The sequence below is a fragment of the Homalodisca vitripennis genome, chromosome 2, assembly GCF_021130785.1.
Source record: "Homalodisca vitripennis isolate AUS2020 chromosome 2, UT_GWSS_2.1, whole genome shotgun sequence".
Lineage (NCBI taxonomy): Eukaryota > Metazoa > Arthropoda > Insecta > Hemiptera > Cicadellidae > Homalodisca > Homalodisca vitripennis.
The window spans coordinates 46,728,258-46,866,696 of NC_060208.1; the positions used below are offsets into that span (position 1 = coordinate 46,728,258).

Consider the following 138,439-nt stretch of genomic DNA (forward strand, 5'->3'; position numbering starts at 1 on the left):
TTCCTGCTTCTTCTTAATCACTTCTAGGTCCACTCCTAAAGAAACTGGATATAGTATATATTTATAATGTAATTAATGTACAATACGTAAAACATTAATATATGAATGATTTATCGATGCTACATAAAATCAACATTAATAATAATGAATTTATAAATCTAGAAAACAGAGAAACATTGGAAAATCATTTTTTTGTAACAAATTGCAAAGCCTACATATTTTTCTCATTATACTTAGACGTTTAATGAAAAAAAGATTGTTTTTTCCATAATTATGGGAAATTCTATAGCATTTAAAAAAATGTGGAAATTAGCCATCATTGTGAAAATGTTAACAATAAAGAAAAACAAAAACCTATCCAGACCAATTTGTTATATGTGACTGATGAAAAGAGATTACATCTCTGTGTTGTCTGTACACGGTATCTGTTGTATCTTTACTGCTTAGTGACTTACATATCAGCCTATTAATGAGTAGCCAAAACATAATTCATTTACTAATATAATTTGACACAAACAAAAGTAAAAAAGAGAAATACAGCAACATTTTTTTAGTTACCAGATACCTTCAGCATATGTTTCCAGTTTTACATTTTTAACGTCAGAAGAGGTTTTGGATATATAATTTATTTGTATCACTTAAAAAGATGCAAATTTATATTTAGGGTAAACAAAAATATCACATCTATTTGAATTGATCTAGTTGAGTTGAAAAATTGAATTAATGTAAGGAGGTACATTGTTACATCTTTAATGTAAAATAAATGTAAAGTTCAACTGAATTAATGCAACACCAGCCTTTATTTCATGTGATTTTCTTAATTGTGCAATACAGTCATTTTGTACAATATTTATATATACAAGGTCTTGTATTTTTAAGTAAGTACTGTTTCGCAATTCTGCCGCTGCAGCGCTATGGTTGGTGTCCCGCACTTGAGCACTGTCTGTCTTAATCTGTTAGCAAGCCATGGACGCAATTATGGCAAAAATGTATTGTTTTTACACCTGAAAATATAATTTAACAGTTAATGTATATTTTCAGATGCCCCCGTCAATTGAGAATCCCCCCCGACTGTGAAATACATGCTGTTATTTATTTTCTTGTTACTAAAGCCGTGAAAGCAATTGAAATTCATCAACAGAATTGTGAGGTGTACGGGCAAATATTATAAGTGTGCATTCAAATGGGTAAAAACTTTAAAAGATGGTCAAGAAATGTTCATGATGAGAAATTCAGTGGACAACCCTCAATAATCACCTAAGAATTAGCGGAGAAAGTTATTGATAAAGTAAAAATAAACAGACATTTCACAATTTCTTATTTATCAGAAGAGTTTCCTCAATTTTTAAGAAGTGTTCTGTATGACATTTTTATCGACAAACATGTCCTGTATAATTTCCATCCACATGTGCCAAAAGGAACTATTATCACAGCATTTAGCTGGGAACAATTTAATAATCCCCAATTTAGAACCTGTTTGTTACAATTTGATTTTTATTCAGAAAAAGCACATTGAAGTTCAGCACCACTCCCTTACGACAATAGGGTCAAAATGTTTGTGTTCAGTCGCTGTTCAATTAGGCAGTATCCTATGATGATATTTTAGAAAATGTTTGCAGATATGATAAGTGTTTTAATATTTATGGCAATTATGTAGAAAAGTAGATAAAAATGTGGGCTTTCATATCAAAATAAAATTTTTATGCAAAGTTTACTTAATTTGTTTATATATCAAAATGGTACTTATAAAACATGCCTCGTAATACGTTTGCCATTTTCATGTTTCAGCCCTACTGTTGGAGAGGATAATCTCAGTTTGCAGCTCAATATTTTGCCCTCTTTGAGAAACACATGTTTCTGCACTTTGAGCCCTATTTGTTGAAGGATGTGAGGTCTTGACTTCACAGGAACTGGAGATCACCCGTCCAGTAGCAAGGAATAAAGAGAATCACAGCTCAGGCCAAATTTGCAAAAAGTAAAAGGTCCTGATATTAGGGTTTTTACACTGACAAACAGATTGATTGTGTACACATTGGATTTCCAGCCATATGTCTACAATTCTAGTTTTGTAAATCTCGACACCAAGTTCAGACATTTAACTGTGCTCAGTAGCATGTGAGGTCATATGTCTGGGACAGTTATATGATATAACAATAAAGATGTAAAAAATCCAAGACAACCCTGAACCCCTTGTGGCGATCAAAAATTAACTAAAGGGTAAATTAGAATTTCACATAACACTTGCATGTGACAACTCAGATAAAGCCTTAAGAGCTTACAACAAGAATAGAATAGACTCAAGTTACTTATGTAACCTATAATGATAGTCAACAAACCACACACAGTTCTGAAGACATAAAGTTCATGACACTTTATAAAGCAAAATTATAGTACTGCAGGTTACTACAGCAGTACTATAAAGCACATGCATTATATTAGTTACACCACAATTAGAGATCCCTCACTGATAATAGTCACCCTTGTATTGTGACAAGAGTTACCATTTCTTCTGTTTCTTTTCTTATAAACAATAGATTTGAATGAATTGTCAACAGTAAAAAGTTTACAATAGTCAGTAAAAATTTATTAAAACAATAATTACGAACACTTAAGTGCACATTTCTAGCCATAAAAAACTGACTTAAACTAACAAAATAAACTGAGTATGTTTGAACATCGGTGGAAAAAGAAATGATTTAAAATCATAAAAATTTATAGGTAAAACAGCATATAAACGAACAATAAACACTCCTTAACCAGATTTATCACTATTAATCAGAATTCACATAATTCATTACTCTAAGTAAAATCTAGGCAAGAACTAAAATTATATACAATATTTATACACAGAATCACTTGAGTACTTATGTCAACTCAGGAGCGCAGTGAGCGCATCGAAAAACTTTGGCCGATCTTCTGTTTTCATCCGGATGACTGAAACACAACAAATAGATTATTAATATTAAGTAGCTGCTGTGAAGTTTGTGATTTATTTTTAATACAAAATTAATTCTACTGCACATAAATAAATATGGCTAAAACATTGTACACTGTGTAAGGGGGTAACAACGGATATGATTGAGAGGCAAGGCAAGTCAGACAGGCATTGACCGTATCCCCACTGGAGCCGTGGCGGGTGGTGTGGATGGGAGCGAGCAGCAGCAAGCTGGCAGTGATGGAACAACCGATTAAACAACCATATTTTAAATAAGTTTTTTATTAGTTGTATACTATAATTTATTGAAAACATTTTTAGGTTTCATTTTTACTTTCTGATAAAATTACCAAAGTAATACAAACCTGTGAAAGGAATCTGTAAATTAAAATGAACAGTAAATGTAACATAAACATGTAAATATTATTACAAGTTACTAAAAAAAACCCTATAATATTTTATATTTCATGTTTGTGGTAAATTTTGGTACAAGTAAAAACATTCTGAATTTTGAATAGCTGTAATATTTCATTGACATATTAGTACTTTTTAAAATTTACATTATTTGTAAATTTGTATACTTGTTAAGACCTTTCTATTTGTTTTCTACAAGTTATATATACTTTTAAAAGCTGATATAAAAAACAAAAAATAAAATGAAATACTCCATAAGTACGTTCTGATTTTTGATTAGTTATATAAAATATGATATAATTATTGGTAAAAAAGAAAAGAATATGATTTTATTGTTGAGTTATCCAGCATTCGCTAGTACATAAGCTATAAAACTATTAATGAAATGCTTTTTACAAAACAAAATGAATATTTAACAGAATAGTAATATGAATAAGATTATAAGAATAAAAAGTCAACGTAAATAGTGAAAAAGATAGCGACTCTTTTATTTATCAGTTAAAATACATTAATAATTTTACAGTCATATTATAATGGTTTGAGTATAACAAAACAAATTACACCACTGGATTTAGCAAATCTTTTTAAATCCTGTGGAATGTAAATCACATTGGTTATATTTAACTGTCCATTATAATAAAATATATTGACTGCAAACAAGTAATGACCACTTGTAAGGTTGTACACTAATTCTATCACACACAAATACTAACCTGATGAGTCAAAATAATCCATGTCTATCCGGGAGTTTGTCTTTTCCGCTGCCTGTTCAAAAGCCTTCCCAAAAAAACTGAAACACAATGAAATTTAGGATAAAAAATAGCAGTATTTTATATTTCTAATAAAAATACCAATACTATAATAGTTTTCCCACTTTCCATGATCTGCAGTTTCCAGCTGAAATTCATGAAAACAAACTTCAAGTCAATTACACTGCACAGGAGTGCTCTACACATGAACTGATTGACATAACTAAAAAACACAAGGAGAGACAGACAACTTCTGATTTAAAAAGACAATTTTGATTTTGTGTAAATATGCAACTAAATCTTGGAGGAACAAATGTCTCAACCTAGATCTTCCTGATCTCTCTGGTGGTGTAGACACAATGTCTGCCTGGTATGTAAAGGCCAACACTTGTCTCATATTTTAGTACTATTTATTTGTCTTGTGTGCAAGCTTGAACAATTTAATTCCAATTATTTCTGGCCCAATTAATTAAATTTGAATTGTTACTACATAGTTACAACAGAGCGATACAACTGAATGAGAGATCGTTGGCTCACTGTGTACCTGTGTCAGCTACAAGAGTCCAGAAAAAACTGTCCTTGTATTTTTGAGTAATAAAATTTAAAATAACTTTATTATGGATATATTAGGAATAGTATTTCATTCTAAAGATATGAACTATAATTCAAAAGTTTTCTTACAAATAATATTTTAAAACGTGATTGAGTCCTTCCATACTGATATGCTGATGGGTTAAAAGTCAATTGTCTATATTACAATTTCTTTGAGGAATGTATGCATCAAAATTCTTAAATGTAGATACAAAGTTAATTTGTCTTGGTTTCTCTTCTCCAGACCAACAATTCCTATAGGGAGTAGAATGGTCTGCTAGTCAGCTATCACGTCAGGGCTATCTTCAGCTTCTTCCCTTGTAGTCTTCATGAATTCTGTTACATGGTTGAATATCGTTCTGATCATGTAAGATGGTTTCTTTTCATACTGTGTGGTATGGTGTAGAGGTAGTTGGAAATTTTATGTATAGCAGGTATTATGTCTATGTATATCGTAACCTTGTGGTAGGAGTTCTTTGTTGGCAAACATGATTACTTTTTTTAGGTATAAGCCAACTATTGTTAGTATTTTCAGCTTAGAAAAAATCTCTCTAGGTTTTAGTTCTGATATTTTCTGATGGCTCTTTTTTGAAGCGGCAGCATTCGGCTGAGGTTTCCTGCCATTGCCCTTCCCCCCAAACTATGATTCCATACCTTAGGTTTGACTCAAATAGTGCATGGTAGGCTATTTTTGTTGTGGCTTCATCACTTATTGCTTGATAGGAAAAGTTATAATAATTAATATTTTTATTTTCTGGTAAATAAATCATTGATATCATCATAGAGATTTCTCAGGGAATTTGATTTGAATGAAATTGCAGGACCACTTAAACTGTTCAAAACTTTATGATGGTTATAAAAATGTGGAATGCAATTTCTAATGTGTAAGTCTGTGTAAAGGTTAACATAGTTTGCAAGACCTAACCTAACCCTGATACTTACTTGCGAGGTATAGCCTCAGCTACTGGAGGCACACCAAGGACAATACACTCCTCAGGTGTGGCAGTTAAGGGAGCAGAGACCACCAGCGGGAGTCCAGCAGCCCTCTTGCGGGACGAGGCTACATACGATCTCAGTGCAATATAGGCCAACATGCCCAGACACGTTGGTTCACTGTAATACCTCGCATCTAGGCTTCCCTGTGAACAGATTAATAGTGTAAATTGAAAATAATAACAATTTAGATGAAACCATATCCTTTACTGTATTTCCTCTTTCAAAAATATGATTCGGGTCATCAGGGGAAATTTTTGTTTTGGAGTACAATGAACCTTTTTTGTATATGCCACGATATACTTATCTCTGCATAAATATGATAACATTAGTTGTAAACCAAATGAACTGATTTTGACCAAATTTAGTAATACACTTCATGTAGATATGTTGTGCCCAATAGAGTGCAATATATTATGTTCTCTGTTTCTTTACACTTACAATTTCTCATTGATTCAGATTGTCACCTGTTTCAGATCAGTACGGTAAGTCAGAACATTAAAATAGCAAAAGCAATCGGCTGATTCTATTTCATGTTGGTTTACATTTGTTTTCACATATTACAACTATAGCCATTTTAGACATTACCACTATAATAGTTTACCTGCCCATTGGCTCATGTCAATTTTGGCTTAGTACAATACTCTAAGACGTCTTTTTAATATTATTGATATATTTTCTGTTTATCATTACAGAACTCTTTATGATTTTATGTTTCTTCAAAATACAATATTCTTATACATGAAATAATATCTCTCAAGTATTTATTATTTGTAGTTAGTAAAAAATTAAATTTTTGAAAGTTTTCATAAATAGATCATAACAACATCTTAACTGGTAATATATTACAGCCCTTATGGTTTGAATTAAGTTTACTACATTTAATATTTAGTTCTTCAATATTAAAATTTTTATAGCGTGATGCTGGAAATTATATAATTTTTTTATTATTTGATCATAATGTTGGTCTAACAACACGAAAAAATTACTTCTGTTTTAAACATTTTTTACAAAATGTATATTATTAGAGGTTTGTTAAATAGTTAAAGATTTTTTAATCAGCTATTACATTTTGAGTTTTAGGACTTTTTTGCTATAAGTAAAGTACAGTTTTAGTTTTCAACTTTATTTATATTAATTTATAACTTCATTTATATTGACATAAATCATTAAAAACCATGTGTACCACACTAGTTTAATTTCCTAGTTAAGTCTCAAAGCATTCTCAAATGTCTACAGGTATTTGTTTTTTAATTATGGTATTGCTATGGTTTTATAGTTAATGCTGCTATACACTTATATGTTCTGACCATGAACAATTTTTTTTATTAAATTTTAATATATTGAATATAAGAGAGACGTGAAAGTAAAAAGTAGGAACAGGATTACAGTTCAACTCACCTCTTGTATGACCATGTAGAGGAAGGGCCCAGCAGAAATGATCTGTTTCATATCCAAAGCATTGTGTGTCTGCCTGTAGATGACTGTCAAGAGCTTCTTTGCCCTTTCTATCCCCTCCTCTAGCAACGTCCGATGCTGCCTTGAGTCCAAAAATAAATAAAATAACTGGTTAAGTCATTCTCATAAAAGTACACTACAATATCTAAAAGTAGATTTTAATTACAACTAAAACAAGAATTGATTGAGTGAACGCATTTAGCTATGCTGTTGCCTGTACATGTGGTGCAACTCACATGCATGAAGCACAGTTGTGAAATAATTTCTTGGATGCTGATATTAATATGAATTCTTCTTATAAAAAAAATTTTTCCTGTTTTGGCTACAAGTAGCTTTGTCTTTCTTAGCATTTGAAAATGCAAGAAGCTAACTTTTCCAAACACAAAAATATTATAACTTACATGTTCTAAATAACCATGTGGAATTCTGTAGTTAAGTAATTAATACAATATTTTGTAATACACTAGAAATTTAAAATTGTTATAAAAATAGTTTTAATCATATTTGTACTAATTGACAAATATAAGTATATTACAGGTAGGCATAACAGATGTTGAAGGTGATAGGAGTCACATGTATGTGTGGTCAAACCACATGTACGGTTTAGAAACAAGGTATGACTACACCACACCATGTGTTGCGTAACAGGCTTCGCTGAGGTTTGCATGCAAACTTTCAAATCTACAGCTAATTTCATTTTCAAGATAGATAGTAAGACGTACAATCATAAAGAAAATTTTACATTCACCCTGGCAGGCAAATAAAAACTGTCAGTCTTCAATGACGCTCAGCCAAATTTCATGGTTGGACATGCACCATCATAGAACACATTCTTGTATAAATGAAGTTTCACACAAAATTTAAAGCTAATAGATGAAATCTTTCTCGAGATATCTTACCACATAATGCAAACCCATTTATGTTGACTAAATTAGGTTTCATAGGAGTGTTCAAATGATAAGGAGGACACTACAACGCAAGAGTGCGCTGAAATGAAATTTCGTCACCAAACTTTAACATTGAGTTTCCACTCCTTTTCTTTTTACTCTATGAATGAAAGTAACATTTTAAAATCTCCTATGCTTATATTCAGTTTGTTTACAAATGCTTTTTCTTATTGCCATCATGGTTATCCATAAGACCAATGTAAAAATATTCACTACAATTCAGCCAAATCCATGGAGTGACTTGCACCACCATCGAACTCAGTAATATCAATATTTAATAAAGAATTCATAAAGAAACTTCATGCAAAATTTCAAGTCTATTGGTCCATTTGTTCTCGAGATATCGTGTGGACAGATAAACTGGAATGAAATTTTTCTAGACTATGAGTGATAGGCATCACAAAAGATCAATGAAAAACAAAAATATATTTGTCAGCATACTATTTTTTAATAGTGTTTAGTATTAGAATTCTAAACAGTAGATATATTATTTTAAAAGAAACTTACCTTGACAAAGATGCGAGAGCATCTCGGAAACAATCATTGTACTTTATTTCCTTATCCTGAAAAAACACAAAACTGGTTATTTGTGCTCATACTAAATCAAGTGAAAAAACTACATCAATCAGTTAAGATTTTGCTTGCACCAAATTGGAACTAAATGAGATGAAATCAAGTTCATTCCGTTACACAAGAAGTCTCACACTATTAGAAAAATCTGTATTCCAAAGAAGATGGGTACAAAAATAATACTGCCTATGGGACAAAGCTCCACAGTTAGGCTACAAAAATATATCTTTTCTTACTGAAACTAAACTAAGTGTTGAAACTCTACAATATAAATTTTCTGGAGATGTTTTTCCAAAGTCATTAGAATCTGACCATGAATCATCTGTAGCTGCCTCAACATTTTAGACTTTATTAATTTAGTGGTGAGTGTAATATTATGATGTTTTAAGCCATATCACAACGGTCCTTACAATCCCGTCCATGCTTTAGGTGTGATGTGTGAAAAATACCACCTACTAAATGGATAAACTGTGCCTTAAACACACATACATTTTGAGCAGGAATATTTCGTAGCAATATATTTAGAGTTTCATAAAGGTTGTGCGCTTCACAATGTAGAGCTCGAGTTATATGGTGCCTATTTGCAATAATAATAATTCAGTAAACAAGAAAACAGCTGCCAAAGGTTCATTATGGCTCTTGGCCATAAAAGGATTAACACGTTCACGATGACGGCTTATTTATGGACTTTTTATTTGCCGTAGAATTTTTCAATAATAATGGCAAAAAACCGTAATTTTTTACATTAAACAACTAAATATAACAAGAAGTGTGTAGACTTCGCAATTTCACACAAAAAAATCATTTCAATATGTTTTTTCAATGTTTCTTTATGTACCCCACGGGTAAATTAAAAAATTAATTTACATTAAAAATTAAGCAATTGTTCACCTGACAGGGTACACAATAGTCTAAGGTATTTATTTCAGCACCGGGATCACATTTAACAAACTACCAAGACAGGCAAACAATGAAAACGCAATCAGGAAATGCATAGCAACGTGTATTCCATCAGGTGCTGACAAAAACCCGGTGTTTAACTGATGGTAGTCGTGAGAGATCGCATATACCCAATGGGGTACACATCGTCGTTAACGTGTTATTAGAAGCAACCTGAAACATTGCTTTTTATTTAATAAGAGAAAATTCAAACAATTATTGTAATACAGTTATGAACGTAACTAAATTTGGAATTTCATGAGTTTGATATGATAAAATGTTCAGTGAAAATTGAGTTTGAGATAGAAAGATTTCTCTTGATATAGTGGTTTTAAGCTAGGAGGGATATGTAATGAGAAAACAAAAGCTACGCCACATTGCAATTTTGACAAAATCGTCATATTACACTAAATACACAATTTATTCAAAGACAAATTTATCTTGAAAAAATTAGGTATCATTTTATATGTTACTACACTTATTACAAACAGTTGCATACAAATATTAATTTATTTAAATATTCATTTTAATATGATTTTTTCTCTCAAAGGTAATCACCACAAAATTTAAGATTTTGTATCCTCAGAACCTACATAAAAATCAGTTTGTGTAAACAATCTTTGAAACACAGCACTTGTGTACCGTTCAGCATAACAAAACGTGTTCATAGCAAAAAAGTTTTATTTTTATCCCAAGAATACTTTCACAAGGAAATCCCTCTGAACTGTAATAACACAACAGTCACGTCACTGTGTTACAAGCCACCCACAATAACATCACTGTTTTGTTTTTATATTTATCTTAAAGCTACGGGAATGTAAATAAGTTGCGATCTACTTATTGTTATTAGCGAACTACCCTGCTGCAGGTATCAGAAGTGTGTTGTGTAGAGCCAGCTAGCTCCCGCTAGGATGACGTTCTACCTTCAATGCTGTCAGTTCAGTTGTTTCATGACTACCAGTAACACGTTTCTTGATTTGCTTTATATTTTGAGACAAGGTTTACAATTTGGATCCTATTATTTACTACAATAGTTGTATTTTAAGTTTGTTTTGTATACGAAAGTTATTGAACAACATTTTCTCACAAAAAGCCACAATTTATGAACTCACAGAATATAATAATAAAAAAAGTTAATTAATGAATTTATTTTGTGGCCTGTTGAATGTTTTGAAACTTACCACTCACAGGGTTAAGAAATACCCTGTACAAAAATAGAAATTTTGTTTGAAGGACTATTTTTACTTTTCTACTGAATTGTGAATTCATCTCTTACTGAAGGGTTGAAGAGTGCCACTATGGCGTACACACAGTCTGTGGCCTGGTACTTGTGTCGACAGCCGTGATGGAGAGTGAACGACTGGAATACAACATTGTCCAGTTGATGGCTGTCGGCCATCTTGTTCATCATGTCGTGGAACTGTCGACGCAAAGAAAGGTCCATTGCCACAAACATCTGCTTGCTCTCCACGAGGGGTAGGCTATAACATATCATTGGCAACTTGTGTTGTGAATCTAAATATGTGATTTACCAAATTCAATGTAAAAAATATCCAGCACATTATATTGGCTCAACTATAAATACCTTCATGGACAAGAATGCCAGGACACAGATTCAATTATAAGCACCAAGATTAAAAAAAAAAAAAAACTGTCGTCACTCATGGTCTAAGTCACAATGACACTTTCGAAAACACATATTCTGCCAAACCTATTCGGTAAGTGCATCAAAATTCGAACCTAATTTACCTCAGAACAAGCACACCAATTGGTTCTAAAGAGCAAAATTCCACATCGACTCAACACCAAGTAACTTAGCAAAAAAACGTCTAAATTTGAAAACAACATATGAAAGAAATATTTAGTTCATTTTATCTGTATTTATTATTTATTCATTGTTTATTTACTTTTGTTTGTATTACGTTCTTGTATATTTTATACAATTTATGCACTTGAAGACGTTTTTTTACTGAAATATAGTGGCGATGTTTTAAAAATAATGTTATTTGTAGTAATTTATTACAAGTAATATATATATACAGGGTGTATATTATGTCTGGAAACACCCAAATATATCCTTTAATAATTTAAATATAAATTTGAAACCTCTTACAATCGTGATAGAGATTGGGCATCTACTTTTTGGAACAATGTTTTGTTATGTCACACCAACGGGGGACGTCCTGCCGAGGGTATCGTGAATATTCTTAATGGAAGCCTATACCTTGTGATACATAATTTTAAAGGTAATAGCTTACTGAATTGAATGCCACAAACCGCATCTCAAAGGAATTATTCTATCAGAAAATAGAGCATTTTTAGTATTGAAAATTTACTGATGTTCAACAATGTAATTTTAACATGGTTCTTGCCACAAAATGTGTTACACTAATTTTTTAGCATTTTTTTAAATGTTCAATTAAATAAAACAAAAATTTCATTTTAAGCTGGTTCTATTAGCACAAATTTGCCAGTTTTTATTACAGTACAATTATGGAAATACTTATGTTATTGATTTCTTATTACAAATAAAAAATAATGTATGCTGTTAGAAAAGTCTTACAACAAACGTTTTACCTGCATTTGGTGTCAAAGCAATTGTTCGAACTGTGTTCCTTCTACGGTTTGACAATGAGCCAATCTTGTGTAAAATGATTCGACAGAGTTGCCTAACATTTCTTCAGTTATCAAAGCAATCTCCTCTATAATCCTGTTTCTTAGGTCTTCCAAATTATGAGGCTTTCTTTTATAAACATTGGATTTTAAATGACCCCATAGGAAATAATCGATTGGTGACAAATCCGGAGATCTTGGAGGTCATTCGATTTCTCCTCTTCGGCCAATCCATTTATGAGGAAACCTTAAATCCAAATACTCTCTTACCTGTCTCCCATAATGGGGTGGAGCACCATCCTGCTGAAACCATACATTATCAAAGTATTCTCCTGATGCAATTTGAATAGCTGGGATTATTTCATTTTGGAGCATATTGTAGTAAAGTTCGGCATTTAAATTTCCATTGATGAAAAAGGGTCCAACAATTTTGTTACCTAAAATTCCACACCATACGTTCAGTTTTTGTGGTTGCTGTGAATGGGACTCAGTAATCCAATGTGGGTTTTCACTAGCCCAGTAACGGCAATTGTGCCTGTTAACATTGCCATTTAGGAAAAAAGTTGCCTCATCAGAAAATAGTATGTTGGTCAGAAAATCTCTATTGTCATCACATTTGCGCATCACAAGTTCACAAAACTCAACTCTTCTGTCGTAATCATCCTCACTTAACTGTTGGACTAAATGAACTTTAAATGGTTTGTATTTATTAATTTTCAAAATCTTACTCACAGACATAGGGTGCATATCATGTTGCTGTGCAGCTTTTCTGAGCGATGTATGTGGGTCTTCAATAAATGTTTGCAAAACATCTAGTGCATGTTCTTCATCTGTTGCAGATTGTATCCTACCCGACTTTGGCCGATTACGTACACTCCCTGTCATTTCAAAACGCTCAATAGTTTTTGATATTGTTGAAACACTTATGGGATTCCTTTCTGGGAAAGTGTCATTAAACAAATTACAAACTTCCCGATAAGATCTTTGACGATCGCCATATCCTCGCATCATCAAAAGAGTAATTCGTTCTCTTTCAGACAATTCCATTAAAATGCCAAATAAAAACTGAACTACTGTAATTAGATAACTTGTTGACAGCAATGCTTCAGAGACACTGATTAACTCGACAGGAATGATATGACCTTTGTCCATTTGTAATTCCCAAGCTTAGACCTGTCTAGTGAAAGCTCCATGCTCAACAAACTGAAACCTGTAGACCAGATGATTAATAACACAATAATGTTTCTCATAGGCTAGTGACCTTTGTCTCTTTAAACCTTCCTGCTGACTGGAAAACACCAAATACAGATTCATAAGTAATCAGAGAAAGTGACTCATAAGTTTTATTCATTGTAATAAAAACTGGTAAATTTGTACTAATGAAACCAGCTTAAAAATAAATTGTTTATTTTATTTTAATTGAACATTTAAAAAATGCTAAAAAATTAGTGTAACACATTTTGTGGCAAGAACCATGTTAAAATTACATTGTTGAACATCAGTAAATTTTCAATACTAAAAATGCTCTATTTTCTGATAGAATAATTCCTTTGAGATGCGGTTTGTGGCATTCAATTCAGTAAGCTATTACCTTTAAAATTATGTATCACAAGGTATAGGCTTCCATTAAGAATATTCACGATACCCTCGGCAGGACGTCCCCCGTTGGTGTGACATAACAAAACATTGTTCCAAAAAGTAGATGCCCAATCTCTATCACGATTGTAAGAGGTTTCAAATTTATATTTAAATTATTAAAGGATATATTTGGGTGTTTCCAGACATAATATACACCCTGTATATATATATATATATATATATATATATATATATATACATTAAATTGTATAAATGGCAATTGCCTTATTTAATTTCAATAAACATTGAATTGCAAAAAGTACTTGCTCCGCCGGGAGTCGAACCCGGATCTCTCACTTGCCATATGTATATATATATATACATATACACACATTATATACAAACTGATGTAATACCATAATCAATATATTTACGGTTAATGCAAATATTTATTAAACAGTATGATTTCACACTTACACGTTATAATGAAAGAAAGAGATATATTACTGTTTTATTACAACGTCAATAAGTGCAGCAACACCATGCAACATTTACAATTTTTTAATGGTGTTACTATGAAGATTCTACAAAAATATAATAATCCATATGGAATTTTTAAAGTTAATGAATTATGTCTGCAATTATTCATAGCCAAATAAAGAATGGTCAACTATGTTACATATATAAAAATAAAAGTTCAGAATCCTGTCTTTTCATTGGTATATGCTACGTTTGGATTCAATGCAGTTTTAAACGTCATTATGAGCTAAAGTAAAATAGTACAGGATTCTGTGAAATCCAACGACTGTCACCTCACAAATAAGAAAAAACTTCAGAAATCTGATGAATGCCACTTATAGGGTTAAGTATTATACCATTGATAGGAAACCTTTACATTTTCAAACAAATGAATTGTTAGTTTGAGTCAAAGCAGCACTAAAAAATTCAACAAGGCCTAAGGTTTAAAATATTTAAATACACATCAGAGATGTTGACATAAGCCTTTAGGAAGGGTGAACTAAAAGAGAATGTAACACCTCTCCATATCATTCAGTTCCCACTTGAACAAAACAGATGATCCTTTCTGGGCATAAAAACCAAACTGCTATTGCAGTAAGTGTGAAACTTACACTAGAACTCACCCCATCTCTGCCAACAGCTGTTGTAGCCTCTTCTCTCCACGAACTGTCCATAGCTTGAGTCTGACAGCCGTGAACATGGAGTGTCTCAGACTCTGTTCTACAGTCCAATGTCGGTAGAGGGCTAGTGCTAGACTACAGCAGGGTTAAGGAATAACTGAGATCACATATTCAGAATGCTTCAAATATAAGTACAATGGATCTTGGATAATTTGTACCTCAGGAGACTGAAAATAATTTGAATGATCCAAAATCTCAAATTACGCAATTGTCTTAACACACTACGGTAGACACATGCAGTTTGGACAGGACCGGACGCCGAGTCATGCACTGGTTAGTCTGTCTCCCTTTATATATTAAACTGTTCAATTACTTGACTTAATTCTTGCTGCTTTCCAGACACCAGCCTACTCTGCACCGCAAATGTACGGAGTGTTTAAGTGTGTGTGTGCACTTAGGGCTGTGGCGTACTTTGGTAACTGTTTCCACATTACAACATTACTAATATATATATATATATATATATATATATATATATATATATATATATATTAATAATACATTATATATTTCAAATTATATTAAAAAGATGTGTTTATGATTTTTAAGATTTAATTTTATCAAAATAAAAAAATTAAACCTTAATTAATCTTAACATTAAAACAGTGTATTATTGAAAGATGTTTTACTTTTAACCCATTGCGGATCACTGACGAGCTGGGCTCGTCACGCAGCGGCCGGGCCTAAGGTGACGAGCTCAGGTCGCATAAGCGGTTTTCCTTTTAAATTTCCCTCCGAATAGTTCTGTTAATGTCTGATAGATCGGGCGATCGTCTTCACTTGTCTACTAAGAGTGTTTAACAACGGTCTACGTTTAGAATTTTCAAAAGTTTTATAAATATCCTACAGATTGCAGTTGTATGTCGAAGTTGAAAAATCATTCATATGAGTTTACTCTCTGCTTTTTAGCGCTTCTGATTGGGTGTTTTCCTCAGTTGTTATTATAATACTTTTGAGGTTAATGACACAACTAAACGACGCAGACGTACATGTTGGTGGGTTTAGTCTAGACAATGGCCGGGATGTTGCAATCGATTCGCCCGAGCCGCTTTATTTAGACTATGATTCAGACATCATTCCTGCCACGCCGTAACCTTGCTCGCGTGTTATCGTTCCTACATCACGGATAACCCAGCATGCCCATGTTCCATCTGAACGAATACCTTTGCAGCTGAATTTTCTAGTATACAATAGTGAGAGATACGATGTGGTGCACCATTGCTGTTCGTGTGGCTGCTTGACCGTGAATTAATTCGCGCCCGCTGGTGCCCGCGCGCCAAAACAATACAATCCGCAATGGGTTAACTCACAAACAACTCAAGATACGATTTTTTTGTGTAATAACATTTTAAAAAGTAAATACTTTTAGCTATGAAATTGCGTTTTTTGTTCTCTTAGTACAAGAAGCTTAGATATTACACCTAGTCCTATAAGAACCTTTACGCTACTTCCGAAGTGACAGGATATTCCGGATGAGTAGGGTGATGGGTGGGGCGGGGGTATGGACTCTTTCCTATCAAGATCCATGAGGAATAATTATAATTTAGGACAATTATCTCAAGTCATGTTCCCTCAGAAGAAGGGCAAGTCAGCTCAGAACTAGCCTCTCCAGTCAAAGGAGGTAGGAGGTGGCACACCCTAAACCCAAGCTATAAAGAATCTAACTCTTAGAGAACGAACCCTACCAACTTCAACAATCATCTCCCGCAGTTGGTTAGACCTATTGGGCTTGCACCCCAGAATCAACATTTGTGGTTAGTGATGTGCCCTTCCTTGACATCCATAAGGTTGCCCATATTTAAGTGACACATTGGCTTTTGTTGTGCCCAGTGTGGGTTCAACTGGAAAGTATAAACAAGGCATAGGTGAACCCTCCTGGTTCATGAAATTGCTTAACACGTTCACGACAATGTGTACCCCATCAGGTCGGGTACAGTCTGGACTTTTGTAAACCGTGTCATGTTCCCGATGTAGTACACGTTAATATGCATTTCCCTATTGCGTTTTTATTGTTTGCCTGTCTTAGTGGTTTGTTAAATTTGATCCCGTACTTAAATAAACAACCTCAGACTATCGAGTACCCCAATTGTTTAAATTTTTTAAGTACCTCCCCTTGGGGTACACAGAGAACATTGAAAAAAACATATCTAAATAATAATTTTTGTGCAAAATTAAGCAAACATAAGATGTATAACATAAAAAAAGGTTACGGTTTTGCCATAATTATAAAAAAATATGACAACATATAACAAAATCAAAAAATTAGCTGTCGTCAATGTGTTAAGTTTCAATGATTTGTCTTTTATGATTCTTGTGATATGGGTAGCAGAGTAGATTGCACATGCATGCAAATTTTGTTATGACTTTGGTATGTTCATTGCCATATGTTGAATTGCTTAATGCTTTAGATGCTTAAGGGGAGCAGGTCGATAAAAATTAAAAAAAATTAGAAAAATTTTTTATTGCATTTTTTAATAGTTTAAAGTGTGTATTTTAAAAATATGTAAGTATTAATGCTCAAATAAATTTATGAATTACCAAAAAAAATTCACAAACAAAAGATGTTCACTAGTTTTTTGCAGCAGTTCGTAAGATGTTGGCTGACACAATCATATATATCATGTGTGTTAGTTATAAGTATGTTATGGCTTTGCTCTGTTGGTCAACCTGGTACTGACAACTGGGAATACAGATGACAGAAAGAATATTGCTTTATTTGTTTTGATATGCTTAGGAGGTTATGTTATATGTGTTTGTGTCGGATAATTGTGTTTTACTAAAAGTGTTGCACTTTATTCATAGTTAGTGGTAGATTAGGAGTGTGTATTGTTTCTTGAAGTGTTTTACAACTTCTTATAACCATGCCAAGAGCAAAGGTTAGTTACAAAACTAAATCTAAACGTGAGTTTAGAGGAAACAAGTACCGTAAGTTGGACTCTAAATCTAGGCCTACCCAAACAGATTCTGCTAGCCCTAGCCCTAGGCCTACTACTAATGCAAACATTAGCTCTGCTTCTAAAAAACTGTCCTTTGATAAATATGACAATTATGAAGGAACTGGAATGGGTAGCCTAGTGTTATTTTGGATCTTAGTTTATTTAGTGAGCAATTAAAAAAATTTGTAAAATGTAAATTCTGCGATAGCGAAGACTGCATAGAACTTTGTACTACGGATAAGAAAAGATTTGGATTGGCTGTGAATATTGAACTGAAATGTTGTGTTTGTTTGGAATCGACTAATTTTTACAACTCTAAAAAAAATGAGAATGGAAAATATGAGGTAAACTTGAAATTTATTTACGGCATTAGAACGATCGGAAAAGGTATCAGTGCAGTTAACATTCTGTGTTCATTATTAGACTTACGTTTACCACCTCAAAAAATAGGACCTTGTAGTAACATAATATATCAGGCTGTTGAAAATTGTGCTAGTGAAAGTATGAAGCAGGCAATTGAGGAAGCTGTGTCTGTAAATGAGTGTGAAGAAACGTCAAAAAGAGATTTGACGGTTTGTTTAGATGGGTCTTGGCAAAGGAGGGGACACAAGTCACTGAATGGGGTTGTCAGCGTAACATCATTAGATACTGGCAAGGTGTTGGATGTTTCCATAATGTCCAAATACTGTCAAATCTGCACTGTACATGAAAATAAAAAAAAAATAGTACCTGATCATATATGTTCCAAAACTACGAAGGGTCAAGTGGCGGCATGGAAGTTGCGGGTGCCCTAGATGTTTTCCGAAAGTCCAGAGATCGAAATGTACGGTATGTACGATACTTAGGAGATGGTGACAGCAATGGTTTTAAAAAGGTGGTTGACGATAAGCCATATGGAGATGAAGTAGAAGTAAGAAAACTGGAATGCGTCAATCATGTCAAGAAGAGAATGGGGAGCAGACTAAGGGAATTGAAGAAACGGTTGGGAAAAACAAAACTAAAAGATAATAGAGCAATAGGGGGCAAGAATAGGCTAACAAATAATGACATAGACAAGCTGCAAGAATATTATGGCCTAGCTATAAAAAGAGGTGGATCAGATCTTCAACAAATGGTTAAAAATGTGTGGGCAACTTATTTCCACAAAATATCGAATGATGACACTCCGCAACATGGCCTATGTCCAAAGGGGCCGGAGTCGTGGTGCGGTTATAATAAAGCCGAAGCCCTACATCAGACTTTCAGCCATAAGTCACACAATTTGCCATATGAAGTGATGGTACAGATCAAACAAATTTATAGAGATTTAGCCAATCCGGATCTTCTAAAAAAATGCCTTGACCAAAAGACTCAAAACCAGAACGAAAGTTTCAACAATGCCGTCTGGTCTAAGGTGCCTAAAAATGTTTTTGTAAGGCTAAGCACTCTAAAACTTGGCATATATGATGCAGTTTTAACTTTTAATAATGGATTCACCAGCAAATTGGATGTGTATAACAAGCTAGGAATCAAACTGAGCGAGAAGTCTGTTGCCGCATTGCGAAATTTTGATACAATACGATTGAAAAAGGCAGAAAAATCTGCTTTAGACATGACCAAGGAGGCTAGAGTTGCTAGGAGGAAAAGAAAACTTGCATTAGAAGAGGAAAATGAAGACCCAGATGACCCTGAGTACGGAGCTGGGATGTTTTAGCAGCAAAAGGTTAGTTTAGCAGTCATTTTTGCCTTTACCGGACATTTCCCGGAAACTTGGTTTTTTTCATATAAAGGTACATGTATCTCAAAAACTATAAATGCTAGAGAATTGAAATTTGGTATGCATATAGAACAGTGCAATTCCAAATGGTGTTGCATCTTTTATCATTCTATCTAAAAAAAGAAATGAGAAAAAAAAATTTTTTGGTATAAAAAAATAATTTTTTTACACACAATATTTAAAAATTCCTAAAAAAATTTTTTTTAAAGATTATTTTACTAAAGTTGCAAGAGATGTTTATAAAGGAGTACTCTTTGCCTACAAAAAATTTGAAGGTTGTAACTTACTTAGTTTTGACAATACATGTAGCTAAAGTTTGTAAATTTAACATGCGCGGGATAGGAACGACCCGCTCCCCTTAAATTTATGTTTTTATGCATTCTACACACCCTGATTACAATATATCAAAATTAGTTACAAGTTTATTATAAACATCTTGACACCAAAAATAATTAAGAATAAAAGTTGAATTAAAAGTTTGTTCTATTGTTATCTACAAATATCTCCATTTTTATTTTGTGATTGTTTTGTTATAATAATCTGAAAAATGCATTTGAAATGAATTCAAATGAATATTTTAGTGTGGTCTCCAAATAATTAAAAACAATCAGGTTGCTTATGAAACATCTCTATAGTGGGCTGCTACGGTCAAAAGGATACTCCTTCTCACTACTGATGCGAGTGGCCGTGGTGTACTGTGCAGTGGCATGCGCTGTGCTGGCCGAGTGTAGACTGGCGTTGTCATCGTCCGCTACGCTGGGGCACAGTCGTCCAATGTGTAGTGTAATGTTCTCTATCTCCTCTTGGTACCGTTCTGTGGTCGTCTGGCCCAGCACTAGTTGTGCCGTCACCCCCACAATTCCCCACCTGCACATTTATTTTCGTCAACAAAAATACTTACTTATTTAGTTAAAAATTTAGTTTTACATGGAACAGCCTAGAAGTTAGATGAAGATAATTGTTTTTATGACTACAACCAAGTTATTAATGAAAACATTATACAGTTTGGTACTAGTATTTTTCAAGCATATAAGTAATATTATACATATACATATGATAGAAGGAGCACTAGCTGTAAACTTGTGAGCTGTACTGAGGCTTTGTGTTGTAGGTTTGTTTCTCAACAGACTGAGTCATATCTACGTAATAACAAACTAAATTCTAATATGTGAAACACAATGTTGATTAATTATATCACACAATGCAAATTACTTACGTACAAACTAAGGTTATTCCCTTAAAAGTCTTTGGATTTTTTTCAATTTCTTATTAGATATTTTTTGTTTAAAAATATGCCCATGTTCAATTTTTACCTATTTTGTTGACTCGATGATTAATATTTCACACTGATAATGTTACCAGTACTAATGAAACGTGTAAGGAGAAAGTATTGAATAAAATGAAATGATAAAAGAAGTAATTAACTCATGAATAAACTTACCACAAGACATCGATATTGTCTTTGGACAACCTCCACGCCAACTCATACAATACAATGGCACTCTGAAAATAGAAGAAAATCTGGTCATAAAATAGCAAAAAGTAATACAAATAAGAGAAATGTATTCTATGTTGAAAAACTAATATATTAAGTTGGTATATTATATAAATTAAATACTTTAGTTATTTATAAATATAAATATTTGAGAAAACAATGTTATAAAATAACTATCTACCTTTGATTTTTTTTAAATAAATAGCACAGGTATGATGTTTGGTATAAATCAAAATATTATCATATAAAATTGAAAAAAAGCATGTTGAATTTAAAACTAAAGTGTGTTCCTTGGAATAATCACAATTAAAACACATAAGGTTCATTACGGGTTCAAATATTAGTACTACCCAAAACAAAGTATATTACAATTTTTGATATTAGAAAACAGAAATACATCACTTGAACAATGAGATAACCTTTCTTATAATAAGTCGTAAAGTATCCGATAACTGCACAAGCTCACAAAAGAAAATAACATTTTCAAAGTTATTCTTATATTGAGGAGCAAGTTATATAAAACTGCTCCTTAACACCCTAGCATGGTTTTAGTGGTTTTGTAACTGCACCTAGCCTTCATAAAAGGCCTCCGCACCTATAGAATTGATTATTTAGGCCCCAATACTCTTCCAAATTCAGTGAAATGAAGTAAATCGCCTCAATCAAATAAGAAGAAATATTTTCTCCACAAAAAAGTGAAGTATGTATAAATCAATGAACCCACAGAAGCATTACTTTATTAACCAGTTAAGAGACTATTGTTCAAGCTCAGATCAAATTGAATACCTATAATAGTAATAATAATAATAATTTCAAATTCTATAAAGTTGTATTATACAATGATAATAAAATTATATTGCATTGTAATTATACCATACCAATATCAAAACTACAAAAAGGGTAACTCAACTGTAGAAAAATCAATGAACAAACACATCAATAGTCTAGTATTAAAAAGTAGAACATTGTACAGTTTCTATTTAAGTTTGGTACAAATACATTACCTTTTCTACCTGTTTGAGTTTGGGTTATTCTTTAATTGCGATAAATTAGCGCCTTTCTCATGTATGTGTTGAATAAAGAGGTCACCATTCATGACAATGATCTCAGATGCAACACAAGTATTAAAAAATAAAAAAAAATTGAATATAGAATAAGAATAAACTACTGTGATTATCATTATTAATTACCATTACAGAATTCAACTAGGATGCCAAATGTGTCATACCGAAACACCTCCTGGCAAGAACCTAATTAAGTGGCATTTTTTTGTATTGGGCTGACGATTGGCATTATGCCTGAAACTAAGATATCTTACAAGAATAAATTCAGGATCACAGTGACAGAATTAACACCTACCTTCATCAAACTTAGGATCTTTTCTAAACTATACAAAATATATTATAAATAATTTGTTTAAATAAATAGTGACGATGGATAGTCATCATAGAAATTTGCATAAGGAAAGATTTGCATTTTGGATTAACAAATCTTTGTTATTGTGACACTAAAAGAGTTTATATTTAAGGAAAACGGTCTATTCTTGACTCACTGATCTCCCATAGTAGGTGAACTGCGTGTAGTCGAACATCAGTCGGTTCCGTTTGTCCTCCCAGAGCCTGCGCTCACGCCTGCGGAGTATGGCTGACTCGTTCAATCTCTGACGCTTGGCAGCACGTGACTCACCCTCATCATCACTGTCCCCCTCCCGTTCGCTGCCATCCTCATCATCCTGTAAATGGAGAATAACAAATGATTTTGGAAAACCCTAATGTTATTTAATAATTTTGATTAGGTTTTTGTTCATCAGTGAAGGACGATTTAGATATATAGGCTACTGCAGAAAGTTTATTTATGGAGAAATAGGGTACTCCTAAGGAGAACAATGGAATGAAAAAAACCTTCCAGTAGGTTTGTTGGATGAACATAATTACATCAGCCTAACCTTATTCCAGGTTAACCGTCCCTCTCAGATCATATATTTACTATTTCCCCTCCTCTGATGAACCATTAGTAATAGTGAAGTATTATTGTCTATTTAATTTATTAAATTAAACTTTTCCTGCGCCCTATTTAAGTTAGCAAAATTGATTCACTATTAACTACAAAAATCACTAAACAATTTGGTGAAGTAAGTTATTTTATACTCTCTTATATCTTATACCTGTATGCTTTCCTCTGTTTTTAAGACAATAGAAGTGTATCTGATTTTAAGGCTCACCAAATCATCATTCCCGAATATGTCATCAAAATCGGGAATCACCTCTTCATCCCCAGGTTTCTGTACGATGTATATCTGTAATCAAAAAGAAAATTAAATTATGAGTTGGATTTATGTATTAAACCACTTTTGATTTAACAACAATAATATCTTTTGGAAATGTTAAATGTTTTGACAAGAAAACATCCACTGTATTTATGTATTAAGCCACTGTAAAAATGCCATATCACAGTGCCAAGGAAGCCAACCAGTTTTGATTACATTAAGTGCAAACAATTAACATCTTTGTTTTTTAAGGTAGCTTTAATAATATTATCAAAAACTAACTTTAAACAAAGTATTTCCAATGCATTAGATGTTTTAAATTCGTCATTGGTGCAATCTGGAATAAAAGTTACTGAGTAACTTTGTCTCTGTTACCTGCATTCCACTACTGATCACGCACTGTGTACTTCATATTTTATCAAATTAAAATTTTAACAAATGTTTCAGCATCTTTGACGAATTTTAGCTGAAGCTACGAAGAACATTTAAAAAGTCAACAGCTCAGTCAACTAAAAAGTCTTTAATATCAGTCAAATTTGTATTGTGAAGCAAATATAGTAATTTTTCCAAATTCTAAAACAAAATTTTCTGATCTTTCTTTTCCAATAAACCATACTTGGATGTAAATGAAATATATATAAAAAAGCGAAATTAGTCCAGCCGTTCTCAAGATTAGCGCTTAGCAACACATTTTGTGATTCATTTTTATACAGGGTGATTCAGGAAGATATGCAGAAACTGTGGGAACTCATTCTACATGTAAAAATAATGAAAAAAGTGTATATAAATAAGGGTTTAGAAATACTTCGTTAGCAAATTATGGTTAGCCAAAGATTCGCCCACATTTCAACTCACCATGTTAAACGAGGTCTTCCTGAAATTCTGATAAGGTAGATTGAGAGGTGAATTCAATTGTTTCTAGTAATTTTTGAGAAAAACATCAAATACAAAAATATGGAAGAAAAAACATTTTTTAATCTTTAAACAATAACTTTATTCTTTCCCCAAAAAACACATCAAAATTTGTAATAAAACCTGTAGAAAATGTTATTCTGAAGAAAGAGGTGTAAATAAAGTACACAGAACGTGAATAGATGTATCATTTATAATTTGAGTTAATAACTTGACTAATTTGACTTTATAACATTTATAAATTTACCAATGTATAATTTGACAATATAATTTTTCATTTGATGTAAAGTATTCTGTTTTATCATTCCTGACTATCTAAGGATAATTAGGGCTTACAATTATTTACCAATACCTCAAAGTTCATAAATAAATTTTGAACTAGCGTTCATAAATACAAGTATTTTTTAATAACTGAGAAGTAGGAAATAATACAATAAATATTTGATTTGAATAAAGATGTTCTGATTTTTTTCAATACTTAGGCTACAGTTAAATACATTCCAGTAACTTATTGCTTAGTGCAGACTTTCATAAAAAATTAGAACAAAAATTAATAGATTACAAAATATTTATTAATGTGATGCGGTAATGCGGTAAGTAATGCGAACAGTGATCGGAAGATAATATAAAAACATCTGAACATTTGTTCAACTTAATGGATATAATTGGAACTAAAGATATTAAGAGGCAAGATAAAAAAAGTCTTCTTTAATTTAATGTTATATTCTAAAGTTATATTTTCACAAGACAAAATAACCAGGTAAATTGACAATGTAACTTAAACTGTGGTTTAAAGGAATAAAACATGAAAAACTGTTAATTTTGAGGTACAAGACATTTTTAGTTTGTTTCTATCCAAAAAAAGTCAGCAGAGAACAAACAACCAGAAGGTTTCACATCTGAATAAAGTTTTAAGAATATTTACCTGCTCATTGTTATAAATGTTGCAAACATCTGACGGCCGGTGACTGTCGATTATGTAGAACACCACATCCTGTTCAGGCTGCAATACTTCTAGAAGGTCCAGAGTACCTCCACAATTTACAAGAATCACCAGCTTTACCTGCAGGGATATATTGTCTGAGTACAGTATAAAGCAAAGTTTGGTATTATACAGTGTAAATATTAAAGTACAGTAGGACAGTGGCATTATTATTTAATTAGCACCAGAAATATCAACTTGAGTTAAAAGTTTCTTAAAAATAAAAACTAATATATCTTTATTACAAAGTTAACTTAAGATAGGATGTTGAGTTTAGTTACTTGAACAAAATTAATTACATATACAAGGGCTATCCAGAAAGTAGATTATGTTTTGCTCTGTAGCCGCTAGGGGTGGGACTATCGCGGCCATTTTGATATCAGGGCGTTTCTCTGCACAGTGGCTATTCAGCCATGATAGTGTGAAGTTACTGTCACTCCTTGTTGATTTACAATGGCAGTTTAAAATTTGTGATGCAATTGAAAATCCCGTGAGTTGTGAAGTGTGGTCCGTAATACGGTTTTTGTTGGCTAAGCACAATAAACCAATTTCAATTTATCACCAACTCTGTGAAGTTTACAGGAACGATGTGATTACTGAAGGTAGAGTGTGTCAGTGGTGCATTAGGTTTAAAAATAGCCAAACTAATGTGCATGATGACAAACAACAAAGAGAACGGCCAGGCATTGTTACCGATGAAAATGTCTCTAGTCGATGAGAAGATTAAAGAAGACTATCAGTTCACAATGACAGAGCTCTCACTTAGTTTTCCTCAAATTTCAAGGAGTTTGTTGAATAGCTTCTAAGATTTAAGTAGTTGTTATTTAAACTTAGGTCACTGTAGTCCATAGTCCTTTTAGGGACTACATATGACGGAGCCATATAATAATTTGGGAATATAAGAAGACATACACGTAATGTAAATATGTGTCCAAACTAAGTTCATCAAAAATTTTAACACAACTATACATAGTATCTTTTGTGTGAAAGAAGCAAAAACAAAATTTCATGTGTATTATGAAGGAAACAGGATTTTTATGGACATTTGCTATCGTTCAGTTATACAAAAAATCAGTAACACTAAGTTTTGAGATCTGCAGTCAAATCTCTTCTTCAAATAGCTAACCTAACACATAATTAAAAACTAGGTTAAAATAATCATATCATATCAGAGCGTTGTGACACGCATAGGTCAGGAATCACAACCACCATGTAGTGTGTCAACTTCACTAACTAAAACATTCATTTAATACAAAACTAAACACAACAGTAATTATTTAAACTGAACTACAGAATACAAGTTACAATAGGACTGCATTCGCAGACCAACCACCTACGACTGACCAAATAGTAATAGTAAACGGCAATTGTCACGGTGGATGGCGGCAAAAAAGGAGGGAGCAGGAGTGGGCCTTTTCTTTATTGTTGTTTCATGCTAGATGAACTTATTACAACCATATTGTGATTCCACATTGGTTTATTACAAATATCTAATTTGTTTGAGACTTTTGGTTTTCTTTTTAGTTCGTTTTTCAGAATTGGTAACCAAGTGGCCTATCGTACACTAATCGTTGATTGAGACGTTGGTCTGCCAATTTAATATATAAAGCCTCAATTAAATTCCTTTTACAGAAACGAGGTTCCCAATCTATTATAGTGCCTTCACATCAATTCGTATTATGGTCTTCGGACCAACGATGGTGTGCAATTTTTTCATTTTTCTGTTAGACCCTTTCTTGGGCTTTCTTTGTATTCTTTTACCCTTATATTTAATAGTCTTTTTGTCTCGCCAATATATTCCCTGTTGCAACTCCATTTTATACTCTAATACAGTTTTTGGAATCCTGTATGCCATTTTTTGGTTTTGTTTTTACGAGACTTAATCTAAGAGAATTGTGTGTTTTAAACACAGTTCTAATGTTTACTTTCTACCCACTCTCAAATTTTCTCCGATAATCGCAGCACATTAGGGATTGACGTAAACGCAATTTATCATTATTGTGTTTTTCTGACTTCAGAATGATTCTTCAGGTTCATTTGCACTTATTTATTACTAATTGAGGGTATCCATTGCATCTAAGATCCGATTCAACTTTCATCAATTCCTCTTTTAATCCATTTTTATTTGAGCATAAGCTCTTTGCTCTATCAAATAACGAGTAACCCGCTCCTTCTTTGACAGACTTTTGATGATTTGATTGATAACATTTAAATATTTTCCTGTGTGTTTTCTTTCGAAAAACAGTAGTCAAGGATATCCCTGTCTCTTAATAAGCACACACACACACACACACACACACATCCAAAAAAAGGAGCTTGTTTTGGACTTTCAGTTTCACATTGTGAAGCGGATGGAAGGATACTATTAATGTGATTCAAATACTCATTCAAATCAATATATCCACAAGGTAAAACAATAAAGGTATGATCCACATACCTCCACCAAATCTTTGGTTTTTGAACTGAGCTAAAGCCAAGGCTTTTTTGCTCTAATTCCTTCATAAAGATATTGGCGAATATAGGAATTGGCGAATACAGTGTAGAACCCATTGCCTTGGGTAATTACCATCATCTTGAGGGCAATTTTGACCCTCTAACTAAAAATAAGTGGATTGAGTGCATAGTTTTTACAGTTCCATAATTACTGGCAAGGGAAGTTTTTCTTTCCTTTAATGGTCTTCTTTGAGATGTGATTCAATGATTTCGAGAGTTTTTAGAACTAATACATTTGTGAATAGACTTTCAATGTCAAAACTTACTAGTTTGACAGTTTTAGTCATTTCAAGAATTTTGACTTATCTATAAAATCCCTGGAATGTTTGATAAAAGTCAGTTTTTCTTAACAATGGCGCTAAAATGTACAAAAGGAACATAGAAATCAGAAAAATAGTGTTACTAATTTTTTGTATCACTGAACAATGGTAAATGTCCAGAAAAATCCTGTTTCCTTCACAATTCTTCCTTTGTCAAAAAAAAAAAAAAAAAACTTTAAACATGTGTATTTATTGAGGATTAGGATAATTCTTTTTAAGAAATAATTCTTTCTAAACAACATGGCCAGCTTAGTGAAGCCATCAAGGTGCACTGTGTTCGTTTGTATAGTACCTTCAGCTTTCATTCTTGGAAAGTAGGTTATGAGACCTTTGTACAGTAGTTTATCTCTTTGCTTTCTGATTTCTTTCCCCTGTATTCTTCTTTCTGTTCTTAACCTCGAAATTATATTAATTTATATCTGACCAGTATATCACTAATAATGCCAAGACAGGCTTGCTGAACTTGTCGGTTTTCTTTGCTCTAAAAAAATTGCATTGCAACAAATGTCTGGTGCATAATTTTCTATGCATTTTGCAGAGTACTGAAAATAAATTATGTCGTTTTTAAAATATGCTATTATAAAATATCAGGGAAAACAATTAGGGTTATTTACGTGCATACATCCATAGTTTTGTCAATTAAGTTAGGTTATATATAGTAGGCCTAATGTTTAAATAATGTTCTCAATGCATTACATGGTTTAACTTTATCACTGCAGCCATATGTAGTAAAAGTTAGAAAATATTTTTGTCATTGCTATTTTGCAATACACTATTGATCAATCAATGTATAATTAATATGTTTTTTCGAGAATTCAAAAATGTTTGTAAAACAAACTTAACAAAGCATTAGATTGTTATTAAAATTTAATGAATTTTATTTTAGTACACAACAAGAAACTGGCTACTTTTGTAAATTTTGTGTGCAGTATTCAGCAGCTTGGTTGTGCACTCATTCAGCACACCAGTAAAGATTGATTGAAATTAAAATAACAAATAGCCTTATCTACATTATTTGTAAGATGGTGAGATGCTTTCTTTTTCCAATTGATCTGATACAGTATAAAAATAAATGTTACATTCATTATTGAAAGGAAATGAAATAAAATTGCTGTTAGAGACCAAATGTTTAATTTTACGGACATGCTACCCACTTCTGCTAGATGTTTGGAATTCTGACTCTTGTAAATGTTACTAAATTTAAAACTACATTCTTATTTAATATTCTGTTCTGTTAAAGTTTATAATTATAGTTACTACTACAGTGAATGATATTTTAAGGTTGAAATCATTACGGTACTTACATCTGAAGCATGCTCTTCAAATGCTGTTATCATGTGCTGAATACCTTGAACAGGAATTAATGTGTAGACGATGCTGTCACATTGGAAAAGCCATTGGAGGATTTTGCAGGAACATACAGAATCAACGTCGCAATTTGCAAGGACCAGAACTTTCTAAAAAATATAGGCTAATTCATTATGTGGATATACACTTAATTATGCTACATTGTCTAAAAATAACAATGGGTAGGGTACGATAAGCGGACCCGGTTTTTTATATCGAAGAATATAGTGATCGATACCTAATATTCGCATCTGAAATCCTAGACTATCAATCGATATAAAAGTACCTATAGTCCTCAATAACAATCATATGTTTTAAATTAAAATATGAATTTAATATTTACAGTGATCAAACAAATTATTATAACCAAAATTAGGAAAACTGAAGACGACCATATTTACTCCTCTCACATTTATACAGTTGTTTCTTTCCCACAAATTTCACATGAGTTTTTCGGTTACGAGTCCAGCATGTTGAATCCATGAAAAAGAAATGTCGTATAGTTTTCAAAAATTGACTGCCATTTTTAATAATCAGAATTACTAATGTAAAATTGAAATATTATCCTACGTGTATTATTTTAGAGTGATTACAGCTGTTGGTATAGATTATTTCAGTTAATAGTTCAAAATAATTAATCAGTTTCGATTGATTATACCGATGGTTATAATTAAGTAATATTGTTTGCCAATTTCAATATAAAAAAACCGGGTCCGCTTATCATACCCTACCCATAACAATATATCATTTCCTCTAAAATAAAACATTAAAACATATTTATCAACCAACATAACTTTCTAGCTTAATAAATATAAGTATTTAATCGATGAATGTATATAAAATAAACTAACAATTTCAGTATAGACTACCTTGGCGGAATTATGTCTTGGAAGAAATTAGAGATGGTGAAATCTAATGTATAAATTAGGTAGGCTATATATGTATACATGTTTAGAAAAAGTATACCTATCACTATTTAGGAAAATTCTTGTTTGGAATAATTTATCTATTATTATTTTTTGTTAAAACTCTAGGATTGACCTATTTTCCACTTAGTGTTAGTCAGACATGTAAACACTGCAAGATATGCAAACCATGCTATTAGCTAAAGGCCTACTAACACAAATAGTAAACAGATTAACCTAAAAGTGGGTCACTTTTAAATTGAGAAAATTTGTTAGCACGGGTTCTTATTTTATCTAATAGAAATGGAAAGTATTTCAGTGTCTTACCTTGCCTATAATTTTCTTGTAGAAGTCATTGATTATATCGTTAATGTACATTTTAAAAACAAAAGTGTCATTATTTCAACAAAACCGTAATTTCTTACCAAACTTTCTTGTAAACTTTAGGCGCGAAACTATCACACACCACCAGACTCAGAGTTAAGATCCATATGACCAGATGTACCACAGCCATTAATATCGTTTAACTTTTTTAATCACCTTGTATGGTATTATATGATTTTTAAAACCATTATTAATATTTTATACGAGACAAAATTGTGAAACTAAAAATAGGTGTTTAAATTAAAATAACATAGTTAAAACATTGAATCAAACTTTCATATGTTTAATTAAATAGAATGTATATTGGTTTTTTTGTAATCTGTTTAACATATGTTTTAATAAAATTGTTAAAAAAAGAAATAACAAATAAAGAAATAAATGGCATATAGTATGTCATCAGAACATAACAAGTTTATTTTCAGAACAAACAAGAAAGTAGTAAATGTATTGCAACTGTGACTGCCCAATGTATTGATTAAATATCTTGCGCCAGTGAGGCAGTGACGCAAATAGTGCACAAAACCTGGGAATCCAAATGTGTCCGTCGTAAATTTACACTAATTTTTTTGCTTAAAATGCATTTTATACAAGCTGTTCGGTAGATAACGTTAGTTTCATTACAAATTCTAAATAATTTGATTAAATTCTGTGATATTTTGGTGAGTACTAGATGTCAATTAGATATAAAATGTCATTCATGATTTTTACTCCTATTCATTCAAAACTAAAATCGAGGCAAACTGTACTAAACACAGTTTTTTTGAAAATGTAGATTGGCATTTTAATGATAAATTGCGGTATTTGTTTTTAAATCATGTTTTAATATTCATTAATATTTTACATCATAATTCATTTTGGATTTTGTTTAAATGGTTGGGAATATGGAACGGTAATACCAATTCAAAATTACAATTAAATATATTATATTAATTTATAAAATTGTTATTATACTTATTGATTTAAAGTTTGTAAATTTTAATATAAGTAATTTATTTATCTTACTATTTAAAATCAATATTTAGTTTTTCCAAATGGTTGTACTTATAAACTGTGAGCCATGGTATCCATATGGAACCACAAGAAAATCAAAATACAAAAGTACCGTACAATAATGTATAAATAATGTTGTAAGTATCATTGTTGTATTTTCCTGTGCTGCTGTGAAGAAAGTATGTTATTTTTTAAACACGATTACTCCTTATAATACAATTATTGTAGAACCACAAAAATCAATTAATTCTAGAACTTGTTCACTTCATGACATTAGTAGTACACTGTAAAATTTATATTATACAATTAATTATTATAAGAATGATATATTTATTGCTCTTCCAATCACGTAATCTTGTATATACCATATATAAATACCTTGTATCAGGTACCTTGTTATGTTGTGTTCATCTGTTTATATGAGTTTAATTCTTAGTGTTCTACTTAGCATGAGCATTTTCCAGAACATTATCAAACCAGAGGTTATTTAAATATTCATGAGTTGTTTTCTGAAGCAGAGATTTTAAACTAGTAAGCTTTATTCACTATGCTTTATTTATTTCATTCTTTTGTTGGCAATGCTGTCTAGAATAGTAGGTATTAATAAATTATTATTACTACATATTGAAGATTGAATATGAGAAAAAGATTACAAACTAACAAAAATGATATAATAGTTTGCAACTAAGCTAAGAACGAAATTGTACCTCTTTATTTTCCCCCAAAATGTTAAGGTCTCTAGAACAGTAGGAGTCAAATGTAAGGTGGCTAGTACCACTCATCATATTTTTAAAATAGAAAAAACATTTTGAATTTTTTATGAAAGATAAGTTTATAAACCTTATATGTGTGTATAACATATTAAACTGCTTATAAATGAATTTGCTTGTTCTTGCAAATACACAAAATTGTTAATGCGAGAATATTTCCTAATTCAGTGTGAAGTATATTTATTAAAAATATTTTCAGTAATTATTTTGCTTAAAAAGCAATTTATATTTATTTGTTTATCTGATGAAATTATAAATGAAAACTATGCTTTTTAACTACGGTAACTTACTTATATGCATAGCAAATCCATGGTGAAAACATACAGACTTGAAACATATGGTGTCTAAACTTCTGTTTGTAAATTTAGTTGTCTTTATATATTCAAATGGACATTTAATAGGGCACAAAGGTTAACTGCTGGCTACAAATTTGAGGCATCGATTATAACACAGAGCTCAAGTTTTAAATGTGAAATTGTCTCAAATCCAAAAATGTTTTACATTAGAAACTTAGATTTTAGTATTTCAATGCTAATGAATTGTTAAAACATTATTTATCTGTACTAATGGTTTATAATTTATAGTAATAGCTTATTATAGTATAATGGGACAACAGACTATATAATAAGGATGGCCCACCAGTGGCGTATTTAGGGGAGGAGGCTATAGGGGCAGTAGCCCAGAACGGTAAAGTTTTTGGGGCGGCAAAAGTGATAATAATATAGAAACAATTCAATTTAGAATATTTGAAAATTAAGGGTGTGTATGTCAAGGCTGATGTACTGCACTGTTCTATACAAAATATTAGAAAGTTAGAATGTATTGTCTGTACTGTATAGGGTGGCAGAAGTAGCGTAGTTTCTTTTGATACGTGAATTAAGATACGTAAAACAACTTAGATCTAAAAAGTCTATCAAACACACGTTGGTCAGTGAGAGATGACGCTTGCAAAACATTGAATGAAGATTGTAAAGAAATAATAGAAGCACTCAAAATTATTTTCAATGCGAAAACAGAAAAGGCAACTACACAAATTGAAACTGGTAGCTTACCTTTGCAAGATTGGGAACTTACTTTCTGTCAATTTTATGGGGGGGGGGTCGACTTAATAGATTTAATATTACTAGTAAAAAACTGCCATCATCTGGAACTGACTTGTCAACAGTAACACTAATGTATGGATCATTATCAGAGTATGTTAGTTACATATTTTCTTATAAAGGGTTCGATATTTATGAAAATGGGAGCTCTGCTAAAGTCGAAAATTCGTATATGGTATATAAAGATGAAGTCAAGAAAAAGATGCCACAAAAGCTTCATCCTGATGAGACTGGAGAAATGAGACTGGGGAAGGTGAAATAAAACTTCTAGGCAGATATAACTTTAAATTAAACACTTTTTATACAATATTAGACACCCTATCTAATGAAGTGGAAAATATAAAAGCTATATACGATGAGCTGAGCTCGATTTTGGATGTCTCATCTTTAGGGAAAAAGAAGAAATGGACAAAGAGACACTAACAGACCACTGTAAAAATTTGAGCAGTTTGTTATAACGAAGATCTCCCTGTACCAGAAAATTTTGCTATAGAATGTCTACATTTTTTTTGTTTCACAAAGGAACTTAAGAGCAAGAACGTCTGAAAAGAATCTTTAATCTCTATAAACTGTTACATGTCTATGGAGTTCAAGAAATATTTTTATGTTGACATAAAATTGAAACTTTTCTAACGATTCTTGCATCAAACTTTCCAACGGAGTTATCATTTTCGGATATTCTACTTGCCAACTTGCATACTTATGTCTCAAATATATTAGTTAGTTTATAACTGTAAAATGTTCCAAATTAATCATAATAACTAAATTAATCATATTACAGTGTTGGTAAACTAAAATAATTACTATCATTAATAAATGATAATAAAGATAACAAGATTAAATTGGCTTCAAGTTATAATGTTGTTTATACCTACTACGTTTTAATACAACTTTGGCTATGAAACAAATAATGGTAGGCAGATAGCCCATCTCAAACTTTCCCCCTTCTTCCCTCCCACCCCCGGACGGCAAAACTTGAAATACGCCACTAAGGCCCACTGCAGCTTTGATCATTTTTTTCAATGATAAAAAACTTCATCTACAACCACAAATTTAAGGTTTTTGAGGTTTAACATTGTTCTTATAGGATTAAAACCAAAACTTTAAGCTGGCAAACAGGCATAGATGTCTCCTATTTGACATATTTTTCAGATAATATTTAATTTTATTGTTATTGTTTTTTAAATACAAATAAATTAATAGAAATACTAAATGTAACATCGTTATACACAACTTAACTATGGTCATATTACTCCAGCATCCTCAGTTTCAAAGAAATTCATTTAGAGAACTATTGACTCTCCATTTCATTTGGCTTAACCAGGATAAAAGATCATGCTTTGAAACAGTTAAGTGGGTGTTACATCTTGACTATCAGGCTAAAGAGCCCACAAGTATTTATATGGATCTTAAGAACTGGCTATAGTAAAATGACCTTGAGTTCTTTCCCATGACAACAATGTCAAACCTCATGCAGTTTTGATCATGATGGGCTTCAAACTGCATGAGATATAACATTTGTTCTTATTGGAAAAAACTCAAGTTCATTTTACTACAGCTAGCTCTTAAGAAAATCTTCAGACTCCATTTGAAATTAAAAAATCGTTTCCTCTAAAGTTGTATCCAAATATTGGGCTTCTGTGAGTTACTCATATTTTTAAAACATTTTTGCCACATCTGATCCTATTGGTTTCTTTAAATTTGTATGTTCCCAATATGTTTTTGGCAATTTCTGCCATATTGTCTACAACAATTGGTGATCCAAAGTCTTTTACAGTTTTTAACAACTATAGCTCAAGTGTTATGATTTTTTATTGATTTCAGACCAAGCAAAAATGTTTTAAATTCTACCAGCTGTTTAGGAGAAATCCATTTTGTAACTAAGCTAAATGAAATTATAAATTCTTTTTTATAGAGTTGGAAAGAGCCCAATACAAATGGAATAATGGTTTGTAACCACATATATTAGTATTTGAAATATCGGCTGAGTATTAGTGAAACCTATCTCAAGGGACTAGAACTACTGAATTTCTTTCTGTCTGCACGATATCTCGAGAACGAACTAATCTATGAACTTGAAACTTTGCATGAAGTATGAATATTTAAAGAGGAAATCCGAATTCGATGATGGTGCAGTCACTCCAAGTGATTTAACTGAGCATTAGGAAATATTTTTACATTGGTTTTATAGATAACCAAGATAGCAACCAGAAAATCGCTGAATAAACAGATTTGTTAACAAATTGAGTACAATTATATGGCATTTTAACATGTAACATAGTTACACCTTTGTTTGTATTAGTTGCACAAGAGACAAAGTGACCGCTCAGATTGCCCTCTATAGAGTGAGAGGCTCAGATAGGTCTGGTAATAAGTATTTGAATAGTAACAATCAAAGTCACGTGGCACAGCCCAAATGCAGGATCTCAGAACTAACTGAAATAATCCTCCGGACCTCAGCATAACTAATCCATATGAATAGTTTATCTTGTGTATAAATAATACAATCAAAGGTAGCATTATATGTGTTACTTTTCATTGTTTTTAGGCTGAAATGAAATGAGCTATATGCAGTACTTGAAATTTTGTATGCAACCTCAGCGAAGCCTGTAAAGGTATTGTATACTTTTTTGCCTTGTATATAACAATGGAAAATCATTTTGAACAAAATGTGATATTATTTATAATACATGTTATTCATTGTAAAAATTTAAAAACTATTTTCTATTTATTACTTTTACATTAAATTAACAGGTTGATTTTGGTATATGTCATAGTGTGTGCTGGACGCTTAGACAACTCAAAATCCCTCATTATACTGTTACAGTGAAAGATTTAGTATTCAATTATGCAAACCTAATAGTGTAGTAAATCTATATTGAAATATGATTTACTCAATTAAAACACTGATTTTATTATTTTTATTACTTCTGTGGATAATACTATGAATCTTGAGTCATGTAAATAGATTAGTTGTGTTAATACTGTCTTTAAACCCATATACACGTGTATGTGTATGTGTTAAGTCTAAATGATGAAACTCGTTTGTAAAATTCCCATCTACTTTATGGAGTAAAACTTTTTTATAAATAAAATTTAGTAAAGTATACAAATTTTCTGGTGATTTCAACCAAAGACCATTTGTAATGTTTAATACCCACCAAAAACCTCTATACTGTAAATATTAAATTTTGCTGTGTTGTAAGTGCTTCACTTATTTAGTGAACTAATAGATTTTTATTAAAAGTTCATTTATTAGAACTGTTTGTATACAATATATATATATATATATATATATATATATATATATATATATATATATATATATATAATATAATAGACCAAAAGCTTCTTGGTCAGTTATAGAATCAAAATTAGGTTTATATAGTAAGGAACCACTTGATATTACAGTTAATAATGTAGAAACAACAAATCCTGTTGATGTAGCAAACAATTTCAACACATACTTTTGTTGATATAGTGCAATAATTACAAATTCTATATCTTCAAAGCAAGATAAATTATGTGACCCAATGAAAAGAATGAAACAATGAAAAAAGTGCATTGGTTAAATTGAGCTTTTCAAATAATAAGCCATTACTCTTATAAATGAGTTCAACCTTATAACAATAGAAGAAACATATTACATCTGAACAATAGTAAATCTAGTGGTTCGAATAAAATATTCCAATTGAATAATTTTTAAATATTAGTGCATTGGTTAAATTGAGCTTTTCAAATAATAAGCCAATACTGAACCATATAATCCATTTTATGAACCAAGCACTATAGAGTCCAGTATTTGCACTATAATTATAAAATTTCCAAAATAATCAAAATTGTAATCTCTATATCTTAAGAAAGGCTCTGAAACCAATATCTCCAATTATTCTTTAAGTAATGTTTCAAAAATAATTGAGCACACTTTGTATATCCAACTGAGCAACATTTCAGAGGAAAATTATCTTATCTGCATAAGTAATTTATATTTAGGAAGAAAAAAAATCAGAGTTAGCTCTCAAGTAATTTATTACTGTGTTTTTGCAGCCTTCCTAAGACGTTTGATTGTGAAAATCAGACATTTTCTCTGTAAGATTTATACTTTTGGAACAAGATTTGATGTTATCAATATCATCCAGTCATACGAGTATTTAAGCTTCAAGTCTACATGGTCTAATTTGTTTTGGAGCCCCACAAGGACCCAATCTTAGGATTTACCTGTTATTAGACTACATCTGCAATCTTCTTGAAGACCTTCCCCTTTATTTCACAATTTTTGCCGATGATGCGAGTGTCGTAATCAATCAAACGCTTTCTAAGTTAGAAAAATCGATTAAACAATTTTATTAGCTTAAAAATGGTTTGAAAGAAATACAATTAAACAATACAAGTCTGAAACCAACATTATTAAGTAAGGATTTGACCTGATATAGTCTCTTAAAAATCTGATGAGGGCAATGATGATAAATAATAAAGCTAGCTGCTGATCTAAATTCAAAACTATAAAATTTAACTTTGCCTTGCATTTAGGCCTATATTATAATATTTTAATAGCAGTATACAGGCTTAATTTTGGAGAATTTTAAGGAAATGATATACACAACACTTGACACTAAACCATTTTTATTTATTGATACATTCATTTGAATCTTTTACCTATAGTAATCCCCTACATATGAATTACATTTATATAATAAATGTCAAATAGTTGGAAAATTGTTTAATTACAATAAATTATGTGGGAAACTTTAAAACTTCTATAATTGAAAAACATTATTATAGCAGAAGAGAATATCTAGATGATAGTAATTTTGATTATAACTAAGATATTTATTTCAGGTTTGGTTCATGTTGGTTAAAAAAAAAAAAACTATTACACTTATTTTTGTTTCAGATTTAGCAATATTGAAATGCCGCTGCCAATCCAGAAGTTTTTCTTCGTCTTCAGCTTAAGGCAAGGGACTATGTTGATAGCAGTGGTCCAGTTGGTGAGTACTTCAAGAAAATAATTAATGCCTTAATTTTAACCATAGAGATGAGGTAGCAGTGCCACTTTTAGGAAGGTTAATAGAGGCTGTCCCCAAACCATCTTGAGTAAAATGGAATCCTCTTACAAAGATATATTTGTACTAATATCGATTTCATTTATGTTTCTTGATTTATTGGCTGAGCATTAGTAAAGGGGCTGGAAAAATTAAATCTCTGTCTATCTGTCTGTCTATTCGCACAATAACTTGAAAGTAACTAACATAGACTTTAAAATTTTGCATGAAGGTTTATTTGTATATAGGCAACATTTAGTTCGATAATGGTGCATGTCACTCCAAGTGATTTGTGAATATTTTCACATTGGTGTTATGGGTGACTTTGATGGCAACGAGAAATTAATGGATAAAATAAATAAATTTGTAAACAAACTGAGTACAATCATATGACATTATGACATTTTGAGATATCTTTATTCGTACTGTAAAAAGAAGAAAAAAAGAGTGGAAAGTCAATGTTAAAAGTCGGTGACAAAAGTTGTTGTACTCTTGCATTGTAGAATGGTACCCTCCCAAGCTACATGGAACTTTTATTAGCTAAACTGCTATGAAATCTAATTTATTGAAAAAAAAAAATTGAATTTATTATGTGGCAAGATATTTTGAGAAAGATTTCATCTATAAACTTTAAATTAATAAAACTTCATTTCAACATAGATGAGAATGAGTTCTATGACGGTGCACGTCCAACCATGAAATCTCTTGGAAAGAACAATGTAATGATTTTATTGGCATTAGTACACTCATCAGGCATTAAACAAAACTTACTAATAAAAATATTTAAAATATGGTATATTCTCGTGACCTTCACCTAAGGAATAATTAATTTAGTAGTTTTAAGGGAGGACCTGAAATTGAGAACGTGACCTTCACCTTGTGGTATATAGCTTTGAACCTACCTGCTCCCAATGTAAAAAATATGAAACCAATTTACTCAGGAGAATTATTTTTGGTCACTTAATGTATGCATACATGCATATTTTCCCTGTACCTTATAGTAAATGTGGCTGTTATGTAGAGTGCTCTGTATTCATTGGTTCGGTGTAAATAATTAGTGTTTTGTTTTTATAAAGTGGATATTTTAGAGATAGTATGCATGGAGTTGATAATTATCATGCTTATTGCGATTCCTGAACTATGCGTGTCACAACGTTTTGGCATGATTTGTTTATTTTAATCTAGATTGTGGTTATGTGTTAGGTTAGTTATCCACCTGAGGGAGAGATCAGATTACAGATCTTGAAACATAGTGTAACTTGATATCTTGTACTACTTAACATTGGCAAATGTGTGGAAAAATTCTGTTTCCATTGTCAAAAGGATGACATTTTTTATTTCGGAGTATGAATTAACATCAACAGTGTAAAAATTTGGTCTCAATACTTAGAAAATTGTTATGTACTTTTCTGTGATTTAGGATGGACTTGAAATAAATCTGTTTTGTTCTCATATCACTGATCCACACATTCTGAAGGATAGATGCCCTGATCACAGATTAGTAATATTAGTCCCTTCAGTCAACAACATACTCGTATATGAAAAAATCTGGCCAAATTTGTTTCCTGACATTGCTCCAACTCACTATTACTGGTATTATTGTTATAGACTGTAAAAAATGAATAAAAATAATAAAACCTTTAAACGAAAACATGAATTGAAAAGGTTACAGCTCTTCTTCTGTTTAACCACATTTTTAATCTTAAATCTATCAGGAAAAGTGTTATAGATTTTCTCAATTTCAGGTCCTCCCTTAAAACTACTAAATTAATTATTCCTTAGTAAATTAAGCTCATGTTGATTGCTTTTATATATATATATATATATATATATATATATATATATATATATATATATATATATATATATATAAGCTGCGTGTGTGAGCTTAATTTACTATATATATATATATATACACACGAGTATTTTCTCCATCAATGTCTTGTGAGTACAGTAACAGGACAAGAATCCTTGCTCTGTTATCAGATTGTTTGTTGCTGCTAGTAGAAACTATCTGTCATTGAGACACGAGCTTCTTGGTAGGGATTTATAAACTAGGTAGGTATTTTGTATATAAAAATTTGCCAAAGAGACGTGGTTGCCAAAACAAATGATTTAAAAATATTTAAGCATATACCTCTTCCCATTCATCACCATGGGTGCTGTCAGACAGTTTTTCCACTAACAAGGGGATGAGTGGAGGGGGTATGTAAATCCATTGAAAATTAAACAAACGAGGTTTAGAGAGCTTAACTTCTTTCACGTATATGGAAATATTTATTTACGTTAGTTAGTTTTATATATATATATATATATAATATTAATAAGTCAAATTCTACCACCAATTGAATATCTTCTGCTAAGTTACAAACTTATAATCTGCTCTGATTAAGTAAGATATTTATTATAATAAAAAATAATAAAATACAGTGTCCTTACCCACCTTTGGGATCGACTGTGACATGTTGGTCCATTGTCTGCATTTCCAAGAAACATAAGCTAAAAACTGCTTTCAGTATTTATTTTTAAGAATTTCATTGAATTTTTTAACAAAATAATACATTTGATACAGTTATCATTCTACAGAAAAAGTTTTTGAGTTAGAGGCACACAACAGAAATTAACCAACAGCTTATAGAAATTAAGTAAGGGTGTGTTAAAAATAGAAACTTAAAAAATTATAGACTTCTCAACAAACTCTACTTTGTTATCCCTTACAAAATTCATCAAGCATAGATCTTTAAATCTGTGGTTCTAATTTTGTTCCGGACCCAGGTTTTTACTTTTTTCACAGTACTGAAAAAAACAACATTTTAAACATGTGTTATTTTAAGCTGTCAACATATTATTTTAACGGATGATTATGTACATAATTCTGTTGCATTCGAAATTACAACAAGTTACGAGTTGGGGCACACAACGGAAATCAACCTGTGACTTAACGAAACTAAGAAAGAGTATGCTAAAAATAGAAACATAAAATTATGCCATTAACTACTTATTTAAATGTATTAAATAGCGCTCTCTTCAAAACAAGTGTACTGTAACAAAGCTAACATTAAAATAAATAACATTTGTAAGAGCTTTAACTAAACTATAAAGCACTCTCTAAGTACTATGTCTAACATAATTAGAACTTTTAAACGAACATAAGCAATGAATATATGTTATACGGCATCATAATAAACATTTTGGATTAAAAATTTACTTCCTTTGTTAATATACCTTAATAGTTGTTATATCTATATATCTATTGATCTGTTATTAAAGCATTAATGTTATTAATATAGTTTGGATCCATATATCATTTTTTTTTATATTCTCTCTTCCGGGGGGCAATGGCCACCCTTGTCCCTATGTGGAAGCACCTATGATTATCACTATCTGGTTCTTTTCGTTTCTGCGATACCAAGGAAGTGTTATATTGATCTTTTCTCAAGTGAGATTAATGGCATGATTTGTGCTTATTCACTCTGTATATAATCCTAATCACATTGATTTTGAAGAGCTTGGTTTAAGCCTCAACAGATTAAGAATTATGTATTGTATTAATTTTGTTCAGTGCTATTCAAATGTTGTTTGTCCAGCTGCTGTCAGCGATAGGACTGTTCCTGTTGCTCCTGGGCAGCGCACACGCGCAGGAGATGGCTGCCATGCTGGAGGCTGATATAGAAGACTCAGCGCAGCGTGAGGGGATTGTCCTGGCCTCAGAGGACAGCGGATTGTTTGGCTCCGAGGTCATGATAAACTCGTATAGCCAGAATGAGATCAGACTCCACAAGGCTCAACACCTTGCCATTGGTGAGTCTCTCCCTCAACCATCCATCAACCATATTTGGCCAAGTGTTATGAAATGAATAGCAAAGGTGGTTAACATGTTAGTGTTGATATGTTATTTAGCTTTAACGTGACAAATAGTTATGAACCAATAACTTATAACTTCTAAAATATTTGAAGAAAGTCGTTACATTTAAGTTTATTAGTTTAGGAATCAAAACTATTTTCTGACAACTATTTGGCAGCTAAGAACAAATATAATAAATCATTCTGAAATGTAGCACACGAACTCTCTATTTACATTTAATACAAACTCAATTTTTTAATTAATTTTTACCAATACTTTCTTCTGTGCAAAGTTATGGATGGCACAGTTGGTTAATGCATGAAGCTAAAGTTACTTGGAGTTTCCAATGTAATCACCTTTTATTAGTATAACTCTAGATAAGCTTAGAAAAATAATTGGAAATTTTAAGGATTGTCAAAGTATTTAGCCAAAAACTTGACAATCTTGAAAGTATTCAGCCATCTGTGATGGATGGGACAGAATTAAGTTTAATTATGACACTGAAAAGATATCTGAAGCAACAAACCTTTTGATATAGATATAACTAAAACTTTAGAAACTCCATAGAATCTGGTCCAATGCAAGATTTAGAATTATTACCAACAGTCAATGCACAATAATAATGATTGTAGTAATATAATAATCATAGTAATACTATTTACTTTTTCACAATCATCTGTCAACTGACTATTTCACTTTTTGACATATACAATTTATACATACAAACTGCTGAGAGTAATAATAAAAATGTATGCAATCTGATATGGTTAGTGAAAAAATATTTTGTAGCTAATAAATAATGATGCTGTGTTTCAGTTGTGATTATTACATTGTACACAGGAGTCGCCATGACAACGGTGCTACTTTTCTCTTGTATACTGTTGCTGTACGGAGCTATTATGGTGGGTACAAATCAGTTATTACTTGAAATATACAAGTACACAGGAGACCTCCTCATAAAAACCAATGAAAATATTTGAAACTCTTTAACAAAAGTAAAGGTTTCTAAAATCTTAACATTCTCTATCATAATAAATTATATTCATTTTTATTACGTCATTTCCGGTTTAAATAAAATAAACTTTGGGTTATATACACTAAATAAAATGTCAAAATTCTGCAGTATTCCTGAGTTAAAACAAATCTATTTGGCTCATATACACTTGCATATTGCATATGTTATATCAGTTTATGGAGCAACTAAAAAAGAAAACTTGGATGATATTATAAAAGCTCAGAAAATAATTAGGTGTGTGTATTTTTAATCTGAAACCAGATGATTCTGATAGAAATTATTTAAAAAAATTACGAATTTTTACAGTGTATGGGCAATATATTTATGATGCCATATTACTTGTTAGAAATAATGCACTGGCTGATATGAACTGTACATGTTTAATACATAATTATAAGACTAGTGGGAGACCAATAAAAAAAAAAAAAAAAAAAAAAAAAAAAATTTGTTCAACACAGACAAGAATTTTTTTAAGAAAAATGTTTATTATAATGGACCAACATTTTGAAATGTATTCCCAATCATATTAAAAATTATGAATCTCAGCATAAATTTTCACAATTATTAAAAGATTTATTAATTAACCTTACAATATATGGAATTGATGAATTACTTAAGCAAAATATTGGCAGTATCACAGTATACAGTAACTCTGTAAATGGTACTTTAGCTTTAGTTTTACTTATTTAGGATGATTCGTCACTGACACCATTCAATGTACACCTGTGCAATAATGAATACAGTTTTTTAATTGGATTGAATTGAATATTTTTAGTGTTCAAACTACATATTTTACCCTATTTATGAAATAACACTTGTGGTAAGTGTTTGTTTTGAATTAAGGGGTTTCCAAACAAATATTTAACACAGTTATTAATATATTTTATTATATATTTAATAAATCAAAAAAAATATTCTGAATGTTTTTATATAAACAATATACAGTTTACAAATTCGTATAAATAAACAGTAATTTATGCTGATCAATTACCGTGGCAGCATTATTTAGGTAATTTTATTGACAGTATATTATGAGATAAGCATGAAAACTATATTTTTTTAAATGTTTAACTCCACACAATATAATATGCAAAGTGACAAACTGACCATGGCAATATGCCTGACAGCCAGATTAGATTAATGCAGTCAGTATTTGTAGTAAAAATATGTTTGTTTTATTTATATGTAATAAATAATGTGAAGCTAAACTTGAGTAATGACATATTTCACACCTTCAGGAAAGCGTGTAATTGATGCTGAAGAATGATGTCAACCACCAAAACACTAAATCCAGACAAACTTCTGACATAAATAGTAATTTTAGTAATCTCAGTCAGTTTATCTTTCTTGGTGCATCCAGATATAAATTTTGATATTTTAATTATTTAACTTCTTCAGATAGAGGCATTGTACTTAGCACCAGTGTTGTTTACCATATTTTGTTTCAAGAAGTGTTTGACAAGACAAACCAATTTAAAAAAAAACATTCATGTTTAGAATGTACTCATAGACATTCTGAAAACATTAAAATTTATTTTGTTGGTTTAATAGCACATTAGACAGCTGCTGCTGCCGTGGCTGAGCGTTGTACTGCTGGGGTTGGTGTTCTGCTGTACGGCAATGTTAGTCTCCATGTTCCTAGCCCATGGCAGTCGTGCCCTCATCATTCTGGTGAGTAATTCATCACAATAGGCGTACTTTGGTTTAGTGGTGCACCCAGAAATCTACTCTGGAGGGTGTCCGGAACAAAGGAGAGTCAGAGTATGGAAAATCTCCCAGATTAGAAGGGGTGTTCGAGGGGCCCTCCCCCGGAAAATGTTTGAAATATTAGGTCCTAAATCGATATTTTATAGTACTTCTGAACTAATAAAAGGAGGGTAAAGATCAGGTAAGGCTTGTATAGTTTACAGCAACACCACGCTTGATTTTCTGATCTTGGCAAACCTTTGGAATAAAGACTATTATTATAATATTTTTTTAAATTAAAGATTTTTAAGGTAGTAAAAATCTACCCTGCTCACACATTGTTACTTTTGCACAATTTTTTGGCCAAAACAAACAAACTAATAATGCCGCAACTACCGTATTCCCTGGGTCTCCTGTGATTTTTTTCTTGTTCCCAAAACTGAAGAACCCCATGAAAGGACGGCGCTATGCTATGATTGACGAGATAAAGACGGCATCGAATGAGGAGCTGAACAAGATCACAAAAAACGACTTTTTGAAGTGCTTCGAGGATTGGAAGAAACGTTGGCACAAATTGTATAATATCTAATGGGGATTACTTTAAAGGGGACATAATTGAGATTGATGAATAAATAAATGATTTAAAAAAAAAAAGTGATATTTTTGAACTGACCCCATATGTGTAGTGCAGAGTCTAGAAATGTTTCTGAATCGGATAGATAACCAAAATTACTAAGTTTAACAAATGCAGGCTATATTTATAAGCAGGTAATGAATAACTTGTACGATATATACTACAAATAATTTGTACGATTTTTGTGAATTTGTTTATTATAAAAAAATTATCCTAACCGAAATACATTATACAGGTACACTTACAAATACTCATATATTAAATGAAAGAATCTGAATTACACCTACCTGGTATACTTGTAGCTTCTATGCTACTACAAGCTCTTCCTCCACATTAAATTTAAGTCTGAACTGATCAAAGTTTCACACAGTCTTAGGATTGAGTACAAGCAGCTTATGAAAAGTTATTATTCATAAATCAATATATACACTTTTTATGAGTTCTTTACATGAAAATTAATGAAAGATAGAATATGATTAATGATGAAACTATATATATATATATATATATATATATATATATATATATATATATATATATATATATATAATAGCATTATAAAGACCCTTGTTAGAGAATTTTAATACTTTTTTCAGACAGTTTTTCAGGAATGCCCTAGGTTTCTTTGTGAATACACCACTGTTTCTATTTATTACATTTAAATAATTCATGTACTTTTATTTAGCAAAAATAGTACTGAAGCACTTTTAAGATAAAATACAGGAAAAACCACAAATAAGAATTAGTGTTAACTACAAACATATGACAAACCTCATTTTCACATCTCAATATTGGAGTTTAGGGTTTGTCCTGTATTTTTATCTTAAAAGTGCTCACAATGTTGAAAATTGTGATTACTATAATTTTTCAAATATGTAATAAATATTTATAACATTATTGAAAACATCAAGTTGAAGCCTTTGATATCTAGAAAAAAATATAGATAAAAACTATGATTTGTGCCAAAATTCTTAGTTTCTTTTTTCTATTTCCAATAGCAAGTAACAAACATGTGCTGTTTTTTTAATATACTCTAATAAGAGTATATTAAGCCCTTTGATGAACATCTTTACATATTTTACCCTGGAAATGGCAGTCGTAATTTACAATGCATTTTCCCCACCATGAGTAAGAACTTATGCATATTAAAATTTGGGTGTTATTGTGGTATTAGTGGTGTTTAACTCTTAAAAGCTGTTAGAATAGTCATGAAATTATAATAAATGCCTCTTAGAACATTAAGTAAGATAAATCAAGTATTTATTACACTTATGAAAGTCACTAGTCTGTCTTAAAGCCAGTAGGAGGGCCTACCTTAAATTAACAGTGGTTGGCTTGGGTGGAAGTTGATGGAATCAGTTCCATAAGTGATTTTCTTATATAAGTGTTCCAGATCCAAAACACCCATTTTGCATTTTTTGTCTTTACTATATAATTATATAGTAAAGACAAAAAGTACAAAGCCAACCACTATTAATTTAAGGTGGGCCCTCCTACCGGTTTACCACAGATCAGTGACTCATAAGTGTACACAAGACCCCCTAAAAAATTCCCAACGTCAGGTGCGGGAATCGAACCCGTGACTCCAAGGCTAAGTTCCGTGTCCGAGAGTACCACCTTAGATCTAGATCACACAGCTATCTTGATTTGATGTCTTGAATGTGCAGATAGCACACTTAGGATAAAAATTGTTGCTGTTCGAGTCAAAGTGGCAGGATCCCACGCCAGTACTAGGGTTAAAAACACCAAGAGGTTGACCTTGATATTCCCAAGTTTTCTGTCTCAATTTTCAATAATTAACATTAGTGAACTTTTAGATCATCCTGTGCAGACTTATTCGTAATATAATTATCAATTTTACAGGTGGTGGGTAGTTTACACTTGGCTCTCGGATTCTACCTGTGGCTTGTTGTGTACAGTCACTACCAAGAGTTGTGTCAGTATGATCAAGTCACCTGCAGCACATCTCACCACACCCTCAAGCTTGGATATCTTCACTTCCCAGATAGCGTTTAATTTCTCTCATTATATACATATGGGCAAGTTATGGTCACTAATGTAAGGTTAAGCCTCACTGTGTGCATATAACTACATCATAACAGTTCAGATGAAAGTCTGAATATCCTAAGTAATGATAAGAGCAATCTACAGTTTGTTTAGAATTTTAATTAAAATGTAAATACATTTTGTTTAAGAAGGGGTCATATAAAGATGCCATTCTTCCATTTCAAAAACAATTTTGTAGGGAATTGTATTCTACTACCAAACAAAGAAACAATTTGTTCTCCTTAAAATCTTTAGAGGGCTTTTCAAATATATATAAATAAAAGCATATTTGAGTTATTTAAAAAAGGCTTGATAAAATTTTCTGCAAAGGAAAAAAACTTTGCCCAGAACATCTCCGTTCTATTACATAGTATCCTCTGCATCCTCTCATCCAATTTTCTAAATTAAAATTGCATCTTGGTGTTGAAAATGTTATTCTGAATACATTTGTCAAATAAATAATCAAGCATTGTTTATTTTGACTTGATAAAATATTTACATGTTAAAAATATTAATCTTCATGACAATAAGCGAGTTTAACTTGTATCAGTCTAGACTAATCATAACAGGGCAATTCATACAGTATCAACACTTGTGATTATGATACTTTCAGTTCATTACCTCGACTGTTATGGCAATGAATTTTAATTAATGATAATGATACTCTTAAAATAAATGGGATAATATAAGTGGGATATCTAAAATATTGGAAAATCATGCATGCAATATTCACTATACACAAATCTTGACTATTTCAGAACTTAATTTTTACTTAAAAATCCATACAAAGTTACACCACATTTTATAAATTATTTTAATCACCAAGAAAACTGTATGTGCTATGATGCATTAGACATTCGCGTATTAAAAAAAATACTGATTTTTTTAGTTAAAAGTAAACAATTCCATTTCAACATTTGACCATTTTTTCATGCACTCACAAAGGTGGCAAACACACAATTTATTTTAAATATGTGACTCTATGAAAACGTTCATATTTGGAGTAATTTACATAAGTTAAACCAATTGGTTAAAATCACTTAGTTAAATCAAAGCCTACAATAAGTTAACATTTGTGGTGCTTGTCTGACTCAGTGGTACGACGATGAACTGACAATAGATAAGATTAAAGTTGTTGTATTTAGGCCTATAATTGATATTTATGTATCTATTACAGCCTAATTTTGTCTGTCCTGTTTCATCTTCCTGCTGTTGTACCCCACACCAAAGCTGTTATTGTAGTGTAGTTTATAGCATTGTTCCGACTTTTTCAAAGCCTGCAAAATATGAACACTGTGATTCTTGTAGAGGCAGGTGGCCCAGCTAGTACAGTACTAGAGACTTCAATAGTGCATACAATCAGATAACACTGTCCAGCAGTTAAAATTCTACTGATTGGTTGCAGCAAGCAATTAATTGACAGTATTGTACAATTGATTAACTCTTTTGTAGATTCAATTTTTGGGGGACTTATTGTGGATGCCACTGTAGAAAACTATCAGTGCGAGGAAAGGAGAACTTCTAATATTATACTAAAACCTAGAGATGGGGTGGATAATAAAAAGATCATTGTAATTAATTTTCCAATGTCAAACAATTGATTTGTGTATGAACTATAGAAAATAATTTTCTATTCTTGCCTGCTCTTGCAGTAGTGCTAGTATTGCAACATTGCACATGTGATGGTTTCCTAGGTTATACTTATTTGACTCAATCACATGTTTTTTTTCACTTTGAAATGTTTAAAAATATGAATGGTATCATGATTACTAATCTGAAAAGTTGTGCGATAATGATGGGTGGTTTTGAAAAAGTACTGATGTTTACCCTTTGAGTAAGATAAAAGAGAAATTCCTGTTCTTTATTTAGTCATTTAATAAATTTCTCTTAGTAGGCTGGGGAAATTTTCATACATATCTTCTCGAACTTCACATCCATCTCGTCCTCCCTGAATGCTGTTATTTAACAACCTCTATAGTGTGTATGGCAAATTTGTGCATTTTGATGGCCACACCTTGGTGGATATTTGGCCAGAACCAGATTACTCAGGAGTAAAGGGGAGCTAAAATGTTATATATAAAATAGATATTGCTACATACCAATCATACTGGGGAATATTTGTACAGATCATAGGAGGAAGATTGTCATAGAAGTAAGATTTGTACAGGTCACCATTGGAATAACTGAAACAGTTAAAAAAAAACTTTGCTCAATGTGACATCAGTAACATTAGTAGTAACATTACATAAAGTAACATTGCTGCCTTGTATGGGAAACTGTGAATACTGTGCACTTGTTTGTCTATTTTCTTTCGCTTACTCGACGATAAATTAAAGTCTACGCAAAATTCAGCTGATATAAAAGTAATGTAATTCTCTCTCAGGCATTAAATAGGACTTCTGTGAGGTAGTATTATCTATTCTAATTCGTCATTTAATTAAGCCAGAACAGAAACATTTATGTCCTCATGGAATAAAGAAAGACATGTTTCCCTCAGCGTCCTGCTCTTTGCATAAAAGCATTTGATTTTACGTGTCCAAAATAATGCTATATTATAACTTTATTTAAGATTGTGCTGGTATTAAACATAAAACCAAAAACCATATTTTTATGAGTATGTAGTGTGAATGAATCTTCACTATTCTGTGTTATTAAGACTATTCAAGTTGTCCTCACATTATTAGTGTAAAAGCCAAGAACAAATGTGCACTGAAGAAACACAGAACCAGGTTTTTCTATAAATCGATACAAGGAAAATTTTTAGATAAAGAATTTATTTGTAGCCACATGGATGTAAAAATGAGAGAGTATCTAAAGGTTTTAAAATATGAAATTTTTCCTGAAGGAAACAGGATTTTTCCGAACATTGGCCATCGTTCAGTGAAACAAAAAATCAGTAACACTACGTTTCGAGATCTGCAATCTGATCTCTTCTTCAGGTAAAGAACTAACCTAATGCATAATTACAAACTAGGTCAAAATAAACAAATCAAACCAAAGCGTTGTGGCACGCCTAAGTCAGGAATCACAACCAGACGTAGGTGGTTAGTAGACGAATGCAGACGTATTGTGACCTGTATTCTGTAGTTCAGTTTTATTGATTAGTGTTGTGTATAGTTTTTTATTAAGTGTATGTTTTTAGAGTTAGTGAAGTTGACAAACAACATGGTGGTTGTGATTCCTGACTTAGATTGATCCTGATTTCCTGATTGCAGATCTCGAAACGTAGTGTTACTGATTTATTGTTTCACTTAACGATGGCAAAAGTCTGGAAAAATCCTGTTTCCTTCACAATCCTTCTATCGTCAAAAATAACCTTTAAACAAAAAAATTTTTCTAGCTTGATTAACTTACAACTGAATGTCAGACATATAAATAATAGTAGCATTACTGTCAGACAACTAGATAGCGACTATAAGTTGCAACTATTAGAGTATGGTTGGCCGACATTGATTCACATTTTTATATGTCTGACAATTAGTTTTAAATATGTCCACTAAAAAATAAAATCTGAGAAAAAGTTATGATTTTGTATTTTAACACTTGTGATACCCTCCCATTAAGATCTAAATAAAAAAACTAGTGCGGCTGACAATCAACTGATTTCTAACAATTTCAAGAAAAACATGTTGTGTATTTACACAATTCAAATTGGTTGTCGGCTTCTGCGATATAACAATAATTCAGCTACTTTAAAAATAACTCAAATTAGTTGATTAGTGGTCATATATTCCGAAAACTAATCTGATCAGTTTTTTTTACCCAAAAAGGCACTGATGTGTGGGTGCATTTCCCAGAAATCAGTAATGTTACCTAAAATCAAATGAAAAGTGGCATCCCCAAAATTCCACCAAGAACTACATCACTTAGCTAGATCGGAGCACATAGTGCCTAACAGCACGGAAACTGCAGTAGACTACGTCATTATGATATCAAAGAATATTTTAAAATATAGATTAGATTTATAGAAATACAATAAATATTATAAATTATTACGAACAATCACATGTTATAAATATAACAGCACAATCAGTTTGTTACAGTATAATTTTCTCACTGTGATTTACTCGCATTTCAATAAGTTTGCTGGTTTGTAAAATGATCAAATTTTTGGTGTAAATTTTTATTGATATTTTATAAAAAATATGCTGGTCTACTTTACCTTATTTAGTTTTCGAATCCAGTTATTTACGCCACTGTCTATCATATTTACCTAAAAAGATGAAATTTGTAATTTTGTGAGTTTATATAATACTGGACTATAAAAAAAATAATACTGTACTATGATAAAAGTGTCATAATTGAAAATATACTCACATTTCTTATAAAACACATAAAATTGAAAATACCCAATTTTACAAACCAGCATTAGTTTGAGTTACCAAGGAGTTTTCATAAGTAATAAGTAGTTGTGTTGAAGCCTTAAATATCTATCTAGAGAATAGGTTATTTATAAAGATTAAATTGACTTAGGTTTGTTTATGAATAAGATAGATTCTATAACAGCATATGTCTTTACAAATCTTAAAACAGACGAATAGAAGTCTTACAAACAAATACATCCTTACACTCTAGGTTGAAAAGCGATTTATTCTATCATAGAAATAAGTTTGCCAATTCACCATCTTATTCATACACAAAGCTATGTCAAATATTTTGTTAATTATATTTCTATGAAATGTTGTATTAGGTGATAGTTTATTTTCTACTCCTATTGCAACTCAAATATATATTTTATGCCACTAAATATGACTAATTATACATATCTATTAATATATTAGAAGCTCGACTATACTTTACATTTTGTTCACACACTGTACATAATTGTTCAATTTGATTTTTTTTTTTCAGGAAAGCAGAATTTTACCACTGTTATTGATCTGATTTGGAATAACAAAAAAATTAGAAATGTATAATCATATTTTTAGAACATGCTTTCAATTAATTCTGTAGTAATTATTGCAATTAATATGATAAATCAAATATGTTAAACAATTTTCAAGGTTTAAGATCATTAAATTTTAAAAGTTTACCTTGATTTTTTTATTACGATGATAAAAAATATGATTTAATGTTTATTAATTGGTTACTTAAATTTATAAATATTTTCCCCTGTCACATATATTTATTATATTGTGTTAGTTTCAAGTTTTAACCCCCTGAAAAATATTAAATTATTCCAAGAACTGTCAATTCAGCAATTGCATTTAACAATATATGGGATTCAATATTCAATATTATTTATTATATGAGTAGCAATAATTTTATCAGGTTAAAGAATTACACTTATAGAGTAAAATAATATACCTACTCTATTGAGAATTTATGTTTGTTTCTATAAAGTGAAAAATAAATAGCAAAGTTACTGAATACTCAGGGTGTCTTCAGAAAACTTTCAGAATAAAAAATATTTGTAACAAAAATCAGGTTAATAATAGTAAATAACAAATTTTAAGTTTGAATAATTAATCATAAGGGATGTCAATTAAAATGAATAAGAATGTGTTAAACTTAATTAATATAAATTTTAAAAACGTAACTGATATAAAACCTTTTACTATTAAAATATAACAGCCTGATTTAAACTTCAGAAATTGTACAGATTCAGTCTGTCCAAAGTATCTACTTAGAATGTCTCATGAATGATTTGTAATTTGTAACTTCTGTAAATTGTTAAATAGAGATTGTTCTTAGTTGCAAAAGCTACTAATATTTTATATCCAAACAAATATGTGTAACAACTTCAATAATAGTTAAATAATTTTCAAATAAGAACTTCTGTTATGTTTTGTGTAAATGGAAGGAGCACGACAATTAGAATTATGACACAAAAATATGTATTCATCTCAATTTGTTTAAAAGCTGCTGAAAATAAACAAACGTTTTTAAATAGTTTTTAGTAGTGCATAATATGAGGATAGTAAATATCTAAAAACTAAACTCTGATTGCAACACATTTAAAACTATACTATATACAAATATATATTTATAAGACCAAAAAAATTAAAAAATATGTTAGTCCAAACCAATCCTAAAAACAAAAATTATGGAAAACAATTTAACGGTGGTAAACCCTGTCAAAAACCATGGTGTGGTACATGCAAAATAATGTCCTCTAGTCCAAATGTTAGCAATAACATAACTAATAAAACATATCCAATTAAAGGAGCTATTGATTGAAATTCAAGCAACATAATATATCAGCTAAATTGTAATGTTTTTAATTAACAATATATAAGCCAAACCCCTAACCCTTTCATATTAGAATGAGAGGTCACCGTTACAGTATTGTTCATGAAAATGACCAACCCCTCGCTGTACATTCCAGGGATGTTCACAATCAGGAAAAAAATGAAAATTGATATAAATTAAAAGGCATCAGTAATGTAGCATAGCATACTAACAAAAATATAAACAGGTTTAATTTGAGAAGGAGCAAAACTGCTCATCAACTTATATTACAATCAAAATTTCCTTTCGGTTTAAACCTTTGTTAATTTATAAAATTTGTATTTTTACTCTGGTATTTCTGATGAAATATCAGCCATGAGGTATTTGTTCACTGTTCATTATTTTATTTCTATTATTTTTTATTGTTTATATTTTCTAGTTAGTTCAGTAATTTTATATTTGTAAATATTTTTACAATGTTACGTCTGAAGAAGTATCCTAAGTAAGATGTACTAAAATTCATAAAGTTTACCAATATTTGGTTCTCAATTTTTTTTAAGAAGAGAATTCATATTAACATAAGTTATATACACTCTGTGTATGTACATTAAATACCTAAAAATTTCCAAATTTAATTTCAGATGGATTAGTCCTTGTACATCTTTTAAATTTTTCAAAAACACATATCTATGAAGTGGAGCTGCTACTGAATCAGTAATATGACCAGTAGTTTTGATACAAACTTTTATTTTTACTCTATTTTTATGTACCACATAAAAGAGGTTCCTATTCACAAAATTTTGAATTGGGGCTTGTTACCCATACTTGTACACAATTGGAAACTCAAAACAATAATGCCTGTTGAATCCCCATCCAAATTCTTTCAAAATAAGGAGGAGTATATTGAAACATTAATAAAACGTTAAAACTAATGTTTCAGCAGTTTCAGCTAGATGGAGATCAGCAAGACAATTCCCTGTCTTTTATGCAGAATATTCTGCCAGGATTTTCAATTTGTAACCTACCCCATTCTGCCAGGCCATACTGACCTGTGATTCAAATAGTGAACATATTGCAGATTTTTCTGTTGACCTGTGATTCGACTAGTGAACGTATTGCAGATTTTTCTGTTGACCTGTGATTCGACTAGTGAACGTATTGCAGATTTTTCTGTTGATCTGTGATTCGACTAGTGAACGTATTGCAGATTTTTCTGTTGACCTGTGATTCGACTTGTGAACGTATTGCAGATTTTTCTGTTGACCTGTGATTCGACTAGTGAACGTATTGCAGATTTTTCTGTTGACCTGTGATTCAACTAGTGAACATATTGCAGATTTTTCTGTTGAACTGTGATTCCACTAGTGAATGTATTGCAGATTTTTCTGTTTTCCATAGTTGGTTGATGTTTTCATTGTAAGTTTGTCATTCAGTTTCACATCAGTGAATTTTACTTAGTTATCCTATATGATGGAAGGTATCTTATTAATTTCTTCTTGCTGAACTTTATTTAAAGGGATTTACTACTAAATCGTCATTAATTTTGTAACACTTAAAAGCAGTTTTTAGACAGTTTAAACAAATTATAAAAAGGTTACCATGCAGTGTTACTTTCTATATGGATTGTTATGTCGTCAGTATACATGAAGCAGGAATTATTGGCACTGAAATGGTGGATGTAGTCTTGAAAAGTTGTTAAAGAAAGGAATGAACAGGACTGATCATACTACAGACGTGGCATACCTCATTGTAGTGGACTGGAATAGCAATAACACTGTTGACAAACATTAAGTTTGAGCTCCACTATCTAAGATCATCCTGAAATGTAACTTGTAAACCATTTTATTGCTAAACTTTTTAACTCAAGCAGTTTTGTTTTCTACGAATAAGCTTATGTCCTAAGCAATTAACAGCCTTGAGAAAATTGTGAAGGTAATCTGTTCTTCGTCTATTATATCTACAATGTATTCTACAAGGCTGATAATAGTAGAAATCATCGATTTGCCTTGAAATAATCTTTGTTGAGACTTGGTGACAAGGTTATGCTGTTTGAGGAAAGGTATGAATCTGTAGTTGATTCTTTCAACCCTTTTTGAAAATTTGGATACCAGTGATAATAATGGTTAATGCTTTTCAGCAGTTTTCCGGGTTACCTCTTTGACTGAAGTTGACTTTTCACAGGAAGGCTGAATATTTCAATAATTTAATTGTGTGAGTTACGTTTTGACGGGGTATGAACAGAAATATTTGATGTTACTTATGATTAAGTGTACAAGTCTAACTTACAGTTACAACTACTCTGCTATTACTTCCAAGTACCACAATTAGATGTAAGGGCCACTGCTAAACCCATTACATCTATCTCAGGGGGTTTCTTCTCATTTTTCTTTACAAAACTTGTAAATAATTTAGGAGAGCTCCCTAAATACATATTTAATGAATATTGAAATCAATTTGTTGTGATATATTCAGTTGAAAACTAAAGAAAATTAAGTACTACCATGTTAAATTTGGCTATTAATAATAATAAAATATTAATAAATCAGGAGTGAAAATAAAAGAACCATAAACAACTTTGTTAAAAATAGTTACATAATTTTTAATAAGGAAACAAACAACTGATAATTTTTGAACCTATGTCAGAAATATATAGATGGAAATTGCCAATTACTTACTTTAAGTTGGACAATGTGATAAGTAATAATAATGTCAGGTGTAAATCTGACAAATATTTTTAGTAACTCAGTGTTGTGAATAAAGGTTGTATTTATTTTGACATGATTCATACAAATATATTTTGAATAAATGGTAACATTACTATATACTAGCTTGGAGCACAGTATAACAATAAATATGATATTAAAAGAAATGACAACCTTCCTTCTTTTCTTCCTTCAAAAATTATCAAACACTAAAGTGTACATTTTTGTCCCTCCAATTGCAGATAATCTATTGTTGTTATAATATACCTCACTAGTTATGTATAATGGTATTATCTCAATAATAAGTTACTCTTCAATAATGTACAAAATTACAGTAAATATACATAATATTTATTATGGAACTGTGGAATATTAAACTGGATTGCATATTTACTGGAAAGATATTTTATGTTGCATTTGTTATGGTCTGGTACTTTGCGACTCTAGAAAATTAAATTTTGTGTACAAGATTAGAACTGGGGAGGTAATTCGATTAAGAAATAGTTCTTTGCTAAATGGGGTATCAATTACATGTCTCTTGGAAAATGATATTGTTTCAAAAAGATTTTGTATTGATTTGAAGGACATACAGCCACTGAACTAAATGCAATTTAGGTCAGACCCAAAAAATTATGTAAAGGCGTCTGTTACAGCATGAAGAAGTTGCAAAAGATGAAGATGAGTTTCAGTAATTGCAAGAGTGCTGTGTAAGAGTTTACATAATGGGAAAGGTACCACTTTACCTAACTTCTTTTTCAGGATATTCAGGAATAAAAATATTTTATTTAATTTCTGCATTAAGCAATGGTTGAGGTAATTAAATAAATAAAGTAAGTACTTCACTTGTGTGTTTACTTTTGTTGTTATCTCAGACTAACACCATGAGACATCAGGTTATAAAAATTGCACAGCATTCTTGTTCCAAGATTTCTTTATATGGCCAATCAGATGACTAAAGTGTTAATGTAATGTTACCACATTAGTGCAGTAATAAAGAGTGATTGTCACTGCTGAGATTAAACATAACTAATTAACTCTATTAGTGTATTAGAGTTTATAATGGTCAGTTCTATCCCTGTGTCACGACAAGCCTCCAGACACATAATAATCCATTGGACTATTAAGCCGACCGACCCTCCGTCTCAGGCCTCAGCAACTATATGAGCGGTAGATGTACTCGGTAAAGCGGTAGTGGCCGTTTTACAAACAGTGTTTTTCTGTTTTAAGTTTTATTTAATCACCAAAATGGGTACGAAGTTGTCCAACTCTTATTCTTGAGTGAGAATAGCATTTTGAAAATACATTTGGTAGATAGATTGTGCAGGCCTAAAATGTATAGCATTCATTCTATAAACAAGCTTAGAGTTTGATTTGGGTAATATTATCGTCTTTTTAACGGTTTTATTGATAAGAGATGCAACCCGGTTTTTTGAGTACTGCACACCAGAATGTCAGTTGAATTTTTACCAGACTTGATAAGACACCTTTAGGAGAAGAAAATAGTGGAATTGCGTCAACAAGTAGAGCTGAGAAGAGGGCGTTTGGGTCCGACATGATGCAAAGCAATGCCAATTACCTGAGGGTTGAGCAGCAGGAGATAAATTTAATGTCTGGAATATGCAGTGGATCAGCGACACTGTGGTACCACCATGCTGCTCATATCTACGATGGACAGTGTCGAGCTTTCTCTCTACGTGCAATACAAACATTAAACTTGTTGCCGCTCTAACGCTCACAGTATACCACTTACCATTCATAACACGGCCGAGGCTTTGCTTGGTCTATGAACGATCGCTCCTCATACACACATTTTGATTGGATGTCAGATTACATAGGTTAAAACTAAGATAGTGATGTTATGTTTTGAGATCACGATCACATCCAAACCTCGACTGAACTATCTGCATTTACACTGGCAAACAGTTGCAAAAGTTTTGTGTCTGAAAGTAATAATCGCTAGTCTAAACGGGTGCAAGAGATCTAGCAACTTCTACCACAACCAGTGTCAGACAGTTGTTTGCAAGAACTGGAGAGCAGTATCGGCCATTAAAGTTTCAATTATAAACATTGCCGAGACATCACTGCCGTGTATGAACAGACTTCATATTGATTTCCGCAACACCTACTGATACACCCGCAGTAACTACTTGCTACAGTTCTCACAAATAAAATTGCTTATCTTGTTCACATTATGCAACAGTAGTTACTCGACAAATTCTCTCGCAACTATACTTGCTACTCTAAATGCAGCTTAATATTTTTGCCAGTCTGCAGATGGCCAGGTGGCTGAATCTACCTTGCACATCAATTTTTGTCGTTACAGCAGCATTGGGTGGAAGACATCTGGTAGAAATCTCATCATCTAAACAACTATTCATCTGAACAACTTCTCTGCACATGTGGCAATCGGTTGGACAGTATTTGAACTGTTCAAACCAAATAATCCAATGTATACGAGGACCCTTTCGTCATGTTGTTTCGAAGTTCATGACTATACTCAAACGAACACGTTGTGACTTAAACCACAACCTTTATTGAATTTATGTACTTTATAGTTGTGTTGTCGTGACGGGATGATTCTTTTTTTGTATTTTCTTAAAGGGCAAACATAAAATATTTAAGAATCAATAATTGATAACATTAATTGTGCTCGTATTCTGGGGGTAACTATGGAAGGTTGTTATGTACTGGTGTCTACTTATTGTACAGAACGAAAATTAACTGCACTTTAATTTCTGTAGCAGATAACTTTGTGATGCATTCTTCATATATTGGCCGGCAGTGAGAAATATTCGGAAGCACGATAACTTCACGGTACTGTAACCTAGACTGCCACAATTATGATAATCTGGAAAAACATTAATTATATATAAATTTTGGACTCCGTGTGGATTAAGCAAGAACTTTTATAATGTTCCTTGAGTTTTGACTAGGGATAGATTGATTCCAATACCAACAGATGTGCTTAAAAACGCTTGGATAATTACGATTTTACAATATTAAAAATGGTGGTATGGAAGCTGAATCTCGAATCTAAATATATCTATTTGCAGGCAAGAGCTGATCTGCAATACGCTAATTACAGATTGCTAAAAAGTGTTTTTAAATTCCTTATGTATAAAAACTATAAACATACAGAAATAAAATACTGTGATGTAAAAATAATATTTTATTTGAAGGTTGTATTTTCTGTCTGTATTTTTCAACCCCAGTGTGTGTGCTGATTCCATACACAGACGCTAGCAGCTCAGGTGATATACAGACGATCACTAATTTTATCGAAACATCGTACTTTGTGTAGTTGTACATAAATAAATTTTCTATAAATTTAATATATCCATAAATGTTTACGTATATACAATATATTTTGCAAGCTCATTTGTAAGCTACCATTATTTAAAAGGGGAAGGTAGAGGAAACGACTTCCAGTTTTAAAAATATATTCATTACTCCAAATCTCTGCAAATTCCTTTGAAGTAGCGTGACATTCTTAGGCTTGTTTTCCCAAAAGGTAAAGTTAAAAGTAGAGTTCCGATGAAAGTATTTGGTTTATTTGTTGGTTGTATTGAAAAATGTTTTGTACCAGCAAAATTATTGTCTCGTACTGAGAGTTCATGCACCCCAGTCTTCTAACTCGCAATGCTGGACTGTAATCTGCTCCATGGTAGCACTGTGACAGTAATTGTTTGTTCTCTTTTTTTCCAAATTGGATACATGTATTTTTCAAACATCACAGAAAGGAAAGTTATTAGGTATTACACAATTTAAGTCTATACTTTGTAAGAAACAGAGATAAAAACTTAGGAGGTAAAAATCATTTGGTACCAACAAATCTTCACAGAAATAAAATTTTTCCAGCCTCACGAGTGAAAGGCTTTGGTAAAGTTCAGCCAATTATATTATATTTACTCTAGTTCAGTTAATTTGTCCTTACCTCATACTTTATTTAATTACATAAACGCATACAATTTTTGGTCCCTCCAACCGTGGATACTCTATTGTAATACTATACACAACTTTACTTAACCAGTGTCAGATAGGGCTCGTGAACATAATATGTCAATCTTCATTCACAGTTTCACGGACCACGTCTCATAATACAGGATGTTTTGAGATTAATCAGCAGTCATATTATTTCTTTATTTCAATAGTTCTTAGAAATGGAATAATTGTTTTTGAGATTTTCCCGGTTTTACAGAAATATTCCCGGCTTATTCCCAATTGGGTGGCCACCTTGTTTATGTAACTGAGTACATTTTTTAGCCTATAACTGTTTTAAAAATTAGCTGTACACATTTTTGAGAAGAAAACATATTAATATTTTAACACAAATTTCGTCAATAAACTATTGTGGACATTTCCAAAAGTAGGAGTTAGTATTTTCAAAAGTTTAAAAGTGTTGCACTTTAATATAATTACGCCATATAGGGATGATTGTAAATTGACTGAATTTTGTTTTAAGAATTAGGTTACAATAACTTGTCAATTTCACCAGTTTTGTAACTTTGCAATGCATATAAGATGGAAATGAAACACTCGGATAACCACAAAGTTTTAGTAATAAGACCTTTGTCACTCTTCTATAAAAAGGGTTTCAAAATAAATATTCTGAAAATTTCTATTTACTTTATTTAAACAATAAAATTATACAACCCAACATTTGACAAAATTATTCTCAAAGCTTCTAACTAATAACTTCCATGAACAATCAATATAATACAATGTGTATTTATATAATCCATTCAAATTGTACATCTGATGCTTTTCTTTTTAACAAAACATCATGGCACACATAGATTTCCTCCACATAATCAATACTTTACTTTGAATATATTCTTAACCTATTTAATAGGTTTTCTTTTAGTTACATACATGCAAAATGTTTCATTGTTTTCGGAAATGCATTTTGAATACATAATTATAGTAACAATAACACACAAACACATTATAAATACAAATGTATACATCACTTTGAGCCTTATTATATTACCTTATCATTAAACACATAGTAGACAAAAAATTATAAAAAATAAAATGTTGTGTATTAATTTTGCACTGCAAATCAAAATAATAAATAATTTATGATGTTTCAAAAAGAATTCACCTGAAATTTTCACTTCATATTGATCACAATTATATCACGTAATTGAAATCACGTCACTTTTACAAAATTTCACAACTGTTTACAAAAATTAGTTTTCTATTGTACACACTGTTTATGATGTACAGTTCATGCGTTTATTATAAATGCTTGCTCATTGCAAAATTAATATTATCACCGGTTATTTTTATTTTTCTCATTATACGGTGGAAAACTACTCCATATAAACCAAACACCTATATTTAAAAATCTCACTACATTAAATGATTTCCAAATTCACTAACATATATCACGAACTTTCACCAGGATTAACTACTTCCCAGTTGAAACTTATTTCAAAAAGTACTGTTCAGCATTTGGTACTAAATTAATACCAATTAAAATATATAGCAATGTTTAAAAACAGCAGCAACAAGAAAGAAAACATTAGCAGTTGAGTATCAAATTCTTAATCAGTATTAAGAAAAATTTTACATTTTAGAACCATTGGTGTTAACAATTAATCAGTTACTTTGTGTTTGAATTCTAATTTCACGCAAAGGAATTAGACTGTAATTCGTTACTTCATATTCAATTCCAGTACTGACTTAAATTATATATGAATGTTTAATTATTTCAATGATGATGTCCTTTTTTTAAAACACAAATAAAATGTCCCAGAAGAGTAAACATTGGTTTTTTCCAGATATCTACAGAAAACTAACTTAAAATTAAGATTAGAAATCATAATTGTAAAATTATGATAAATATATTCAGAAAAGGAAAATTGTCTGCAGAAAACATGTCATGCGACGCGTTTGAACCATTAACATAACACATTGGTAAACATTGGTTTTTTCCAGATATCTACAGAAAACTGACTTAAAATTAAGATTAGAAATCATAATTGTAAAATTATGATAAATATATTCAGAAAAGGAAAATTGTCTGCAGAAAACATGTCATGCGACGCGTTTGAACCATTAACATAACAAACTGAGTATGACAGTTCATGCGTTTGCGGCTCAAGTTGATGTCAGACATCTAATCTTTTGTCTATTATTTACTTCTTCAGATAATGAACTGTCTACATACCCGTCGTTAGTTATTTGTAATTATATAATTTTATTTTCCCATTAGTGATTTTTGTGCTTTCAGCTATCGGCGCACCACTGGAACTGCCTCATCACGACACTCTGTATTTGGGGTTACAGAACCACCTGCCATTGGAACAATAAATGGGAGGATCCAGTAGAGCTGTTGCCACAATGTGACCATTGCAACAGATTTTGGGCTGGTATTAGTACTGGAACGAGAACTGGAACTGCCTCATCACGACACTCTGTATTTGGGGTTACGGAACCACCTGCCATTGGAACAAAAAATGCGAGGATCCAGTAAAGCTGTTGCCACAATGTGACCATTTCAACAGATTCTGGGCTGGTATTAGTACTGGAACGAGAACTGGAACTGCCTCATCATGACGCTCTGTATTTGGGGTTACGGAACCGCCTGCCATTGGAACAAAATATGGGAGGATGTTGATGTGTTTGTAACAGTTATTAGAATTTCAACCATTGATTATTAATTGGCAAGACCTTAACTTAACTACATTGCAACTAAATAAGTCTGATATACATGACGCGATGAGACATAACAAAATTGTTGCAACGGAGCTGTTAGCAGAACCTTTCTACGGCTTAAATGATGCATCTGGATTGGTTTGGCACACCCCTCTACTTTAATTCAAATTTGAAACAATCTGAAAACAACAATATCAGTAATGTTTTTTTGTTGTTCAAAAAAATTTTTTTTAATCTTGATATAAATGATATGATAAGCCAGTATTAGAATGTTATGAACCAATAAAAAAAATAATATTATAAATAAACAAGACAGTCTGTAGTATGTTGAATAAACAACTTTAAGAATGTCAGATGAGAACTAGGTCTTATACATGCACAAAAAATTATGTCTGGAATTAAAATGGTTCAAAAACCATGAGCAACAATCATCAAATTATCTGCGACTTGATCTCAAATCAATAGTGATACTGGTGATTGTTTGGTGGCACAAGAGATGTAAGTGAAGCCATGTGGTCGTTTATTATCTCCACATCATATATCCTTTTTATGCACATAAATTTGGCAAAGCAGTTAAAACGGATTGTACTATGTCTGTAGTTTACAGTATATAGAATATTTAAAGTTAAAGACATAAATTTAATTAATCAGAAAGAAAATGTTAAGACAGTATTTGTGATTGTTGGCAGTTTAAATGAATGTATAATATTATTATTTTGGTTTAACTTAGGATAAGTCAATGATGATTCTCTTTTTCATCACTTCTTTCACTGAATCTAGCATCTGAAATGTTTGTGAAAACATTACACTGAAATGTAACATGCTTCTTCATTACGAAATGCAGAAATATAAACAGTTTATAGTTTTAATCTACGATAATAGCTTGTATGTGCTTTTATAGATTGGTTATCCCAAATGTATACTAAATATTTTGATGTAACTAATCATTTTTGTCATAAATAACTACTGAGCACAAATTATAAAACCCAGATTAACACTTTAGAATCTAAACTGAATTTGAAAATACTTGGAACTAACCCATTTTTAGTTTTAATGTTCATAAAATTACTCCCATGGGCCATTAAGATTTGTTTTAACATTGTACAATGAAGCTTCATAAGAGTAAACAATTACTCATTTCTCACTAAAATATTACAAGACGATAAAAAACTACAATATTCAGCAAAACTTCTTAACACGAAAATGCAATAAATTTAGACTAGCAATTCAAATCACCGGAACTAATGTTATTAGACTAGTTACACAACTCATCTTCATTTACAAATTTAGTTCTTTCCAACCAGTTAAAACTGGTTTTAACAACTATAACATTTCCACACATACACAAAAACTTAACCTATGCTAACAAATAATTATTAACAAAAGTAGAAAAAGAAGAAAATTAAGAAGAAATTAATATCTATACACAAACAAAACATATTGTTACAACAAAGACTTTGCATATTTCTTCTTTTTATATGTACATTACACACTACACTACATCTTTTTTCCTTATTTTTTGTTTTTACAATAAAACTTTTAATAGCACCATGTTTGCCTAATATTTTACAAAATCGTATTTAAAAATATTATATACATTTTACCAGTAATTTAATATTATACAAATTTAATTTTCTACTTAAATAAATTCGTGTCATAAAAGAAACGCTAATATCAATTAATATGTTCCCTTAGTTATAATACAAGAATATATAATCTAAGTTTTAAACATTGAAAATTATATTCCTACAAATAAATTTAATAAATAATAAACTTATAGATGATCAATTCCACAAATATACTTGATATGTACAAGAATAGAACCTTATTTTATACTAAAAAGTTTTCCAAACAACTTTTTATCATATTTAACAGCAAAAACCGTTTAAAGCAATTTGTATGGTACAGCAGTGAAAATATTATACTGTACAGTAAAATTTGAATCATGTACAAATAATTTTGTATGTTTTACAACAATTTTGTTTTAGACTATAAAATACGTTTACAAAAGCTATCTTAACACAATGTGTATTTCCTTTTTTACAAGTTGCATTGTTGGCATTGACTAAAAATTTAATCTATTTAACTACCACATAGTCCTATTTTATATGAGTTTAAGTATAATTAGATAACATTGTAATGTCATGTGCTCAAAATCTAATGTAAGTAATAAGACTGTAAACAATTAAACAGCGTAAATTAATATTAAATTAATTCTTTAATTTTTTGTAAGCAACAAAGTAATAGTTGCAAATAAAATAATCTTCAGACACAATGATACACAAGTAGAACCGTAAAAACAAATACTACAATAATCTAAGCTTTGGCAAAATTACAAGCGATTTATTACAAAAAAAATAGTGGTCCTTTTCTCTTAACGTTCGAATAAGATCCTGTATGAAGCCACAACTCAAATAAATACAATTTCGATGATTCAGAACTCGGATCCTCTAGGCTCCGAGGTCTCCATGTACAGACGTACTACCAATCTCGTTCGTCCGTCATCTCCAGAAACTGGCGTGAGACAACACGCCAACACTCACCCTTGCTGTTAAAAAGGAACTTGTAGTAGCTTCCATCAGCACAGATAACTGGAACAAATAGAAAGATAAAAGAAGGAATGTGAAAAGATCAGTGAAGAAACATGAAAAGTCCCAAGGCTGGGTAGATTTTTTTTTATTACAATGTCATTTACTCTCTGTCAAAACATATATATGCAGGGAAAGAAGAAAGAATGCAGATAGATAAAACATTTATTAATAATGTCAAAATATTACTAGATGTATCTAAATTATTAAAAGATAGGAGAAAGCCCACGAACAGTTATATTTGTTATTTTACCAATAGGACATATTTTTAAATGATGAAGTGGTCAGATTGAAATCTATATTTATTACAAAACTATAAAACTCTAAATTTGTTCTCAAACTAAACAAAATGTATGCAAACACAACATTCAACTCTTTAAGTGCCAACCAAGTGATCATATTTTATCACAAGCCATAGACGTAATAAATGCCATGGAGTAGATCCAACACCACCATTTATTTAAGCTCTTTTTTTATTTCTGTGCCTTTCAGTCTTTTGACGTAACAACATGTATACTCTTCGCTTATCATTATGAGATGCTTTAAAAAAATTCACAATATAAGGGATTACGTTTAAAGAGCAAACTTCCATCAGATTTCAAATCCCAAAATTACTTACAGTTTTATAGGAAAAATTGAATTTGTTTAATTAAAAATATTATAATCTTGGAAAAGAATATCTAGATAATTTTTTAATTAAAAATGTTAATAAATTTTGGCAGATGATACAATAAAGTATAACATTAGTAATTTGTATTTGACATTGCACCAGTTTGTTTTGCATTGTTTATATATTTGTAAAACATTTGTGCATTATAGATCGTTTACCAATGAGACACAAAGTACATCACAAGAAACTATTAGCTGATGCGACACTTCACCAACATCTTGTAACAGATAAAAATGAATAATTATATTATTTTTGGTTTTTATAGGAAATTACAAAATAATTATCACTCTTAAAAAAGAGAACATATATTGCTTATTATGAGTGCTAAACGCACGATTGTGCGTATATATGTAGCGTCTTTTTAATTACGTAATATTTACGTTATTCTTGAGCTTCAATTCACCAAATTAGTATCAATGAAAAGACAAATATATTTTTTATAATACAGTACTGTCACTGTTGTCCAAATCTAAAAGACTGTGGCTTAGTGATGCTGTGAAAATAAGTGATTTGTTGCGTAGCAGAAACTGCTGTGTTTCTCAGCTGACAGTTCTTGTAAACCAAGTTTGTTTTGCTGTGTTGTTGTGTTGTTGAAATGGATCGTGAAAATCTACCTTCAAGTGATATTTGTGAACTTATAAATGAAGAATTAGAATTTGAAGATAGCGAAAGTGACATTGAAGCAGAAGACGTTCCTGACAGCTTCTCTTTAGAAGATTTTTCAAGTGGTGAGGAGTATATGTTCCTGATACTACAGAACTTTCGTCTTCTGAAGATGACACAAATCAAGATACGCCTTTGCCTGTACGAAGACTTATGCCTATGCCAAATACTTCAATAGCACCAATTCCTCTCAGTGCTCCTAATCAACCAACGCGGATCACAGCGTATCCACCAGAGCCCGCTCTTGATATTGAAAACAATTTTCAAGTCAGGAGTACTGGTCCAAGAAATCTCCCTCCCAGAAACTCGTCTCCTATTTCATACTTCTACTTGTTTTTCACTGTAAATGTGATGAATCACATAGTAAGACATACCAATTACTATGCTAACAACAATAATTTAAAAAAAAATAACGAGCCTCAAATGAGATGAAACGGCATTCTTGCCTACAGAAATGGGTTGATGTTACTTATGATGAGTTAGAAAAGTCATCATCATAAATGTAGGCCCAACAGTTAGGAAATGTATGTCCACATACTGGGACACTAAGCCCTCTCAATTTATTCCGTTTTACCCCAGAACTATGTCCCGTGATAGATTTTTCAATATTAATAGTAACCTACACTTGACGTTGTCTCAAGTCCTTAGACGAGGGGAGCCGGGTTATGATCCATGGTCCAAGGTAAGGTACTTCTTTGACCACTTGAACAAGATGTTCAAATTTTATTGTGTTCCTGGACAAAATGTGTGCATAGGCGAGTCTTTAGTAGGAATGTAAAACCGATGCACATTTATACAATACCTACCTAACAAAAGACATGCTCGATATTGAATTAAAAAATTTGAAGTGTGCGACAGTGCAACTAATTATATTACTCACACAGAACTGTACAGTGGGAGTGACTTTCTTAGAGGAAACCCAAACCCTTTTACAGAAAAAGTAATCATACACACTATGGAAAAAATCTAATTTACTGGACAAATATTATCATGTTTTCAAGGATCAGTTTTATACTAAATTTCCTCTAGCCAAAAAACTCTTCAATAGAAAGACTTACCTTACTGGCACTGTAAACAAGTCTTCTAAACATTTGAGTCAAACTGTAATAAATAAAAAGCTTGGAGCAAAAGGCAACAAGAAAACCCGTTTATGTTTTAACAACTGGATGTCATGCTGAAGATAGGCTTGTTAGAAGCATGAAAAGATTAGAGGGGGTCAGCCTTTGGTAATTCACAAATGTAACCAGTTCATGGGTGGTGTGGATGTTTCTGACAAGTCAATTTACCACACATCATGTAGTAGGACTACATCCAAATATTGGAAGAAACTATTTTTCAATTTTGTTGACATGAGCCTGTTCATCAGCTATGTCCTTTACAAACTGAAATCAGACCATCCCTTAGAAAGGAAAGATTTTATCATTTCAACTGTAGACTCTCTGGCAGAAACCCAAGATCCACAACCTGCACCTGGACCAGGAGGTGATGGAGCTGGTCACAGCATTGACCACCTTCCCGGACAACTATCTCGTTATTGTGAAGTTTGTTTAAAAAAAAAACGAAAAAAAGAGAAGTAGGTATTGGTGCACAGCATGCAACATAGTTGTTCACAGGAAATGCTTCCACTCGTTGGAGCATTTCTGGAGACCTCTGAGGCCTGGGAGGAAGAGGAAAGTGGCATCTGGAAATGAGTCATACTAAAAAAAATTAAGTCATAAAGTGAAAAAATTAGTTTAAAATGTTAGTTTTTTATTTTTTGAAATTTTTTTACATTTTTTTTGCCAAAAAAAATATACATTTCTGGAAAGGGCATAAAATTTAGAAGAAAACTGCTATCTTATTTTTATAAATAGTGTTATTTTTAGTTGTGAATAAATAGCCAACATGTTTCAAAGAATAATTTTGAACTTATATTTTGACTTCAATGGGTGATATCTCAAATTTCTTTTTTAGGTAAGTCATTTATTAAATTTTTATTTTGTAGTGCATGTAAAAAAATTAATAAATTGAAGCTGTTTTAAAACTATATTCTCACATAAAAAAGACATGCTATATTCAGTTACTATACTTAGTGAAAGTTTATCTTGCAGAAAAATTGTTCTTTTGAGCTACAATTGTTTTGATATACAGGGTGCCCCATGAGTAACCCGACAAACTTCTCAGGTGGTTTCCTCTCATCAAAATAAAGAAAAAGTTCATATAAACATATGTCCGAAAACGATTTGTTAGTGAGCTACGGCTAGCGAAAGATTACACCCGATTTTCTAAGAAAGGACAGAAATAAAGTGAAACTGAAGTTTTTATGGTGAATAGATAGTTGTTAAATTTATTGAATTTTATGTAAAACAAACTTAAAAATTGAATAAAATATATCCCAGACCTGTTAAGACCATCCACTTCTGATATATCAGACAAAATATGCAAAATTTGGTCTTGAAAAACATGATTTGTTTAGATTTGAAGTATATTAACTTCATTAAATGAGTAATAAACACAAACTTTTTAACCAAAACTTTTAGAGAATTTAATTCTAAAGAGAATAGTGTAAAATAGACTAATAATAAACAAACACCAACTTTAAAAAATTAATGTTAATTAAATCAACACATACGACAAATAAGATAGAAAATTAAGTATCTGTTTATTAAATGAACGTTCTTTGTAACAACAAAACCTTTACTGACTTTTTGTTAGTCAAGTACAAAATATTTACAGTATAAAACATTGTAAGTTGAGAAACAAGTTTTTAAAATTAAAGTGTCAATTGAAACGCTTTTAGTTAATTGAAAATAGAGTCTGTACCACTGCTGCAATAATACCTGAACACAAGTTATTATTGTACAGCTGTCCAACAATTCAGCTGTTGCAGTAACTCGTCTATCATCTTTGGCTTGTGCAGTCTATGTGTATTATTGTATTATTTGTACTTTATTCATACTTTTTTTAATGACAAGATGTCATTTACACTTTCAAATCATGAGTACGCAGATATTGTTTTTGTTATGGTTTTGTCAACGGAAATAGTCATGGAGCTATATGAATATGAAAGACGATTTCCGAACCGAAGGACAACTACTTATGTTTCTTTTCATTGGTTTTCAGTCACTTATGAACAAATAGATCTTTCCCAATCATTAATTGTTCGAGAGAACATCCTGTAATACAGCCTGTACGCGAACAAAATAATATCATTGACATGATATAACGAAGTTCTCAATTTAGCACTCGCCAACTTTCAAATAGATTAAACATATCTCGTAGTACAGTCTGGAGAACATTGAAAGAAAACAACTTTTATCCATATCACTTACAAACAGTTCAAAATCTTCATCCAGGTGATAGTGCATTAAGATTACAGTTTTGTCGATGGGTGTTAGAAAATCTTATTATAATGTAAGTTGTCTTTTATTTAAGGATGAATCAATGTTTACAAAATACAGAATTCTAAATTTGGAAAATAGTCACCGTTGGTCAACTGAAAATCCGAAAGCCGTTGTAGAGTCAAACTTTCATATTCGATTCGATAAAAGTATGGTGTGGTATAATTGAGGACCAGTTAATTGGCCCATTTGTTTTTGAAAACCGCCTTACAACATTTTTCTTGTATACAAAATTTTTTTGAGAAACAAATGCCAGTTCTACTTGAAGATGTACCACTTGAAAGAAGACATCAAATGATATTTAACATGATGGCGCACTGGCAAATTACTTTGAAAATGTTAGAGAGCACTTGCAGATAAGTTTTCCAAGCAGATGGATAGGTCAAGGTGGACCAAATTAATCAGCCTCTTAGGTCTCCTGATTTAATCTCCTTGGATTACTACCTTTGGGGTCATTTAAAGCAACTTGTATACGCAGAACCAGTTAATTCCAAAGAAGAATTAATTATTGAACCGAATTTTTAACGCTTGTCAACTACTTAAAAACGACCAAGATGCTATCAGAAAAGCTACACGTGGTTACATTTAATAAACAGATATTGCATTTCCTCTTTTATTTTTAGTATGTATTGATTTTATTAAACATTAATTTTTTAAAGTTCGTTTTAGTTTATTATTAGTCTACTTTACATTATTCTCTTTGGAATTAAATTCTTTAAAAGTTTTGGTTAAAAAGTTTGTGTGCTTATTACCCATTTAATGACTTTAATGGTTTAAGTTAATGTACTTCTAATCTAAACAAATCATGTTTTTCGAGACAGAATTTTGTATATTTTGTCTGATATATCAAAAGTGGGTGATCTAACAGGTCTGGGATGTATTTTATTCAATGTTTAAGTTCATTTTACATAAAATCCAATAAATTTAACAACTATCTTCACACCATAAAAACAGGGTCACTATTTCCATCCTTTCCTAGAAAATCGGGTGAAATCTTTCGCTAGTCGTAGCTCGCTAACAAATCGTTTTCGGACATATGTTTATATGAACTTTATTATTTTGATTAAAAGGAAACCATCTGAGAACTTTGTCGGGTTACTCGTGGGACACCCTGTATGAAGAGCTATTTTATTAACTGTATTTGAACAAATTCAACTTTAATACTCCATGCCAATATTGGCATTGGCATCAAAAGTACACATACACTGGGATGCTCCAGGCACCTGGAATTTGCAGAAGCTCCAGCAAGACACTGAGTACTTTGGGAGAGATGTTGCTGAGGCAAGACTTCACTAAAATATATTCTTTGTGGATAAATATCAGCTACTTAATTTAATACTTACCAATTACAGAGTTGGTGTCTGCACCAAAGGCACACATACACTGAGATGCTCCAGGTACCTGGAACTTGCAGAAGCTCCAGCGTGACGCAAAGTATTTCGGTAGAAATGTTGCTGAGGCAAGACTGCTCAAGAAAACACAGTTAAATTAATTAGTTGCTTTTTATAATAGTATTTAAACACCATCATCATATAATATACTTTTACTGGCTTTATAGTGGCAAGTATAAAACAGCCAGAAGTGAATCCTCCTGGGGTTGTTGATTCTGTTACTTATAATTCAAGTACCTTGTACTAGTAGGTATTGAGGGCAGTCAGGTCTGGTATGGTCTGCCCTGCGGCCTGCACTATGTACACAAAGATTGGCAAAGAATGCATGAGGGGAGAGTTACAGAAAAACGTGGAGAGAAGAGAAGAGGATTAATAGAAGATGTTAGAAGAGAGAAAGTATCCCCTTCAACCCTAAATGTTGGAGGGGATTTTCTGCTAGGCAATGCATGATGGAAACTATTGAAGATAATGTTTTGCAACTAAAATAAAATGTCTCAGTAGAATTACAAATCAAGTCACTAAAGAGAAGGTAAAATTTAAAAAAAAAAAGAAAAAATATTTACAGACCTGGACTGTCGGTTGAGTTTTGGATCTTCAACAGAGAAAATGTGAACAGTGCCATGATCACTGGACACACACAGCCATGTGGAGTTGTGATTGAAATTTATACTGAAATGTAAACACAATGCAATGATCAGTACACAGACATTTTCACTTCTGAGATTATTACATGTGAAAAATGCACTGAAGGCATAAAATATATGAGTTGATAGGTTAGTTGGGGCATCAAGTTCTAAATAATGCTTGAAAAATACTTGTACCTGGAATAACATCAAAAGCCTTTTTTTTAAATTGATATTAACACTTTGTACCCTGGGCCCTTAATACATGTTTCGGCGTGGCTCCCTGGGGATTTTATGATGCTTTTAAAAAATTCTGTTATTACAGTAATTATGTTATAAACTCATACTATATATCTTTTTAAAGATAGAGATACATACTTTTTTTAAATGTATACAAATATAAAGTTTATTTTCAAAATAAAATTATTAAATAATATTGAATGTTATGTAAAAAATACTAAAAAAGTTTTTGCTACATAGCTTGTTAGTTCAGGTAGTTTGCCTTAGTGTGGTAATTTTTAAAGCACAATGGTCTGAATCAAATACAGGATCTCGGACATTTTCGTTTAGATCGTTCATAAAATCAATATTTGGTCCCAGGTGAGTATCAAAATCATCGTCACTTTCCGACTCGGAGTCAAACAAAAGATCGCAAATTGTATCACTTTTGATTTCATCACCCATATTATTTAAAAATAATATTAAAGAAAATCAACGGAAAGTCGAGAAGAAAGAACAAAGCGAGTGTAAATACAAAACAAAACACACGGATAACCCCACATTGCTTGCATTTGCCTTTACTCATTCAGTAAGAAACTAATGTTCTGATTATTTACAAACAGTTAAATTTACATTTAGAATACATTATAATAACATTTGCTTCAGTATTTGTCGGCAAGATTTGGAGAAAACTTAGCAAGACATCACTAAGACTCACAACAACACACAACGTGAAACACTAAAAAGCAAACGGACAGTGCCGACGATCAGCTGTCTAGACTCGCTTGTAGTACGATGAAAAATATAAGTATTTCATTACTAAAACGTGACCCAGGGATCTCAAAACCAACAAATACAAACTTAGACAACCAATGAACATAATCAAAATGTTTGGATCCAAAAATAAGATGACTGAGCTAAATAATACAATTAAATAACACGACCCGAGCTATACTTGGGCGCCACCTGTACTCGGACTCAGGGTACAAAGTGTTAATACAATGAAAGGCTAACAAATATTTATCGATATATGCCACCATTAAGTGTAGCAAAAGTTAACAAATAATACACTGTATCTGTTCAATAAATCTTGATAGATAAGTTTTAGAGTCTTGAAACTTGTTACATAGGGTAGGTTCAGAGATCTATTAATGTTAGGATCATAAAGTAAAAGGGTAGTCCGTCTGTCTGTGCGCTACATCTTTTGTTTCGATTTGTCAGGTCCTCCAATATTCCATTGTATTAGTTTAATTAACTTTATTTGTATCAGGATTTCACATACAACTTCAATCTTGTAGCTTGAAATTATCATTCTCAGTATAATATTTCTATATTTGTTATTTTTAGCATAGACTGTACCCGTACTGGCTAAAGGAACAGCATTTTTAGCTGTGGACTCCGTTATGTGTAAAGTTTAGTGCACGTCAATTAGATGTTTTGTGGATTAATACCCCTTCAAAACAACATTTGAATTTTAAACCCTTAGGATACAAAAACTATTAACTTTCTCTTCAGATTGAATCACATTTTGGTACTAGTTTTATATTTTAAATAAAAAATAAAAGTGATATAAAAGCATACATCAAATAAAATATTTTCATTAAAATAATTAATATTTTTTACATTATTATATTACAGTTTTTAGACATAGTAAGTATATAAAATACTTTAATATTGTTTTTCTCACAACAATATTTACAATGTATTAAGAATTTTTAAATTTTATTCAAAACAATAGACCATGGTACCTTATAAATATTTAACCTATTATTAGATAATATGATTTGCGTTTATCTCAGAGTGTAGGTGTCATGCCTCAGCTACTAGGAGGACTCCCAACAGCCAGAGCTGTGGCGGGCTGTGTGGGGGTTAATATAGTGGATACTTGTGCTTTCCGTCATTCCTTTCTTCTCTTAATATCATCAATATTCTTATTTATTCCTATTTAGATTGCCAAAATGTAATTTAAAAAAAAGTTAAGACTAAAATTTTATTATATTTATGATTACTAATGTACTACATAACATAAATGGATAAAATTAATGTTATGTCTTTGAAATGATTCTCATCATAAGGAAATATCATATACTCTTTATTAATAGAGTACAAGGTAGGAGTCTGCCACACCACGTGTCATGTAACAGGTTTCACTGAAGTTCACACAATATTTCATATCTATAGCTCATTTTGATTTCAGAGAGATGGTAAGACGAACAAACAAAAGAGGAATTTTGCCAACCTTCTGAGTGATAACAAAATATGTGTAATTTCATGCCTATACATCAATCCGTTCTCGAAATATCCTGCAAAGTTAAATTTCACTGAAGCTTACCCAAATCCCCAGAGGAACATGCAGCATCTTTAATCACAATATTACAATTATGTGTAGAAATTAAGTTTTATGCTAAATTTAAGTCTACGGCTTAATACGTTCTCAAGCTATCCTGTAGACGTAAACAAACAAATAGACAGAGGAGGAAATTTGCCAGCCCCATGAGTTATAGCAATGTATGCAAAACTTCAAGCAGATTCCATGAAAAAGAAAAACAACGTATTTTGGCAGTTCTTAAGTGATGAGCTAAGCCTTCAGCACAAAAATCTCACCAGTAAATCTGTGCAGTGTTAGCTCCTCTTCTCAGCTCATTCAACATTGTACCCGTCGTTGTGTCAAACACCCTGATTAACGTTCCCTGTAACATGTTCATAAAACATTGTCTATCTCAAATATACAGGATGTAACAAAAATGTTGGGCTGGCTATGCATTTTCAGATTCAATGTGTTATTCTATGATAAAAATGAAGAATAATTTTTTCCAATTTCCACTTTGTTTAGCCGCTAGTCACCATGTAGTATTTTTCATTAACAAATATAATTGCATAAGTGGTCTTGACCACTTTAAATATGCTTTTCTACAAGCCAGAAGCAACAAACACCTTTCAACTATGACATATTTGGCGCTCCCAAATATAATAAAATTACATAGCATGATAGAATTATCCAAATAGTTGGTATGTAGTAAATTTGTTATAACTATACTGGTTTTTAAAAATTTAACTTTAAATATTTTCAACAGATGCCATTTTGTTAATATTATGAAAATAATAATATTTATTTTCCAGTTATCTATTTAAACCTAAGAGCTAAATTTGGGTTCTTTAGCCTAAATAGTTTTTGAGATAATTTGTTAATAAAAAAAAAATATAAAATGACGGCTAGCGGCAAGCTAAGTGGAAATTGGAAAAAAATTATTCTTAATTTTAAGCTTAGAATCACCAATAGAATTTGAAAATGCATAGTCAGCCCAAACTTTCTGTTACACCCTACATATGTATAAAAAAAATATTTTGGTGGTAAATTTTGGTTATTAAATTAAAATATTTGTTTTTGTATCATTTTATAATATCAAACCAAAAAATCTTTTTACAAAATTGTTTGAATAGTATTAAAAAAAAATATGGTTTTATGTAAAAGAAAGTTGTAACCCAACATAAGAAATGAATTTTAATGAAGCTGGCATGCAAGTGCATACTCAGATATATTTTATTTCTACTTTTCTAAGAGTTAATTCCATATCCATTAAATAATGTCAATAGTTTTTAATATAAATTCTCAATGTTATTACATAGCTCAAGGTTCGGCTGTACTAGAGGATACATTGATTTTAGATTTAGAAAGAATGTTACATTTTATGTAGAATACAAAAAACAATAAAATTAAAACCATTACAGGATAGTATTATTTTGGGAGAATTGAAAATGTATGTGTAAGTTGTTTTTAACACGTTCACGACGACGTGCGTCACCGGTGACACACGCTGCTTCGTTCAGAATGCCGGCGTGTGTCCACCGGTGACGCACTCTATAGGTTACAACTGGGCGGAGTGTGTGGCACGGGTGACGCACTACTATCGCTATACGTTGTTATGATGAATTGTTAACTTACTCCAGAGTTTGAGGCCATGTTTTTATGTTTCAACGCCTATCATAATAATGTTTGTTTTAATAAATACGGTTAAAATAAAAGTTAGTATAGTGTTTTCCTCATATATAAAGTGATTGTGGTTGGGAGGTAAAATGTACGTAAAGTCTCAGTAGTATTAATAAAAATGTGTATTTAAAAATAAATCACACTGTTGACAAAACTATGAAGAAAACAACTACAACATTTTATGTTTGATATATAAAATTACATATGTTTCGCATTGTAACATTCAAGGCACATGGTAGGTTCATTTGGGCACCCACTGCAATAAGTTACAAACCCGCTTAGAGTTTTTTCATGCTTCTTTTGCTTCCCCTTTCACTGCTCATTTTCTCGTAGCACGGCAGGCATCGTTTTCGTGATGATCGTGCTGGTCCTGGTCTCTGCAAAAATTTGTGGTTCTGTGATGGTCTCCTCCGAACAGGTTGCTGAGGTGCTGCGGCTGGTGCTAATAAGTGACTTTACCAGTGATTCTCTGAAATGTAACATTTCTATTTTTTTCTGCCGATGTTCGTTGAATATTACATAAGCGTTGACCACACATGTACCCAACAGAAGCTCGATTGCTACCTTCTTGTACCATTTTGTACTTTTTCTTAGAGACGTGTAGTATGCAGACATTTGGTCAGAATAATCTACACCTTTCTTTGCAGCATTATAAGCAAGTACAGCTGATGGTTTCCGTACTTCCTCACCTCTTCGGTTGCGCCTTCCTGTTGGTATAAGGTTATCGACATCTTCTGGACGAGTGCTCACCATCAGAACTCTTCGTTTGTCTTTCCAACTAATTACTTTAACCCAAACTCATTCTCTTTCTCTTTCGCATGCACATTCCCTTTCCTCATTTTTTCAGCACACAACTCTTTGGGATTACCTCGTCGATATTGTCTCAGTGTTCCACATACATAGGTTTTCTTGCTTAGTAATTGTTCAGCAAGAGGAACACTGTTGTAGAAATTTATCGCAAAATAAGGTACGGCCACTATTCAGCAAATCTTCCATCAAATGTATTACAACTTTTTGTTGCATGACCAACGTTGGCCGTATCATCACTTTTTTCCTGCAAATACTTTGACTTTTTGTGTGTAGCCAGAATGTTGTGTATATTTTATAAAGTTTTATTCCATATTTATGGGATTTTTGATGGTTTATACTGGTGGAAGATCAGTCTTCCCCTCCAAGGCACCATCGACTCGTCAAATGACGACTTCTTCCCCAGGAACATATATGTTTTTGAACAAAGTGTTCAGTAAATTGGTTAGCTCTTTTATTTTAGAGAGCCTAGGTTCAACTGTATCAACAACATCATTGTTGTTAAAATGAAGGCACTTTAAAATACTCATTCGAACCTGTCCCTGTTCATTGTATTTTTGATCAGGTCTTTTTTGTAAATATCTTTACATGACCAGTATAATCTCATGTGGGGTAAAGGACACATACCCATTATCATAACAATACCTAAGAACTGCCTTATTTGGTGTCTGTCAACTGGAAGCCAGTGACGCATCATAGACCTTCGGCTTACATCGTCGTTATTGGTCAAAAACTGAACTGCAAACTTGTTTGTTTCCGTCACAATAAGGTCCAGTACATCGTTATTTAGAAACTGTTCAAAAACCAACACAGGATCAGAAACATCAACATTGAGCTGTAAGCCAGATATTCCAGTAAATGGAAAACTGCCTAACAGTTTTCTGTGCATTCTCCCAAACTCTTACAATCTCAGTTTGTCGTTGAGGCCTATTGTTGGGGTGATGATCATTTTGTAGATTATTTTCAGCATGTAAATTATTTACAATCTTCTGGTGGGGGGGCTGAGGATTAGCTACAATGTCAATGTTTACAAGCTGTTGATTACTTACAGGTAGCGGTTATCTTCCACATCACTCATATCACCTACAGATTCTGCCCTGCTGTCGTCAGAGCAGATAGACGAAGGTACATATTCGCTTCCTGAGTACTCAAAAATCACTTAGTTCACTTATATCAAAATCGTCCAAAGCGTTCTCAATGTCACTGTCATCCATCTCCCAAGCTAAGATTCAAATTGCACAATAAACAACTAATATAAAACACCACAATAGTAGCACTGAGCTAATTGTGATAAACAGAACACAAGCTGTCGTGAAGACGTAAGAGAACAGAGCAGCCGCAAGCGAGTGACTAGGTTAGCTTGATGATTGCGCGGAAGAGAACAACAACAAGTAAAAACACGGGAAAGTAGTGATGTGGCTCGCCACCCGCCAGCTGATCGTAGCATAGAGTAGGTTAGGTTCAGTAAAAACAGTGTGTCACCGGTGACACACGACGCCCATTGAAGCGAAGGGCAATGTATAGGCGTCGTGTGCCACCGGTGACACACTGGTTTTTAACTTATTCATATACATTCTATCATTGCTTTTTCAACCTAAAATGCATTATTTATGCATTATAGAATGGTTTTATGGAAAACAACGTTTACGCCTATTTTGAAGATTTTGTGTTATATATGAATGCTCAATATGTAACAACACGTAAAATTGCCGTCGTCGTGAACGTGTTAAGAATTTTTACACTCCCCCCCCCCAAAAAAAAAAGAAAATAGGTTTTATCTCATCAAATGCAATCTTCATTACATTATTTAAATTTACAAACAATTATCAGATGACAGAGTATGCCTCAGACCACATCCTTACAAAATGTATCTTTAAAAATGTGTTGGATGTTTATTTTGTATAAACATGCAATTAACTATTCAAGTCCAGAATAAATGTTCTAGCTTACACCCCAGAACTCTCTGGTAGTGTAGGAACATACAATTACAAAATTTACAATGTAAACGGAGAAACATGCGTTTTATTTTGACAATATATTTTGTATTGCCTAATTTACCAATCCTGTCATGTGACATGATTTCAAACACCACCAGGGAAAAATGAATGAATGTTCTGGTAGTTAATCATCAACATTCTGTATTAACAATTTCATCCAGAAATGTTATATTGTCAAATACAATCGAAGTAATAATAGTTCATAAATAACTTCATTGTTCTTCATGGCCTTTCCAAGAAAAAAATTCATTGAAAGCTCGTCTTGCAGCTATTTTGTTAGCATCTTCTCCATGGTTAAATAGTTTATAGAGTTGAGTTATCTGGCAGGTTGGCATGTTTACTCCTGTATACAATGGTCTGCCTTCAAACATATCTGTTCAGGGGCTGGCAGTATATAGTGTCCTTTGTGTCTGGAATTGTATGTATTCATGTTTCTGTTTTGGATGATTTTTGGTCGTACAATATAGAATGTTTTCCATGATGTAGTTTAAATATAAATGTTTTGTGTATTGTCCATTACAGTAGAGATTACTATTGTTAAAAGTCAGGGGCTGTGTACAAATACGTCATCTGGAAATAGAATATAAAGGTCCCAGAAAAATAATCGTGAAATTGGGATTTTGGAAGGAAAAGGTTTACTTGAAAATGACATCATTTTTCAATATTAACTTATAACCACTTTCACAATAATAATATAAAATAATTACAAAATATATACAAATAATGCACTGTATTTAAACTATATTACCAGAGGTTTTTACATTTGAATTTATTTTATATTGGATGTTGTTTAATACGAACTAAATGTGACAAACAGACTTGTCACATATCACAATGAAAAAGACAGATTTACTACTTGTCAGATATCGAAATGTTACACATACCAATATTATTACATAATAAAGTTTAAATACTACTAAATACTATGAACAACCATGCCTTACTTATAATCCACACAACAAAAACAGTAATATTAAGTGAAACTGCTTGCAGACGTACCTTTTCACTAGCAGACGCAATTAGTGTTCCTTGCAGGTTCAGTGCAATACAGGTGAGTGGACTGTTGTGCGCGGCAATGTCCAATGGTGGTCTCTCCGCATCAGCTAGGTGTTCTAATTGCACATGACCTGTCTTGCGTCCAGGGAACGCCAATAGAGAGTTGTTACTGTTGGGGCACAGTACACACAGTCCTGCCAATATTAAAAATAAGCTCTCATTTCACATATAAAATATCTTTTAATATTTATCGTCATTATATTAAAATTCAGAAGAATAGTAAACGCAAAGTGATACAGTGTGGTTACCACTCAATAAATTATATAAGGAGAACAAGATTTTGGTTATTTGCCATCGTTATGTGTGAACAGAACACAAGAATGAACACTACGTTTTGATGACTGAAATTTACTCTCTTCGTCAGATGTGAAAAGTGTATTTTGACATCTGAAAAAAAAACTTTTCCTTTCAAATCAATCATTGTCAATAATGCATTACAATTTTTAACTACGCAAGTCAAAATCTATAATGATTTGTTTTTGCAACTGGATCTTTTTGAACAAAAAACTTCTTTCCAACTATCTATTTTCTCATATTGCAGAACAGGTGGTAAATCAAGGAAATCAGATTTAAAGGGTAAGGAAGATTTTGATCATACTGAATCCTTGTATCTTTCAATTTTGCAGTCAAACTACAGAGGAACATGCTGATGTGTTTTAAAGATGAAAGTCATTAGGCGAGGTAGTTATCTGGAAAATCTGTTTTATTCATTCCAACAACAAAGTATCAAATACACTTGTAACAAATTTTAAATAATTTTAGAGCATTCTTTTCATGGATCAAAAGAACTTAACTGTGCTTATACAGCTTTTAACATTTCTGAAGAAAAGAGCTTAAGCACGAAGTATATTTTGAAGTGGATTGAATAGGAGGTGGGAGTAAACATTTTAGTACACCGCAGACTTGTTTATAAGGACCCCATTTATCCAGATTAATCAGATTGGTTTTAAAATATGAAGAGATTGCAATTATTCGAGGAATAAACAAGTTTTATTGAATTTCCAGTGTAATTTGTTTTTCGTTAACAATGTTCACTGTTTAGAATGATGTATATCAACACACATACATCGGACATAACAATTCCAGCACTCATATCTCTCTACTTTGAATTCAGAAATTTGATATTATCAGAACAATTCAGACATCAAACTCGCCAAAGGATCGAACTAAGTTAAACTACTGTATGTTTCGGTACAGACACGATAACAATAGACCCAGCCATCCATTTATAGTAAACAACCACCAGCTCGTGCGACTGGTCACCATACAGGATGTCACCACTTAGTAAAGTAACATTGTTTTGAGCCTTCACTTGTGAGACTTAAAGTTAATTTCTGTGCCCACTAGAAAGGATTTTGTCTTAGAGGCGTTCAGATATAGCAGTTTTGCACTAACTGAGTGAATGAACCAAATGTCCGAACCTGCATTTCTTTGAAATGGTTCCTTTTGTGTTGAGCAGGATTACTATTGAAAGGGCTCAACCAGACCTTCACCTTTCTCTTAGTGCAGCGCCTGGAATCTGATGCTGTCACAGACTTGACTCCTGGAATCTGGAGTCATGTTCGTCTGAAGAGATCCATAAAATTGGCAGTGAAGCAGCTCAAAATGAACTCTTTACACTGTTTTGACATCACAGACACCTAGACTAACAAAATATAGTGTAATCTAGGTGAAGGAGGTATTCTCATTATCTCACCAGGTGTACAATTGAATGGACTACAATGTTTTAGACAAGATCTCTAAGCACGGTTGCTCCACTTGGCCTCTTTGAGTATATTTATTTGAAAAACAGAAGAGTTAAATTAACTGTTGCTTCAGAATTGTTCTTAACTGCATAAAACATATTGAACAAAAGCACAAAAGAAAGAGATGTTTCTAGAAGTAGAGATGGCGGAACTGTAACTCCTGGTGATCTGGGGGTGTAGAATTTCTCATTGATGAAGTTCCCCATAAAATTTTCAAGATATAAGAACTCAAACAGAGCTTTTATGTACTTTTGAGTTGCAGGGGAAACTTTTGTGCTCAAACCAGAGATGCTTATTTTTTCAGAGAGAGGTACTAAAATGTCGTGGTGATTATTAAATATATAATCAATTTAATCCTAATAAAGAATGTTCATTTAGTTACTGGACGTAACTGATTTTAGCATGTATTTTATGCATTTTCTGAAGGATTAATGACCAATGATAGATTTTTTTATGGATAATTTCTACTGTACCAGTCCTAAAAGATTACAAATTCTGCAATCTTTTAGGGGAAAACCACTTAAAGCTATAAACATCCATAAAAAAACAGAGCATCACTGCCTGTTAGACCGGGTTTACCAACTTCTTGGATTAATATTAAGCTCTGAATTGGAATTGATGGCCTCTGGGATCTATATTACTGGCCTTTTGGATTGGGGCTACTAACATTTTGAGTTGGATTACTAAACTCTCCATGAGGGACTAGTGAGAAATCTCATGGATTGGATATACTGGCCTCTAATGTTTCTGACCTCTTAGTAAGGAGTAACTGAACCCTGAGTAGCAGTTATTGAACTCTGATATGTAGTTACTGAGCTCTTGATTAATGGTTATAGCCTCTGGGACCTCTTGAATTGGGTGAATGCAGTTTCCTGCATTAGGATATTTACCACTGTATTGGAGTTTACTAGCATGTGAGAATAAGGTAAATAATCTCTTGGATTGGATTTACTAGGCTCTGAAATAAAAGGTATTAAGATCTATTGTATCTTGGTAACTGACTACTCATCATATTAGGCTTATTCAACCCTTTTATTAAGTTTAAAACTCTTGGATTAAGGTTCTTAAACTTATGGGTTCTGTGCTATCTTGTACTACTTAACGGGACTGGGTGAATGAAACGACTTTTTATGGATACAATAACGGCCGCGGGCGTAACGCTGACCGGAGCATCGAGGTGAAGGAGATGACTGAGGTATTTGCGGCGGGTGGCAGGTTAAGGAGGGGGAGCGTCATCCCTTGGCCAATAGGATTTATTCTACGATCACTTTTACCAACATATTACATACACCACAATAATATACCACAGATATCACATCCCTCCCTTCTTAGTTAGAAACACAATTTTGTTACATTAAAAAAAACAATTACATAAATTCTTAAGCACTTAACCTATAATACCCTTTTTTAATACAAAATGAGAAGAATATTGTTATATCAACTATTGGAAATAATTATAATAATAAATATTGGAATAATTATAATAATAAAATATTGGAATAAAACACATTATAAAGTCATTATCCGTAATACACTTCTAAAACTACTATTACAAATCTAGCCTTGTAATTGGCTTTCGCTCTCGTTGGAGGATACCTGCGAACAGGAGTGGAACGAGCAAGTGGTGAACGTTGAGTAATAGGACTGGAGTAGGTAGTGTGAGTATGAGAAGCGTTGGGTGACATAGCTGTACTGGGCGCGGACAGAAATAGAATGCCGCGGCGCATCAGCTGTGCGGTTACTGCCTACTGGACTATCGTCTGCACAGTCAGAGCGCGCTGTCTGCTGGCTCTTCAGCTGTTATTACCTCAGCTGTTTGATCTGTCACTGGAGCAGTGTCGACTGCTTATCAGCTGGTCAACATGACGCTTGTAAACAATACCAGACGCTAACCTCACTAAATACATTGTTGCACCTAGTTGTTTTTACTACACATCCTTCTACCCATCGCTCTTGAGATCTACTGTAATCTCTTACTAACACAGTTTGGTTAATTGGTAAAATACGTGTTTTACTACCTCTTAGCATAGAACTTTTGTTTACCTTGTTTTTTCTTCAACAACCCTAGATACATTAGGTCTTAAAATGTCTAATCGGGTTCTAAGTGGTTCTACCAAACATTAACATTGCTGGTGATTCATTTGTAGTCATATGAATTGAAATTTCTATAGTCAAATAATATCCTACTTAAAGCTACTTGAATATTTACATTTTCTCTGAAAGCACATTTCAGTTTAGACTTGGCATAAGCCACTGAGTTTTCTGCTTGGCCATTACTTCTAGGGTAAAACGGGGCACTAGTTGTATGTTTGATACCATTGTGTTTGAGGAAATTGTTAAACTCAATTGAACTGTACGGTGGGACCGTTGTCACTATGCAAAGTGACTGGTATTCCGAACCTTGAAAAACAACTCACGAAAATGACTAATAGTCTGACTAGCGGAAGTTGAACTTGTCTCAAAAACTTCCAACCATTTTGTGTACGATCTATGACAATTAAATTACAATTTATTCTTATAATAGAAATGATCTGCGTGTATTCTCTCGAATGGTTTACTAGGATAGTGCCAATGGTGTAACTCACTTTTACTTGGATTCGGTCTTTCAAGAAGACAGGATGAACAACTGTTAGCAAGATTTTCAATATCTTTATCCAGATTTGGATACCACAGATAAGCTCTAGCTACTGCTTTCATTTTTGTTATACCGAGATGAGAAGCATGGAGCTCGTTCTAAAACATAATTACGTAAAACTATTTGGAATTATTACTTTGTAACCCCACATTCAAGATACTCTGCTCAACAGCTATTTCCTCTCTCCTTACAAAAGAACGGGTAACAATTCTATATTGTCTTTAGGAATATGGCTTGGCCATCCATACATAGCATAGCCTAACACTTTTCTTAGTATTGGGTCTTTCTGGGTTTCAACTTTTACTTGTTCACATTGATACTGGCAAAGAACTCTCTTTTACAAAATGTAAATAGGTCCCTAACCCTAGCAATTCAGAACTGTCTTCTGATTTTGACACTTTCAACGGTAATCTACTCAGAGCATCTGCGCTGTTGTCATCTGATTTAACATATTTTATGTCAAAGTTATAACCACTGAGGTACAAAGAGTAACGTTGAAGTCTACTTGCTGCGAACACTGGCAAACCCTTTTTAGGTCCAAAAATACTGACTAATGGTTTATGATCACTTCTTAACGTAAAGTGTCGTCCATACAAATACTGGTGAAAACGTTTAACACCAAAGACGCATGACAATGCCTCTTTGTCAATTTGAGAGTAGTTACGTTCTGCTTGATTTAACGTACGTGAAGCATAGCTTACCGGTCTTTCCTGTCTATTGCTATCTACAATACTTAATACAGCACCTATACCGTATGCCAACTAGCATCGGTCGTTAGTATTACTGGAGCTTGCGGATCATAGTGTGCTAACACTGGAGCTGTACACAATAGCTCCTTGATTTGCTTAAAGGATTTTACACATTCTTTATCAAAGGAAAATTCTACATCTTTTCTTAACAGATTGTACAATGGTCTTAGAACTGTTGATATATTTGGTTACAAACTTGCCATAGTAGTTGACTAACCCTACAAAGGATTTTACTTCTGTTACATTCTTAGGTTCTGGAGCCTCTACAATAGCTTTTATTTTGGCTTCCGAGGTGTGCAGTCAGTCCGGTTTTGTCAATTGTAAATCCCAGGAACTCTATTTCAGAAGCAAAGAATTTACACTTGTCTTGTTTTACTGTAAAACCGACCCTTCGAAGTCGTTCACAAACTTCTCTTAGTCTACTAAAATGAGTCTCATCATTTGGACCGGAAATGATGATATCGTCCAAAAAAACACTTCACACCTTGTAAGCCTTGTAGAGTTTGCTCTATTACTTTTTCAAAAAATTTCCTACTGCACTAGCTATTCCATAAGGAAGTCTTTTATAGGCAAACAACCCCTTGTGAGTTGAAATTGTACATAATTTCTGTGAAAAACTCATCTAGTCTCAATTGCATATATGCTTGACTCAAATCAATTTTGCTGAACAATTCACCCTTTTGCATTTCTGCGAAAAGATCCTCTACTCTAGGTATTGGATAACGATCTATCTCTAGCTGAGAATTTAAATAACGAAAGTCGCCACAAATTCTAATGCTGCCATCTTTCTTTGGTACTGGAACTTAGGAGATCCATACTCTGAACTACTTACAGGCATCAAAAACATTAGCGTTTACTAGACGCTCTAACTCTTGCTCTACCTTAGCTTTTAATGTGAAAGGCAATGGTCTAGGACTAGTATATTTGGGTTTACTATTTTCCTTCAGCACCAGTCTGATAGGATCACGATTACACTGACCTAAAACTCTTTAGAGAACACTTCTGGATACTCTGAAACTAACTTCTTTACTAAGTTATTATATTTTACATCATTGTCATTTTTTAGCTACAAATAAACTCTTCTTTATTCTTGAAAGAAATTACAACCCCTAACTCCTTGATCCAATCTCTTCCCATGAGTGGGATGTGCACCATTTTTAATTACAAAATAAACTCAGGACCTTTATTTTGACTTTCATACTTTAACATTTACTTCTAATCTACCTATTGGAAGTATGGGTACATTAGTGTAAGAACTAAGCTTTACATCAGTAGGTAACAAGTTAAGGAACTTTAGATTCTCGTGATAAAAGGATTCACTGATTACGCTTACAGAAGCACCTGTGTCAATTTCAAAAGATACTACTTTATTTTCAACAGTTACTTTAGTTTTTCAAGGGATCAACTCTACTAGAGACTGTGGCTAATTCAAACAAATTACCAATACACTCTACTACATCTGTGTTCATCGTCATTATTGTCTAGTACACTTTTGACAAAATGATTTTTACCCTTATTGAAAATTACCCTTATTGCTGTAATGAGAATAATTGTTGCCGGACTTACCCCTAGCCTGGGATCGGCATACCTTCTTTAAATGATTTGTTTTGCCGCATTTATGGCAAAACAACCGTAATATTTACACTGCTTACTGAAGTGACCTACCGGTGCCACAACAGTTACACTTCACTACACTAGTGCTGCTGGACCGATGTGCGTGGTGTGTGGTACTCGGCGTGGCTTGGTGACGCGAAGCGTTGGTGTGGTGACGCGAAGCGTTGTCTCTCCCGCTCGGCGCTGACTCAGGTCTGTTGTAGTGACGCTTAGCCGATGACGTTGCTAGCCGATGGACGCTGCGAACGGAGCTGGTGTCATGGCCGCCTGACGCCAACGATGCCGCGCTTTTCTCTGCCATCTCGATCTGCGATGTCAGTTGAACCGCCTTGTCGAAGGTCAAATTAGCTTCTGACAAAAGTCTTTGTTTAGTAGATTCTGAACGGATTCCACAAATAAGACGATCTCTCAAATAGTCATTTAGACTAGCACCGAACTCACAGTATTTAGATAAGTTTTTTAATTGAGCAATGTACTGAGCTACACTTTCACCGTCATGTTGGTTACGTAAACTGAACTTATATCTTTCACTTATAAAAGATGGAGTCGGATATAAATGGTCCTTAATTAGCTTCACTAAATCATCGTACGATTTTGTAGAAGGCTTATCGGGTGTACACAAATCCCTTAATAGCTTGAACGTTTTTACTCCTACCACTGGTCAGCAAGGTTACTCACTTTCTTAGAACGATCGATTTCATTACAACTTAAAAATAGTTCAAACCTCTCTATGTACGAGTCCCACGTTTCTTCATTGGAGTCGAACTCAACCACGCTACCAATAATTCCCGTCATTTTCCTTGGGTTGCAATGTCACTGAATAACGAACTAATATCGAATTCGTTACATTCACTTCCCTTCCTCCTAGGCTGAAACACTCACTTTGTTTACTGACGCCATTGAGATGCATGCGGTCGCTAACCCAATCGACGCTTACACGGTGCAGATCGCAATTGTAACAATAACTGCCGAACTGACCACTAAACACTCCGATTTTCTCGTCGCCACTTTGTGCTATCTTGTACTACTTAACGGGACTGGGTGAATGAAACGACTTTTTATGGATACAATAACGGCCGCGGGCGTAACGCTGACCGGAGGAGCATCGAGGTGAAGGAGATGACTGAGGTATTTGCTGGCGAGGGTGGCAGGTTAAGGAGGGGGAGCGTCATCCCTTGGCCAATAGGATTTATTCTACGATCACTTTTACCAACATATTACATACACCACAATAATATACCACAGATATCACAGGTTCATACGAGTATAACTAACCTCTTGGATTAAGATTGGTCTCAAATACATGAAGTTGTTGTGGCGACTGTGTGAAGGTATAGACTTTGATGACACCTTCCAGCACCACCACAATTCGATCACGTCTCAGACGTACACCACGCACCGGATCATTGAACTCCAAATTGATGACTGCCTGCTTCTTCAGGTCATCCCATACCATAACTGGAACAACACACATCAGATATAGAAGACAGTTGTAGAAAAACTTTAACTCTTTTCCCAACACAAATCATATGAAAAGTTTTGTGGTGGTAAGAAAATTAAAGCTTCATTGAAACTTTATACATTGGAAACTCTTCAAATCAAAATGAGTTTCACAAATATTTGTCTCATTAGTTCAATGTGATATATGTGAAAATACAGGGTGTATCAAAAAGAATCATCCGATTAAATCAAATCATAATTATTCTGTCTGTTGAGCTAAATGCGCCAACAACGTACTGTTGAAAAGAGTATCTTTTAAAGTTTTAAGTTTACATGGTTCCCGCTAGGTAGCAGCAGCGCGCTTGAGTGAACGCCTACTTCATTTCTAGTGAAAATGGTGTCTGCACCACAAAAAGCGTTTTGTGTTCTACGTTTTTCGCAGTGTGAGTCTGTAATAACTGTTCAGCGTGACTTTCTTAATAAGTATGGTGTTGATCCTCCTACATCACAGAGCATTGGACGATGGTATGCACAATTTCAAGAAACAGGTTGTCTGTGTAAAGGCAAGTCACCGGGCTGTCCCAGAATGTCCGATGAAGACGTGGAGCGCGTCCGCCATTGTTTCACACGCAGCCCTCAGAAATCTGTTCGCCGCGCTGCTTGACAGCTCAACATGCCTCCTATGTCCGTCTGGCGTGTGTTGCGTCGACAATTACACATGAAAGGATACAGACTTCAGATACTGCAAGCTCTTCTTGAGGGTGATAAAGAACGACGCATGGAGTTTTGTAACTTCGTTCTTGATAAGATGATGGACGATGAACATTTGGTATCGCGCGTAGTCTTTAGCGCGAGGCAACATTTCATTTAAATGGAAAGGTAAACCGCCATAACGTTAGGATATGGGGCACAGAAAAAACCACTTGAAATTGTGCAACATGAGAGAGACTCTCCAAAATTTAATGTGTTTAGCGCGGTTTTACGGGAAAAGGTGTGCGTTCCATTTTTCTTTGCTGAGAACACTGTTACAGGAATAACATATCTCAATATGCTTGAGAATTATCTTTTCCCCCAATTGGAGACTGATTCGAACAACTTCATTTACCAACAGGACGGGGCACCGCCACATTGGCATCTGGCAGTCCGGCAATTTTTAAATCAAAGAATTCGTGACCGGTGGATCGGCCGCACTGGACAAAATGACGCATCCTTACATTTCTGGCCTCCAAGGTCACCAAACCTTACTGCATTTGATTTTTTCTTGTGGGGTTTCATCAAAGACTGTATATGTGCCTCCGCTACCAACAACAATGGATGAGCTGAGGAATCGCATTACAACAGCAGTGGAATCAGTAACTTAGGACATGCTCGCTGCAGTGTGGGATGAATTTGAATACCGCATAGACATATGCCGTGTTCTAAAGGTGGACATATTGAACACCTTTGAAAAGGTATGAAAAAAAAACTTTTTGAGTTTCCCTTTCAGCCAAAAAAATTAGTAATTGTATATGTTTACTACTGTTTGAAATATAGACATGCTAAATCGGATGATTCTTTTTGATTCACCCTGTATACAGCCAGTTAGCCAATTCAAAATCAATTTTACACAGAAAAATTATTCCAATTACCAAGATTGATTGCACCTAGGTTATTTGTCAACTCTCATGCAACATTTGACTTACAGAATACAAAGGGCTAACATCAAATGAATTGAGGTTAAGAATGACTGGCTATCGATTTTTAATGAAACTTAAAGAACAAACACTCTTCAGAATATAATTAAAATGTTGAAAACTGTTAAAATTAAAAGCAATAAGAGAAGTAAATAATTGTCAAAGAAAATCAATTATTCCAAGAACGTATATATATATATATATATATATATATATATATATATATATATATAAATATTACGTATAATATTAGGTAGAACAGAATAAAATTGACTTCCTAACATGTTATAAAATCAAGACAACCATATGGCCTCAATGTTAGATAAATTTAATGGCTGTACTCTTCAGCAGACGTTAAAACCCAAATTTAAATGGTTTATTCTTATAATTTGTTGTTATTTTTAATGTATACACATTTTACATATACTCAAAATCTGTTTCATACCTTGAAGTATATGTGAAGGAAACAGCATTTTTCCAGACATTTGCCATTGTTTAGTAATACAAGAAACCATTAACACTTAGTTTAGAGATCTGAAATCTGATTTCTTCTCAGATGCATAAATAACCCACCACATAACTACAATCGCGGTTAAAATAAACAAATCATACCAGATCATTGTAACACATATAACTTATAACTCATTGAATCACATTAACCATGTTGTCTAAAGTCCAAAATTTACATATCCAGGTCAAAATTTAATGATTTCTCCGAAATTTATAGTATACATGACTTACTACACTATATAAATAATTGTATAAAAGTTCTTTAAACATGCAAAATTAGGTTTTTTAATTCAAGGAAAAGTGGCAAAAAAATAATAAAAATGTATGTATTCAAGACCTTAAAACTACAGTTAAAAATGTATTATGTCTAGAAATTAACTTGAGAAACAAAAGAAAAAATATTTACAACAACATACTTATATTTAAAATATATAAAAGAGTAGTATTTCACAATTTGTATTTCTAGTATTACCAGTATTTCATAATCCTTAGTGGTTCTTCCTCTTTGCAACCATGTAAATTTTATCACGATCAGATAATATTTACAACTTCAAAAATTATATAATATGAAAGTATGTTAATACACTGAATATACGACATTGGCTTCCAGAGTGATCTGGCAATGTGGAAAAACAATATCTAGTGGTGTCTAAAAGGGAGAACATTTGTGTTGTAAATTGGCACTGTTTATTTTTTTTAATGAGCAATATAAATTCTGCCTACATGAAAAAAGAAATGAATTTGAACTGTCAAAATTTGTTAAGAGATTCCAAAGGATACCAGAAATATCAGAACAATAAAAACTCTGTTAAGTTCCAAAATAAAGAATAAATAACAGTGTTAATTTTTAAAAGCCTAAATAGCAATTTAAATTAAAGATATAACAACATTTCCAGTTCGTGGGAAAGTACAAAACATACAAAAGAGATTAGTTTAGAAATAGTATGCATAGAATTTGATAGTCTCATAACATGATTGTTAATATTTCTGACTTCTGTGTATCAAAACGCATTGGTAGGATATTAACTTTGTAGTCTCTATGTGTTATCCACCTGAGGAAGAGATTATTTTGCAGATCACTATATGTCGTGTTACAGTTATTTGTTACACTTAAAAATGGCAAACATCTGAGAAATCCTATCCCCTAAAAAAACACATGTTAAGTCAAAGCTTATGTGGTAATGATGTAATATGCACTAGTTGAGTTTGATCTTGATTTGGACAGATTAAAGAATTTTTTTACTGATAAGAACATGTAATTATAAGTAATTGATTAAAAATGATGTAATTGTGGTCTCAGTTTGTACTGATTGATTTGTAACTGGCAGGGATATTAAACTATACAGATCTTATACAATTAATTGTCCATGTTTCATAATGAATTTTTTTAATGTTGTAGTGGTTTGTAAATTAAAAATTTAAAACACTTGTTTCATCAGATTGTCTTAAAAATTAACCATTTCAAAGTTAATTTATAATTTACGTTTCTCTACATTGTGATTTATACAGGCATAATTGAATACTAATACAAATAATTTTATATATACGGTAAAGTGATTTTGTGTCAGCCTTTAATGTATTGCAAGAATATAATGAGAAACTAAATAAACGCACAAAAGGCTGTGATTCATCAAAAACGAGTTCTTTATATCAGTCATGGACTACACAACAACATGATATAAGGCTCCTTATTCTTGCTGGACTATTTGGTTTGAACAGTTCGAATTGTCCGACCGATCATCACGTGTGCAGGGAAGTCATTCAGATAAATAGTTAATCGGAGAATTGATGTAATTTCCAGCAGTCGTCCAACCAATCCCGGGCTGCGACGAAACTGATTTGCGTGGTTGATTCGGTCAGCCATCTGTAGACTGGCGACAACATAAGCTGCGTTTACACTGGCAAGTAAAGTTGCGAAAAAATTTGTACAATTACTATCGCATAATGTGAACAAGATAAACAATTTTACTCACGAGAACTGTCGCAAATACTTGTACAACTTGCTACAGTTGTATCACTGTTTGTTCCGGGAGTCAATACGAAGTCTGTTCAAACATTGATGTCTCAGCAATGTTTATAATTCAAATTTTAATAATCGAGATTAATCTCCAGTTCTTGCATACAACTGTCATACACTGGTTGTGGCAGCGCTCGCAACAGCTCTTGCACTCATTGAAACGCGATTTTTACAGTCCAACACAAAACTTGCACAATTTTTTGCCAGTGTAAATGCAGTTCAGTCGAGGTTTAGATATTACCGTGATATCAAAACATAACTTCACTTTCTTTGTTTTAACCTATGTAATTTGATGACCAATCGGAACGCATATGAGGAGCAATCGTTCATAGGCCTTGGCCGAGATACGAGCAGCGATTTAAAGTTTAATGTTTGTGTTGTACATATGGGGAACACTCGGCAGTAGCCACAACATATTATGTGAATGTGAACAGAAGGCGGTACCACACAATGCCTCTGAATCGTCGCCAATTCTATAAAATAAATGTTTCTCCTGCAGCTCCACCCTCACCTCAATCTGTCATTGCTGCGCAACATGCTGGACATAAATGCGCCCTTATTGGCGTTACTTGTTGTAGATTAACCACTATTTTCTTCTTCAAAAGGTATCTTATCAGGCCTGATAAAAATCCAACTCCAAAAACCAGGTTGCTCCTCTTATCAAACAATCAAACATATTATATTATTCAACGAACCAAACTATTAAGTCTGTTTATAGCCCCACTTCGACAACTGAATACATAAAACCTGTTTATATTGAGGTCACTACCGCTCTACCGTTTAATGCGTACCGCTGTTTTAGTGCTGAAGTCCTGAACGGCCAATTTTAAACTGTCCAATGCATTGTTACATGTTTTTTTGGGGAGAGAGGGCTTGCTACGGCACAGGTAGAACTAACCAAGATAAACTCCACTACTCTAGTGGAGGCAACCCTAAGATGAAGCTCACGAACATATGTTGATCATCGTTCACAATTTCACAATCCGCGTAACGCATAATACAATGTTTTGAGATTAATTAATTCTTGAATCAAGAAGCTGTCAAATTATGTTTTGATTAATAAGTTCTTCTATTGTTTTTGTAATTTTCCTGGTTTTCAGAAAATTTCTTGGCTTATTCCCAGTCCGTTAAATTCCCTGCTTATTCCCGGTATCCCAATTCAGTGGCCACTCTAATTTTGAATGTGTAATCAAAATTTCAGCTTAATTTTTAAAAACTGTTCATTTTGGAATGAAAACAATGTCATATCAAGCTAAATGATCTGTAAATAGCAAATCTAAGAGTGCTTTAGTGAAAATTCCAAAAGTTGTAACTTAAAAACCGCAAATAAATATTTAAAATAATTTATATTTTTATTTCAAAACATGTAAGGAGCATTTGTACCAATTTTCATCAAAATCTAAATGGGTGGGATTCAATTTTAATGTTTTGCTAGATGATTTGACATGGGATGACCCCAAATTAAATTTCCTAGATTTCCTACATTAAATGTGCGTTGACTGCTAGACATGCAGCAGGTACCAGTAAAGGAGTAACCTAACAGCCTCAAATACAGTACTAACTAGCTTGAGGCTTTATATTAAAATAGAGCAGTATTAATAAGGAATCCTCACCTCTGTTTGTCGGATACTTTGGATGCTTACCACCACCAACAAGGGCAAGGTAGTTGCAACGGAACAACATTTCGACATAGTTGAGGCCACCATCTGTAAAGTCCTGTCGCTCCTTCTCCTTGAGCGGGTCACAGTTGTATACCCGGAATCCGTCCTCCATCCCACAAGCAAAGCAGCCTGTAATTATCAACTTTTTATTCTTCCCCCAAATGCAGTAAGGAATGAACTATTACAATGTAAAAAAAGGAATTTGTTTTTATCGGAAACATTTATTTCTGGATCTCTCTTCACACTGTCAAAAAGTGGTTTTTTGATTAGTCCATATTTAGTGTGCTGTTAAATAATTTGATGATTTTATTTCATTCTTTTAGATTTTAAACCTAGAAACTAAAATGTTCTAATTAAATGTTTTAACCAATTTTGTTTATATATAGCCTATTACAAAAAAGTTACTAAAGCCACAACTTTCTCTAAATTCATAAATGTCAAAGTCATTATGATTTCATAAAATTCAGCAAATACACACAGGTTACATTTCCCAAAAACATGTTTTATACAGGCTATATATTATTCAATAAATGTTTCAGGTTACCATATATATACACACAGTATATATGGTAGTCTGATTAGTTTTACCACATAAATTTAACTAATGTAAATAAAAGTTGTTTGACAGGTATTTGGTCTTCCGATCATATGTTAGTTTGGTTATTTAAACACGTGCGACAGATACGGCCTAATACAAAATAATTGAATCGTAAAAAGTAAGGACTCTGTGGTGTAATGGTAGCACATTCACTCAGCAAGTGAGAGATCCGGGTTCAAGTCCCGGCTGAGCAAGTACTTCCTTGTGATACAATGTTTATTGAAATTAAATTCTGATATTGATCTTTATAAAAATTTTATTAATGTAAATAAAAGTCATCTGACAGGTATTTGGTCTTCCGATCATATGTTAGTTTGGTTATTTAAACGCACATGTGACAGATACGGCAAAATACAAAATAATTGAATTGTAAAAAGTAAGGAATCTGTGGTGTAATGGTAGCACATTCATCCGGCAAATGAGAGATCCGGGGGCTCGAGTCCCGGTGGAGGAAGTACTTTTTGTGATTCAATGTTTATTGAAATTATACAGTATATATATATAAAATTATATAATTAGTTATGATAAAAACCAAGCATAGATGCGTAAAAACCTGAGGACAGACATTTCAGCCAAGACCTTCCAGAACTATCTGGTAGTAGGAAACACAATGCATATAAGTAAATGCAGAAAGTGCTGTATCATGATATCTTTTATTATCTTTAAACATCTATATATCAGTATAAGCTCTCTTAAGCATCAATTCAATAATGAATTGTTGTGGCATCCTCACAGAAAAACCAAAACATGAAACAGAACAGAAGGAGCTAAAAAAGATAGCCTTTTATTTAGCAACTGCCTCATTGACATGAGATCAATTAGAGACTATTATCATAAATAATTTGTTGATTGTGATGTTGAAAAGCCTTTGGATGCCAAGAAGCATTACCGTTTGGTTAAGTGCATTATCTTTATCCCAATCCTCATTCCAGTTTGGTTTTCCTCTTCTGGTCAGTGTCCGAAATACGCTGCATCATCTGTTATTTCGTTTGGATGGGAAAAACGTCAGTTGAGGTTTATAATGAGTTCATGACTGAACAATGCAATCTAAAACCATTAACATGTAGAGTCTCCATTCTTTCAGCATCTTCGTCAAACAAAAATCTTTGTACAACATTATGTAATGTATGGTTTTTATATTTTTTTTGCGGGTTCAAAATATTGCCTTTTATTTTAGGCATTGTCGCAAAATGAAATATGATGAAATAACTGAAAGAAATAAAGTATTTTAATAAATATAAACATTGTAAACATTTTTAGAACCTTTAAGCCATTTTTTAGTCATAATACTTTACATATTCGTCAAGAACAGTAATTGCATCAAGTTACACATAGGTTAAAATATTTTAATTCAAGATGTAAAATAAAATAATTGAAATTAACATAAGTATATAAAATTGTATTTTATTTAGTTTACACTTGAGTTGCTCTCCAATTGAAGAATTCTGCCAGTGTGTAAAATGGTCGGTCCTGAAGCCATGTTTTTACTCGTTGAGCAAACTGTCTCCTGTTAGTCCTTTTCAGGTCTTCTGGCAGGTTGTTCCACATTTTCGCCCCATGTAGCATGGTCTCTTTTCAGTTGCACTAAGGGTGTGTGCAGGAAGGCAGTAATTGGTTGCATGTTGTGTATTATAGTCAAGTATCTGGGCATTCGTATGATTTCTTCTGGAGCCATTGTATAGTAGTATTGTATAGATGTACTTAATGACTTCGAAAATGTAAAGGTTTACTATTGTTAGGATTTTTAGCTGCCTGAAGGTCTCCCTACAAGATTCTCTGTGCAGAGGTGTGACTCAAACAGAGCGTAGTAGGCAGTCTTAGCTGTTTCCATGTTGCTTATGTTCTTCAGACTCCGTATTACATAAAGTCCTGAGCTGAGATGACGACACAAGGAATCAATGTAGGGTGTTCCATGTAAGACCATCATCAACTGTTACACCAAGGTATTTAGCCAAGGCAACCTCCTCCAGACTAGGTATTCTTCCTGTGGTGTCTCTTTATCGTCCTAAAATCAGCTGCTTGGTTTTCTTTTCATTCACAACCAGATCACTGCGGTGACAATACTGAATTGCCATGTTCAAAGCTACATATGAGGCAATTTCCAGTAGTTCGGGTTCCTTTATACTTAGCAACAGTACTGTGTCATCTGCAAACATCACTGTTTTGCAGTAATTCTGTATGCATTGTGGAAAGTCATTTGTAAATATAATAAACAGCAAAGGCCCTAGTACAGATCCTTCGGGTACTCCACGAGTGATTGGTTTAATTTCTGATTTAATTTGAATTGTTTTCTGTCTGATTGTGTGCTTGATTTATACCATTTGGCTTCTTCCGGTTACATAACTTGTAAAGCAATCTCTTGATGTGCCCTGTATCCCAAAGGTTGTCAGTTTGTTTAAAAGCTGCTGATGATCAAGGCTGTCAAAAGCTTTACTGTAGTCTAGTAGTATGTTTGTAGTAGTATTTCCTTTTTCATATTCTTCTAGCAAGAAGTCTACTAGCCTTATTAGAGAAGTGATTGTAGATTTTCCTCTTAAGAAGCCGTGTTGAAAAGGTGTTAAAAGCTGATATACTGATAGGTGTTTAAGTAGTCTTACTAGTGCCACTCATTCCATTAACTTTGAGAAAGTAGGGATTAGGGATTAAATGATTAAACACAAAAATTAACACAGGATTAAACAAATCAAAATATCTGTAAACAAATAAATAAACACATATTTTAACCCTCTGAGTGGCGAAAGACACTGCAGCGTCTATTACGTCTCGTTCGTGAGTGGCAGAGACGCTCTAGCGTCTATTAACGCAAGCCTCTTTTGTTCCGGTATTTCCTATGTTATGCCGCGACTTAAACGATATATATTAGGTATGGTTAGAAAGACCAGATCCCAAACATTAATTTGATATAGTATTTAGATATACTGGCACTTGTGGAACCCTAACAATCAGTTCATCCACCCCCTGGACCAAATGGAGATCTTCCTCACCGGATTGCTCATTTACCAGGCCGTAGTGAAAGACTTTGTGCAGTGTGTAGACACACCAATAAAAGGGACAAAAGTCACGTCTGGTGCCCTGCTTGTAATTTTGGGTTTCATAGGGAGTGTTTCCCTTACTTACAACACTATTGAAGGCCTCTCAAACCAGGAAGAAAGAGGAAAAATGAGGTTGGCCCTGATACTGACTAAAATGCAGTAAAAAACGTGTACATAAAAGTTTTGATCAGCGATTTGTGTGTTTTTTTTAGGAATAATACATATAAACTATATATATTTTTGTTTAGAATTAAGTTTTAAACAAAATGGCTATTTTGGATTTGTGTTAAAAAATTAAATTTAGTAACATTTACTTAGCCTAACATAAAACAAAAAATTTGAATTTTTATTTTTGGAATTCCACACATTGGTTTCTTTTCACCTATCCAAGGTAGGTGTTTCATATTATTACCATTCTATTCTATGTGTTATGTAGTTTAACTTGAAATATAATATTTCATACTTATATAATTTACAGTATTTTATATAAATTTTCTTTTGCGAACATACAAAATCAGTAAAAATGTCCCCCCACTTGGAGAAAAAAAGTATCACCACTCGGAGGGTTAATGTAATTTATATGTCACCAAGCAAGATATGAGCATATGTGAGTTGTTCAAATTATTGATTATGTACTCAAATGCCCAGCCAAGTAGCCTGGCTTCCTTGAAGCAGTCTTACAGCAGTAAGGGCTCCTTCACCTAAAGGTTGAAAAGGAGGCAATCCATACAAGAATTCTAGAGCTGCTATAGGACTGGAGTCCATGGCTCCACTAATGCAGAGAAAAGCCGGGCGCTTTACGCCGTGTAATCTAGCTATTGCTGCTTTTTCTTCAACTTGGGCTACCAGACAAGACATCCTTAGACTATTGACTAGCCTAATACAAGGAAGTTGTTATGAGAACGCTAACTCATTCTGCCTTGCTATTACTGAAATATCAGTATCCCGGTAATAGGTTACCATTGATTATCATGTTACAAAAAAATGTTAACACTACCCCATCTGTAATCGCCACAAGTAAAAAGGTATTTACACGTCTTATTTGTGTCTTAAGGGATGACAAATTTGACAACCGAATTGGACAAGTTATCCTACAAAATAGTAAAAAGTAATTAAATGTTACACTGTTTTGTTTGTTACACTTTATAAATACACATAGTCATAGCCTGGATAGTTTTTATTCATCATAAAATTATTATTTTCTAAGATAAACAAAAGTTGGTTTAAGTAGTTATATCAAGGATTCGTTACTCATGAATATCGATAATTCGAGTGTTGAAAGATTATTAATCTGCAGCGGAACTGATCGTTATGTCATGTAATTTTTAGAGCAAGTTGAATGAAGTCTGTTCTTTCTAATAATGTAGGTTTTTTAGGTCTTCGGTAAAAAAAGTTCTGTGTAAAAAATAGTGGTTGCCAGATAATACCTAAGTACCAGAATTCCTTCGAGATAGTACTGATCAGTAAAATATAAATATTCTGGCACCAACACAGAGGTACCTGCCAAACCTACAGTAGGAATTATAAGGTAAAGCCTGAATGGCCTCTTATTGTTGACAAAACAAAGATAATTGATAGATTTTTTTTTATAACTTACGTACAGTCAACATATTATTTGAGTTGAATATTATAGGCTACATTGTTTTGGTACTTGCAGCCAATAGGCCTTCAGTAATTCTTACTAAAAAATATTTGCTCATATACAGCTAAAAGACATTTGATGAAAACAGGTTAGTGGTAGATAGGCCTACCTTTATTTATTTATCAAACTGTAAAAATAAACAATACATTTTATACGATTAGACTCTGGAGTATAAATAATAATAATAATAATATATATATATATATATATATATATATATATATATATATATATATATATATATAAAAGGAGCCTATCCATTACAAAACAAACAAAGAGCTCTACATAATTATTCTAATTTATAAGCTAACATAAGAGGATATTTCCTTTTATTTGAAGTTAACACACCTTGGTCTTGATTAAACCCTACATAAAGCAATCCATTCCCATGGGGATTTGAACTCTCTAAATTCATGTTTACCGTTCACCACAACGCACTTTGAAAACTATTTTCAAGTAAACACTAAACAGTACAATAACAATCAAATGCGTATTATCATTACAAGTAAATAAGGTGACGTAGAAGCATTTCCCAGGTGGAGATTTGCCAATTTTACCATGTGTTTTATTTATTTTTATAATCCGCTAACCACAATCTAAGCTTCATTTTCCAAAGGCATATAGATTGGATATAAGTCGGTTAAGGGTTAAACTCTTTGTGTACATGTTATAAAAACAATATAATCAATTGTTCAATTGTGTTAATAAGTTTATTGGCAAAGGATGCTTGCGTATCCATTATCCAATGTCCACCGAGGGCAGAATATGGAAACATTCAATGACTGCTGATCGGCTCCAGATTCTAGCTCAAAGAAAACGGCCTCATGCTGAAGAGGGCATTGGGCTCATTGGAGACTTCCTCCTAGGTGATGGGAGGTAGCTCTTCGTCCTTAGAAGAATATTAACAATTAACATATTAAACCATTAATAGTAACATATTAAGTTAATATCAAAATAACAACCCAGCTTTTGATTTTTATTAAATTAATTAAAACGAAGTTCAATTATTTCATTGCATTAATTAATAAACTAAGAAAGAATGAATTTATCTTGTGTCTAAAAGTATTCTCTTTATTATAATTTATTATATACCGTAAACCGGGGCTACTTTGCACCACTTTTAGGAGTTAAAATAAATATTATCTCATAAAAAATAAAGCATTTCAACAAATTAACAAACTACTGGTTTTTATTAATTCTTATACATCCAGGAAACCATTCCACACTCATAAATTTCTGTATTATATATTTAAATATTTTTTATGTATTTTTTTAATTTGGTGCAAAGTATACCATAGGAGCGGGTTACTTTGCACCACCTAAAAAATTATTTATCTTTTTCTGGAAAACTTTGTTGGTGCAAAGTAAGACCTATGTAGAATCCCTTAAATATCTGTTGGAACCACTGAATACTTATATGATTTAATTTTTTTCACCTGAAAGGGGGAAAACATCAAAAACTCATGATACGTCACAAAGTGTATTTAACATGGGAAAATTTACAGTGACAAAATGACAAACTTAGAGATTCTGAAGCTTAAAACCTAATAAATACTTGCAGGTCTATGTTCAAAAACATTATAACATATAATACACACTTAATAATGCATATTCTTAAAAAAAATTTAGTCCATTTTTCCAAAATTGTCTTGAAGCTCTGGAACTGCAAATATTCCTCTTTTGCTCAAAATTTTGGGTGGATTTATAGATCCAGCAATTTCATTCCACTCATAAAATAAAACATCCTTATTAACAGGCCACTTCCAGTTGCCTAGGGACTTCATCATTGCACTTACAAAAGCTCCATTTTCATCAACATTTACAGTGGTACCTGGGTAATATTCGTTTTCGTAGTTAACAACAACAAATTAATCTACTTGTAGATCAGACTTGTTAATGGGTCTCGGTCCTGATTTTATTGTTAGAAAAGCCTCTTCTTTTTCTGCTTCATTGATCTCCTCTAATTTCTTTTTCCTATAGGACTTCCAGTCATCGTCGGAGGAAATTTCATCAATACACATTTCTGATGGGTCATCTATGGACTCATCACTACTATCCCGTTGAAATTTAGGCTGACACGATTTTTTTCCTTTAGTTAAACAAGTCTTTGTGGTTGCCTTACTCGTGCTTGGTGTTTGGTCATCCATCATAGATTGTGGGGGTTTAACACTAGCATTATCGCTAGTTAAAAGTGATTGCATGGAAATCGTTTCTTCGTGAGATAAACTTTTTCCTGCTGGCACAGCAAGTTTCTTTTTTCTTGTTATTTGTGGCTTTGTGCTGCAGGCCTCTCGTGTTGACTGCAGGGCAACGAGGAAAGCAGAACAAACAGCTGAAGGCTCTACTAATGCTGGTGCAAAGTAACCCCGTCTTTCTCTTAAAAGTAACCTTAAACTTAAAATGGATGATAATTTAATGAGTATTGATATAAACTCTTAGTTACTGTTGTTATTTGTAAGATAATAAAATTCTACACATAAATATACCACACTTGCCTTTCTCTGACGTTGTCTAATATCGTAAAAATGGCACTTTTTTGACGTAAAAATTCAAACAAAACTGAAGATACAAAGACAACTCTTCCCACAAATATTCAAAATGGCGGGATAAAGTGTCTGTTCACCCAAATCATGTAGAAGATAGTGCAGCCTAGTGGAGAATTGTGAAACTAGGTCGAAATGATTAATAGTTTCTCCTACAGATAGAGTTGAATCTTTTTTCAACTTTGGTGCAAAGTAACCTCACAAGGTGCAAAGTAGCCCCGGTTTACGGTACTCGATCTTTTTATTTAGAAAGCAGTATATAATAGTTTTGTAGTATTCTCCTATAATTGAAGACAATACATTTCCATTGAAAGCCGAAAGTATTAGATGAATTTAAACGTTCATATTAGGTATAAAAGTATGTTCACTATCAACTGTACCATAAAGGAACTACCAACCAAGTACTGTAGTTGCTAAAACGTCATAAACCTAAAAAAAGACCCAAACAAATTTTTGGAAGAAATTCAGTTCTCAAAACTGCCCTTGACATCGACATTTCAACAAATGGACAAGAATTCGTCTATATGTAATGTATATTAAATATTAAAACATTAAAGATTCACGGTTTTATGTTATATCATGTGAAGTAAATCCCTAGCCATCAGCAGATACAACTTAAATTGTTTCATGAATATCACGTGTAGGAAACAAAGTTCGAAGGACTTCTATGACATATAGAATCTGATGCTGTTGTAGACTTGACTCCTGATATCTTGTTCGTCGAAGGGATCCAAAAATACTCGGCGACGAAGAAAGAAAAAGCTCAAAACGAACCCCCGCATCGTTTCGACATCAGAGACACCCAGACTTCAAAAAGTAATGCAATCTAGGATCCCTTCAGATTTCAGATGCTGCACGTAAGGGGAAGGTGAATTGGAGCTAAACTCAACATTCGCATTGAATCAGTCCTTTCCACCATAGCTGCGTTATGTGTAAGACTCTGGTGCTCCACTGTGCTTTGGAATCGTGTCAAGTCAATATCGTAGTGTACTCAATTATGCACCTGATGAGATAATGAGAATACGTCTTCACCTAGATTGCACCACTTTTGTAGTCTGTGTCTCTAATGTAAAAGCGATGTGGGGGGTTCGTTTTGAGGTTCTTCGTTCTTCGACGATGGCTATGTTTTGGATACCTTCAGACCAACAAGGCTCCAGATTTCAGGACTTAAGTCTACAACAGCATCAGATTTCAGATGCTGCATGTAAGAGGAAGATGATCTGGAGCTAAACTTATAATTCGCAATGAATCAGCCCTTCCCACTGTAACCGCGTTATGTGTAGTAATATATAAAACTGTTTTATCTTACTATTAAAAAGTTAAAACGCCAAATAAACCATTCTTACTAATATTTTAGAATTTATAAAATTAATTGTATTGATTAGTAAAATTATTACATTTGCCAGATAAGTCGAAATTTCATGTTAAGATTTAATGTACTCATACAATACTTAAAATTAAACAACACAACCAGTATTAAATTTAATTTTGGGAAAAAAATCTGTAACAAATAGGATACTATAAAAGTAAGGAAGTATTGATGTTCAAAAAAAGGGAGACCATTGTAAAGACGAATTACACATTCATTAAAGTTATTTAAAAGATTCGATTCGTATGTTATTCGTAAGTAAATACAAAACTTCCAATATATGAACAAATATTAAAATTATGCAAGTAATCCTGAAAGTAGATTTTATCAACGAAAATTTATAGTTAATTACATTTATTAACATAGAGTTTATGATTTAATTTGTTTACTAGCGGACCTGACAGACTTCGTCCTGTCAAAAAGATTTGTAATGTGGCAGTTTTTTGTTCCTACCTATTTTATAGTCAGGGAAAAAAATTCTCCTGAACAGAACCGTCACCCTGGTGATAGGACGTTGTGAATAAAACATAATTAAATAAAACATATATAAGCATTTAAGAAGAAATCGTAGCAAACCTTTATGAATACATGAAACATGAGAAAGAAAGTGGCGCCGCAATAAACATAAACAATGTTCTCGTCCGTGTAAAAGCTGCAACTGGCGTGCCATTGACAACTATAAAAAAATAGTTTCTGAGAGGAAAAAAGTAATTCAAGACAATGCAGAATTCAGCACTCCGAAAAAGAATCGAAATCGTACAAAACCTAAAACTGATCTAGACAATTTCGATATAGGTGTTATTAGGAGGACTATAAATGACTTTCACCGAATTCATGGCGAAAGACCAACAATAAAATCTCTGCTATCTGTTCTGAAAAGTTCAATTAATTTTAAAGGTAGTTCTTTCTCTCTTCGATGCATTTTAAAGAAAATTAATTTTAGATGGAAGAAGACTACTAATGACAGAAAAGTATTGGTAGAAAAAATGAACATCCGAAATAAAAGAGTAATTTTTTTGAAAAAAAAAAAATAATCAGTACAGATCTGAGAACAGACCCATTATTTATATGGATGAAACTTATAGCCATACGACTCATGCAACCCCTAAAGCCTGGACTGACGACAGCAATGAGGGATGTAAAGTACCAGTTAGCAAAGGAAAAAGATTAATTATAGTATACGCAGGAAACGAGAAAGGGTTTATAAAAAACGCGTTAGTAACGTTTGAATCAGACAAAAAAGCCGGCGATTACCATAACGATATGAACTTTGCAAATTACGAGAAATGGTTGAAAAGTAAATTAATTCCCAATCTCCCTGAACATTCTGTTATTGTGATTGACAATGCCCGAAATTAACCGAGCGCCAACATATAATTCCAGAAAAGGTGACATGATTAAATGGCTATCAGACAGAAATATAAATTTCTGTACAAGCTGTACAAGTTGATTAATTTACACAAACCTAAATTTAAAATGTTTAAAATTTATGCAATTTTGGCTGAACACGGTCATTCAACTCTGCGTTTGCCTCCCTACCATCCCGAACTTAATCCTATAGAAATGATATGGAGTGTCATGAAACAAAGGGTGGCTAAAGGTAATGTGTCTTTTTCAATGGAAATAATAAAGCAGCTTGTGGAAACGACATTTGAGGAAATAACTACTGAAGAATGGTTATCTCGTGTAAACCACGTCAAAAAAGTAGAGGAAGACTACATTAGGTTAGAGCCTCAAATTGACGAAATGACAGAACATATCGTCATTAATTTGCAAAATGATAGTGACAGTGAAAGTAGCATGAGTGAGAGTGGCAGTGATGATGATAACGGTGACTTTAAACTAAGAGGGATCGAAGCTCTACCACAGTAACAAGTTTACAGCATTCAGTAAGTAAACAAAATTATTGTGCTTAAATCCTAAGTTTCAATTGTATACATTAACGTTTAAATTCAGATAGAAATATTTTAATTGTTACTATTGGAAGTATGTTAACTATACTGCCAATGTTAAGTTTGTCTTACATGTGTTTAAATAATCGTACACAGCACGCAGATCCAGCTCACTGACAATAGTGACAGTGGCAAGCTTTGTGGCGCGGCGGCAGTCAGCCCCTCCCCTCTTATGACGGCTTCTCCCACTCCGTACCACACCACTCCCCTGTCGCGCTTCTCAGGGCCCGTATGGAATCTCTCGATCTATAATATAAGATGTTTTTGTTTGATTACCTGGCGCATAGACAAACAAATCTGATGGTTTACTAGCACGGAAACAGGCAGCATACAATTTACCATGTGAGAAACATGGGTTTTCCAGATTAATACCACAAACACTTAATGATTGCCCCTGAGACTTGTTTATGGTCATAGCAAAAGCAAGCTACACTGGAAACTGTAGTCGTTTAAACTCAAATGGCACATCAGTCGGAATCATTGGAATGCGCGGTATGAGAGCATCTTCTCCTTTATACTTTCCTTTCAGTATAGTTGCTTCTATCACGTTGTTTAGTAATTTTTTTATCGCTAACCGTGTGCCGTAATCACAAAGACGCGGTTGGTTGATATTTCGCAACATTATAACTTCCGATCCAACCTTTAATTGAAGATTGAGATGTGGCAATCCTGGCAAATCCAGCGAGTTTAAAAACTCCGGTGGATAGTTGACTACAATGTCTTGGTTAGTAGCCGAATCAACTGATTTATAATCCTCGATTCGTCTGTAATTTGTTCTTGGAATTTTTGGAATTTAATTAATTTACATCTATGATTTTGCAGCCAATATAGCTCGTTTGCTCAACCAATCATGGTTTCTGTAATTTTGAGAAACATCTGAAAACACCTTCTGAATAAGTTCATCTTTTGATCGAGTTAACTGACAAAAACTTTAAGGAAAGTTAACGCAGCCAATCAACATGTCTATAGGAAATTTGCATTACCAATGTCAATGTGTTGTTTACAGAATATGTTTCCAGATTGGTCATTTTGCAACTCGACACGCATATCCTTGCTTAAATGAAGTACCGTACTTTGACATGATTCCACAAATTGGAGGACTTTAGACATGCACCACCAAATCGGTCATGATTGCTCCATAGATCTTTTAAGGTTCTGTCTAAAGCCTCTAAAATTGTTTACGTGCCATCGTGCATTCATCCCAAACAATCAATTTACATCTGCAAAACCTTTGCCATTTCAGAGTTCTTCGAAATGTTGCAGGTTGGAATTGTTGGCTAGCTTCAACAATTGGGATTTAAGGTTGTCTTTGTGACAGTTATGTAAACTCTGACTGCCAGGAAGCAGTGGCATAGTAGTTTCCTGCTTTGTGCGGAGCTAAAATAGCACAGCCTGCCCGCCTGCCGCCCCCTCCAATACAGACACCGAGTACTAGGAAAGTACTTCTTGCGATTCAATGTTTATTGAAATAAATTAAATTCGGCTATTGCCATTTATACAAATTTAATGAATATATATATATATATATATATATATATATATATATATTAGAGTGTGTGTGTGTGTGTGTGTGTGTGTGTGTGTGTGTGTGTGTGTGTGTGTGTGTGTGTTAATAATAATAATTATTATTATATATATGTATACACACATCATACAATTCCTTATAGTATAATTCCACATATACAATTGTATAAATGGAATTGTACAATTATATTTTGAATTGTTTAAATGTGTAAGTTTAATGATTGAAGTTTTTCAATCACATTATAACTTACAACAAATAAAATAAATGACACTTTTTTTCTTCTAAAGATAGATTAGTACTTCAAAATTTGAAACAGTAGGCCTCTGAAATTGGATTATATACAAGGCCAGTTCTTCCATATGTCATGTAATACTCACTAGTTACAGATATGGAGTCGGTGATCTGTTTGAGATACAGTATTTATAAGCTTACGACAAAATTTAAAAATAAAAACAAATTTTCATACATCAGTAATTCAAATAAATGCCCATAAAATCTTTGTTTGAGTAACGCTACGTTTCGAGATCTGCAATCTGATCTCTTCTTCAGGTAAAAACTAACCTAACACATAATTACAAACTATAGGTCAACCGCTATTAAAGAAACCTGCGCAGAAGCAAATTTCTGAGCAGTAACGCGCAGGAGGGGCCCTCCTCCGGCAGGGAGTTGGGGTGGGGAGTGGGACCAGCGCACCTTCTGATATATGTTTATGAGCTGTGTGGATCGTGTCTCGCTCTCACAGTGTTGTTTACACTGCAGCTACTTTACCTGTTCTATAACTATATATTTTATGTGTAGGCATATACAAGTGTCGCAGTCTAAGCGTAAAATATTAATTGAACAGATTAATGTAGCCATAGATGTATCAATGAAGCTTGCGTTTTGTTTTGAGGTTAGCCATGCAGTGGTAGTGGCCATTAAGAGATGTGTCTTTCAATTCGAACGGGTCAGTCATGTGAACAAGTGATCCAGATTAGAGTTTCAAAAGACCCGTTCACCTAGAACGTTTCGTTCACTTTTTCCTGCCAACTGAATAAGTTTGATATTTTTTTTCAAACCAGATATGTTATTTTTAATGATCTTTAAAACTTATAATATTATTATTAAGTTCATTTAAAACTCTTATCCATGAAAAATAGCTTAACATCATATGGAAATAACTACAAAAATATAGAGTTTATGCACTAGGTTACACTAGGTCCTCAAAATTGTTCAGTCGTTACTTTCGTTCACTGCTAACCAATTAAGAATAAAACCGTAATCGTATAGCTCAAAAGGGGTACAAGGGAGTCTCCCCATTTGTAGGGAATAACCTTACTTATGATAAATCAAAGTCATATCAATCAACCAAGTCCATTGATTATAAGTACTAACATTTAAAACATTTAGCCATGTATCTGGTAACTTACAATTGCATTGTTTAAATAAGTTTTAATAGATATATTTGCATTTAATAGATTCCTGAAATAGTACATTTATTGTTATACATCTATCCATTCACTGTACGATATGCTGTTTCTTCCTCATTTCAAATACTTTACTAGCAGATCCTTTCGTTCACTCGGTCATTACATCCAATCGTTCATTCGTTCATTTTGTTCAGTCAACACGATGACCGGTATAACACTCGTGTTGACCACCCCACATATATTCGGAATACTGGGAGGTGTAACTTAGAAGCGGTAAGATGTGATCTCCAGCATGGAATAGCTCGACTTGATTATAATTGCAATAATGTTAACCTGCTGTTCTCCGGCTTCTGCAAACAACTTGGGGATTGCATTAGATCCCACTCTCCCTGGAAGCGTGTTGGTCCCTCTGTATTTCCTAGGTGGTTCTCTAAAGAATTGAAGGAGCTAGTCATATTTAAGAAGATACTTCACAATAGGTTCAAACGATCTCACGATGAGATGGACTATCGTTCGTTCTGCAGAATCCGAGAGTGTTGCCGGACCCTCTCCAGGGAATGCCGTGCTAGCTACGTGGGTTACGTCAACTCTACTATCTCCTCGAACGTCAAGGTGTTCTGGAGCTTCGTGAATGACCTCAATCGCACATCTACCACTCCTTCTTCACTTGGACTTGGCAACGTTGAGGTCTCTACTCCTTTTGAGATGTGCGAGCTCTTCGCCACCTACTTTTCCTCTGTATACACACCTGCATCTTCCGAAGCTCTGCCTGTTCCGCCCTTCAATGCCTCCTTTGTCTTCTCTGATTGCTCTGTCTCGCTCGATGCCGTTCACGGAAAACTCGTTGCTCTTGACTCTGCTAAGGGATGTGGTCCTAATGAGATTACTCCGGGGGTCCTCAAGTTTTGTCACTCCGAACTGGCCCCTCCGATCTGCTTTCTGTTCAACCTCAGCTTGTCCACTGGAATTTTCCCTGATGCTCTCAAGGATGGATTCGTGATCCCTATAATGAAGTCTGGCGATGCAGTGACGCTACTAACTACAGACCGATTGTGATGCAATCTGTCCTGAGTAAGGTGTTTGAGAGCCTCATTCTGGACATGCTGCAGCCTCTCTTCAAGCATGTTATCATTGATGAGCAGCACGGTTTCCTCGCAGGAAGGTCAACGGAAACAAACCTCCTTTCACTCCAGTGTTATGTGATGGACGCTCTTAGCCGCAGAAACCAAGTGGATGCAGTTTACATAGACTTTAGCAAGGCCTTTGACAAAATAAGTCACCGACACCTTCTTGCTAAGTTGGAGAGATACGGGGTCGTCGGGGTGATACTGCGATGGTTTAAGAGCTACCTCTCTGATCGAAGATTGTTCGTCCGGTTTGTCAATCACCTATTTTGTTCCTTTGTTGCAAGCTCTGGAGTGCCCCAGGGTTCCCATCTGGGTCCTCTTCTTTTTTCGATATTCATAAATGACATCAAGGAAGTCATTGGTGTTCCCTTCCTGCTATTTGCTGATGAAATTAAGCTTTTCATTGAGGTAACATCTATCCACGACTGCCAGGTTTTGCAGAGCGCCCTGGACAATGTCCTTAATTGGTGCACCTACAACGAAATGTCTGTGAACCCTTTGAAGACCAAGCTTATCACCTATAGTAGGAGGACGACTGTTATAGTTGCTGAGTACTCCATGGACAAATCCCGGGTGGAGAGATCTGAGGTAATCAGGGACCTTGGCGTCTTAATCGACTCGTCATTCGATTTTGGCTCCCACATCAGCCACATTTGCTCCAGAGTCTCAAGGTCATTGGGTTTGATCATCCGGACAGTTAAACACGGGCTGAGTACCGGCGCTGCTACCCTTATGTTCAGGACACTTACTCTCCCGCTGCTGGAGTATTGTTCTGTGGTCTGGTTCCCATACCAACATGGACATATCAAACCGCTCCAGTCAGTGCAGAGACGCTTTGTGCGATTTCTGGGATGCCGTTCTGGGATGAGATACTTTGACGTCTCAGTGAACGACCTGTCGGCTGTGTATGGTCTTCGGAGTCTGGAGTGCAGGCGAAGAGTTGCTGATATCTCCTTCCTGTACAGGCTCATAAACTGCCGGATCAGTTGCTTCAGCCTACTTGAGATGATCCGGTTTCGCATCCCCACAGGAATAAGGCAGCAGCATTTGTTCGAGCTGAGACATGCCGCCAGGAACTACCTCCGACATAGCCCCATCCCACGTTTGATGCGACTCGGCAACGACATTAGCTCGTCTGTGGATTCTTTCTCCACATCCCTTCGAGCCATCAAATGCATTGCTGCGGTAAATAAATAAATAAACATACTCTAGCGGGAAGGCTCAGTAACTCTATACTGACCGGTTCAACTGAACGGGTCGCAGCAGTGGTGGGGATACTTGGAAGGGGCGGCGGAGGGTTATTTACCCCACCCTGCGTGAACTCAAATCAACCAAGGTTTTTTTGCAAGCGGTTTACCTATAGGTATTAAACAAATCATACCAGAGCGTTGTGGCACGCGTAAGTCAGGAATCACAGCCACCATGTTATGTGTCAACTTCACTAACTTTAAAACATGCACCTAGTAAAAAAATTAACACAACACTAATTATTAAACCCAAACCACAGTCTGTACAGTTCACAATAGGTCTGCATTTGAGTACTGAAAAATCTTAATTTATTACCAATGTTTTAACATAGCCCTCCTTTTCGTTTGTGGAATTCTTAGATGTGATGGGAAGTCAAATATTGTTGATACTGCATCAGATTTCAACAATTCGAAATTACAGTTAGGCAATATTTGGAATTAGTTCCGGAAAAACGTTGACTACATAATCTTAAATGCTTATATGAAGTAAAGTTTTACTTTTTGTCGCTAGGATCCAATTCTTCCGTCACTCTGGATCCTGTGGGAATCTGTACAAAATAACGAGACTAAAGCAATATTGTAAAATTCATTCATTTCCAGCACCATTTCTAGTGTGTTTTAGATAATTGAATTGAACTGGTGCATTGTTAAAATATTTTTGCTTTTGTTTACATCATGTTTAATTTGTACGATCCACTGTTTAACAACAGAGATGGATACATAAAGACAGAAACTGGAGGCATTACGTGTTGAAGTCTACAGCGTGTCATCTACATGCTAGACGGGAGTCGGTGTGTCGGTATAAACCGGAGTTTGCTTGCAACACCGAATGTCTTGGGACCAACCAACATTTACCCTCGAATGATACTACGAGCTACGCTGTCATCTGTTAAAAGCTTGGTTCATGTGACTTATAATATATCGCTGGTCTATCTATCTTACCTAATTTCTTTAACAATATGAAACTTAATAAACATACGTTATCTGATGATAAAGTGTGGATGGGGCTTATTGAAATTAGCCTACTGTAATTATGTAGGCGTGACTGTCCTAAGTTCTAGTGAATGCCTCATTATAAGATTTTCTCTAAATAATTCACGAAATAATGGTCTGATGAATCTTGAAAATAATAAAGTGGTACTGGCTCTAATTATTAATTCTAGATAGTGTTGAAACTAACGTTAATACTGAAGGAACTCATTGGAATCTAGTAATTATTGTCAACATTAATCAGAAACATGACACTCCCTGCCAAGTCTCAATTAAGAACACGCCCTTGAGTTTTGTAAAAGTATGAATTATGTTTGAATATTCCCTGCTGTTTCAATAAATTTTAAACTAAAAAATTGTAATAAACATTCAGACGAATTTTGTGTGGTTATGAAATTATAAAAAAATACTATGTCACAGGCACGAAGTTTTTAACTCGAAGCCTTCACAAAAAATTACAGATTACAATTGAAATAATTACCTCAAAAAACATGTTACACATCAACGAAAAATCGAAACAGGAAACCCAAAACATAAAATAGAACGTTCACTCAAACAACATAACTCATCAACCCATAACTTGTCTGGTTAGTTGAAAGAATAAGATTAGTGTACATGCTTCACAATATATTAAAATATAAAAAAATCAAATAATAGGTATAGGTGTTAGTCGTGTATGAGATCTGTCATAGTGGTTTCAGCTCCGTCTCTTAATCATAATTTCATGGTTACATTTATCCTGGTGCTCCCATAACGCATGTTGTAGATTCTCTTAGTTTAATGCAGTTTGAGTTAGGTGAGCGAGACACTGTGATTGTCCTGGATAACACCAATAATACTAGTCCTGACTACTGGTCATGCGTAGAAGAGAGATCTGCTAGTTTAATAGCCAACTAAAGATTAATCAAGTAATAGTATGCTATTTCTTTTGCATCACAATTAATTTAGATTACCATTCATGATGATTAATCGTTCTCTTGCTAAACTGCACTACGTAAGGAAAGGGCAGGACTTTAATTTTTTGGGTAATGATTACTGTGCTCGCATTTGTATGATTAGCTTTTTCTTTGCGCACCTGTTTCCCAGCTTGGAGAGACGCGTTCTTCGGCTGCTTTTTTATGAATTCGAGAGACTCGTCAGGCAATCCTAGTAATAATGTAATAAAACTAATATATCAAAATGTGCAATACATTAATTCTACAATTCGGCCTACTGAAGCAGTTCTACATGGTAATAAAGTGAAAATAGCTTGCCTGACCGAGCACTGGCTCATACCGATGGCTCGGTCTGGTTTTAGTGTACAGGGATTGCAAGGGGTGGTGTATGTGCCTTTGTAAAAGAGAACCTTCCTCGCCCCGTTACTGAACGTCACTCGATTTCTCATCTTAAATGTGAACTGCATTCGAGTATACTGTCAGCACTCTTATTTGGTAATCTTAAGTACAGACCTCTAGATTGAGGTTTTGTTTTTTATTGACAGATTTGAGGGGGTAATCAGAGTTCATATGAGATCTAATATGCTAATAGTTATTTGGGGTAACTTTAATATTCGCTTTTAGAAAGAGGAAAATGTTAAATTCTTGCAAATTTTAGACGTTATTAATAGATTTTTCGCTAAGAATTGTCATTTGGGGAATTACCTGGCCTAGCCCGTCAGAGGGGCTAGTGCGTTGACATTATCATAACTGAGATCGAAAAGGATTTCATCTCATCTGAAATACTTTCCATTGTCTTTTCGGACTACGAAGAAAAGTTGCCATCTATAGTATATTATGATAAAGAATCAATCAAATGCAAGATTAATGGGACCGAGTTTAGAAAATTTTTTCCTAAGCAAATACTGCTAACTTGTGACCTCCTAAATCATGTGGATTGGGAAATATTGTCTTTTCTAATAGTGTTGATGACAGCGATAAACAATTTTATTGATTCATGGTTATTTTTTAATAGCTATAATTTAGTTTTTCCTTAAAAAAAACAAAGAGGAGTGCGTATGTCTAAACTAAGGTGGCTGACTCGAGAGGTTATAATTGAGAGGGAACGCTTGAAGGATTTATATTTTTTCTTAAGCGGGATTTTCCGTCGTCTTTGTATCAAGAGATGTACAAAATATGTAAGAAAAAAGTACAGAAATATAATTTTATTGCACAAGAATTTAGTAGTGAGATCTTATATTGAAAACTGCAACAATACTGGTAGAGGCGTTTGATTATTCGTGTCGGAATAAGAGTATTAAAGCGTATCGGATTGTAATGTAACGGTTTGGTTTTATCTGAACCAGATTATGCAGTTTAAAGGTTCAATGAACATTTCATAAATGTATGAATCCATGTGAACACCCAGGGTTCAGTGTCATCCGTGCGTACTCTCTCTGGAATTGCATGGGGTTCTAGTATTTTTCTCGCTCCATAATATTTGAGGTTATGAATTTAATCGCCTTAAAGCTAGTTCTTCTGATCTATTTTAAATCTCTTGATCGGTCGTTACGATTGTTGCTGGCCCGCTGTCTATCCTGCAGCACTTCTTTCCAATAACCTAATCTATCAAGGTATATTTCCCTCAATTTTAAAATGTGTTAAAGTTGTCACAGTCTGTAAGAAAGGTGATAGACAGTCTTCGACTAAATAGTATAGATCTATATCAATACTTCCTACACTGAGTAAAATATTCAAGCGATTAACTACAATAGACTTACTGATGCATTTCAGAAAATACTTCTACTATCACCTACCTAATTCAGTTTTCCTAAAAACAGTTTAACCATTCATGCAATCCATGAATTTCTAAGGACTCCGCGATCATCTTCTGATGCAGACAGAAGCACTGCTAGCATTTTTGTGATCTCGTCCGTGTGCTTTATATACCTCCAATCATCAGCATCTTTTAGAGAAGATAGGGGTATGTCAGAGGTATTTCTCTTGAGTGGTTTCGTTTTAATCTTGTAGATCGCTCTGAATATGGAGAAATTGTCAATAAACTTTGAGAGTAAATCTAGTTGTTTGCCTATTACGATAAGTGCTCCCCAAGGATATCTACAAAAGTTAATTAAGCGTCCATTAAAAGAGTGGCCAATATGCAGAAACACAAGCTATACGTAAATATCGAGATTACGAAGTAAAGTTTCTATTGTACCAATTTTATTTTTTATATAGTGCACGCATTTAAAATATTTCAATTTGTACGTTGTCAGATAAATTCTGACTAGGCTTAATTTTTTTAAACAATTCTTCCGCTCTTTTAAGTCACCTATTCCAGCTAGTGAAACTTTAGTATATTGAAACCAACCAGCAAGCTTACTACTCGACAATTTTTCCTTGACTTATTCAGGTGCAGACACTCCTCAAATAATGGTTAGCGGCAAGAAAATTATTTAATCGCATAAACGATTAGAGGCTCTTGGTCGACATTGAAGTAAGCATGCTGTTACATGGTTCAATCTCTTTGAGCTTCCACAGCGTTAGTTCAGTAGGAAAGGTACTTCTGATAGTACAATTTTAAACGGCTATGTTTGAATATGTTAACCCATAGTTAATTTTGGTTGAATTTTGGATGAGCACTCGTACTCTCTTATTTTCTCTATAAATGTTTCTAGTTCAGTATTGACATCATCGAGTTCAAGGGTTAGATTTTGGATTTTGCCTATTTGTATAATTCACATTTCATTATTTCATCGATTTCTTGGATCCTATCTTCTAGCACGTCCTTGCTCTTGGGAAACAGATAATCCGTGAAGGTCGATGTGTTTCTCATGTTTTTCTTACCGATGAATTGTGAGACCAAGGGGGAGAACGGATAGGGCAGAAGCTAGTCGATTAGCATGGGGGTTTACCACCTTACTCTATAAATCTACCGGACTTATGGTCAAGAAGAGGAGTGATCATTGTACAGTAAGTAGTAGTGCGGCGTGGCGCGGCAGACTTGCATTGTGGACTTTGTATGCAAGTCAGACCAGTTAGTCTATGTTATGTCCACAACCAACACTGGCAGACGGCCGTCACTCACATCTGCAACCGGCTTCGCTGAGTCAATTGGCCGCTCTGGTGCAATCGTATTAAAAATCAACTGGTGTTGTTTAATGAAGCATCCAAATCAACTAAAATAATCAAATTATTGTACACTATAAGGACTTCTTATACCCAATGATTTTTCTTATACTAATAAATAATTTTGAGCACGAGGAGATATTCTACTGTTTGCGGACTATTTAAACTTTCCCTCAGAGGTAAAATACCCGAAGAATCCATAACACTTACCAATGGGTCCTTCAGGGAAGCAGTGAACAAGTTCTCTACAAACTTTGACTTAATAAACAAAAAAACCTAACGAAACATATATATCTTGAATCAGAATATAGATAAATATGTCAATATCAAGATATTACACTCTACTATTGACCTTAGAGTGTCGTATTAAGATCGTATCAACAATGTTTTTAACAGGCTTTCCAGGGTCACCTTTCTTTTTAGAAATATAATCATCACATTACCTAAGGGGCGTATGGTCACGATATACCTTGCCATGTTTCATAGTCAGATTGGCAACCGATTAGTTTGTCTGGGGCCGTATAACCAGTGCAAACAATCATGTTCTCATGGAGGACATAAAATGGACCAAATAGGGTAGCTTATAGAATCATCAAACTTAGGTAATGAAAAACTTGTAAGGTGTATGAATAAATAAAAATAGTTAAGTAATTTATTTAAAATCAATCCCGAAATAATATTTCATATTTTAACAACTTTTTTTAACTATAAAACTGAATTATTTGTTTGGTATTTATTATAATTTAAGTTATATTACATTTTTTTAAATATTTAATTACACACCTTTCATTGATGAAAACATAGCTTCACATATTAAAATTTAAACGAACACTTCATTACCACGTACCTTGTTTTAATTTTTACACTTCAAATGTTTTTATTTTTAATTAAATAATGTATAAATCTTTTGAAAAAAAAAAAACTATTAATTAATTTAAAGTTCTGTTGGTTTGTATTAAGTAATGCAGTTTAAATTTAACTTTTAGTATATTTCCTTAAAAATTAAAATATTTTAAGAACTTTATTTTTTATTACTAAGCGCTTTTCATATATCTGTCTACATATAGTATTGTGTTGGTTTGTTTTAGACTGAAGCAATTTATTCAGGTGGTTATGGTTTTAAACGCACCGTCGTACGTACAGCTGACTAGGAGACAAGTCTGGCATTTGCTGTCTTTTGACACACAGATGAAATCATGAATATTTTAGCTTAGTGGACGGTAAAAGAGGTTGTGGTGGGGAGGAAGTCTGGAATTCGTTATAGTTCGCCACGGAATTTTCCATTGTGCAAGATATAAAATTCACTAAAGTGATTTATATTAAGTTCTTAGTATATTTAAAAAGATGATGAACGAAGATAGAGATAGAGATGACGAGCCTATAGGTGATTTGTGGTTTACAAACTGGGAACAACAGTGTATTCAGCACCTTGAAAATGAACCAGACTATGAAGGGCAAGTAATAAATGATAGAGATTTAGCGACTCAAAAGACTTGGTGCTGTTTTCAGAATTCTGCTGCTTCGATAGCACAACTTTACAAAGGTATATATGTGATACTTGGTCGATACAGTCTAATATTAGACTTGTAAAAGGTGGGTGTCTGGGTCTCCATTTTGGATTCCAGCTATTGATCACCATTTTATTTTTTCGTTTTAGATCGACTGCAAGTGCAAGATGTTTCATCGTTATGGGTGCCTTTTCAAATTGCAGCAGGCACAGTTACAACTCTGTATAAAGGTACTCATATTTATAGCCTACCAATGATAATATTGATTATCTCATGAATACCAATTACCATATTATCTTGGATACTAAAATCCTAACCTAAGAAATTGGGAACAAATGTTCTATTTTTATTCTTTTTCCTAAATAGTGTAATATTAATGGAATTTTGATTAATTTCAGGAACCCTTACATATGTTTAATTCACTTGTAACATAAGTTAATTTTTCTTTACAGATTATAGTTTACCTTATATGGCATCTGATGGAGTAGCCTACATGTAGCCTAGACTATAAACAAAAATGTATTAGCTTGTTTTCTGTACACATTTAAGCTAGTCCTACCTACTTCTAATCAACTCGGTATATGGATTGTGAGGATTTATGCCTAGGTATCTATGGACTGACCAGAATGAGATGCCCATAAATAATAAATTTCATCAATCGAAAGCAGATTATCATTTGGTTATTGGGTAAATGCAAATAACCAATTTTATAAATTGAGAGTTTTATAGGTCTTTAAACTAGGCCTAATAATTTTTACAAAAGTGTAATTTATATTCCGATACTTACTCCATATTTAAAAATTCAAATTAAGAAGAAACTATACAAATATCATAAATCATGAATTCAAGAAATTAAAAAACAAAATAATAGTGCACCTTGTTTACTTGTTAATCCCATCTTTATTATTACAGGTTTTAGTTCAAATTTTGATTTTATACCACCCATCTGACTGGTAACAAATTAAAACATTTTATTAACCAATAAATTGCCATTTTTGTAGGGCAATTAATATAATATTTTAAAATTCCCATAGCCTATATACAACCTGTATTGCATCTTATATCATATTGGTTTACTTGTATACTAGAAGAGCTTGGCAAAATTATTGATTAGAAATGTTAAATTTAAATATTTATATCAATGTTGCACAAATATTATTATTAAGTATTAAATTGTTATAAGTATATTATTATAGTTTATCAAATATAAGTGAAACAAATATAAAAAATATTCACAACTAAGCTATAATAAGATAATTAATGACATAAAAAGCAACCTACCTATTTAACTATATCAATATATAGCCCTAGTTTTAATTTTTCCAGATATAGCTTTTAACCCTTTTTAAAAGAACATATAAGGATTATTTTCCAAAGAAGAATCATATTTTTTAGAAGTATGAGCTATGTGATCTGCATTTCTTTCTCAGCAACTCACTTTTTAATGATCTCATTATTCTCCATGATGATTCATCTGTTGTGCATTGGCCAATATCAATGGGTTTTGATCATATTGACTGTTTTGCTGTGATTAACTGCTATGTGAGATTAAATGAACAAATACTTGTAAGATTAAAGAATTTTCATAAATCAGTGATAATGGTTGAATCAAGTTTACGTGATTGATGTTTAATGGAATCAACGTATTGATTGACTTATCTTTTATTTATCTGAATAGATTTCTAACCTGTATCATCCACCTCACTTTTCATGCTACTCTCTTTCCATGTGCACATTATTTTTCAATCATACCTAGAATCCAAACTTCCTTTACTAACCTTCTCTTTATTATATTTTATTTACCCACCTTACATTTCTACAATGACTACATATTACCCACTAACAATAATTGATCCTGAAAAACCTGATACAATATCGTAGTCTTTCACATATTGTTTCCGTACTTGTTATAATAAACAATAAACATATTTTTAACAAACTTAAAATGACAGGGTTTTGGATATTTACCATCGATATATGTTACAAAAGGTTTTGTAATATAGGCTACAACCTTTTGTAACACAACGATGACAAATGGCCGAAATCCAGTTATCCTTTCAAACCTTCCAGTGTCAATAACAAACTTTAAACAAAGAAACATGGTAATATCAATAGCTTGTCAATTATGTATTAAATAAAAATTGTCTAGACTACATTATGTATTAAATGTAACAAACAAAGCAGTACAACATTTAAGCTAAGTTTTGAAAGATGAATGTGTTTGACAGCTTGTGAAAAGTAACGCATGTCCATTGCCATTGTACTAGTGGCTATTACTTAAATACTATTCAAATGATTTTATATTGTTTGGTGAGTGATCACATTCTATTGAATAGTCCTAACTAATTATATAGTAAGCTGATTGCAGAAAGAAGAAAATAAAGTAATGAATGTTTAAGGACGTTAAAAAAAACTTTGTGCATGACATGTAAAATGTTTTAGATTGTGTGTTAAAACTTGATTTTATTATGTTTCACATTATTTTTTGAATATAAAACATTATTATATCCTTTCAAAAAATGATTTTATTCTTATTTGATTGACAGGTGACCCAAAAGCACCTTGTACTGAATATGAAGGTTTTTAACCCTTTGAGTGCCGCAGCGTCTACATAGTAGATGTGTGAAAATGTGCATAAATTGCCGGCATCTACCCAGTAGACGATTTGTATTTAATTAATATCACATATAATTCATTTTTGTTTCGACAAATAACTTATTTCACAGCAATCTGCAAGTTTTCGAACAAACGATTGTGATTGATTTTTATTGTTCACCGCCCCTTGTAGTTATTTGCCATCAGAAAAAAAAACAGATGACGCAATAGTTGGTCAGCTGCTACTTGTTGCCATTAACTAACAAGGTTTCGTTTGTTGTGTGTTTACATTGTGCTAGTTTCGTGTGTTTATGCTGAAAACTGTTGTTATTACTATTCTGCAATTGTGTTCAGTAAAACTTACAATGCATTTATAAACTTCTTTTTTTCGTGTTTAGTGACATATATTTTATTGTTGGATTGGTGATGAAGTAAAAACGCAAGTTCCAATCAAACTATTGATTTTTAGGTGAAGTAAGGTTATATTGTAGGCCTGTGTATATTTTTTATATACTTTTTATATAATTAGTATTTTATAGCCGTTCTTACTTCATTGAGTTGAAATAGGATAGTTATAATATTGTTTCTAAACTTTTGACAAACTTGAACAAAAATTGCTTTTTGTTGTATTTTTGTATATATTGCAGTATCTGGTTAAATATTACTGTAACACACCATATTATGCATGATTTTTGTTCAGTTTTTCACGCTCTTTCATATGGTATAGCTAAAAAAAAATTTAAAAAAAATATTGTATAAATAAAATTTTAGTTCAACAAACTTGGAAATTTATTTTTTTTTCATTTTTTAGTTTTTTGTTATAACCTATATTCTTTTAGTGTAAATAAAAATAAAAATTATAATATTATATGGAAAAAATACCTTGTTTTATAACACACAAACTAAAAAAAAATTATTCAAATCGGTTGAATAGTTTTTTTAATATAGTTTTTTCCCCCACACGCTTGCAAAACAGAAGGAAATGCTCCGGCAATTTATGCGTATGACTTGGGAAAATATGCCGTGGCACTCAAAGGGTTAATGTTTGAAAAAAATATTTACTAGTTATTTAAAAAATATTTACAATGCTAGTTTTGGTGATAACTGAAAAATATTGTACTAAATTGACAGGTTAATAAGGGAGTTTTTGTAAAAATATATTATGTGTCATTTAACCCTGCAACTGGCTTTAAAGCGATTATCGACGCATTAAATACAGTTTCAAAATGGCACTAAGCTATTTTCGACGCATTAACTATGTCGTGATATGATCTCTCACAGCAAGTCTATTTTTACTTTGTTTGAAGTAAAACATACGTAAATCTAAAGATAAAGATTCAAGGTTTCATATTATACCATAAAACGCTCATCTATAGTTTAAGTTAAATCTTTCATTATAAAATTCTAAACTTGGATGTTCACATTTCCGATTGCCATTTGTTTGCGTAATTTCCGAACACGCTAAAATTACCGTATGTTTGTAAAAATTCCCTATCGTGAGTTTACGTTCTACACGATCGTAAGTGTCGTCATTAAAAACAGTGTATTCTTGGCTTTCAGAAACATCTTTTCAATAGCCAGTAGGAAAAATTAATGTTTATAAAATAAGCGTTTGAAAAGCTCGTGTTTTGTAAAATCCCAAAATGCCTAATGCGTCGAAAATAGCTTCATTAAATTTTGTTATTTTTGTTACTTTATCGTTGTCTGGAAATATAGTGAAAATCATATCAAAACAAAGAAGAAGAATTGCTCTAAGCAACAGTATAATAGGACAACGAAGACTATGAACTAGTATTTTATTTTTGTTCTGTTGCGCAATCACCGACTCAGCCAGTAGAGAAGAACAACGCATCGCATGGTTGCCATGTTGATTTCTCTGTTGTTATTACGCCATTGCCTGGTATTAGTGTATTGCTTGCTATTCATTAGGATATTTTAGACATTTCGTTATTTAGTGTGTATAAATAAAAGTTTGTTTATTGTTTTTTTTTTTTAATTAGTGGAAGTGAAAAATGTTAGAGGTTAGGTTAAGTTTTAGGGAATAGGTTGGATTTTTGTGAAACTGAAAATAAGCCTATGTTCACGTAGGTTCAGTGTTTTATAATTTTGTAGACAATTTAAATTTTAATTATAATTAAATTTTGATTTGAATTTATGCAAGGTATTTATTATAAAAGTGAAAAAGTTTTTTTTTACTTTTTCTGAAGGTATTAGCGTTTTATTTCTATAACCATCTTGTTTTATTTTTTTAACAAAAAAATAATATATAATATAAAAATACATTGTTGTACATTATTGTAAACTTCAATAAACGTTACTATCTTTATAAATAATATTTGGAAGAAAAGAAAATTGTTTAGCTAAAAAAGTTAGGCATTTATTTCACAATTTTGACTTTTGTAAAAAAAAAAAAAAGTTTGTTGTCATATAAAAATATCTTATACAATGTAAACTTCTATATAAATGTCATATTTTTCTCTTCTAAATATATTTAATCTCTTAGAAAAAAAATATTTGTTCAATCCAATAGATTCCAAAATGTCAAAATAGTATACATAATAGTGCTATACAAACTTTTTTCAGATTTCGTAGTTTTTATAGATATATTGTTCAAAAGTACCAATAAACTTCTTTTACCTAAATATTTTTTTTGTAATTTGTAAAATTGAGGTATATAAGCAAACTTTTGTATATTTTAGAATTATTCTAAAAACTTTCATATTACCTGAGAGGGTGCTATACATTTTGAGAAAAAATTTATTTCTTTAACTAATATTTTTACGTTAATCTGTAAAAAAATAAAAATACATTAAATGATTCAACCTTTAATATTTCTTTGGGAAACTGCATTTATTTCTAAAGACATTGATGTTTTTAAAAGTGTTTTTATCTTAAAAAATAGATGAGCAGTGATTAAAATACAAAACCCTTACAAAATCACCAAAAAGTGCCTGCCATTTTGGGAAAAAATGAATGGCCAGTTCCAGGGTTAATAATTAATTAGCTTTAAAAATGATTCGTTGTATATAATATATTGTTTAATATTATTAAACAATATTTTCTTGTTATTGTTTTTATAACAAATTCATAAAAGATTGTTATTGCCAACGGCCTACTTTATGAGTTGCTAAGGTCAAGTAATGATGTATATAAGATATTTAAATATCTATTTGGGATAGTTAAGTTCGTTAGGAACATGTATTTCTATATTCTTTGTGTTATATGGTGAATACATGATAGAAGTGAAGATAACACAATGACTAGCCCTGAGTCATTGGGCAGTACTGCGGTTAAAACCAGAAAATTGGTTAATGATTGTGAATTCTATAGCAATGTTTACACTTTTATATGGCATTAAACATACACAAGTATGCTATCATAATCTGTCGTGAAACTCCTTTAGAATGATTATACCCTTTATAATGAAGCTTTACCAAGCAAGAAACCTACATCTCGGGAATTATATCACTGTGTTCAAGCCCTGGCCTGCATGTAGAGGGTTTTTCATTTTGGGCAGGTAGATGTTGAGATGAAGTAATATAAGCTATGTATGATATTATATTAATTAAATTTATTTTTCATATGAAAGGCCCATGTATGCCATTATGTATGGAATATGACATTGTTCAAATGTCCACCGCGGTTTCTCACAATTGTACGGATTCGAGTGGTTCAATTTTCAATTACTCTACTGCATAAATCTGGTTGAATTTGAGCGATGGCCTGGGTTATGTTGATCTTAAGTTCATCGGTTGATTGAGGCCTAATGGCATAGACCTGCGACTTCAGAAAACCCCATAAAAAAAGTCTAGGGACGTCAAATCGCACGATCTAGGTGGCCAATGCACGTCACCTCTGCGAGAGATAACCATACACTCAAATCGTTCATGTTGTCATTCGCTGTGTGGCACGTAGCGCCGTCCTGCTGAAACCACATGTTGTTTACGTCTATATCGTTCAATTTGGGCCAAAAGAAATCTATTATCATTGTTCTGTAGCGTTCACCGTTGACAGTGATGGCCTCACCAAGTTGTTTTGTAAAAAAATACGGACCAATCACACTGCCAGCCCAAAATCTTCATCAAAAGCCCATTCGGCGTACAAACGGCTTTGTCTACAGCCATAAACTTTGAGCTCCTGGGTCAGTTGGATTTTGTACAGATGCAGGCCTAAATCCAGATGCAAAATTCACCAAGTTGAAGTTTGTGAAAGGCCCAGTTCTTGTGCACGGCAATGAATTGACTGCCTCGGGTCCCTCTGCACAGTTTCACGGACAGCGGCAACGTTCTCGGTAGATCTGCTGTTTCTTTGACGTCTAGGTGTAGGTTGGTTGTTAACCGAACCGGTCTTCTCGAATTTTGCTACCAAACATTGAAGAGTTGACATGAAAGAGCCTCAGTATCTGCCGTAAAATGGTCACAATGCATGTAACGTTATAACTAGTGAACACTTGTTTTGATGATAAAATTTAATCGCAGTGAACGTGTCTTGCTCAATCGTGTAACTTGTCATGATGAAATAACTTGTCATGAAATGGCAGCACTCATTGAAACGACACCAAAACAACATGGCTGCCAACATCTACCCGCCCAAAATGAAAAACCCTATAGATTTAATTTGTATCAAAGCATCAAAAGTTTTGAGATTTATATTTGAATGTGATAAATTTGGTCTGAATGTAAATGCTTTCAGGTCCTTAAAATAATGTTAAAGGTCAGACCTCTAATGGAATTCATCAGCATTGTTTAGAACCCTTATCAAGCCAACAACTCTACTAGAATAGAAAAGAATCAGTCCCATCGCTCAATTCATTGTTCAGCTTACAGCAATCCACTCGTAGCGAGGATTCCATAATTCATTTTGTTACTTTGTATTAAAACAATAAGTAATTATAATAAATTGTGCTAGTAATTAAAATAAATATATTCAGATCCCAGTAAAATACATTTAAATAAACTTTATTGCAATGCATCAACCAGTTAATGACTGCTATGAGCCTGAAATCTGAAATATTGATTCAGGCTTATTTCAGACTTGTACTATAGTACCTATTACATACTCACTTACTGTGAAATATTTGTCAGTCCTTATGATTTGATCATTTGGTGTTTTAAAGTCATTTGGTTTTAATCTTTTTCAATGTCACTGTCACTGTTTTCACTGTCTGTTGTCTCAAAGGTTCATGATAAATGGTTCCATTATGTCATGTCTAATAATTTCTTTTGCCCGATTGTCCGACTGCAGATTCTCACTTTGCCTCCAGTTTTCCCGATCAGCAGCGGTGATGTTATCTATGGCATCTAAAGTGTGTTTCTCGACATCTGCTAATTTGAATGGATTTATTTTGTTGCAACTTCTTACTTGACTTATCCCAGATCAGTTCAATCGAGTTGTATTGACAGTGAGTGGTAAGGAGGCAACCTCACTATTCCATGACAAAGCTAGTTCATCAAGTTTATATTTCATGTTTTGTCTAAAAGTTATTACTTTTAGAAGTAATTGCGCTTTTGTTTTCTTGTCAAGAAAATCAATATTTTGTCTATTTAACCACTCTTGTATGTCTTTTTCCTTTTAATTAATTGAAGGAGCTTTGACAATTTGTGCAGAGTGTTGGAGTGCGTTGTCTATAACAATGACTGTTGGTTCTTCCAGGTCTGATAAAAGATCTTCACAAAACTCTCTTTTGAATGATTTATGATTCATTTAATATGATAGTCTGTACCAGTTGTTTTAGATTGAAAAACCTTTATACACTGAAAAATAAATCCTTTCAATTCCCCACATGACATGCTATTAGCTTACCACCTTTTCCTGTTGGAACTTTCAAACCACCACTTTTGTCAGAATTCTGCCAGATAGAATGTTTTTTGTGACTGGCTTACCGATGTTTCTTCTAGATAAACATGCTCAACGTTTGTTTCCTATACAGAATTTATTGTATTAAAAAATAGCATACACAACTACAATGTCCTGTCTTTCCATAAAAATTTACAATCGTTGTTTGTTTGTTTTTGTTTTTATTTTTTATATCTTAAATCCAACAGTGTGTAGCAGCCTCCTAGTTGATCGGATACTTCCCTTGTATTAAATTGTTTCCTGAAGTTTGAATCTCAGTTTTTCAGCTGTTGAAAATTTACCCTAGTCATAAAACTTAAACATCAGCCAGTTGTTTCTCTTGTGAATATTGTTTTCTTAGGAACGTGAAATCACATGTTGGTGACGACTTTTGTTCCTGGGCACATTTTTGAACAGGCAAAGACTTAATTCAAACTTTTGATATAAGCTCACAATGTTTTTTTGAAGTTAATTATTTTTAAAACACCAGGATCAGCTAAGCCCTTGAAAAAATTCAGGCTGTGAACCACAACACATTTAGTTTGATTACTTAAATCACTCTTTTCATTCTGTATAATAATTTTTTTCATAGATGCTTTTTCATTCCACATGAACTTTCCACTTCATCCACTTTCACTATGTAAATACACTCACTTGTACAATTCAACTGTCAGGGTGGTGTGTGCACGCTGCAGCGTCGGCGTGGCACTAGGATTAGGCAACACTGTGCACACACCGTTGCCAATTTGTGGTTGAGAGCGAGCGATTCATAACCTTCCTTCACTCCACCCTCTCCTTACATGGCAAATACACCTGCCCGCTTAATTTGGTGGCCATAAGTGTAGTATTTTACAAACAACACATCACATTTATTGTACACACAATAAAGATGAATTGTAAATTGATCGACTGGCTAGTAACAGAAAAGGTGTATGGACAGCAAGGTGGGAACAATTACCTTGGCGTGACAAAGATAGTTTAGCAATAGGATCAACTAGTACATTGTCCTCTGCCATACGATCATACAGAACTTCCTGCCACACCTGTCTATTATTAGTCTTGAAGCCAAGAGCTAATTAGCACTCTATAAATAAGTACACAATGCAGTTTTTATTGAAATCAAGAGAAATTTTTCTAAGAATAATATTATCAGTCATGTTAGTTTTGGTGGAGTTTGAATTGGAAAGGTATTGGAAGGGTTATAAAAAAAAACTATGAAGTGATAAACACATAAATAATATCACCTTCCTACAACTAGATAAACATACTAAAAGTTACCACTTTAAGGGCCTATATATAGTTAGCTGAAGTTGATTTAATATTTAGTTATGTGTCTAACAGTTACATTTAAGTATGTAAAGCTAAACAGATATAATCTGAGAAAAAAATGATCAGTCCGCACTTTTAATGCCTTCGATTATCACCCATTTAAATCCCTACCAACACTAATACGGATGATCAATTTCTTTCATAGAGGGGATTTCTTAATCAATTTCAAGAAAAAGCAGGTAGTGTGCTTATATACAATGCAGATTGGCTCTTGGCTCACGGTCTATACTATACCATACGATTACTGGTATGTTTGCATTTGGTACAGTATGATTTATACTTATAGTGCAGATAAATATTGTTTGGATTTATCGACTTCAATCTTTATAATCAATTAAGTAGACTTTGTTTTATTGAATGGTATATAATAAAATGGTTTGTTGAATGTATTTGTATACTAACGTACATATTATTTATTACAGTACTTACAGTATAAGCTGGACACATGCATGATAAACTTTTTTCTGATGGTTTATTCTATACGCAGCAATCAAAAACCAAACATCAGGCTGATTTTGGTCTTCTTGCAGAGGTTCACAAATTCCTCTATAGAAATATTGCACATATCAAACCAAAACCCTGCAGTGTTATATTGTTGAGATCAGGATTTGATGAATATAGTAAATAAATCATTTTTACAAATATATAAAAAAGGGTTGTAGTGGTTTACACCCTTTTGTTTCTTTACCTTTAAAAATTGAAAATTAAATCCCTATAAATAATAGTTAAAAAGACAGAATATACAAAAGATACTAAATTAAATAGTATTTAAACAAAATATTGTATATTTTAATTAATAAGAGGCTTTGTAGCAGCACTATCATGTTAAAAAATATGATTAAAAACTGAAATTTTAGTTTACAACAAAAATTTTTGTTAAAAATTAATACTTCTATGTCATATGTACCAATTAAATTATAAAAAAATATGACACCTTTCCATCATTAGTGGCAGAGAACAACATTGAAGAATTCATTCTAAATTGAGTTAAAGGTATCAATTATATTTGGGCATGATCTAAACTGTTATTTTTCATGAAATTTATTAAACACAATAAAAACTAAATTGTACTTGCAAAACAATTTCGAGGATTTAACAAAATAAATATGTGAGTTGATATTATATATGACAGTAATATTTTATGACTAATTCAACTACAAAGGTACAATAAAATAAGCGAAACACTGTATAATATGTGTTAGAAACAATTTATTCACATGAAACAGCTTTCATAATAACAACATAGGCGCTTAAATAAATGAAAATTGACTCCCGTTTCCTCTTTTACTGCTATTTTGTTTTTGCCATGAGATCGCCATTTACTGTTGTCAGTTTCTGTGGTTGGTCGGTCAGTGCAGATCTTTTGCATTCTTACTTCCGTTTTAATACTTTGTTTTGTTTCATGATTTTGTATGCATGGAGTTCACACACAACATGGTTGTTGTGATTCCTAACGTGTCACAACACTTGATATGATTTGTTTATTTAACCTAGATTGTAGTTACGCGTTAGGCTTGTTATCCACCTGAGGAAGAGATTAGATTGGAGATTTCAAAACATAGTGCTACTGATTATTTGTATCATTGAACAACTGCAAATGTCAAGAAATTCCTATTTCCTTTACACCTTTATTTACACTAGTTTTTTTATAGAATTATGGGAATTGCCTCATTTCAAAGTTATGATTAATACACATTCAAATGTTTTTCACTATGGGCGGCTCTTAAAACTAAATCATAAAGAATATACATGCATAGTATAATTATTATTATTACTAACATTGCAAGGCAAGTTATACATGTGAATAAGAAACAGCAATGGCCCCAAAACAGATCTCTGGGACTCAACAGTAGAAATTTAAAATAGGTATTCTTGAAAAATCCAACATATTAATCTACAATGAACTGCATTCAAAGCTGCACCAAGTCAAGCAGTTCAGAATGCAAATTCTCTTGACAATTTTAATATAGAAGAAAGCATTATTTTAATCTTAGGCTTTACTTAAAATCATGTATGAATGCAGAAGCGACTGATGCAATACGCAGACAGGGAGAGATAGGAACACAATGCGGCTACCAACGACGGAACAAGGAATTACTGAACTGGGCAAGGAAAAAACGGCGCAACATCCGACGGGAAGATCTCATCTCGTACTTGGCTGGGAAACCCCTCCCTCCTCGCCCTCATCATTCCCATCGGTAAGTGACTGTTTCCTTAGTCATAGTAGTGATATTGGACACTTATCTATTGATGAAAACCATCAATATTTTGTAATTAGAAAATAATTATTGTTCAGTCTGCAATCACCATTTATTTTCATAAAAATTTGTGGCAATATGATGTAGGTAGGCACTATTAAAAATTTAATTTCTGTCTTGTATACAAAGATTTTATGAAGAGAAAAGAAAAAAGGATGATCAACGGCTAAAAAATTAAAGAAAGAGCAGCCATTGGTCATATAAATAACACGAAATAAATAAAAATCCATGTAAAATAAGCTCCTACAGTTTCTGCGTATCTTGAATCACTGTATTATATTTTGTAATTTCAAAGGCTTTTTCGAGTGTTATTACTGATAAGTTATTTTATTTTGGCCATGAAGAAGATTTTAACTATATAGATATTCTGAAGTTTTTGTGAAATCATAGGTTACCATTTGTTTTAATATCAATTAAAATAGTCATCTACATATAAATATATTTTTGTTGGGAACTCAATTTATTGTTTAAGACAGGCCTGCCAGGTAAACTGACAGAATAAGGTCTTGGAAAACTCAAAAAGCTACTACTAAGTTAAGTGAGGCTATTCACATGGCATTTAATTAAAATTATTGAGATATTTAATTACCATGTTCTTTCAAGGTACTAATTTTTTAAAATGTACGGCTTTTTCTTTTGCACCAGATATATATAAATATCCTCTCAAGTATCACAGAGCAGAAGTTGGAATACATGATGTTTTGTCAACACATCGAAAGACACAGAAATAAAAACTAAGGAGCTTAAATTAAGTGATAGCGATAAATCGTCACTGAATTTCTCGCACATCACTAGTGACAAAATGCTAGAGCACCGCAGCTTTGTGGCTTTTCTTGCAAATAAAACTGTTATGCAATATTCATCATCATCATCATCATCGTCAGACGTTTCCGTTCTCACGGGTCGTCGTACACAGCCTCCTCCTCCACTTTAGTCTATCCTTCCAGGTCTCCTCTTCATCCACCTGTATTTTCTGTAGTCCCCTTCTCTCTATGTCTTTCCACACTTGGTCCTCCCATCTTCCTCTCGGTCTTCCTCTTGGTCTTCTTCCTCCTTCCTCCTTCTCCAGTGCTATTCTAGGCATTCTATTATCTCCCATCCTCTTCACATGCCCCATCCACTGTATTCTTCTTCCTTCCATTGTCTCTTGCAGTGAAACTACCTTCAATCTTTCTCTGGTTATTTCGTTCCTTATTCTATCTCTTCTTGTAGTCTTCTCTATCCCTCTTAAAAATCTCATTTCTGCAGCTTGCAATCTGCTTAAATCATTTTTAGTCCACGTCCACGTCTCTGCTCCATATAATAAAATTGGTTGGAAATAAGATTTATACATCAATACTTTTGATTCTTTCCCAATATTCCAACTCCACACAATCTTCTTCACCATATTGAAAAACTTTCCACTCTTCCATATTCTGTTTCCTATCTCTTCTCTTATTGTGCCCCTATCTGTTATGATACTTCCTAAATAACAGAATTCCTTCACCTTTTCAAGTCTTTTTCCTTCAACTAACACATCTTTGTTATTTCCATCCCTTCTCTCTACTTTCATTACTTTACATTTTTGTATGTTCATCTCTAAACCATATTTCTTCGCCACTTTTGCCCATTTGTTTAACTCTCGTTCTAACTCTTCTTCCCTATTTTCCCATATCATTATGTCATCCGCATATGCTATTGTCTTAAGTTCTTCTGCTCCTCTGTTTCCTTGTACTTCTAGAATAATTTCATCCATTATAATATTGAAAAGGAAAGGTGACAATATGCTTCCCTGCCTTACTCCTCTCTCTGTTTTAAAAGTTTCTGTATATTTTTCTTCAATTCTTACCCTGTTTTTACATATGCCGTACAGGTTCTTTATTCTTTCTACTATTCCCTCACGCAATCCTCTCTTTCTCATACTCTCCCATATCCTTTCTCTCAGTACCTTATCATATGCCTTCTGTAGGTCTATAAACGCTACCATTGTATCTTTTCCGTATTCCCACCTCTTTTCTAACACTTGTCTCATCACAAAAATGCAATATTATGTTATGGAATAACATAATACATTTTTGCTCAGTTTGCAAATTTGTTTGTACATGTTAGTATTATATGTTCATTTTTTAATAAGCTTTATTCAACTGCAGACAAACATTTTAAGATTTATATTTTTAATAGTGTTCTTTCAACTTTTTTCTATGTAAACTTATGGCGAACGTCTTTGTAAACAACTGTCACCAACTGACTTGAGTTTTTGAAACATTATGTTCCTCATCTGATGTGGTACAAATCCAGTGACAGGAAGTCTGTTGAATGTCAAGATTTATATGATGTAAAATTAATAGATATGGTGACATTGATGTTACTCCTACAAATCTTGACTTTTTCTAGATTATAAAGAATGTGACTTAGATGCATTTTCCTCATCGTCCAGAGCACCTAGTGAAATAGGCCTAAATCTGTATAACCGTTCTGCTGAATGATGACCTGCAGCCTAATGATAATCTGCAACCTCTTATCATCTCACTTGACTCCAGCCCTGTCTGTACATATCTTGAGGTAGGATAGGTCTACGATCATCCAAAATCCTGACAAGAGTCTAGGTAACATGAAGAACACTCAGCACCAGTAGTAAAAGTAGTTAGTGTGAAAATTTTAGTTGGAACAAAGTATTACCTGTAAAGACAGTCGGTTTTGTGATGTTATTCTGCAACGTCCAATTCATGGGTGGCAAACAGTTCAGACATAGCAATGTTCAACATTATTTATCAGGATTCATGATTCCTTATTGTCTTTAAACGTTTACAACAATGTAATTAACATCATAAAAGATATTAATTGCCAGTATTAAAAATAAATATCATTAAAATGCAAGTCAACCAATGGTAACAAATAAAACGTACAAGGGTTTTTTATTATTATTATTTTTTTTTCAACCTCTGATCTCACACCATGACCACCTGACAAGGCAGGTCAGTGGTGTGCGCAGTAGTCAATCGCACACCTTCCCTACTACAACATTGGTTACTGCCGAGTTTGTGCTGAGCTGCAGTCGCATTGACTCTCCTGCTAAGTGTAAATTAAATAGTGTTATTTGTTTTCTGCAAGCAGGAGGGAATAGGGCAACAGAAATCCATTGGAGAATGTGCCGTTTTACAGAGAAAACATTATGAGTGATGGTGTTGTGCATGAATGGTGTGAAGTTTAAAGATGGCCAATACTGGTGAAATAGTGTAAAATTTTAAAATAAATAAACAACCTTAATATAATCTGTCAGTGTTTTATAAAGCCTTGTAACAAAATAAATGTGATTATTTTATATTACTGTGATTAATCTGTTTCGTAACACCATGCTTCAATCTTAGTTATTTATTAACTTAAGAGTTTTCAGCAATACAAGTTTTCGATTACTTTTATGAGTAGTTTAATTTTCTTCTTAATATTAAAAAACTGAATATTTAAACTTTTTACAATTTTTACCTACCGAATCAGTTAAACACCCTAAACAAAACTTAATACCTTGTAAGATATAGATGTAAAACCTGATTGTTTAATACTTGATGCATAACTTGAATCTTCAATTGCTTAAACAAAATAACATTTGAAATTCAAATAACTGAGTGTGATACAATATGTTTGTTTGAATTTTTTGTTGTACCGAACTTACATTGTACTGGATGTACAGAAATTTGATAGTTCATTAAAGATGTATAGTATTTTCCCATTCTCCAAATAATTCAAGAAGACTTAATTTACTATTCAGAAAACAATTTACATAACCTCTCCAGCTAGGGAAACAGGATTTGCTTTCTTTGGTCCCCCACTTTCATTTGGGAACCCATAGCTTGAATTGTGCTTTGGTTTAATAAGAAATTGTGAATGAAGGATTTTTAATTCCACTGGCACAGCTTCAAACTGTACTTGAAAACGAAAGTTAACTTCAACACAATTGGTTCAAATGAATGCTAGTCATAGTATGGCTGACATTTTGTGCCAGTTTCTCCAAAATGAGATTATCCTCCTAACTGAACAAAGTTTATACAGGGTGATCCGGGGAAAAGGAAAACATTTTAACAGGTGATTGTAGACCTAAAAACAAGACAAAGTTCATTCAAACATATGTCTGAAAATTCTGTGTTAGCTAGATAAGGCTAACAAAAGATTTCACCCAGATTTTCACTTCAAGGGAACATGCCCCTGTTGAGAGATATCAGTTGTTTGTTGCTCCTGGCTTGTGCAAGCGTATCTTTCAAGTGGCTATGCTCGCTTATGCGTTGATGGATTTCTTTAAAAAAAGGTACTGTTGGAATTTGTATAAAATTACTAAATAGTTGGTATCCTGTGCATTTTTTATAACTATAATGGGTTTTTATTCTTTAACTTTAAACATTTTAAACAGACACCATTTTGAAACAGGTAAAAGGATTATGTAAAATTTTATTTTCAAAAAGGTCTACCAAAGGTTAACACAATTCAAGTTTCATAACTTTATCTTAACTGGTTCAAAGATATAACGTTCAAAATAAAAAACACATACAGACGGAAAACTAAAGGTTTTAGGACATACCTTCATATGAACTTTTTTACTAATTGTTATTTGTAGAACCAAATCTCAAAGTATTGGAACACTTTTACTGAACACTCTGCATAATACGAGAACAATTGTACTGCCATACACAGACATACCAAACTATTCTCATGAATAACTGATTAAGTTTGGTTTCTATTTATTTTTCAGAACAAAGATCTGAAGCCTCGTCTGCCCAAAGCAAGAGTGTACATACAACAGGCCTCGACGCTGTTTCGTCTAGTTTCATAAGTAGATATTAATTTTGAAAGTAACAATTTCGTTCGCTGGTGTAAAATACTACAACTTACCGTTTGGAAAGTGAACATCCTGTTAATATTGTAAATAGATTGATACAGTTGGGAAAATTTTACTACCGATTTTATTTGGTATAGCTCGATTAGCTTCAATATAATTGAACGATTTTTTTTATGACGGTTTTAGATGGACGTACAATTTGTTATCTGACAGTTTTATTTACCTAATATGTATCTCTCAATGGTGGGAACTGCTTTTAAATTTTTGTACTGCACTTAAATCTAGCAAAAGATTGTTGTAATAATTTATTTTAATTTTAATAAAGCGTTGCAGATTTGTTGTATGACTGAATAAGAAAACACGTTCCTTGTTGAATATTACCTCCAGAAAAAAATAAGTTTTTTTCTTTCCTCCTGGGATATTTTGTAAACTAGTTTGTAACTTCCAAGTGTGTGAATTTTGTAAAGCCAGTGAATTGAAAATCGAAGCGTAGCTGTGTACAAAGGAAGTTTTTTAATAGTTGAAAATTACGCCATGTATTTTTTGCCAAGCAAATTGTAGTATAGTGTAATTCATATATTAGGTTTACTTTAATCTTTTGTTTGATTCTAGTTTCCTTCTCGTGTTTGCACAAATAGATGTTTGCTTCCAAAGCAGGTGTGCATAATCGGACACCAATCACATTAATAATTGAGAGCTTTAATTCCATGTGTGATCAGAATCGGATTTACGATTCAAATATGACAGCAATGCTGTCATATTTTACATGACTAGGATAGGTGGCAACAGGACCATATAATCGAACATGCCAATGGGAAAATTAATTTATTATAATTGACGTGATTTGCTCTGTTTAGTTTTAATATTGCTTTTGTTTTCTTTTATCTTAGTGTTGTGCCACATGTATATAAAATTGTATTAAAATATAAGTGAAAAAAAGAAACATGTGGATTCAAGTCTGGACAAATTGTATTGTATTATGCATGCCTTATTTTCCAGCATTCGCATATGTTGCTTGTATGCGGTGATGAATACCCGAATTAGTCTTTGGAAACAATTTAAACAAATTTCAAACAAACTAATGATTACAATTTTTATAGAAATTTTGTTACATTTTTAAAATCATTTTTTGGATATATTAGAATAATAATTATACTAATATTAACTTTTGGCAAAAAAGTTTATCTAGACCTCCTTAACAAGTTAGTACCTTAATTTTTTTTATCTTAGCCAATTCATTATCTTATATTTTATTACTACATATCAACAAATTAGTTTTTGGGATAGGCTGATTTTAATTTTAATAACTGATTCAAGATTTCAATTTCACCACATACTCCTGATGCAAAATTCCAGTCTGACACCCAAATTTCAAGTTTAGATTTCAAATTTAAGATTTTATTTTAATTCTTTAATATAATTACTATATCTGAACATCCACTTCTTTAATTTCTCATTTCTTGTACATTATGAACATTTTAAATTGGTAATTTGTCGTTTCCACTGACTTACTACTGACATCTCAGCTCTGGCTGGTTATAATCTGTCGTGTGTTGCTTCTCTTAATTTATGTGTTGCAATAATTTTCATTCTTCTTCAAAACCATCACAAAAATAAATTAATGACTAAAAATTGGTTGATTTGTTGTTGCGTTTGGTCTTACCATGCCTTGTATTATGCATTGTGCCACAAAATTATATTGCATCAAATTGTGTCTTTATGAGCTAGATAGTTCATACTGCATCAGATTGTGATATTTTACTGGGATTGAATGAAGACCAATCATTTCTCTTTGTGATCTTTCTAGCCATACTGCACTGTAATCAGACTTGATTTAATAATTGGGTAATTCACAATGATATTTATGACAATTCACACAATAATGTTGCATTAATACTCCTATCCCCAAATCAGCCACATTATTTAGTGGGGCAGGCTGATTTTGTATCACACATTCACTAAAATAAAATTGTAGTGATGAGCAGTCAAATAGGACCTGAAGAGTAGCTTTATTATTTACGTTTTGTGAGTTAAATGTCTCAAATCAAGAACTGATAAACTTTATGAATAATTTTGTAATTGGAATTATCGTTACCAGAACTTTTATAAGAGCTGAGGAATCGAGAATTGGTGATTCCTTAATAATATAATATCAGAATTAAGAATTGATTTCTTGATATCACATTATCAGAATTGAGAATCATTGGTTCCTTGATATCATAATATTGATATCGAAATCGGCCCATCCCTAGTTATTTAGTTTATTATTAGATTATTTTGATGTGCTCAAAGTAGTACTGTAAATAATATTTAATATATTGTATCGATTATTATTATTATAGAAGTCGAGTTTTCCATACTTTTGCAAATGATCAGCAATATCATAAGAAAAAACTCGTAAAACATCATTTTGTTTTTTATTTGTTCTTTGTTTTTTACAATATGTTGTTTAAAATTACTGCATTGTATTGTTTCTGATATTCAATAAAAAATGGTAAATGTTAATTATGTGCACTGTGTGTTGGTCATTTGAAATCCCTCTTAATATTTTTGATGAAACAGTGATTTATCAAATTTGGTGTGCATTGATCGGTTTGCTTCGGATGTGAAAAAAAGGTATAAAACGAAGTTTTAGAAGAAAGTTGTCGAATGATAAAATAAAATAGACCGTGTTACCTACATTTTAAAGTAGGAGTTTGATTTTTAAGATTTAAAATAAAAAAGTTACGGGACTTTGAAAATTTTCGATTTTGACAGTGATCTCTCACGTACATGGTGCCACATGCCTTGAAATTTGAAAGAATGAAGATGGTTGAACATTCAAAGTGTACATAAGGAAATTTTTATTATTATAGGGACATCTATGTTACATCTAGTATATAGATTGGCTTACCAGGCCTAAATACAAATGCATGCACATGTAATTATATATGACATGACATTTATGCACTGGTGAAAGTCATAATTTATGACCAATCTTTTTAAGAGCTGTATTTCGGAAACTAGGCTAAACATCGTACAACTTTGGCTTTCACATAAAACTACACAATATAATGTTATGAGCTACATTTCTATAGTACAACTTTTGTTGTGTAACATCTAGTGTACAAGATCGCTTTACTAAACACATGTAGGACTGCTCTAGTGTAGTCAGCTGTTTGCAGCCACTTGTTCAGTCAGTTTGTTTGCTGCTGTATCTACGCATCATGTAAATATATTGCTTAGCGTCTTGTTTTATGGTGTTCACCTCTAAAATAGCTGGTGCTTGTGATTAAAGTTAGATAAGCTTCAATAAGTTAGATAATTTTTATAGACACAGAGCCAAGGAAGGAACAAAGGGAGGTTTCCGTAAGTGATTCAGTATTTTTTTAACCCTTATAACGTCAGTATATCTTTTCACGACTTCCAGCAAACAGCACAATATTAAAAAAAAAAAAATTTTATGTGTAAAGTTCATTTTTATTTTTACTTTCTATAATTATGGTAAGTATAAAAAAGTAAAAATTTTAAAATTATCTTGTACGTACATATATTTATGGGACATTAAATTGTAGATATAAATAAAGTCAAAATAAAAGGCACACAAAATTTTATTAGCTAAACTATAAACATTACCAGACAATTATATAAATATAACTAAAATAAATTATATATAATAAAATTAAAAATAAATAAAAACCATATAAACAGAAAACACGACGAAGGAAACCGACTCAGCGATGGTTAGACACGCACTACCTGAAGCCAAACTGTAAACAA

General features: G+C 32.7%; 4 protein-coding genes across 5 annotated transcripts; 2 read left to right on the top strand and 2 right to left on the bottom strand.

Annotated features, from left to right (window-relative positions):
* Positions 1-2,562: 2,562 nt before the first annotated feature.
* Positions 2,563-30,877, bottom strand: LOC124353887 (cell division control protein 45 homolog). The gene is made up of 14 exons (XM_046803932.1): positions 30,726-30,877; positions 29,451-29,603; positions 25,277-25,414; positions 23,395-23,469; positions 22,726-22,905; positions 21,120-21,181; positions 20,339-20,545; positions 14,930-15,061; positions 10,873-11,077; positions 8,595-8,650; positions 7,084-7,222; positions 5,632-5,828; positions 4,063-4,139; positions 2,563-2,934 (listed from the first exon to the last, which is right to left on the bottom strand). Exons 1-14 carry the CDS (start codon positions 30,774-30,776, stop codon positions 2,870-2,872), a joined length of 1,737 nt encoding a protein of 578 aa, XP_046659888.1. The 5' UTR covers positions 30,777-30,877; the 3' UTR covers positions 2,563-2,869.
* A 405-nt stretch (positions 30,878-31,282) lies between these two features.
* On the top strand, positions 31,283-50,801 carry LOC124353888. The gene is made up of 6 exons (XM_046803933.1): positions 31,283-31,441; positions 38,537-38,630; positions 42,272-42,485; positions 43,345-43,430; positions 45,095-45,214; positions 47,727-50,801. The coding sequence occupies exons 2-6, from the start codon at positions 38,553-38,555 to the stop codon at positions 47,877-47,879; spliced, it is 651 nt and encodes a 216-aa protein (XP_046659889.1). The 5' UTR covers positions 31,283-31,441; positions 38,537-38,552; the 3' UTR covers positions 47,880-50,801.
* A 10,592-nt stretch (positions 50,802-61,393) lies between these two features.
* On the bottom strand, positions 61,394-100,685 carry LOC124353889 (WD repeat domain phosphoinositide-interacting protein 3). Of its 2 annotated transcripts, XM_046803934.1 has the most exons (8): positions 100,492-100,685; positions 94,824-95,000; positions 88,846-89,028; positions 80,771-80,961; positions 75,584-75,669; positions 72,705-72,806; positions 72,090-72,211; positions 61,394-66,036 (listed from the first exon to the last, which is right to left on the bottom strand). In XM_046803934.1, the coding sequence occupies exons 1-8, from the start codon at positions 100,556-100,558 to the stop codon at positions 65,927-65,929; spliced, it is 1,038 nt and encodes a 345-aa protein (XP_046659890.1). In that variant the 5' UTR covers positions 100,559-100,685; the 3' UTR covers positions 61,394-65,926. The 2 variants fall into 2 exon arrangements, with proteins under 2 accessions (XP_046659890.1, XP_046659891.1); XM_046803935.1 differs by lacking the exons at positions 94,824-95,000; positions 100,492-100,685 and adding an exon at positions 91,129-91,499.
* A 16,826-nt stretch (positions 100,686-117,511) lies between these two features.
* LOC124355616 (UPF0472 protein C16orf72 homolog) lies at positions 117,512-129,817 on the top strand. Its single transcript, XM_046806778.1, has 3 exons — positions 117,512-117,891; positions 118,006-118,086; positions 129,639-129,817. Exons 1-3 carry the CDS (start codon positions 117,693-117,695, stop codon positions 129,815-129,817), a joined length of 459 nt encoding a protein of 152 aa, XP_046662734.1. The 5' UTR covers positions 117,512-117,692.
* The last annotated feature ends 8,622 nt before the right edge of the window (positions 129,818-138,439 follow it).

Bases quoted from the DNA above. Each gene is read 5' to 3' on its own strand.
- LOC124353887 (XM_046803932.1), bottom strand. From the start codon at position 30,776: ATGTACATTAACGATATAATCAATGACTTCTACAAGAAAATTATAGGC. The intron at 23,470-25,276 runs GTAAATATTCTT...TTTTGATTACAG, and splicing joins ACATTTATAACAATGAGCAG to ATATACATCGTACAGAAACC. The intron at 20,546-21,119 runs GTAAGTTTATTC...ATAAATGTGCAG, and splicing joins GACAATATCGATGTCTTGTG to GTGGGGAATTGTGGGGGTGA.
- LOC124353888 (XM_046803933.1), top strand. From the start codon at position 38,553: ATGCCGCTGCCAATCCAGAAGTTTTTCTTCGTCTTCAGCTTAAGGCAA. The intron at 38,631-42,271 runs GTGAGTACTTCA...TTGTTTGTCCAG, and splicing joins TGATAGCAGTGGTCCAGTTG to CTGCTGTCAGCGATAGGACT. The intron at 42,486-43,344 runs GTGAGTCTCTCC...GCTGTGTTTCAG, and splicing joins GGCTCAACACCTTGCCATTG to TTGTGATTATTACATTGTAC.
- LOC124353889 (XM_046803934.1), bottom strand. From the start codon at position 100,558: ATGAATTTAGAGAGTTCAAATCCCCATGGGAATGGATTGCTTTATGTA. The intron at 89,029-94,823 runs GTGAGGATTCCT...GTGTTGTTCCAG, and splicing joins AAAGTATCCGACAAACAGAG to TTATGGTATGGGATGACCTG. The intron at 80,962-88,845 runs GTTAGTTATACT...TAATATTGGCAG, and splicing joins GACCAATCTTAATCCAAGAG to GACTGTGTGTACTGTGCCCC.
- LOC124355616 (XM_046806778.1), top strand. From the start codon at position 117,693: ATGATGAACGAAGATAGAGATAGAGATGACGAGCCTATAGGTGATTTG. The intron at 117,892-118,005 runs GTATATATGTGA...TTTTCGTTTTAG, and splicing joins GATAGCACAACTTTACAAAG to ATCGACTGCAAGTGCAAGAT. The intron at 118,087-129,638 runs GTACTCATATTT...GTATGAATGCAG, and splicing joins AGTTACAACTCTGTATAAAG to AAGCGACTGATGCAATACGC.